This window comes from Saccostrea cucullata, unplaced genomic scaffold, assembly GCF_032062105.1.
Source record: "Saccostrea cucullata isolate Sc308-1 unplaced genomic scaffold, CSIRO_AGI_Scuc_v1 ctg729, whole genome shotgun sequence".
Classification (NCBI taxonomy): Eukaryota; Metazoa; Mollusca; class Bivalvia; order Ostreida; family Ostreidae; genus Saccostrea; species Saccostrea cuccullata.
In genome coordinates this window covers 273657-412304 of record NW_026933670.1, presented here as the reverse complement: position 1 = coordinate 412304, position 138648 = coordinate 273657, and the positions used below count along the sequence as shown (strand labels likewise).

The 138648-nt window shown below is 33.4% G+C and overlaps 8 protein-coding genes across 13 annotated transcripts; 5 read left to right on the top strand and 3 right to left on the bottom strand.

The window, feature by feature from the left end:
• The first annotated feature begins 18459 nt into the window (after positions 1–18459).
• On the top strand, positions 18460–26424 carry LOC134238857 (receptor-type tyrosine-protein phosphatase epsilon-like). The gene is made up of 13 exons (XM_062720961.1): positions 18460–18469; positions 18918–19118; positions 20087–20281; positions 20423–20516; positions 20610–20898; positions 21125–21212; positions 21314–21390; positions 21510–21546; positions 22052–22152; positions 22402–22518; positions 25388–25536; positions 25819–25954; positions 26266–26424. The coding sequence occupies exons 1-13, from the start codon at positions 18460–18462 to the stop codon at positions 26353–26355; spliced, it is 1584 nt and encodes a 527-aa protein (XP_062576945.1). The 3' UTR covers positions 26356–26424.
• Positions 26425–31114: 4690 nt separating this feature from the next.
• Positions 31115–32206, top strand: LOC134238855 (uncharacterized). The gene has a single exon (XM_062720960.1). The coding sequence runs from the start codon at positions 31115–31117 to the stop codon at positions 32204–32206; it is 1092 nt and encodes a 363-aa protein (XP_062576944.1).
• A 3946-nt stretch (positions 32207–36152) lies between these two features.
• LOC134238880 (uncharacterized) lies at positions 36153–57639 on the top strand. Its single transcript, XM_062720994.1, has 28 exons — positions 36153–36233; positions 36534–36719; positions 36955–37146; positions 37316–37504; positions 38266–38344; positions 39543–39804; positions 41709–41796; positions 41966–42045; positions 42145–42181; positions 42333–42433; positions 42993–43109; positions 43354–43502; positions 43746–43881; positions 45012–45146; positions 51359–51554; positions 51759–51881; positions 52119–52279; positions 52939–53016; positions 53296–53427; positions 53695–53861; positions 54399–54493; positions 54752–54882; positions 55096–55235; positions 55359–55427; positions 55645–55791; positions 56101–56184; positions 56297–56373; positions 56509–57639. Exons 1-28 carry the CDS (start codon positions 36185–36187, stop codon positions 56574–56576), a joined length of 3468 nt encoding a protein of 1155 aa, XP_062576978.1. The 5' UTR covers positions 36153–36184; the 3' UTR covers positions 56577–57639.
• A 10189-nt stretch (positions 57640–67828) lies between these two features.
• Positions 67829–69438, bottom strand: LOC134238879 (RNA demethylase ALKBH5-like). Its single transcript, XM_062720993.1, has 3 exons — positions 68709–69438; positions 68464–68544; positions 67829–68237 (listed from the first exon to the last, which is right to left on the bottom strand). The coding sequence occupies exons 1-3, from the start codon at positions 69407–69409 to the stop codon at positions 67898–67900; spliced, it is 1122 nt and encodes a 373-aa protein (XP_062576977.1). The 5' UTR covers positions 69410–69438; the 3' UTR covers positions 67829–67897.
• A 9136-nt stretch (positions 69439–78574) lies between these two features.
• LOC134238876 (annexin A7-like) lies at positions 78575–95616 on the bottom strand. 3 transcript variants are annotated; one of them, XM_062720991.1, is made up of 16 exons: positions 95488–95616; positions 95056–95219; positions 93096–93140; positions 90364–90643; positions 88656–88688; positions 84238–84250; positions 83991–84207; positions 83730–83889; positions 83293–83387; positions 82350–82463; positions 81955–82045; positions 81555–81634; positions 81096–81308; positions 79462–79537; positions 79204–79316; positions 78575–79002 (listed from the first exon to the last, which is right to left on the bottom strand). In XM_062720991.1, exons 2-16 carry the CDS (start codon positions 95200–95202, stop codon positions 78880–78882), a joined length of 1800 nt encoding a protein of 599 aa, XP_062576975.1. In that variant the 5' UTR covers positions 95203–95219; positions 95488–95616; the 3' UTR covers positions 78575–78879. The 3 variants fall into 3 exon arrangements, with proteins under 3 accessions (XP_062576975.1, XP_062576973.1, XP_062576974.1); XM_062720989.1 differs by having other exon boundaries at positions 83991–84250; XM_062720990.1 differs by having other exon boundaries at positions 83730–83886; positions 83991–84250.
• LOC134238877 (protein FAM241B-like) lies at positions 95568–98900 on the top strand. The gene is made up of 3 exons (XM_062720992.1): positions 95568–95652; positions 95866–95978; positions 97747–98900. The coding sequence occupies exons 2-3, from the start codon at positions 95877–95879 to the stop codon at positions 98059–98061; spliced, it is 417 nt and encodes a 138-aa protein (XP_062576976.1). The 5' UTR covers positions 95568–95652; positions 95866–95876; the 3' UTR covers positions 98062–98900.
• Positions 98901–108658: 9758 nt separating this feature from the next.
• On the bottom strand, positions 108659–114297 carry LOC134238875 (UBA-like domain-containing protein 1). Its single transcript, XM_062720988.1, has 3 exons — positions 114101–114297; positions 113881–113964; positions 108659–110291 (listed from the first exon to the last, which is right to left on the bottom strand). The coding sequence occupies exons 1-3, from the start codon at positions 114212–114214 to the stop codon at positions 110124–110126; spliced, it is 366 nt and encodes a 121-aa protein (XP_062576972.1). The 5' UTR covers positions 114215–114297; the 3' UTR covers positions 108659–110123.
• Positions 114298–114445: 148 nt separating this feature from the next.
• LOC134238874 (E3 ubiquitin ligase Rnf157-like) lies at positions 114446–137196 on the top strand. Of its 4 annotated transcripts, none has more exons than XM_062720985.1 (15): positions 114446–114656; positions 116844–116962; positions 118745–118836; positions 120695–120844; positions 121187–121304; positions 122248–122311; positions 123893–124056; positions 124149–124376; positions 128429–128543; positions 131609–131687; positions 132284–132448; positions 133305–133395; positions 133743–133923; positions 134315–134364; positions 135921–136063. In XM_062720985.1, exons 1-15 carry the CDS (start codon positions 114572–114574, stop codon positions 135927–135929), a joined length of 1710 nt encoding a protein of 569 aa, XP_062576969.1. In that variant the 5' UTR covers positions 114446–114571; the 3' UTR covers positions 135930–136063. The 4 variants fall into 4 exon arrangements, with proteins under 4 accessions (XP_062576969.1, XP_062576970.1, XP_062576971.1 ...); XM_062720987.1 differs by lacking the exon at positions 134315–134364 and adding an exon at positions 134043–134064 and having other exon boundaries at positions 114448–114656; positions 135921–136053; XM_062720986.1 differs by lacking the exons at positions 134315–134364; positions 135921–136063 and adding an exon at positions 134163–134230.
• The last annotated feature ends 1452 nt before the right edge of the window (positions 137197–138648 follow it).

Here is a 138648-nt window from a genome sequence, read left to right as displayed (position 1 = left end):
TTGTGCCGTCTTGTTTCCAGAGAGGCCAGGCATCTCAAAATGTCAAAATTACTACTTAGTACTTCAAATATGACAGATACAAAGAATTTCTACACAAAATAATTTTCAAAAATGATTAAGAGATTCTCAAATTTCTATGTTTTAAATTTCAATTACTTAATATATTTAATATTTTTTCAGTTTATCATAAAGTCAAAAACAAACTATTTCGACGTCAATCAACCTACCATTTTTTAAAATCCAGTAATATAAAATTGTAATTAAAATTTTCGACATTTGATATCTTCATTTTATTTTAATTTTACTAAGTTTGTGAAAATAGTTGCTTTTAAACCGTAAATACGATTTATTTAACTCTGAAGTATATACAATATAAATCCTAGTTGGCCCCTTTTACAAAATGTTGCTTGCTAAATCTCCATTTAAACTACTCGACATACATGTATTTATGTTATATAACAGAATATGGATGTGTCAAAAAAATCAAGTTCGAAATTGTTTTTTCAGTGGTCCAAAAAATAGAAAATGCATACCTTTAAATTCATTGATGAACAAGAACAGAGCAAGTGTACATTTTGAAGCTATCTGGTCAGTGAACCGAGTTCCAGACATTTCCTCCTTTATTTGCTTCAAACGATCTAACTATTGTGTATTTATTATTTCTTTGAATTTATATGTTTCTGAGTAACCCGGAAATATTTATGGATTTTAATTTAATTTACTTCAAGGGTTAACAAATTTTGCAAGAAACATAGGTGACATAGAAAATATTATGGTGTTATCGTATAAATGACAAAGTTTTATTAATTTTTGATACACCGAAAAAAAGAGAGAGGCGTGTTCATAGCAATTTTTAGGAATGTAATGTCTGTGTATTATTATATAGATAGAACATTTCAAATTGTACCTTTCTTATTACACTATATGGATAAATTCACTATATTTACATATAAATAAAAAGTCTGGAACATTTGTGAATCCATTCCGGTTGCAAAGCAGATTCTTCAGCCAGGTTTCCGTAGTCGCCGGTAAAACTAAGTTTGCGACCGTTAAATCAGCATTAACGGTAGCAAATATTAAATTAGAAGATAGTTATTCCCTAATTTGCATTCTCTCTGTTTTCTCTCACTATGAGCTCTATGATAAACGTGATGACTTTAACTTTTCTATCGTCAACTTTCCTTACTTATACAGTAATATATCTTAATGTATCTTCATCATCTGCGTTAGGTGTTTATATATATATGGGGCGGAAGTGAGTATCCTTATAAAAGTGAATTTGTTTGTGCTTTCTATATTAATATTTCTTCACATAGGGCAGTTATATTAGTTTATGAGTTGTTGTAAATAATATTGTGCTTTATAAATAAAATTAATTTAATCACAACATTTATTGGTAACGATCCTCTAAAAACTAATGTCCAAATAACTGTATCTCACTTCTATTCTCAATGACCGTGTAGTGTAGGGCAGCGTTGTGAGAATTCAATCGGCATCGAAAGCAAGTTTTTTAACTTGCCTAGATAGCCGAGCGGTCTAACGCGCTGTTCCTGCACTGCTAGGAGACAGATTCCGTAGGTCGTGAGTTCAACCCCGGGCTGGGGCGGAAGTGAGTATCCTTATAAAAGTGAATTTCTTTGTGCTTTCTATATTAATATTTCTTCACATAGGGCAGTTATATTAGTTTTAGAGTTGTTGTAAATTGTGCTTTATAAATAAAATTAATTTAATCACAACATGTATTGGTAACGATCCTCTAAAAACTAATATCCAAATAACTGTATCTCACTTCTATTCTCAATGACCGTGTAGTGTAGGGCAGCGTTGTGAGAATTCCATCGGCATCGAAAGCAAGTTTTTTAACTTGCCTAGATAGCCGAGCGGTCTAACGCGCTGTTCCTGCACTGCTAGGAAAGACAGATTCCGGAGGTCGTGAGTTCCCCGGGCTGGGGCGGAAGTGAGTATCCTTATAAAAGTGAATTTCTTTGTGCTTTCTATATATATATATATATATATATATATATATATATATATATATATATATATATATATATATATATATATATATATATATATATATATATATATATATATATATATATATATATATATAATATATAAGAAACTGGACTCTGACCCTACTAAAGAATTCTCCACCGCCATTACCAAAACTCTTGACGATATGTTTGAGAAAAATGAGATTGGTATCAACGTCTAAGAGAACTTAAATCCTATTGACTGTAGATCAGGACAATTCTATCTGCTTCCTAAAATACACAAAGAAGGCATGCCAGGTTGCCCAATAGTCAGCGCAATTGGACACCCCACGGAGAAAATTTCTGAATTCATTGATTTACATCTCCGTCCACACGTAGAGAATTTGCCATCCTATCTCAAGGACACCACCGACTACATTAACAAGACGCCCTCTACTGGCCTCCCAGATCATACCCTCCTCGTGACTATGGACGTCACATCTTTGTACACCAATATTCCGCACGATGAGGGTATCGAAGCCTGTAGAGAAGTCTGGGATAGTAGATCCATACAAATTCCTTCTACAGAGTCCCTTGCTAAGCTCCTTGAACATGTTCTCAAGTTCAACAACTTCATGTTTAATGGAGAACATTACCTGCTGGTTAATGGCACTGCTATGGGTACGAAAATGGCACCTTCTTATGCCAATGTCTTCATGGGCAGACTGGAACGCAACTTGTTACTTCAAGCACCATTTAGGCCCCAGAGCTGGTTGCGTTTCATTGACGATATAGAGATGAAGTGGGTGGAATGTCGCGAGAGCCTCGAGGCATTCATTACGTTTGCCAACACCTTTCATTCGTCGATCAAATTTACAGTAGACGTATCTAATTCGGAAAACGTATTCCTAGATACTACATCTACCCTGATTGATGGTGAAATCGAATTTAGTCTCCACACCAAACCCACAGACTCCCACCTATATCTTATGCCCTCTAGCTGTCATCCCCCACACACTTTTAAGGGAGTGCCTAAGGGTCTAGCCACCAGAATTCGACGCATCTGTTCGTCCCCTGCCTTATATCAGGAGCAAAGTGGTCTTCTTAAGTCCAACTTATGCAAAAGAGGCTACAATGCCCGCACCGTACAGACAGCTATTGATGAGATGGCGGGACATGACATTCAAAACCTATTACGCTACAAGGAGAAAGACAATAGCGGCAGGGTCCCTCTGGTAACCACATACCATCCCGTCCTTAAGAACCTTAGCGGTATCCTTCAAAAGAACCTACCAATTCTCCATTCAAACAAACGAATGGCAGAGGTCTTTAAGGAACCCCCATTGGCTGCATACAGACGCCCAAGGAACCTAAAGGACATGGTAGTAAGAACCAGACTGGACAACCCATTACCTAACGGGGGCTTTAAAACTTGCTCTGACAGAAGATGTCTTCTTTGTAAGCACAGCACTTACACAGACAGTTTTAACAGCCCTGTTACAGGCCGCAGCTACAAAATACTAGGGAATTTGTCCTGTCATACTGACAACTGCATTTATCTCATCAGTTGCAAAATTTGCTCCAAACAGTATATTGGTGAAACAGGAGATCTCCGCAGGAGAGTCAATAACCACCGTTCGACCATTAGGACCAAAAAAATTAATGAACCCGTTGGGGAACATTTCAACCTTGAGGGTCACAAATTGGAGGACATGACAGTAGTGGTGATTGACCATAACCCAAGATGGACAGATGCTCAGAGAAAAAGCAAAGAAAAGTTCTGGATGCACAGATTGAAGTCATTCCGCCCTAATGGTATTAACAAACTGAATGACTTCACCAGAATGAACGTAAACTAGACCCAGTTCCTGATGATACTAAACAAGATTATTCTCTCAATTTAGTGTAAACTCTATAGTTAATTTGCGTCACCAACTCTCGAACAACCCACATAACTATGTATTGCGTACGTGTTTGTTAATTATTTTTTTCCCGGTAATAAGTCCCTAAATATTTCAAAATTTATAATTGATCATAATTCAAATGTTTAAATATCTCTGCTATATTATTTTTCTTTGATTATTCTTTATTAAGTAAAGTTATGCCATTTTGAGAGAATGAAACAATGTACGATTTACTGATTGTCGTAATTAATTAGCATAATTAATTCGTTCAATTATGTAAATCGCACTTCACCCGAGTATACCCGATAGACCGGACGCATTTCATAGCGGTCCGGATTTCTTTCTTTAGTAGTGTTCTTAAAAATGTCCAATTCAACATGTAATTAATTATGTAAATATCTAGTGTTTAGTAGTAGTGCTAGTTGTTTTTGTTTCTCTTTTCCCTTTGTTCTTATGACTTTGTAACTTTTTTCTTTGTCCTGAGGGAAGGACAGGGCGTCCCGAAAATTTGACAATTTTTATTGTTCGTGTCGTTGGTCATTTTTAGTGCATAATATATATATATATATATATATATATATATATATATATATATATATATATATATATATATATATATATATATATATATATATATTGTTATGGGTCAGAATTACCCGAAATGCCAGCAAAGATCAATAACACAATTTAAACTTAACAATAATTTATTTACAGTAATATATAATAAGTATATGAAACATAAAGTACACACTTAGCAAGAATCTAAGGATACATACATCAGAGTGTCCGTTGCTGCACAAAATGTCCCAATGAAAATATATCCCAGTTATATCTCAATAGTGCTTATACGACAAAGTATTCACAATTATTGTATGCATTGAATTGACAGGGTATTTATACAGTATCATAAATCTAGAATATTCTAGAAATTGTTAAAATATTATATTACTGGAACAATCTGGACATACACAAAATTTAAGAATGTTCTAGATAAAATGACCAAACATATTGACCACTCTGGAATGTTCAAGAAACTTAATGTTACTAATTATATACATAATGAAACAATACACATCTCACAACACCTCCCCCCTTAAAAAGTTTGAATGTCAATGAAAAACTTAAATTGTAAAACATTTACATTAATACAAAATCTAATTTGTTCATGATACTCTGGACAAGGCATCTGCAATAACATTATCTTTGCCTTTGATATGCTTAATTGTTATGTTGTATTCTTGTAAGAACAAACTCCATCTAGTCAGTCTTTGATTCTTGTTTGACAATTTATGCAAAAATGTCAGGGGGTTGTGATCAGTATACACAAGAATTGGATGCAAAGTAACATTCAAATAAACATCAAAATGCTGTAAAGCTAACAACAAAGCAAGGCATTCTTTTTCAATAGTAGAATAATTTCGTTGACATTTTGTAAGTTTCTTTGAAAAATAAGAAACAACTCTATCTACATTATCACTATGTTCTTGAAACAAAGCTGCCCCGATTCCAACATCACTAGCGTCAACAGTAAGCTTAAATTGCTTAGAAAAATCTGGAGTTGACAGAACTGGGTTGCTCATCAGGATAGATTTGATTTTATGAAAGGATTTTTCACAGTCCTTTGTCCATTCAAAGTTAACCCTCTTTTGTAAAAGATTTGTAAGTGGACTAACTACTGAGGAAAAATTTGGACAAAATTTTCTGTAAAACCCAGCCATGCCCAAAAACCTCATTAATTCTTTCTTGTTTGTAGGAATCGGGAACTTTGCAATAGCTTCCACTTTAGCCATTATGGGTGTAACATAACCTTGACCTACTTTATGACCTAAATACTCTACATAAGCATGACAAAATTCGCTCTTCTCAAGATTCACAGTTAAGTTTGCTTTAGCTAAAATGTCAAATAAAGCACGCATGATTCGGAGATGTTTGTCCCATGTGTTGCTATATATGTCGACATCATCAATGTAGGCCTCGCATCCCTCAAGGTCTTGAAGAAGGGAGTGAATCATCCTTTGGAATGTAGCCGGTGCGTTTTTCATGCCAAAAGGCATTACTTTATACTGGTAAAGTCCATCTGGTGTAGCAAAAGCAGATATTTCTTTTGCTCTTTCTGTTAACGGCACTTGCCAGTAGCCTTTCAACAGGTCAAATTTACTGACAAATTTCGCGTTTCCAATGTTGTCAATACAGTCATCGATTCTAGGTATTGGATATGAATCAGTTTTGGTAACAGAATTCACCTTTCTAAAGTCAGTACATAATCGGTACGAACCGTCCTGTTTTGGTACAAGAATACACGGTGAGCTCCAATCACTTTTACTAGGTTCAACAATGTCATTGTCCAACATGTACTGCACTTCCCTTCTTAGGTACTGCAATTTTATTGGATTCAGACGGTACGGATGTTGTTTGATAGGCAGAACGTCACTCACTATGACATCATGACAAGCTGCATTAGTTTTCTTTGGAACATCCGAAAAGATTTGATGATACTCATTCATCAAGTTTTTAACTTGTTCTTTTTGATGAATGTTCAAATGTCCAAGTTTGGCATCAAAATCAGCCAAAATTTCTGAGTTTTTCAAGCGGACACTCTGATTACAATCTTTCTCATTCATTTCTACACTCGTATCACTTTCAATACAATTTTGAACAGTCTTAGCATTGGCTAAAGTGGAAACTGGTTTTACAGAATTTCGGTCACACCTTTCAAAATACTCTTTTAACATGTTAATGTGACAAACCCGTTTTTCTTTACGTCGACCTGGTGTCTTAACTACATAGTTTACATCACTAATCTTGCTTTCAATTTCATAAGGGCCATAAAATCTGGCCTGTAAAGGATGACCAGGAATAGGTAAAAATACAAGAACCTTATCACCTGGCTTAAACACCCTATTTCTAGCATCTTTGTCATACCACATTTTCATTTTTAACTGAGAACTCTTCAAATTTTCTTGTGCTAATTTACAAGCATTGTAAAGTTTTTCTTTGAAATCAGACACATAATCTAAATGATTAAGATCACTAGTTTCAGTCAGCCACTTTTCCTTCAACAATTTCAAAGGACCTCTAACTGTATGACCAAACACCAATTCAAAAGGACTGAACCCAAGAGACTCCTGGACTGCTTCTCGTGCAGCAAATAGCACAAGATGAACCCCTTCGTCCCAGTCTTTTTCATACTGGTAACAATAGGTCTTCAGCATTGTTTTTAAGGTTTGATGAAAACGTTCTAGCGCTCCCTGAGACTCAGGATGATAAGCAGTTGATCTATATTGCCTTATACCCAACTCATGCATGACTTGCTGGAACAACCCCGACATAAAATTTGAGCCTTGATCCGACTGAATTGCCTTGGGTGCTCCTACAAAACTGAAAAACTTGGTTAGGGCCTTAACTATGCTCTTTGCCTTTATATTCCTTAGAGGTATGGCTTCAGGAAATCGAGTGGATGTACACATAATGGTAAGTAAATACTGGTTTCCAGATCTGGTCCTAGGCAAAGGTCCTACACAATCCACTAATACTCGACTAAACGGTTCTTCAAAAGCTGGAATGGGTTGGAGAGGAGCAGATGGTATCTTCTGATTTGGTTTACCTACCATCTGACAGACATGGCATGACTTGCAAAACTTCGAAACATCCTTTCTTAGCTTAGGCCAATAAAAATGACTCAAAATCCTGTTATAAGTCTTATTGACACCTAAATGACCTGCCATAGGTGTATCGTGAGCTAAACTCATGACATCTCGATGATAAGCAGCTGGGACCACTATCTGGTGAACAACACGCCACACTTCATCTGGAGAAGCGTCAGGTGGTCGCCATTTTCGCATAAGGATGCCATCTTTCATATAGAAGCATTCTCCAACTTTAGTAGCCTCTTCTGGTGGAAGTGCCCTCTTACTAAGTTGGATGATATATGGGTCTTTATGTTGTTCAGAGAGTAAACGTTCTCGGCTGAGGATGTCCTTGCCTTGGCTAACTAATGGATGGAACTCATCATCCTCACCACCAAATTTTGGTAAAAGTTCTTTCTTCTCTTGCTTCTTGATATTGTGTGGTTCCATGCTGGTTTGAGTGCCATCAAGGTCAGATAAGAAAGTGTCATTCAAATCAATATCAACAGAGGAATTCGTCTCGTCAGAGGCTTGAGTATGGTCTGCCTCCATTTCTCGTCTTCTGGCCATCGCTCTAGTAACAGCACAGGCTGGATAAATGTCATCATCTTCATCATCGCACATGACATCTGGATTGATTTTCTCACAAACTATAGGATCAGGTACAACCTTCCCACCAGCTAAATCGTTGCCTAACAACAAAGAAATGCCTGGAACAGGAAGAGTAGGTCGAACACCTACGATAACAGGTCCAGTAACTAAATCTGACTTCAAACTAATTCTATGCAGGGGAACATCAATGACGCCTAGCTCCACACCCTGTAATAAAACTGACCCACCAGTAGAAGTCTGCTCAGACAAAGGAAGCACGCCCTCTAACAACAAAGTCTGTGCAGCACCAGTATCTCTCAAAATCTGGACAGGTTTTATTTCGCTAGAATCACCGAGTGAAACTAATCCCTGAGACATAAAGGGCTTATAATCCTCCATAGAATCAATAGAACTGGACTGTGAACCCTGAACATCAGGAGTGTCAGAACAAATCGAAACTAAGGCTTCTCTATCACCTCTAACTGCCGCACAAGCATGTGGTTGAGTTTTATCAAAATCATTTTTTCTCTTAAGTTTAAAGCATTCACTGATCAGATGACCCTTTTTCTTACAATAACTACAAGTAGGAAGCGACCCTATTCCAGAAGATCCTTCAATACGTCCTGGACCGGACTTAGAACCACCTTGGGATGGAGACTGGGAACTTGTGAAAAACTGAGACCCTGAACCACTCTTTTTATATGTGTCTGAATTGGTAGAATTACTGCTAGTCTGAGATCTTGATACAAAATTCTTTTTATGAGACAGAGCATAAGTATCAGATATGACTGCTGCCTCTTCAAGAGTTTTCACATTCTTATCTTCTAAATGTGTTTTCAAATCTTGAGAAACACATTCCTTAAACTCTTCTACCAGGATGACTTGGCGCAAATTAGCAAAAGTTTTATCAAGTTTCTTGGATCTAAACCAGTGATCGAATAAATCTTCTTTCTCTCGTGAAAATTCAACAAATGTTTGATTATCAAACTTTCTATACTTTCTAAACTTTTGTCTATATGCTTCAGGTACTAATTCATATGCTTTTAATATTGCTGCTTTGACCTTCTCATAGTCTGAACTCTCAACTACCCCTAGTGCAGAGTATACCTCAGCCGCTTTTCCAGCCAGTACACTTTGTAACATTGTTGACCAAACATTTCGTGGCCATTTAAGATTCTCTGCGACCTTTTCAAATTGGGGAAAATATTTGTCTACAGATTTTCCTTGAAATTTTGGAACTAATCTAATATTTTTTGCTGCGTCAAATTCAGTTTTGACAACTGATGGTTCTGGTTGGTTTTGTAATTTTAATTTCTCTAATTCAAAGTTCATTGCACGCTCTTCTCTTTCTGCTGCTAATTTGTCTAATTCAAATTTTCGTTCACGCTCTCGTTCTTCTCTTTCTCTTTCTCGCTCTTCTCTTTCTTTTTCTCGATCTTCTCTTTCTAATTTTTCTCTTTCTAATCGCATTTTCTCTAACTCTAATTGAAACTGATATTCTGCCATTTTGTAAGAGCCTAACTCTGATTTAACTGTATATTCTGGAAGATCGTATTTTTCAAAGATGTTTTCTTCTACTAGTTTGTTTGCAACCTTAATTCTAATGTCTTGCTTTCTCTGAGAGGATTTAACATCTAACCCAAAATGCAAACCTAATGCAATCAAGTCATCCTTTTTTAACGTATCAAAAACCTGAACACTTGGTGAACTAAGAAAGTCTGTGACCGAAAATACCATGTTGATTTTTGCTGGCTTATAATCAAATTTAACGGTTCAATGAACAAAATTCTGACAATAAACTGCAAAAGTGCAAGAAATTCTTTATCCCGGACGAGCCCCCAATTCTGTTATGGGTCAGAATTACCCGAAATGCCAGCAAAGATCAATAACACAATTTAAACTTAACAATAATTTATTTACAGTAATATATAATAAGTATATGAAACATAAAGTACACACTTAGCAAGAATCTAAGGATACATACATCAGAGTGTCCGTTGCTGCACAAAATGTCCCAATGAAAATATATCCCAGTTATATCTCAATAGTGCTTATACGACAAAGTATTCACAATTATTGTATGCATTGAATTGACAGGGTATTTATACAGTATCATAAATCTAGAATATTCTAGAAATTGTTAAAATATTATATTACTGGAACAATCTGGACATACACAAAATTTAAGAATGTTCTAGATAAAATGACCAAACATATTGACCACTCTGGAATGTTCAAGAAACTTAATGTTACTAATTATATACATAATGAAACAATACACATCTCACAACAATATATATATATATATATATATATATATATATATATATATCTGTGCCCTACGTATGAATAGTTTCTAAAAAAGTTATTGACAGACAAGTTGATGAAGAATATCAGCAGTCTCGTTTAAAGTCATCATTTTGTAAGTTCTTTGGTCAATGACAATGAATATCAATAGCTTTGCTGGCATATTCCATATGCCAGCAGAGTATTTGCTATTCATAACTCCAAGTTCACTTAATATCGTTGTTTATTTCTGAAATAATGACGTAATTTTTTGGCTAGTCAATTCATTATGATGTCACTAAATGCGTCAATTTCCACATACTTTAAAGGTCTACAAAAACTGCCAATTTTTACAGCTATTTTTTTTCTTTTCAACATTTATTTCCCAGACTTAAAACAATGAACAGCTGATATGTAGGGCAGCTGCCAGGGATGGGGCCCTGACTAAGCTCCCTCTATAAAAATACAAAATAATAAGCCCTACAGCACCACGCAGAGTGTTTTACTTTTTAAATACAAAGTCACACGTAATTTTACATCTGATACAATGAACACGTATAACAATCAAGTTGTATTGCATATTAATCAATTAATATATGTTTATATATAAATATGGATTTTGGTGAGAATGTGACAATACATTGCACATGTAAACTTGTGAAAAGATTACATTGTTTTTTATTTAGATTTGTAGTGAGGAAAACAGGTAACAGTTAATCGAAGTCTGTTAGCATATCTAATGTTAATTTTGAATTTCTGTTGTAGTTGCTCTTATCATTTCTTAAGAGTTCTTTCTTGAACTCTTTCCAGAATATTGAAGTAGTAATATTTTTATTTTCATACTTGATTCTGTTTCTTGTTTTCCATATTGACCACTTGTATATATGTAAATCAAGGTATTAATACAAATTCGAACATTTTTGGGTTCTCCGACGAATCCCAATAAAACAATACATACATCAAATTTGATTGGATTCACTACAGGAATTTTTAGCAGTATATTTTGTACCACATCTAAAAGTGGTTTGACATGTTTACATTAAAAAGATAAATGTTTCTGACTCTCAATATTTGATTTACAGAAGAAGCATTTACCATTTGATAAACCCATTTTGCTTACTTTTTCTTCAGTTTATAAGATGTTATGCAAACATTTCCATTGAAATTCTTGAATCTTTTGTTTTAATCTAACTTCATGAATTGAACCCCAAATTCTTTCCCATTTAATTTCAATTTGCAGGAATTTCTCTCATTTTTCTGGTGATTTTGGAGGGATATTTTTGTCTAATACTCTTTGTATATCTTTTAGTTTTATATCTTAAAAAATTATGAACGTCTTTGTTTTTCTTACAAATAAAGAATTATCATACAACAGAAATTAATTATTTATTTCATTATCTATTCTAAATGAAGTATTTCTCTCTTCAAGAATGTCAAGATATGTTATAGGTATAACAGCTTTTATTTTACTGTATTCAAAATTCCAAGTCCTTTTATCAAGAAGTCTTGAAAATATGTAACTATTAGTCTTAAATGTCTTACTATCGTTATCCCAAATATTTCCAATAGTTTGTAAGCCACATTAAATAAAATACTCTGTATATATGCTTTCCTCGAAATTGTATATATTTATTTTCAAAAATCTGACATTTCAAAATTTCATATTTGTTTACTGGCTGAAACTGTGATCTAAATTCATTGTAGGCTAATATTGCATTTTTATAAAATGTGGGTAGTTTATTAAAAGATATGTTCATATGGTCAGAGCAACTGCAAATAAAATATTCCTGTTTTAGATAAATGTCTTTACTTTTTAGCCAGAGCTTTCCTATAGCATTCCAGTTCAGAGCGCATTATTTTGTAAATTGTTTTAATTTGTTTGCTTTTAATAAAAATTTTTAAAAGTAAACAAATAAAACAATATACAAATAAAAAATTTATTATGTCCAATCCTCCCTCAGCTTTACTTAGGCAGCAAACATTTCTATCTACTTTGTATACTTTCTGATCCGATAAATGGACATTTTCGGTTGGGTGAACATTTACAAAATAGCGACTACAGATCTTGAGTATGGAGCGCATTATGCGCAAAAAATATCCTAAGTAAAGTACATAAAGTATTTTTAAATTAATTTTTACACCTTGAAAGGGATGTCGTCAAACAAGTTTTTTTTTAAATAAAGATGAACTACATACCATATGTAGATGAAGTACAAACCATACAATCTTGCCTTCTTAAAAAAATAAAATTTAGTTGGGTTAATAAAATAAAATTGGTCCAAGAATTCCAGACCCTTATGAACTATTCCAGCTTGAGGGCACAACCAAGCATTTTCGGTGAACACCATTAAGAAAAATTAACCTTGCGTTGTAGCATGGCTTTTTAAGTGAAGTGGGGGTTAGAACAGTCATAAAAAATCGACTAATTCGAAGAAACCTGACAGGTAAAATAGGTTTCAATATCAATGAGTTTCATAACTAAATGTTATTCATTAACTACAACATTATCCTATTTAACTCTACCACAACAAAAATCTGGGAAAGGGAGGGGCAGCAGGGCAATGTTGATTGAAAAATTTCAACAGTAAAAAGGTTTATCTTTAAATTGGGGGAGCAGGTCCCCCTAGGGAGGTCAACATTACCGCTACATTGCCAAGAATTTCAACTCATAACCGCTACATTTTTTCAGATTTTCGACCGATCATATCCGCTACATTTTCCCGGCCAAAAACAACTCATTACCGCTACACATTGAACAAGCCCAAAACAACTCATTACCGCTACATATCGATTTAGCCAGGTGAGTTCTAGTCACCAGAATTCACGCACTATTTAATCAGAATGAGTTTCGTACATGTATATATAAATAACTCTGCAGTCGAAATTTAATTATGTAGCGTCATCTGAACATTATGGCCACTATTGAGAAGTTTGTTACAAATCGAGAGCTTTAATGTTTTTGTGGGGTCAAATTTTCATGCTTTGAGGAAAATCCCTTGGTTCATGGGGATTTAATTTCGTGGACCAAAAACTTACGAGTACTTATATATGTAACATTTTACATTTCGTGGTGGACATGAATTCGTTGGTCTCTTCATACCTCGAAAACATCGAAAATTAAACCCCACAAAAATTTGTGATTTCCTGATGCTTTAGTTTCTATTATTTATTTTATATTGCATTATTATATAAGGAAGGGGGCTGCACCACTGCCCCCATTTAGGTTCATAAAACCATGAATTTGATATGTCATTCTAGCTAACATCTCGAAAATTTTGTGGAATGCATTTCAATTTTCAGAGTAAAGCTCACACCAGCTTTTAGCATCACACGTGGTTTTTTTTTTTTACTATTTTTTGTCCCCCGCTTGAAAAGTGGGGGATATTAATTTGGGTCTGTCCGTCTGTCCGTCCGTCCGTCCGTCCGTCTTTCTGTCTGTCTGTAACGCTTTCGTTTCCACGCGATATCTCGAGAACCCTTTGAGCTTTTGCAATGAAATTTTGCATAGCAACACTCTATGGACTAAAGAAGAACCCTACTGATTTTGAGGTCAAAAGGTCAAAGGTCAAGGTCATAAATTCGCAAATACTGTCTGTTATAACACTTTCGTTTCCGTGCGATATCTCATGAACCCTTTGAGCTTTTGCAATGACATTTTACATATCAACTCCCTGTGGCCTAAGGAAGACCCCTATTGATTTTGAGGTCAAAATGTCAAAGTTCAAGGTCGTAAATTAATACATTCTGTCTGTATGTAACACTATTCTTTCCGGGCGATATTTCAAGAAGATTTTGAGCTCTTGCAATGTAATTTTATACCAAAACTCCCTAGGACCTCTCTCACCCCTCTCAAAGCCCCCCAACCCCCCACCCCACCCATTTGTTTTATTACTCTTTATTTATTACATGTCGCTATTTTTAGCACAGGGGTATGAGGAGAGTTATTACGTATAATACAGGTTCTCGGCGAACTTTATATTATTATTACATCTATTAGAACTGTTTAATGAAGGTTAAATTAGACACCATGCATTGTGTAAAATTTTGACAATATCGAACGTGAATATATACATGTATGTGACTTCATATTTGCATATAATTTTTGTTAGTTTCAAGCGGTTCCGTGGTGCAGTGGTATGTCTCTTGCTTCACATGTGAGAGGTCCCGGGTTCGAATCCCGGATGATCCATTTTCTTTTTTTTTTTCGAAATACTTTTTTTTTTACTAAATGATAGTATTCAGCATGTGAAATGAAAAATTTATGAGGCCTCCAAATTTCTCTTTCGAACTAGCCAATTCCAATATTGATAACCTACTTGCAAGATTATTATATTATTTTCAAGAGGGTCAGAAATACTTGGTTCATACCGGGGTATATAAAGAATATATTTTATATCATTGAGTAGTATTGAGTTTTTGGTATTTGCGCAGATGTTACATGATATTATATGGAATACTTTTTTTTTTGTTTTGAACCATTAAAAATGAAGAATCGAATGTGTCTAATAACCTTTTTAAGTGATTAGATTATATCATTTGTTTGTTTTAGTGGTTTCATTTTGGTACAACATGGTTTCCAAAAATTCTTTATCCATAGTCGCAGACAGCTGTAGAAGTTCACCAAACTGAAAATGTCTTTTTGCTGTAAATATTTGGTATGCCTCTCATCTCAATTTTATATCCAATATAGGAATTACAAGGTTTTTAATTATTAATGTTTTTCCTTTAAATGACAAATTTCTAGTTGACCAAACATGAAGGCAATTGGTTATTTTTTTTTCTCTATTTTTTCCATCCATATAGCTTTAATGTCAATATCATATCCGTGGTTCACACCTAACGTTTTAACATTTGTTGTGGTCCATTGAATTTTATTAAATTTAGGTTTTTTACCTTTTGATTTTCCAATGTATAAGCCCTTTGTTTTAGCAAAATTAATTTTTGCGCCTGATGCTTTTTCATATAAAGGATTCTTCTATAGATTTTCCGTCTTTATTGAACAACTGTGTATCATCAGCAAACATATTGATTTTGCATTCATATACTGAGTATTGTCAGGAATATGTATACCTTTAATTTTTGAATTTTGGCGTAAAGCACAAACCAATGGTTCTATTTGTTATACATAAAGCAAGAGAGCTATGAGAAACCCTTGTCTAGCTGATCTTGATATTGTAAAGTATCAATATAAACTGTACACATGTCAAAGTTTTACAGCAGGTGCGTCAGCCTTATCCATCAATCAATATTCATCAATCAATTTTCAATTCGATCAATTAATGTTCAATTCAATCAATGAATGCTCAATTTGATCAATAATATTCAATTAAATCAATCAATGTTCAATCAATATTCAACAAACCAATTCATTAAAATCAATGTATTGTAGTATGCTCATGTTAAGCAAATCAATATTCGAATAAATCAATCAATGTTCGATGTAAATTATGTACAAGTTCTTTGTGTTCCATTCCAGAATTATCCACGTAATCATGTTCGAGTTGCGAAATTAAAAATTTGAAGTTATCCCGTCTTCCCCATGTGATTTAATGGCATAATTGCTTTATAAATTTCTTTTTCATTAAAGCTATTTTTCAATATTTAATATAGAGCACGACCTCTGATCTAAGATAAACAATCAGTAAATGATAGAACTGTTTCTGAGAATTACAAGACATGTTTATTTTTTAGATCAGAGGGTGCGCTCACGTTATTTTTCTTCTCTGAATATACTCCAAAATACCTGTTAAAATTCAAGAACATTGCAATTCCATAAAGCCATTGTTCAAAGACCTGGAGTTTAAGGAGAAAAATTTTAATAGGTAATTAAAGGACTAAGTCTCTACTTTATTTTGATATCTAAAATGGAACATAAAGTGTTAGTCGATAAATTAGTATATCTACAGGGCCGTTTTATGCATAAAATGAACCGAGCTCTTAAAAGCCCATTTAACATTACAAATAAGGAGCAGAGCAAAGACGGCCTCTACATTATGAGAGGTGGGATCAGGTGCTATGACTTAGTGAGCATGCCATGCTGACTGGTCACACCCGCCGTGTGCTCTTTGTCATGATAAGGTAATAACGAAAAACAATTCAGTGTGTTAATAATGGCCTCACAATTAGTATAGAAATGTCAGTCATCATTTGTCTTAATACTAGACTGTATTTTCTGACAAGGTCAGTGTATCACCTAGAAGTTGCGAAATGATGACATTAAACAAGATCGTTCATCAACTTCGTTGTCAATAACTTACCCCGTTTTAAAACATTTTCGTATCGAATCAACTGAGAGATGAAGTGTATTGAGGCACAATAAGGGAAGCTGTCGTTTGAAAAGTTAAAGTCATCATGTCCATTATATAGCTATATTTTGAGATTGCCATCAACGCCTTTTACTAATAAATATCCAAATATGAAATGATGTGTCAGACACTGTGCTTTCTTTTATTTCAAGCTAACCGGGATTTATCGTGTCGACTTCAGAATGGAAATAACAATTATTAATTGAAAATACGTCATCAATATATCTAAATGTTCAGTTTAAAGTCACAGCAAGTGTATTTTCTTCTTTTTGCGACCGTCAAGGTAGCTCAGTCGGTAGAGCGTTCGCTCCGTGTTCCGAAGGTAATGAGTTCGAATCTCGGCCGTGAATAAATTAAATCGATAATTTTAATAAGCAATTACAGTATCGACCAGACCCAACCTGACACAAAGCAGTCCCAGAGCTGTCCCGGGGACTGCTTTCTGGAACTGCTAAAGCAGTCCCAGAACAGTCCCACAGCAGCCCCACAGCGGTCCCAAAGCAGTCCCGGGGACTGCTTTATGTGACTGCTTGGGTGTCAGGTTTGGTCTAGTCGATACTGTATTCCTTCGCCATAAGCTCGGCAGCTTGAAGTAAAGTTGTGGGTCCTTCGGATAAGACCTTAAAAACCGAGGCCTTGTGTCAAGGTAAACGTTGGCACACGATAAAGAACCCACACTGCTCAATGGTCGTAAGTGCCGAGTAAAGGTCAAACTTTGAAGCCCTTCCTTCACACGTCTCAATATGAGTACTATCAACTTCAGAGTACTTGTGTGTACAGTCAGATTGTTTTTAACAAATTAATAATGCAATCGACCAATGATAAAGTAAGTAAACTGAATAGTTCCATTTTAATTGAAAAAGCACTTTTTTCTTTTTTCTGAGAATTCAGAATTGCTATCTTTTGCCATTCAAATCGGTGACACAAAAATTTTATCAGTGTCACCTACTTTGTGTTTAAAATTTTGTTTATGTTTGAAGTGAATTAAAAATAATCCATAAATATTTCCGGGTTAGACAGGAACATGTGGTACTCAAAGAAATAAATACATAATATTCAGATCATTTGAATCAAACAAAGAGGAAAATGTCTGGAACTCTGTACAACGGCCAGATAATCTCAAAATTCACACTGATACTGTTCTTGTTCATCATTAATTCTAAAGGTAATTACACTTTATAATTTTTTTAACTACTAAAAAATTCTTTATGAAACATATGGAGATAACTAACAGTATTCAAGATCAAAAGTCCATAAATAATACAAAACAGGAGTAAAGCAAAAATCGACCTCGAAAACGTCAGAGGTGGGATCAGGTGCCATAGAGGAGTTACCATCCCCTGCTGACCGGTCACCTGCTCCTTGTCATGATCGGGAAATAACGGAAAAATCCGTCGTCAATTAAGCGTATCCCGGTATCTAAATGTCGAATTGAATTTTTCTATAATACCTATATATGTCGTGAAATTCAATGAAGATTTGAATGAGCAACATTTTGTCAAATGGATTTTGAAGTCAGTGTCTTTTGTTTCATTTTTATAAAAAAGATTTACGTATTGAAAAGTTCTTTAAAACACGTGAATTTCAGGGGTATGTTCTTTTGTTGGATATAAAGTCTCACAAAGCAGTGTTCCTTTGGCCTACAATGGAGCTCATAGTCCCATTGATGATGACAACAGAACTTGTGCCGTGACAAATAAGGACATTGGAGAGTATTGGAGGATACAGTTTAACCAGTCCCTGACTATTGCCGGTGTCTATCTTCGGTTAAATGGAGGCAAGTAATAGATATTTATCTGAACATATTACATTGTAATTTCTTATTTTTAATTTATCAATAATTATTGTTGGGTTTCAAATCCTTTAGGTAGATACTCAATAGAAGTTCAAAATGCTTCGAATACTTCCATTCGACAAGACTGTGGTCATATACAATTGCCCTTTGAATTTTCTTCACACAATGTCAATATCACATGTAAACCTGACCTACACGGAGATGTAATTATCGTTAAGAAGACAAGTTTTGGAATTCTGAAACTTTGTGACTTTAAATTAAAGGGTATGAATATTTTAACTGTATCATTCATTTTGAAATATAAATATCAATCACAAACTCCTTTTGAGAAAGATTAATTTCTGTAAAAACTCAAAAGGGTTGAAAATAAAACATTTTATATAGAAAAGTTAAACCATATATCTTCCTGAGAAGTTATTCAATATGACTTGCAGTATGTGAGTCTAACAAGCTTGGCATTCCCTGTACAAAGTGTTCTCCAAACAGCAGCTGTAGATCTTGTGACGGATCACATTACGGGGTCTGGTGTGAACGTCAGTGTTCTCCCGGATGTATACCTGGATCATGTGATGAGCTTCCTGGAGAGTGTTCGAGATGTAAAGATGGGTTCCATGGAAACCAATGTCAATTTTCTAGTGAGTTAATGAAAATGTAAATTTCAAATAGGATATTATTTAAAGTGCACTGGTTTAGATATTAAGATTAGATTTTTATGTACTGGTAGGAATACTATACCCAATAAAAGAAAAAAAACTTTAAGGTAAACAGAAGAATGTTATAGTAAGACTTTAATGGACGAGCCTTTAGATTGAGTAATGGTTCGAGAACATTTTGTGTACCATGCGTAACTTCAAAACATAGTTAATTTCCGCTTTTTAAATTGATATACACTGCATGGTTTTGTAGACATTATATAATTTGTTAAATTTATAATTTGGTATGTCAGATATACTATGCATTTACATATATTTAAGTTACTTTTTCATTTAATAATTAATAGTAATTAAGAAATGACCATACAAATCCGACCTTTCTTTTTCATTTATGGCAAACAGAGCATGGCCATATCGGGCTCCAAGACCATAAACTTAGAAAAGACTTAAGTCTAAATTTCAAACCGATAAAACGTTTGAATTAATTTTGAAATTAAATTAAATTCTCGTCATGAAACATGGGGATAACGAACAGTATTCAAGATCAAAATTAAGTCCATAAAACAATACAAAACAGGAGCAGAGCAAACACAAACCTACGGAACACTAGAAGTGGGATGTCTGATTTTAAATGTTAAAAGAGAATGCAATTTTTAGGCAAATACATTAATTAAAACTCAAGATATTCAAAATCATTTGTTTACTTACATCTTATCTCATTTTATGGTCTTGGGGCCAGTTATCCATTAAATATTATCTTTATAATTTTCTTATACTGACATGTATATCATGAGATTGATCATTGTTCGTTCAGGAAGTGAGTTTAAAATGCGCTTATAATTGATTATCTTCTTATACGATGATAATTAATTTTCATTACCTATACAACCAAAATGCAATATACATGTACATGTTAATTTAACTTTCATTTTATATATCTAACGTTTCAGAAAATTGTACCTGTACGAACTGTTCCTTAGCATGCACCGAGTGTAATATTTTGTATCAAGAATGCACCCGATGTAAAGTTTCCAGATATGGTCAATTTTGTCAGTATCAGTGTCCTCCTAACTGTGATGCATGTTATATAAACAACGGCACGTGTCGGACATGTAAAGACGGTCATTTTGGAGAAAATTGCTCAGGTAAAAATTATGCATAAAAAATATATAACAATAATTTGCTGATTTTTTCTGCTATTTTTCATGGAGATGTATTCAACAGAGTCAGTATCAGTATTTATAGTTATATAATTTGAATAAAAAGCATTGACCATCTTTTCACAGATCAAGTGAGAACGGACGTAGGGAAAATACTCTTTTGGGTGTTGTTTCCTATTGGATTTATCGCCGTATTAGCCTCACCCTTTCTTCTGAAAAAGTAATTTTCAACAAACAGAATTAAAATTAAAATTTGAATTTGGTAACTTTATTTCTATATGCAAATATTTTAATAATTCTATATTTCTTCCAGATTTGGTAGACGTTTTTTATGTTCTAAGTCCTTTTCATTCTTCAAACATACAAGAACACCAGCCCTAAATCTATCCGAACAGGCAATGATGACACGTAACACACTGAACAGAAGCCGTGTAATATTAGAACCCGAGGGAAATAGCCACTACCTAGACGACCCGTACGATGGTGTAGTACAAGTCGTAGTGACCTTCAGTAACATCAAAACTAAAAGTTTGTCCATAGAGCAGTTTGTCAAAGACACCCACCAAAAGATGATGGCCAATGAATTCCGTTCAGAATTCAAGGTTACTGACAAAGAATGATACATTTTTAACACACGTCTCTCAAGTGAGAGATCAAAAGAGAGAAGAAAAGTTCATTTTCACTATGTCTACAAATTTTTACTTTCCTATTTTTATCAAAATAAAAAAAAAGAAACCTAAGGAAAATGAGATAATTAACATTCACCAAATATGACAAGATATATTCCTCGTCATTATAATTTTAAATGTTAAAATATTACACTTACAGATTCTGCCGAATGGCCTTATGAATTTGCACACAGAAGCTTTGAAAATGGAAAATAGTACGAAAAACAGATTCAAAAAGATATATCCTTGTGAGATTTTTTGTTTTCTTATAAGAACGATACATCAATTTATTTATATAAAATTCAATAAATCCTAATTCATTTCATTAACTGTGTTTTTTTTTATTCAGATGATGCAAACAGAGTAATATTGGAACCTATTGGAAGTCTTTTTCCTGGGAATTACATCAATGCCAGTTATGTTAATGTGAGTCTACATGTAAATATACAGTTATTTTCATTTTTATTTCGGGGTAACTATCTAGCTTTTATTTAGAAAATCTAGCTAGTTTAAGATGCAATTAAATTTCTCCTTTCCACTTACAGGGAGTTTACAAGGAAAACGCCTACATTGCAGCACAAGGTAATGTACCTATGATGTACATCTCTCTCGATCAGAGGTGTCGGGACAAGAGACCAGAGATCTGCTTTTTTTCTGCTTGAGCATAAAATATTAATATTCAAACCTTAAAATGTTCAGAATCAAACACATTTTATTCAATTTTAAGGTATGCAAGTACATGTATATAAAAATATGCAGAAATAAAATTTCTAATTCATAGATTTTCAGTAATGCTATAATCTATAGATTTTTTTGTCAATGTCGTAATTTTAATTTCAAAATAAGTTTTATGGCACTTTATCCCATCTCTGATGTTTTGAAGGTGCGTGTTTGCTCTGCTCCTATTTTGTATTGTTTTATGGACGTTCATGTTTCATTTGTTTAAAAATAATAGTTATGTAATTTATATAAACTAATTAAAGCTTCGAACTCAATGATGCATTGCAGTCAACAGGGGTTCATGCTTTTCTATACTATATAGTAATTTACAATATTATTTTTTAATATATAAACCTGTTTGTTTTAGGACCGTTTACTCCGCAGACCATTGTGGATTTCTGGAGAATGGTCTGGCAAACGCAGAGCAAGAGAATTGTAATGCTTACACGATTAACAGAAGGAAATGCGGTAGGAGAAATTTACCTCATCATCATGTTGAAATACAGTCAACTTATTCAAAATATTAGAAAAAAAGTCATTGATCATGTAAAGAGGTTAAGCTGATTTTCTTTTTTCACTTTGAATGTGTAATGAACACTGAAAAATGCATTTTTTATTTCCTGCTAGAAAAGTCATTTTCTGAAATTGTTTTGTTGAATCGAAAAAAAATTACTGAATAATTGTATTTCCACTTTTTTTCATCGATTTTTCCCATAGGAAAAATGTATGCAATATTGGCCGGGAAACGCAGGGGAATTTGGACCTTTCTCAATAATTGTCCAAAAGGAAGATAGCATGGATAAATTTACAATACGAAAATTTATTGTTAGAATGGTAAGTGTAGAAAACAATTATGTAAAAAATGTTTCTCTTTAATATGAAACTGATAAAGAAATATACTACTGATATACCCCCTTAATAGTTACATGTATTTAATTAAACTAATTCTCACAGATTAGTGTTTTAAAATTCTTAAAAACTAAAATAGCAGTACTTTTGTTCAGTTTGCAAATGAGTATTGAAATGTTTTTCCTACATAAATGTTTTGTAAATTCTCCTAGACAGGCGTGTCAAACCATCCGAGAAAAACATCCTTCTCTTAAATTATTTTTCTGAAATTTATCCTAAAATAGAGGAAATAATAGTGAGAACAAGTGCGATCTCCTTTAATGTTCAAACACGTCAGAGTGTATTTGATGATTTCACACGTAAATACCCGGAAAGTGTATATGTGAATCTGACTGAATGTTGAAGTGGTGCCAAACTCAAATGAGTCCAGTTCAAGAACAAACTGGTACCACTTCATGAAAATAAATGTTTCCTCTTTGTATCAGATATACACTTAAAGATCAAGTTTAAAGTGCAAAAACTGAATTTTATTTCCTGTATTTCATATATGCTGTAACATAATTGACCTATCGCACTGCTTCACTCTAAAAAAAGTTTTACTTGTTGTTTTTAAAATAAGATATTAGATTAAGAAAAACTAGTAATTATTAGTAATCCATTTAGTCAGAATAGCAAGTAAATGACTATCATGGTTAGTAATTGTAAACATAATTAGTAATAAGGATGAATTCATTTACTTATAAAATGATTTACTAAGTATCAATAGAATTACTTAAATTATAGGAATTGTATTACTTAAAGTTAGTAAATGAACTACTCATTTTTGTTAAATTATTATTACTTAATTTAGAGATAATATGCTTTCTATTTACTAAATTTTATGAATTATTACTAAGTAAATGTAATTCTGAAATTAATTAAAATCTAGAATATTATTACTCAAAAGAATACTAAGTAAATGAAATACTTATCATATTTACTAAAATCGACATTATTTACCAGAAACAATGCAAGGTACCGATCTGACATGTGAGTACTACTCACAGATTTCTTTATCAGAGTTCCCTAATTGGGCCCTCTGAATAGTTTAATAGAAGAAATCTACTCATGATGGAAACAATTATACTTTCTATTTCTTTTGCCAATTTCTTTGTAATTGTTTTATTGTATATAACAATAAAACATTTGATTCCAACTTCGAAAGCCTTAAAAATTGAATAAGTTGTATCTTTTTAAGGACCATTTTAAAAATGGTTAAACATTTCAAGTACTTAATATCGCATTTTTATTAGTGTGACTTTTTTTTTCACATGAAGGAATATTTAGAAGAAAGATAACTCCTCCACACAGACAATCAGTGATTACACTACCATATCTAAGTAATTACTGATCTGAATTCTCCTAGATTTAGTAAATAAATTTTTGTTTTAAGTAAATCAATTAAATACAATTCAAACAAGATGTGTTTGTGAAACACCTATGCCCCTGTATGGCAACATTTCAAAGGTTAAACTTTTCTTATATACAAATTTAAATTATTGGGATTTCTTGATATCTCCAAGGTCAAAAGGTCAAGGTTATAGGTATCTAATGAAAGGTCTTGCCAAAAAAAATACATATGTGAAATATGGAAACACTTGCCTTAACCCTTCAGAAGTTATGGTCAAGGTTACCAATTTTGAAATGTAGGTCAAACGCCAAGGTCAAAGACAAAGGGACAGATTTGGTGGTACCCAAAGAAAGGTCTTGTCACAAGGATAAACTATGTAAAGTATGAATGCACTAACCCTAATCCTTTTAAAGTTACAGTCAAGGTTTGCTTTTTAAAAGTGGGTCAAACTCCAAGGTCAAGGTCAAAGGGTCAAAGTTCTTGGTATCCTATGAATGGTCTTCTCAAAATGATTACATATATGTAAGTATGAAAGCACTATTCCTTACCGTTCAAACGTTATGGTCAAGGTTAATTTTTTTTTTCACAAGGATGGAAATCTCCAAGGTCAAGGTCAAAATTTCATAGTTGTTGGTATTCAATGAAAGTTCTTTCAACAAAAAATATATATGTGAAGTATACATGTCCTGGTATTTACTGTTCAAAAGATTTGGATAAAGAATAAGTTTGGATTTTTTGTGTATAAGTGAGTCAAACTTCAAGGTCAAGGTCAAATTTGGTGATACTCAAAGAAAGGTCTTGTCACAAGGAATACACGTGTGAAATATGAAAGTCATAGCTCCGCTAAATCAAAAGTTATGGGCAAGGTTAAAGTTTCTGTGGATAAACAGACAAACAGAGAGACAGCTAGACAGACAGCTAGACAGACAGCTAGACAGACAGCTAGACAGACAGACGGACACGACAAAAACTATATACGCCCGAAACTTCGTTTACGGGGGCATTAAAATATTAATTATATAGTAAATAGTGGTAAAATGTAAGTAAAGACCAAGTAATGTTATTACTTATATACACAAATTTAAGTAAATATAAATTACTAAGTAAAACTTTTTAGTGTGTAAGTAAAACAATTCTTTAAAATACAAAAATCAAGTAAAACATTTGAATCTAGTAATTGACATATATTTCAGTAATTGATTTAAAATTTTAAGTAAATGCTTAGTAATTATCTATTACTTATCTTTGTTATTTCAAGTAAAAAATGACTACTAAGTAAAACATTTTTAAGAGTGTTGGAATACTACACAGAAGATTAGAGTGATTGGTGATTTTAGGACGTATAAGAAAATATCTATTAAAAACAATTTAAAATAATTGTATTTCAAATTAGCGAACTTTAAAAATTTTTAGCAATATAACCAATAGTGAGCAAAAAGTATTCCTCCAAATTAAACATTTCAGGGGGAAGAGACCAGGCGGGTGACACAGTACCAGTTTACAGTCTGGCCTGATACAAAAGTCCCACATAACCTCGAGGCGCTTCTTTGTTTTCGAAACATCTCTAAAAATTCAATAAGTCCCAACGAAGGACCAATAATTGTACATGGAAGGTAAAAAAAAATGATTTTTTTAAATTTTGCCTTTTTATGTCCATGATAATTACTATTTTGAGCTCGTCCTTTCATGTCAAAGTATTCAATGCTGTCAAAAACAGGAAACAAATGCTCAGTAAAAAAAAAAAAAACAGGAAAACTAAACACTTTCAGAGACACTTTTGTGAAAACAAGTCCATTCTTGCTCTGAAATACACTGTCATTGTTAGCCTTATACCTCTTTCTGATTTATCGTTAGTAACACTTTAATTTTAATTTCTTTATAATACTTTAACGTAGTGCGGGTATTGGTCGCACTGGGTCATTTATCGCCCTGGACTACCTCCTAGAGAAGGGATTTAAGGAGGGAAGTGTTGACGTCAAGAACTGCGTCATCAACCTGAGACAACAAAGAGCTTTCTCCATCCAGTCCGTTGTAGGTTCAGATTTCATTTCTATCTTTTAAAAAAAATATTGGTAATGATAAACAGTTCTGAATTTAAAACCGCAAAGTTTCTTCAAGATTAAAATGATCAAGTAGTATTCTTTACCGCATATCTAAAGGACAAAAGTTTACTCATTTTTACCTAATTATACTGTATTCTTGTTTTTGAATCAGTATAATCGGAATATGTTTTAGTACACTTATTTTTTCTGATAATGATATACACTAATAAATAAGATATATTTTAAACTAATGATATACATTATATAACAAGAGTTTAATTCATCCTGTTCCTGTTTCAGGACCAGTATATTTTCCTGCATGATGCACTGGTGGAAGGTTTGACAAATCTGACATTAAATTGTGCGCTTCATGTGGTGGATGAAATGTGATTTAAGTACTTTGAAACCCTAGTAAAATCAACCTTTGTATGAAGTTAAACATTGTATAACAGTTGCATTAAAGTGTGCTGTTTATTTTGTTATTTTAAAATTTGATTAAATATATTAAATTATCAAGTAACTCTTTGATTAAAAGAGCGATTGTGCATAAGAGTTGAATTAAATTATCTATAAGTCAGGGACATATGATGCTTTAAAAATATATTAAAGAAAGTGGAAAACAAATTGAAAATTATAGATGCTAAAATACATATTATAAACAAGAATTTCCATCAAACCAACCTTTTATATTTTTTTTCTTTTATGTAACGGTATATATAAATAATATTGATATTATTTGCAAAATCATTTTTAAAATGGAATAACAATACAGATAATGAACAGTCATCAAGCTCAGTGTCCATTTAGGAGCTTTAAAACATCAGGTGGGGATCAGAGCCACGGAAGAGTGCGCATGCATCCCTTGCCGACCGTGGTCCTTGTCATGATCGGGGAAAAAAGTAGACAATTCAGTGAGTAAATAACAAGAATTAGTATGATAAGTCAGCATATGACAAAATGATGGGTAATTGTATTTGCTGACCATTGGATCTACTAAATTGCAAAATGAGAAAAACGAGAAGATTAATTTTTTTTCAACAACTGGTTTGTCAATACCTTGCCTCGTTTAAGAAATTGTTCGTAGGTAGGACATGCTATTGCATATTGAATCCATTGAGACACATAAACTCCATAGAAATGTGATTATATAAAGGTCAGGGAAGTTAATGATTGAAAAGTTGAAGTTCTTACGTTTATCACAAAGTGCTGTCCTAATCCAAGTATGATGTGTAAGACTCTGTAGTGTCCTTTATTCTAAGTTCTCATGGGGTATATCAAGTCGACATATGATTAGAGGTAACAGAAGTAACTACAGTATCGTTAATTGATAATACTTTGTCGATATGTTCTTAGCAAAAAATCTTACCTCTGGAATTTCCAGACATCCATGTTTTATATCCTCCATTCGTTATTCTTTTAATTTTTACCATGTATCAAATTAATTTATTGAACAAAAAAAAAATCAACAAAACCTAAGAAATCTGCTTTTAAAAACTATTTTCTGCGGAATATGGTTTCATATGACCTTGAAATTGTATGAAAAAAATATGTTTCTATCCTTATTTGTGTTACATGCAAATTAATTATACTAGACTTTTTCATCGCCTTTTTCTAAGATTTTGTACATAATCAATGTTTAGATAATAAATGTTTCAGAGAAAAGTACTTAATTTTTTCTTATTTTTGAAATTGAATATAGATTACTACGGAAGCCCATTTAGGACCTATCAAAAAATAATATTGAATTCGTTATAACGAATTTAATTTGTAATAACAGATTTATTGAATTCGTTATAACGAATTTTATTTGTTATAACAGATTTATTGAATTGTTTTAACGAATTTTTGAATTGGTTACTAGTATAACGAATTCAACAAATCTGTAATAACAAATTAAATTCGTTATAACGAATTCAATAAATCTGTTATAACAAATAAAATTCGTTATAACGAATTCTAAAAATCGTTATAACGAATTCAATAATATGGTTAGGGTTAAATGGACTTCCGTAGATTACGACTTACAATTTCTTTCATATAGATAAAATTGTTGTTTTTTCTATCAAGAGGTTGTTAAGTGAAATAAAAGTACAATATTGTGGTGAATGCTTTATCAAATTTTATCAAAACTATCTAAGCTTCATTTTTTAAAGAAAGTGTAGAACGTACATGGATTCTTAAGATAAAATATATACCGAAAATTTATTCCAAAATTGTTTTAAATTGTCATCTCTTTTTATCGTAGTGCATAATGCAATAATTGTAATAATGGCTAGTTGTGAAGAGAACTAGGTAAAGTTAAACTGTAGTATCTTCTCTGAATTTAATTTACTAGTAAATGTATTTGGGGTGTTCAGATCTTTATTTGCATTTTTCAAATTGACCTTGAATTTTTTATTAGTAACTTTTACATATTTTTTCATGACATATAGACCTCATTAAAACGTGTAACTTATATACAAATACATATGTTTAAAAAGCAAAAGAAAACCTTAGACCCTGAGATTTTCTTTCAATCAGAGAGTTATTACCGGACGCTAGTTTAAGATCTGTTATATGAATTTTGAAGAAGTCTTGTGTTTGTGCGAAGTTACAATATAAAGTGTTGTTGAAAAATACACACTTTTTAAGCAAGCTACTGATATGTAAAGTTTATGTTACGAGAGTTCCAATATCACATAATTTCGTGTATCTCTTAATTATAAAATGGGACAAACAGAGATCAATCTCATAAATAAAGTAAACAAAACAAATGGTAAACTGTGCTAAAAATACTGACCCCTAAAAAACGTTAGAGGTTGGATCAGTCCCATGTTGACCAGTCAGTATTCACCATGAACCCTATGTATCGAGCAGTTAAGAAGTATTCTGAAGTCAAATTTAAGCTGAATACGATTCGTGAAAGGAATTTGACAGCCATATTCGATTGATCTTACTATATCTGGACGGCCTATGAAAGGTCGCTGACTTAGTCACTGTTCGGTGTAACTAATCGTCACTGGTGTAAAGCGACGTATTCTATACAGCACACCGTAGCGACAAAAAATAACGGTGTAGTTCTTCTTGGACAGGAGAGTAAGATACCAAAGAAGCTTACAACAGTTGCACAAGTCACTGCATTATACAAAAAAAACAAATAAATGTAGATAAACGCAGATACCCGTGACAACAAAAAAGTAATTTAGCATAGGACAGATTAAAATCGCGGTATGTAGTATTTTAAGTGGTTGGTAAGTCTAAATCCCAGCCCCAATACACCACCTATCAGTCGCATATAGGAAGCCGCCATTTTGTCTCTAGAAATTCCTCTGACCAATGACCGAAAGCAAGCTCGAAAAGTTTCTGAGTAAGCCCACCCCCGCAACGTCAGGAAAGCGCCTCCAACAACCAGTTATTCTCTCAGACAGTAAAGGGAAATTTCTCCAAAGAGAAATCACAAATGAAGCCGATGGAGAATTGGTTTGGTGGTCAAAAAGCGGCGCAAAAATTGAGGATAGTACTCGTTGGCTCAGAACAAACATAGCAAGGAAAATCATCCAACTTGGAGACGTTTGGTTGTACGTATGGCTCGGTACATGTAACCTGACAACAAAGAACAAGAAATACATCAGCCTAAAGTCGGAAACAGACGAGGAAAAACTCAGAATAGAGAAGTACTACAAGGAAATCATCAAAATTGTAGATAAATACCCTGGATCTAAAATCACCATACTGGAAATTCCACTATACTCCATCAAATGTTGGAATCAAAACAAAGGACACAAAAACCCATCTGCCTTTGAAGACCAGGATACCAAACTTGAGGAACAAATCCTAAAACTGAACACCAGAATCCGCACAATCAATGCAAGCCTAGGAAACCACTCACCATCCTTCACATCAGACATTTATAAAACATCTAAAGTCAAGAGTGGTAGCGAAAGGACATCAAAACGAAGGAAATATTACAACTTCAATCTACTAGCAGACGGCATCCACCCAGGGAAACTCGTAGCAAAGGTTTGGCTGAAAAAGATCTCGGACCAAACTAAGAGAGATTGCTGGCAAAACTAACAACCAACACACTGAGGTCACCTCACATTAGCACAAAGATAGAAGCTGGGGCATTCATATCAGTCAGTGTGGGATACCGCGCTATACTGTTCAGGTCAGTGTGGATTACCGCGCTAAACCTACCATGAATGCTTTGACTTTATTGACCTTTGTTCTGATGTTAGGTATACCAAATTGGAACAACTGGACGTGGAATCACCAGCAAATACTTCATGCCACCTTGAACCCAAAAATGCTGAGTACAGGCAGGAGACCACTCAACCTGCCGCTAACTACGGGAAAGAGCAAAGTAATTTTCCTGCTCGTCATTCTTATGTCGGGAGACGTAGAACCGAACCCAGGACCTAGAACTTCACAAAAATCAATCTACCCTTGCGGATTATGTGAACACCCGGTCACATGGAATTGTAAAGGAGTGTGTTGCGATGGATGTAACATCTGGCACCATCAATCATGCATTGAACTTTGTACATATGACTATGAGCTATTAGAAATATCTAACGTACAATGGTTATGTTGCAAATGTGACAGTATAAACGTAACGACTTTCACCTTCCGTAGTTACGAGATCAATCTTTCAAACATCTATGAACCATTATCTAACATCGATTGTAGTATGGAATCCACCAGAACTGATATATTTAGCCCACTTAAGACTAGCAGCCCAAAAATCCGAGATCAGTCATCACAAAGTAGATCATGTAGGAATTCCAAGCCCTCAATAACATCTGTGGAGGGAAACCCATACTCGGTTCCTAAAAAACAAAACATCAGAATCATGACAGTCAACTGCCGTAGTATCAAAGATAAAAGTCAAGAACTAACACTGGCAATTGACTACCTCAAACCAGACGTCATATGTGGGACTGAATCGTGGCTCAAAGGCATCAAACCAGGAAAAAAAACCCTCACATGACACCATCAAATCAAGTGAAGTATTTCCACCCAACTACAACGTTTACAGGAACGATAGAGGGACACTCGGCGGAGGTGTATTTATATTAGTGGAAAAAGCATAGTTTCAGAAGAACAAACCGACCTAATAACAAATTGCGAGATAGAATGGGTTAAAATAAAAACCGACAAAAATAAAGACATGCTCATATCATCATTTTATATGCCTCAAAGAAATAAAAAGGATCTTGACGAACTATCCATATCACTAGAAAAAGCCTCAGTCTCAACATCAAAGAAAAACATCATCCTAGCTGGGGATTTTAATTGTCCAGACATCGAATGGAACAACATGTCAATCAAAAATGGAAATGACAGGGACATTCAACAACAACTAATAGATATTGCAAATTCCTCCGGCCTTTCACAAATCCATGACCAACCAACAAGGGGAGACAACTTACTAGACCTAGTTTTCACTGCAAATCCTTCCGTCATCAAATCTTCAGTAAGTGTACCAGGAATCTCGGACCATGACATTGTCATCACAGATCTAGAAACTAAGCCACATTACCAAAAAACAGCAAGCAGAAAAATATATATCTACTCAAAAGCAAATTGGGAAAACTTGAAAGCGTCATTAAGAAATCTGGCAAATAACATCAGCAAGCTGCAGTCAGAAGGGAAAAACATACAAGACATCTGGGAGTTCTTCAAATCCAGTATACATAAAATTCTAGACAAACATATACCAGCAAGGGAGCTTAAGTCTAGACACTCCACCCCCTGGATCACACACAGAGAAAGGAAACTCCTCAAGAAAAAACAAAGACTGTACAACCAAGCAAAGAAGACAAAGAACTGGACAAACTATAGACAATTTCAGAAGGAATGCAAATCTAAACTCAGGAAATCAGAATGGAACTATGTAAACAACAACATCTTGGAAGGCCTAAACAACAACAACACGAAACCATTCTGGAAGTATGTGAAATCAAAAAAGCAAGACTCTTTTGGAATAGCTCCATTAAAATCAGGAAACAAACTCATAACAGACAGTAAAGAAAAAGCAGGGGTCCTTAACAAGCAGTTTCAATCTGTCTTTACCAAAGAAGAGCATGGACCAATGCCGAAAACATCAAAAACCTGCAAAAATCCAATCCAGGCAATCAAAATAAATGTAGAGGGAGTCAGGAAATTACTCAGCAAGGTAAATCCAACTAAAGCATCAGGGCCAGACAACATACCAAACAGGATTCTCAAGGAATGTGCAGATTTGAGTAGTCCTGGTTAGCTCCTTTGTTTATTCAATGTACACAGATAAGTCCCTATGTTTATTTAATGCAGCAGAGGTGTGAAAACTGAAACCTACATGTATATAAATCAGTCTCGCTTGAACGAACACAGCTGACTAGGTAACTGGCCTGGAGCAATAAAGGGTTACAAAATTGCTTGAATTAATATAATTTGGATTAAACAAGGGGGTATAAAGTGTTATTAGGATATTAAGTTAGAAAATAAAAGATTTTCATCAACAAAATCTGGATCTATGTAGATCGTTTTTTTAAACCGAAAGTAGGGAAACATGACGAAAATTGTAAAGAATGGCTTCAAATTTTACCTAATTAAAATTGAAAAGTGTGTACATTAATATACCATAAACTGACAAAGAGTGAAAAAGAAATTGGTTTGGAAACAGAATTATCTTAAATTAGTAAATTACACTGAATTATTTACAATAACATGAGCTTGCATATTAAACCCTGGAGACTCTCCAAGTTGTTAAAATAAAGTCAACTTTCAAAACCTAATTTTCATTACTTTTTAATTACTTCTCTTCACAATTGATTAATGAAATGATGAAAATTTCCATTTTTAAAAAATGTCATATTTTTACTGGGTCTTTGCCCCCCCCCCCCCCCCCCCACAGGCGAAAATAAACAAGAGGACATTTTCTGTCAAGAGTTGACTGATATCAATTCAATATCAAATTTATTGCATAATTCCAACATAAGTTTTTTTTTTTTTTAAAATGGATACTCAACCATAATTAAAGCTTTAAACATTACAAATTTAAAACAATGTCTGTGTCAGATAAACATACTATTAATTAAAAAAAGGACTAACAAAAAGTGCATTACATTGTCGAGAAATCAGATGTAAGTATGCCTTTCCTTTTGTCGCGAAAAGTGGCGAAAAATATTTTCGGTCCAGTGGGAGCCCTGGTGCAGAACAACTGGCACCAAGTCTAGCAACAATCTTCCAGCTATCACTAGACTCAGGAGAACTCCCATCGGACTGGCGGGATGCTAACATCTCATGTATATATAAAAAGGGCGACAAACACCAAGCTGAAAACTACAGGCCTGTGTCATTAACATCAGTATCTAGCAAATTATTGGAACATATCATCTGTCGACACATACTGAAACACCTAGAAAAAAACAAAATTTTAACAACGCTTAATCATGGCTTCAGATCTGGGTTCTCCTGTGAGACACAACTTCTAACAACAATGAACGACCTGCTGATAAATTATGACAAAGGAAAACAAACAGATATGGCAATTTTGGACTTCTCTAAAGCTTTTGACACTGTTCCACATCAGAAACTACTCCATAAACTCAGTCAGTACGGCATAAGAGGAAGTACACTATCGTGGCTAACATCATTCCTTACAAGAAGGACAATGCGAACAGTAGTAGAGGGCGAGAAATCAGAGGCGGTGCCAGTGGAGTCCGGGGTGCCGCAAGGCACAGTCCTCGGGCCGCTGCTCTTTTTATGCCACATTAACGACCTCCCAGACTCCGTAACATCACAAGTCCGGCTGTTCGCAGACGATTGCCTCTTATACCGACAAATCAACAACTATGGAGATCAGGAAAAACTACAGGAAGACCTTCACAACTTGCAAAAGTGGGCCAATGACTGGGGTATGCGTTTCAACGCCAAAAAATGCTACATCATGAGCATACGCCAAAAAACCAGCAAATTCTATACACTGGACAATCACGTGCTGGAAGAGGTTGAAAATAACCCCTATCTTGGACTCCAAATTTCATCAGACTTAAAGTGGTCAACTCACATCAACAAGATTACTAAAAAAGCTCATTCAACATTAGGATTTCTCCGACGAAACTTATCACACTGTACAGAAAACTGCAGGAAAACAGCCTACGTCTCCATGGTGCGATCAACACTTGAATATGGATCAATAGTCTGGGACCCATTTCAAAAACAGGACATAGATAAGCTCGAACGTGTCCAACGCAAAGCCATCCGTTTCATAAAACGAGACTACCACAACAGGGAAGAGGGCTTCATCACCACCAAGGCCAAGGAACTGGACTTACAACCGCTCCAGCATAGAAGGACCAGCTTGCGACTCATTATGCTCTATAAGGTGGTTGAGGGGTTGGTGCCAGGGCTACCAACTCACAATTTCATTCAAAAAGCTAAGCCTAGACGCCAAATCAAATTAAAAACATTCGATAATTGTGAAAATACAAACATTCTTTCATCTCAAGTCAAAAATAACAGCAAGTGTCTCGAAACAACATCTACGAGAACTAACCAATACCGCTCATCATTCTTTGTGGACACAGTCATCAAATGGAACCAACTGGAGGACAATATAGTTTGCGCTAAGACTGTCGAGGCCTTCAAGACCGCCCTCGACAGCTTGTGTCAATAAGTCCGACACGCGCTCTCTCACCGTCGTAGAAAAGCCAGTATTGGTCACTTCGACGTATATATACAGATACAGATACAGAGACAATAAGGCAGTCAGGTGTAACGAATTGAAATAGAATGCTTCGATGCTGATATTTTAGATTCTAAAGTAAAATTTAAATGGTTTGTGTGCCTATTTACGAGTCGTGTTATGTTTGAAATAAAAAGGAATGACCTACATATGTAACAACTTTTATCACATATTTTTACCTTTATCCCGTTGATATAGCTCATGTGATATCGTTTTCTTATCAACACTATGTATTCTTACGCCACGTGACGTAATGTAAATAAACAAATACATGTGCATGATGGAGAGAATTACTTATTTTGTCAAATTTCACTTTATTTGATATATTTTAACAAATCTTCATTTATGAATTTAAAAAAAATAAGTGCTGAAAGTCTTTCTTTCTTCTATTTTTGCACGAACTATTTCATACAGCGTAATATTATTTATTACATTATTTGGTCCGGGGTAACCGAAAGGGAATTTTGAATTAGAAATAATGACAAAATACACATTTATAGTGAACAAAAATATGTGATAAAAAGAATCTCCCATGGTTTGTGGTTTGATATGATTTTTATCCAACTCGTTGTGTGTTTTCTATCCCCGAGCCTTGGCCTTATCGTTGGATAAAAATTATATCAAACCACAAACCATGGGAGATCCTTTATGTATCAATCATCTCAGACAAATATAATTTATTATAAAGGCCTTTGAGTTTGTGTAAATCTGACGTTAAAAGCTATTTTTAAAAATCTTTCTCACACTACATGTATAACATTTGTCAGCAGCTTGTATCAGTTTGAAAATTTTGATCATACTAGTATTTAGACTGAGAGCTTTTTGCGTTTCAATTATGTTCGGAGACACGAGACGTAAACACTATATGCAGGCGATGACATAAAGGGAAGTTGGCCATTGAAAAGCTGAATTAATTCCAGTTGTCATTCAGTTTAGTTATTAGCTGTCCATTAGCATCTGTGTCAGTAAAACAACAAAATATGTATCAGTTGTTAGTTTCGAGTTCTCTTGAATGTATGAAAATGATATATGAATGTAATTCATATAAAACGTCGTCAATGTATCTTAATGACAACTTAAAGGCCACAACAACTGTATTTTTTCTTTCTTGTAGATTTCTAAAATAAATTCTGCCGTGTATGAATATCAGGTTCAAAGATAGGTTGGCTTATATAAGAAGGCAATGTCATTGGAAGATCTGGTCTTCAAAGTAATATAGATTTTGTCATCAAAGAACTCCAGCATATTTTCAAAATCAATTTCAAAATTTCAAAATTCAAAAAAGTACAAAAGATGAAATAATTGAAATGCATTTGATAAATATATTATATACATATACATGTAAATAAAAGCAATCTGAATACTTTGTTAACAGCAATATTGAAATATTGGATTCCAAAAATTCAAAAGGATTTCATAATACATTGTATGTGTTTTGTTTAATTTTAGCGTAGGTAATTTTTATGAGCACAAATCTATTTCCTGGTTTATAATCCCTGATTTTCTAAAATGAGCTCGATTGTAATCCAACTTTTAGGCTTATTATACTCTGTGCAATGTAAGTACGTCTACTTTAATTTTTAGTTATTCCTTTTTCTTTTAATATTTGTCACAAAAAATAGTATTTGTGATTATTTAAACAAAAATGTTAATCGGACACGAACAGAAATATGCACGAGATATTTTCTTCCGCAATGTTTGCAATCATGTCTAATTCTAGTTAATATTGATGATCTGATACGATCACCTCTCTATATTAAACTCTTCATGGTTATCTTGTTGATAGATATTCTACATTTTTTATGCTTTTCTTTTGAAGCTTGTTTTCTATAACAAATACAAATTATTTACTTATTAGGTTATAACATCGTTTTTACCGATGTTGGTCTGAGTTTTACGTCAAGTGACAGCAGTGGGCCCTACAAAGCAGTGGACAAAAATTTATTCACATCAGCTCGAATTGATAATGGTTCCGACCAATTTTGGTGGGGAACATTCAATGCATCACTGAAAATCCGCTGGATTTTTATAGTCGTAGGAAAGGGTAATACTACTCTGAAGATATATGCCTTTTTCTTTATTTTAGCAATGGGTATAATCAAAAGTTCATTTTATATCCTACATTTGTTAATTATTGTCAATGAGATAACCAGTTCACATTCAGTATTTAAAAATCTGTTCAAAACAACATTACATAAAGCTTTGTAACATTATTTTGTGAAAAATGTACAATAAAGCCATGTGATAACATTTTGAAATGTCGTTGTGCGGCCTTTCAGGTGATTATAATGTGTATATCGGTAATGGTACAACGACTGACCAACGATATTTATGTAAAAGAATTATAACCCCACCCTCTTATGATTTTGTTCACCAAAATACTTCGTGTATACATGAGTTGGAGGGCAACACAATAACAGTGCTGAGAAGTGGAGATGGGCCTTTCATCCTCACTGAAGTTAGACCAGTTGGTATGGATAATAATATGCGATTGAAAAAATGTGAAAATAAAATGTAAATAGTTCTTAATTGAAAGAAATTATATATAAAGTTTTCCTACATCTAATCAACCAAACAAGCAATGATGAGAAATGATACATCTGTATAGTGAATATCATCAATGAGTATTTTCCTTTTTAGCATGCCCTGAAGACACTCATGGATTTTCCTGTACGCCATGCCATCAAAACTGTAAAGATGGCTGCTCCAAAGTGGACGGGACTTGTACTTCTTGTAAAACTCGCCACTTTGGTAGAATGTGTCATAGAAAATGTCATCATTTCTGTTCAGATGACACCTGTGACAGAGAACAAGGCAAATGCACGAAAGGTTTGTGTAGATCACTAAGACCAGAATGTTTATTTATTACTTTTGATTTCATATGAATTTTAGTTGATGTCCTTAATACAAAATACTTTGTCTGCCAAGTTTACCCTACTAGCCCTCATAGATGCAATTGTATTGGCAAAGTTATTGGAATTTTATTTATCAACATTTTAAGGGTGCATAGACACAGATTTGAAGTAACTCAAATTTTCTGTTTAATATTACGGTATTGCATTATCATTTCACAAGAAAATATAATAAAAATCTTATTTCATCTCGAAATTATTGAAACTTCGAATTTCTGATCTGGTTTGATTGACACGTCCTTGCACTTTCACAAATTATAATTTTATTCTTGATACTTAAGAAAAGTGGCAATTTTGTTGTGTATCAATGAAAAATATTAAAACCATAATGTAGAAAATTCAGAGTAAAAATGTTCGAAAGGAAAACGCTCTCACAGTATATTGTAAGTCCGTGCTCAGTGGTGAGTTCAGACTTTTACAATTGCATCGGTGAATCGTAAACATTGACAATAATAGAGCTCGTGTCCTGTTTACAAAAACAGTTTATGTTTCACGGGTGTATTCAATTTGTTAAACTCTGTACAGAATACTGAACACGGACTGACGATACTAGTAAGGGGTTTCACTTTCAAACATTTCTACTTTAATGCTGCAGGAAGGGCTTTCATTAAAGATAATAAAAATATATCGAACATAAATCTAGCATCTTGGCACATGGGATTCTTTTATGTGTTTTAGAGAATGTGGTGATCATAGTGGTTTTCTTCCTTTGTCTGGTTTTGATTGCTGTCGTTATCATTGGGATCATCGTAAAGCGGTAAGTCCAAGAAACGTTTTTTCTAATGTAATCTTTACATGTACTGCAGCATTTCAAAGAAGATGGGCGCATTTAGCGTGTGATCTGCAGGAATCATTTGTACGAAACATTTATGGTTTAAATGTCCATGATTTGGTTGGCTGAACATAGCTGGTCAGATTTTACAAACACATCCGTAGGTTTTTTTCATTTAGTTTGAGACTTTGTGAGATTGTAACATTTTGTCCGTTTTTCCTATAGGGGGTACTATAACATAGTAATGCATGTTTCACAAAAAAATTATTTAATGCAAAGATGCATGGTACGTGTACATGTACATTACAGAATAAAAGATTGGAATTGATTTCGCTCGAGAACCAAACTGAACAAAAATTTATCGAATTCAAAATTTTAATACATCAGTACATAAAACGAAACAGACAAAATAAATGGTTGTTTGCATGAAAAAAAAAATTTAACGTCCCATGCAAGGCTCGAACCAAAACTTAACGCATCGAGTGCACGTAACAGGTAGCCCAACTTACTGAGCTATCACCGCTACTCAAATAATGATGATTTTAAAAGGAAAAATAAGCACCACATTCACACATTAGAATTTTGGGGGGAAGAGTTCATTTTTCGTGGTCGCTGGGTCTTCTCTCCATTTTTTAAAAATTTGTATTCGTTTCTTTGAATTAAAATACAAACAAATAACGTTTTTAAATCATGGAGAAAAGACCCAGAGATAGAAAATTTTAGAAATTCGTGTTTAGAAATGTACCATTTTGTACCAAATGTCTGATCTGGCCAATTTTCAAATTATTTTTTTTAGCAAATCAAAGTTCAATTTAGGGAAAATATTTTCCTTTCCTGTTGCACAGGAGCCCGAAAAATAAAAAAAAAAATGTTAAAATTTCATTTGACATGTCGATAAAATTTTCACTTTTCAATAACGCCCAGATTCCTGTCGAATGCCAATCAAAAGCGCCCTCGTTCTTAGGAATAACAACTTTATAACAAATACTTCCATAATACTAGCATTTAACATCAATACATGTATCATTATATTGAGCAAATATAATTTTAAATGTTATCCCCATATATTTTCGTGATCAAACAGTTAAAATTTACAAACTTAAGTAATTTAGGATACAGTGTACTGTTATTTTCATAATAGAAATAAAAACGTTTTAGTTTTACCCGGGTTCTTTTTTTTCAGACGAAAAAAAATATTCAAACTGCTTAAGAAGCCAAAACAGCCTCGTCCAGATGACGTCATTGTGACGTATTCGACAACCAATCGAAATGTGGCTCTTCCAAGTTCTAATGACCAACAAGTTCCTCCTTCTCCTCTCAGCGATTGTCCGGTGGAGTACGTCCATATGATTGATGGCCAGAATACAATCAAAATGTCCCCAGTCGAATTTATCAAGTACATGAAAGAGAGGCAAAACGTGGAAACTCTGTTGAAAGACCTGGGGGTAAACTAATGCATGCATGAAGTATAAAGAATTTTGGACATAATGAGAGATTTTCAATAACCTGTACGAAATGTTCCGCCTGGAATATAGGGGGAATTGAGGCGTACTTATGCCTTGTTCACACGGAGAATTTAATTCGCAGTAAATTAATGCGAAGTAAACTAATGCGAATCAAACTAATGCGAATTGAATTGCGTTCACACGACAGCTAATGCGAAGCAAACTAATGCGAATTAAAATTTTACTTCGACAGTCTGGCGTCAGGAAGGCTATTATGACGTCATTTGTAAATCACGTCACCTTATGCAGAAGCAGATGCATTTGACATAATGTCACAGTGTCTGGAGACATATTTTAGTGATTAACACATTTTTTCTTAGATATTCACTCAAAAATAGCACAAACACTTCAAGTACCAACATGACGCATTTGACTTAATTTTGCCATTACGCATGCGTCAAATTTTCGAATTAGCTTCGCTTAGCGTTCACACGGAGCTAATGCGAAGTAATTTAATGCGCAGTAAACTAATGCGAAGTAAACTAATTCGCATTAAATTCTCCGTGTGAATGCTAAGCGAAGCTAATTCGCAGTAAACTTACGTTTAATTCGAATTAAACTCTCCGTGTGAACAGGGCATTAGAGAGGCGTCAATTTGTCTCTCTACATATATGGTGATACACAGGTTCCGGGCGTAACTTAGGCGGAAACCAAGCGTAAATGGGCAGGAATTTGAGGCGAAAAATGCAAATGAGCTACGCCCGGAAAAATAAATGACGCCCGTAAAAAAATTACGCCTGGAAACTAAAATGACGCCTGGAATGGAATTAGGCCTGGAATGTCCTTATTATTATATAATACTATGTGACCTAAAAACCTATATATTTACCATGTTAACAAAGAAAAACATTCAGATTATAATTTACAATGTTAAAGCTAAAAATTTAGCTTTTTGAACTGTAAGAAAACATAATGACAGGTCATTAACATATATCATTAACAAGTATAGAAAAATAACATGAATTTTGTGTATTAGGGACACTAAAACACAACCACCATGATTGAGTGTGTATTTAGAATTAAACTTTTTTACAATACCTGTACATTTTATCACTTCAATAATTATATTGAAACATTTTAGTTACTGACTGAATACAATTCTTCATTTACTCAGCAGTTTACAGTTAGATTCTCACTGCAGCCTCTATCAGACTGATATTTCTCAGAATGTGTGCAAGGACAAACTCAAACATCTAAAGTAATTTTAGGGTCAACCAGTTATAACTATCATTGTACATAATCATAATCAAATTTACTCAAATAGGTATTAGATATTCATGATCACACCTACCAGCAGACACTGTGTCATCCTCAAGAAGTGTAAAAGCCTTAACATTGAGATATCTGCATTTCCTGTTTCACTCACACTAAACTCCCTCCTTCATGATCAAATTCAAACTTAACCTCCTATCTAAAATGACCCTTAATTGATAATTAAATTGACCAATCAGAGGCTTTTACTTCTCCTGAAAGTTCCAGGCGTAATTTTTGTTTCGATCTATTTTCCTGCCATTTTACGCCCGGAAAATCTGAACTTGCCAATTGACGCCCGGAAATTACAAATGACGCCTGTAAGACGTCTCTTCTACTGAGGCGTAACTCTTTGAAAATTCCGTCTCCACCTCAAGTACGCCCGGAATTTGCCAATTCCTGCTCAATTACACCCAAATTCCAGGCGGAATCCGCCTTTAAAATTCATACAGGAAGTTTGAAAATCTGCATGACAGTCCATTGAATTATAAGTGCCCTTAGCATATAAAAATTATAAAGAATGTAAAGTCATTACCTTGAAACTGAAGCCATTGAGAAGTTATATGTTCCTGAGGGAGAATTTTGCTTTACAGAGTCTTCCGGGTTGGCTGATGGGGAGATGTTTTGAGGCAGAAAAGGAGGAAAATAAACCTAAAAATAGATCCACAACATTGCTTCCATGTAAGATCAATTATAACAAAATATTACTTGGCTAATTTGTATTTAGAAAATAGCAACAACTTGCAATGATTGGTGTTACTGTAGTAAAACTTTGGATTTTGCTAGGTTCACAAATACCTATGTAAGATTTATCAAAGGTTTTTGAAGCCTTCTTTTTTCTCTTCCCTAGATGACCGGAATCGTGTTGTTCTGGAAACCCAGGATGATGTTCAGGATCAGAGCGATTATATCAACGCGAGCTATATTTCGGTAAAACGTTCTGCTTTTAAGAGATAACAGTCATTAAAAGATCAAATAGACACTGAAATGTGTGATTATTACTTTCTAAAATTTCTTGTAATATTGTAGTCTTATAGAAAGGAAAAGGCGTATATCCTCACTTTAGGTGAGTGTTTTTGACACAAACACAATTTTTATAAGGTAATATTATTTTACTAATGTAAGTATATTATATGTAATTAAAAAAAAAGTTAATAGCAGCTTCAACTATTTTATCATTTTGTTACTAATAAATATAACCACTGGGCCCTTGTTAGGTCCAGTTACACCAGATACTATTCTGGATTTCTGGAGAATGGTGTGGCAGACTAACTGTAAATGTGTAGTGATGTTAGCGGCGCTGAGAGAGGGAGAAAAGGTAAAGTGTTTTACATGAACATTAATTACCTGGAAATAATGTTATACATATTTCGTATATAAAATATTATAAATACTTCAGGATTTAGGAGTAACTTTTTTCCTTTCTTTGATAAAACATTTCGACATTAGTCAAATAGTTATAACGGAAGGATACCCAATTCTTCATGTTTTTCTTTATATTAAGGAACTCCGACCCTCAGCCAGGAAGGACAACTCTTTAATTTATAATTTAATTCAAAAAGTCTTTAAATGAAGCTTGAAAATTAAATATTTTTATGCAACAATTTTCATTATATGCCTCTCGATGTGCTTCAAGGTTCTTTGCAAAGCTCCATAAATCATTTCTAATTTCATATCATGTTAATATTGATAAAAATTTCTACTTTTAATTAGACCTTTCTGAGAAGTTCAAAACTTATTTTGTAATTGCGATCCAACGTTATGCAAATTGTTTTAGCTTGTTTGTTTTCATTTTGGTGTCATTGTATTATATAATGAATAATTAAATATAAAAATAACAATCTTTGTAAATGGCAGTTTATTCATATTCAATATAGAAAAAATGTTCTAAGTACTGGCCCGACGAATCTGGGGATTTTGGTCCTTTCTTTATCCTGATACAAAATACGGAAACGTTTGATGACTACTTACTGAGAAAAATCTTAATCAGAAAGGTAAACAAAAATAAAAAATAAGACGTTCTTAAAGTTAAATATGTTCACTATATCCAGATTGTTAATTTTATCAATTTTTCGGGGGTTCATTTTTGATTAAATACTAAACCTTTGGTGAAAGGTCTGACTATACCTAAGGCTAAACTGGCAACTCATTTAAATTAATACAGACATTTTTCAATATTGAGCAACTTTTTTGCACACTTTTAAGATAATATTTATATGAATTTATTTTTCATAAAAGAATGAAGAGACCAGAAGATTGGTTCACTTCCAATATACCTCATGGGGAGAAGCAAAAAGACACAAAAGAATTAACACCTTGCTTCGGCTAAGAACACATGTCAATTCATTTGTGTCTTCAGAAAACGTACCTGTAATCATTCACTCAGGGTGAGTTGAGAACACTTTTTAAACTTTCAGAACCTCCAAAATTGTGTTTAACTGTTAGCCCCTCAAGTTTCAATGTTTTCTGAATTAATATAATGATGTAACCGGTGTTTTCTAAACTTATTTATATTGGAAAAAACTCGCATTGCTCATTCCCCTACATTTACCTTAATTTGAAGATTCTTAGCATAGGGTTAATAACACCCTAACAGTATCCTAACAGTATGTTTTTGATTTACGTTACAGCCCTGGTATCAGCAGGATGGGTATCTACATAGCACTCGACTACCTCCTCAAACAGGGCCTCAGAGAGGACTCTATAGACATCATGGACTGCCTGGTCAAAATGAGGTCCCAGAGACCCTATATACTGAGAGACAGGGTAGGAGAAAGAATCTGTATCATTAACATAAAAGAAAATGATGTAATTGGGGAGAAAATAGTTATTTTATTTACAAAATGATGCAGTAATTTAATTGTTAACTGTGGCGGGTGTGGTCGCTCCTTCATGACACCTGATCCCACCTTTGATCGTTTTCAGATGTCCATGTTTGCTCTGATGCCCTTTTGTTCTGTTTCAATTGATTGTTGAGCTTGATTGCTATCTGTTATCTTCATATTTCATATACTAATTGAAATAAACTACATATGAAATTTGAATACTTTAAAATTTTCATATATATTTATCTTATAATTTTCGAATATGACCGTTGTAAATTTTAAAGTTTTATTTGTTTTACATTTTATGCTTGTACAGCGCCTTAGAGTTTTAATATAGGGCGCTTTATAAATGTTTAATAATAATAATAATAATAATAATAATAATATATTTTACTTGAAAAGACGTTACAGTAAATGGTAATCTTACAATCAAGCTCTATGATAGACATGATGACTTTAACTTTTCTATCGTCAACTTCCTGGTACTTATGCAGCAATATACCTTCATCACATGCATACGGAGTTTATACCGGTATATCTCAGTTGATTCGAGATGCAACGGCATTCTCTACGTATAGACAATTTCTAAAACGAGGTAAATTATTGACAAACAAGTTAACGGAACAAGAATTTCAGCAGTCACGTTTAAAGTCATCATTTCGTAAGTTCTATGATCGATACAATGACCTTTTCAGCAAATACTTTTTATCATTGAGTCAAATGCTGACTGACGTTTTCATACTAATTGTTAGTCCATTATTTACACACCGAATCCAACCTCCGATGTTTTGGAGGTCCATGTTTCCTCTGCTCTTATTTTGTTTTGTTTTTAATATGGACTTTTGATGTTGGGTGCTGTTCGTTTTCTCCATATGTTTCCTTGCATAAAATGTTTATAATTTTCAAAACAGGGGGGGGGGGGGGTATTTGTTTTTGATTATACGGGTAAAAATGATAATAAGAAATTCAGTCATCTACATGTAAATAAATTGATATTCAAGAGATAGCTATTGTGACGTTATATCTGTATATTTATGTTACAAATAGACACAAGTATATTTTTGATTTCAGAAGGAGCATCAGTTTCTACTTAGTGCTTTAGAAACTGGTTTTAGAACAGAGCTTCTTGAACGCCTTGAAGAGGAAAGTGATGAAGAACCAACTGAGGATTTATACGTCAATGAACAGAAAACAGAGGAACTCTATGTTAACAGCTGAGAAAGGGACTCAACTGAACCCCAGCTAATACTCATAGTTTTGTTACGAAAGACGGAGTTATTGTGTACATTATCGATTTTATTTGTTTAATAAATATGTACATGCTATACATATTATAACTTTATTATACTTTATTTTATATACCCTTTGTTTGTGTCACATACAATAAAACATACATGAGAAGAATAAAATACTTGCTGTGGCTTTCATCTCGACATTTGATATACAGCCGACGTATTATCAAGTAACAAGTATAGTTACTTCCATTCTTATGTGGACTCCATACAATCTGATTAAATCAAATCTTTGTTACGCTCCGAAATCCTCAGCGACCATTTGAATTTCGGAAGGTAAAAAATATCTGATTTAATCTGATCTAATCACACTGGACTCGATATATTTCATTAAAAATACCAGAGATTAATGTTTTAGTATTTGGATATTTTACAAGTCATTACTGCTAATCTAACAACAGAGATTAGTAATAAATGTGATGACTTCAATTTTCCTTTCATCGCTTTTCCTTATTTGTGTTGCAATGTACCCTTATCACCTACATACGGGGTGAATGTGTTGATCTCCTAGTTGATTCTATACGCAAGAGCTTGCTCTACGTTTGAACAATTTTTAAAATTAAAAAAAAAAGGTTGGATTATTGCTGAGTTGATGAAAAAAGAATTTCAATAGACTCGTTTCAAGACAGCATTATCCAAATGCATATGTTCTGTGGTCGGCAAAATAACCTTGTCAGCAAAAACATTTTCATTAAATCAAATTTTGATGGACTTTTTCATATTGATTGTTAGACCATTACTTACACACTGAATTGTTTCCGTTATTTTCCGATCATGACATGGAGCACACGGCTGGTGAGGCATCGCTGGTCTGCTAGGGACGCTCACTCTCCCATGGCAGCTGATTCCATCTCTGATGTTTTATAGATGCCCTGTTTGCTCTGCTCTTTTTTTCTTTTTCTAGCTCTTTTATATTTTATTTTATTTAGTATGAAATTATTTGGGTATTTCAATACAGATTTATTTCATTTTATCTATGTACTTTGTCCCTATTTTTGGAAACTCAACTCTGTGATGGTTTCAAAAGTCTGTTCAAATTTTTGTGGAGATTTCGATAAAAATGTATTGAACATTCATTGTCCATTCTCCTGAGCTTCGTTCAGTCTCCTCTGAAATTTCGTGGAAAATAGATCATGATCTCCTATATAATAGTGGAAATAGTGAACTGTGTTCTTTTTTTTTTTAAATAATAGATTATTAATAATGAGAAAATAATCAACTTAAGACTTGTTTCTATCTTCTTAGTGTAATTTTAGAGCCCTGCATACTACACTTAAATCAAAATTATTTAAGGCTTGATTATTATAGGATTTTAAATCATTCACAACATCAGGTGTAGAGATATTAAATAGTCCTGTTATTGTAGTATTTATCTTAGAATGCGTCTATTTCCTTAAATTCAAATTAATAGACTCCCAACACCACTTGAAGTGATAAAAGTTTTTGCGTTCTATTTCACACAAAATTATACAACTATTATATAGATTGATAAAATCTCATGACAGGAAATCCTTTGGTCGAGATTATTTTTCTAAAAGTCTGATGAAATATTGTTAAACTTCCTAGTAAATCCAAATTTACCAAACCTCAACTTTTTTAGTATTGTTGTATATGTTCGTTTGCATTACAAGTACTACATCTATATAAAAATTACACAAATTTAGAGCATTAATTGTCATAATGTAAATTTTGAATTTACCGGTTGGCAATAAATACAAAATTTACAACTCTAAAACCATCATGGGTTGGACCAGGTGTCATGGAGGAGTATGCATTACCTCTGTCGACCGGTGCAAACACCCAAGTGCTGCGTGCTCTAACGGGTTGTAACTCATTCGGCCTATTGTAAAAATGTTTATTCTCACCTGAACTAGGAGTAAGACTGTTCTTAAGCGTATATTCAAAATATTCTTAAATGATCTCGCATCAAAAAGCAAATACATTGTCTATTAAAACATTGAATGATTTTCAGATTCTTCTGGTATTAATATAGTAACCTTAATTTATATAACCAAAAATATACAACCAAATTAAAACTGTTACTTTCATCTATTTGATCACATGTTCTCTATGTCTTGTTTATTTGATATATTTAAAGATTGGGAGATTGAAAATCATAAAATTTTGCAAATTTATCAGTCAAACTATTGGCATGGAAAACATGCCTGAAAACTCTTTGTTATACAGTGTACAAAGAAAGCATTTTGAATATAGTTGGTTTTCAAATGTAACATATATTAAAATTTTATAATTCATTATTCCCAATATTGGTTTAAACAAAGAGATGGTTCTGGGATTACAACATATTTCTATATAAAAAGAAGTTTTGAAATTGAAAAGTACATTATATGCAAATTTAGAGTGAGTTCACATAACCTCAGAATTGATCACATAGCAAACCACGTAAATGAACAGGTGTGGAGATGGTAGAATGTCCATTATATAAGCATGATAGAGATGACTTTTTTAATATTATTGCTAATAAAAATTTATACTTTAACAAATAAAGAATTTTTAGATACATATAAAGGAATTAACAATCACATGAGTATAATAAATACAAACCTTTTAAAAATGATTTATATGTTGTAATAACTGCTGAAATAAAAAAAAATATATATATATGCATAATAAAACAAAATATTCTAACAGATAACGATATGTTGCTTAAAAGCAAAAGAAATTAAATAATCAGGGATTAAATATATTTTAATAGTTAATATGGTAATAATGAATAACATAACCCCCCCCCCACACACACACACACACACACACCCTCTCAAACACAGATTATCCAAATATACAATGTTTACTTGTCTAGTAGCAAAATATAAGTGACAGAAAAAAAGTTTGTGAAAGAATTTCTTCAAGTACATTTTTAAAATGTTACAAAGACATTTTCACAAATGTAATAATCGGGTGAATTTTTATATATCTTTTAAAAAGGTTAATAAAAAAATAACCAAAATAGTTTGAATCAATTGTTAAAACAACCTTTTCGTAATGTTTTCACCACGCGATGTTGTATATAAATATATTTATTTTTAAACATTCAAAAATCATTTCTCAGAATGGTACCACAAAACTAATTTAATCGGAACAATTTCTAAAAATGTCACAAAAACATTTCTTCACGAGTGATTTTGTTTTATTTTAAAATAATTAAGGGTTTAAGAACGTTATTTTTTTTATTTATTGAAAAGTTACCTATACATTTTCCTTTAATAAACGAAGCACTTTAATACATTTCATCATTAGAAATCATAATTTTCAAAGAATGAAACACGGCTGATAATGGAATTCGATCACTGATTGATTTTTTTTTTTTTAATTTTAACACAAACCTTTAAAATTTATCAATATGCATATCACATTTAACTTCGCAATATAGATTAAGAATTACATTGTTAACTCCTTTCCCCTGAGTTATTTTGTTATAATGAACCCTGTGTTTTCAAAGATAAAAACGAATATTCATTATGCATGTTATGATTCACTGCATTTTGTCAAAAAATATTCCATCTTCTAAAATAGAATTACCTCCCTTCCCATATGACGTGGCTCTTCCGTGGTAGCCATATTGGAATCTAACGACGATCAACATAGTAGAAAATATCGTCTAAAATCTGATCATTTGGAGACCATCCAGAGCTGATCAGAGTTTCAAAATGCTGAAAAATGTTTCAAAAATATTTTTCTTTCTATTCATCTGCATTTTAGCTGACGAACACGATCATGTGGTAAGCATTTATTGCACAAACCGGTAAACTTCAGTGAAAAAGGCCTCTTTTCTATGCAGTTTTCTGTTCACAGTTGAAATGGTGGGTTACAGTTTGAAAGCAATGAGATAGAATAAATATCAAAGTGTCTTGTAAAGATCAAACTCTAGATCCACTCTCATATGTGTGTTCCATGAACGACTACATGTCAGCTTGACAACAAATTAATGTTCTTGGTGTAAAAAATTTTGGTACGGCGTAAGGTTTCTGGATCCCGTGTAAGTGTGATGACGATGGGTGTATAAGTAGTCTATGCTATAGTGACGTTATAGTGAATTGCCAATTCACTATAACGTCACTATAGCATAATTCAATTGGATAGAGAGTTCTTCGTACTTGGTACCCATAAGCCATGATGATTTTTTGGTGGGTCACGAATGACATTCTATCCACATTCAAGTTGCTAAGATGGAAAACAGACAAGCTTCCTGTCATAGAGTCTCTAATACCAAGCTGTTTTCGCTAGGTGTTCTAAGGATTCATATAGCATAAGCACAATATGCCAAAGTTGTGCAGAGTGATTTTACATCAGAAAATGTGCAAGAACCCATCCTAGATAAACTTGAAAACCAGTCCAACATATTACAGTGTACTGCACTCGGCACACCTTGGCTGAATTGTACACCATCCAGGGCTCTCACACCACTTTTTGGGACTGGGGCCGGGGCCATTCAAATTGGGAAAATTATCGTCATTTTGGGAAAAGTTGGATAACACAAATTCATTTTTAAAAAATCCTCAAATTTTGCTTTTCTAGCATTTTATCATCAATGCTAACTCTGGTTTGAATAAACAGTTAAACAGAACAAACATGGGTATGTAGGCTATTTATGAAAGTACATGTACATTAGCTTTGTCATTACTATCTTTGAGTGTTGATATTGCGGTTATATGTCTTACTGCGTGACAGTCGCTAGACACATAGTCCCGAATTTCCTCGATCACATGGGCAACTTTGCTTACCAATACAGCGCGAGACTGAACATGCCGAAGCGCGGGTATGTTTCTAGGTGCAGCTTACTAATGTTTAAATGAAATGTCTATTTTTGAAACAAAAATGCTGGTTTTTGTCGAAACTACATAACAAGATACTCTGCACTCATAGTTGTATACATTTTTGTAAAAACAATAACCTGGTTCCCCGAACCAGTTTACGAATACATTTGGTGCGAACTGATAAAATAGTAGTACAGTTTCACTTTCATTTGCAAATGTGTTTTGTTTGGGTTTTTTTTTTTTGCGATTAGGTTTTTTTAATTAATATTTTACTCTGGATGGAAATTGGGAAATTTACACCTTTCTTTTGGGAAAAAAGGTACCTTTTTTGCATTGGGAACGGGGCCGTTGAACGGCCCCAATTTTAGAGAATCGAGAGCCCTGCCATCTAACCTTGGCTGTATTGTAGACCACCATTGAGTAGGGCTACTATATAGGCAATATTATTGTGCCCTATTACCTGCACAGTGTGCTGAATTTAATCCTTAAAGAAACATGATTATATAAAGATACTAAATGCATGTTTCTTGATAAATGTTATTGTTACCTGACTGTTCTTGAAGATTTGTATGGTTTGTGAATGTCAGGTGCTTCTTTATTATTGTTTTCAAAGTATTTAGGTTTTCCCCAAGCTGTAAATAGGCAGCCATATCACAAATGTTAGGCAAAGATGTATATATTATAAACTTGAGTCGTACAGCTGAGGTTAGGTGAAGGTGACGGAATCAGCGAGGTTTGCAGAATGCACATAACTGATTATGCTACAAACACCAATACTTTCCTCTACATATTTTCAATTATATAAACCTAGATTTCTTATATTTAACAAAAAAACTTGAATTTTAAAATGATCAATTTCAGATGACTGTTAGACATCATATACTAGGATCAATAAGAAATAATACTTTAACACAATTCATTGAATTTATCAGTAACTAAAATTTTAATGCAATGTTTTCAGCTGGTTGGACATGCTGGAAGCATGCTACACTTTGATACAGAGCTTAATCAAAGAACATGCAGGAAAAATTTCTTAAAGATAAATTATCTGAAAACAGGTTTTAGATTGAACTGCTACAAATAATTGCTGTAAATTGTCATATAAAAATTGACACTTTCTTATATACAAAAACTTGGATTATACAACTAAGTCCAATCTTTTTGTGGGATTTCATCTTGATTACCAACAATTTGGAATTGGACACAATGCTTTAGTTAGCTTTTATTAATTGACAATCTTTTACAGACTTATGCATAGCACATAATGGTATGAAAAAAGCAACTAATTATAACATATTTTGTGCTTGAAAATTGTTGATTATTATTAATAATAATTTTTTTTTTTTTGTAGTATGAAGATGGGGAGGAGGTGGTATTATGGATGAACACTGTCGGCCCCTATCACAACAGACAAGAAACCTACTCCTACTTTTCCCTGCCTTTCTGTGCTGGGCCAAAGGAGAGTATTGGTCATTACCACGAGACACTGGGAGAAGCACTTCAGGGGACAGAACTCGAGTTCAGTGGACTGGACATAGATTTTAAAGGTTTGCAACATAATTTAATTTATACCTTTTTTTTTTAAACTTTCATAGTTCTTGAAAAGTGTTTTCGGTCCAAATATTCAATATGAAAGGAAAAGTAAGACCTTGTGAAACCATGTTTAAGTTAATGTTTTGATGTTGAACAAAGACGATATCAACTATATAAGTGTCGACTGCAAATTTTTAGAAATCTGGTTGTATTTGTAGGTGAGGTAAAGAAGACCGAGTACTGTACAGTAGAACTGACAGAGGAGAAGTACCAGGCCTTCGTGTATGCTGTCAGGAACCACTACTGGTACCAGATGTATATCGATGATCTCCCAATCTGGGGTAATTACATAAAATTTACTGAATCTAAAGTAAAACAGGACATCAAGAATTTAATCTTGTCACCAACATAGTAATGCTTAGAGGGTTCTTGTTGAAAGTTTATGTTACTGACTGAAGATAACAAATTAATGGTATCCATTTTTTAGTACTTTCAGAGATAAAATGGAGCATTCTATTTAATAAGTTTTCTAATTTTGCATTGTGGAAGAAAAATCAAACTATTTTTATTTTGAAAAGGTATTGTCGGAGAGATTGGAGAGAATAAAGATGAATATTATATCTGGACACACAAAAAGTTTGATATTGGTTATAATGGCAAACAGATCGTAGATGTCAACTTAACCAGCGAGGCCAAGAAAAAGCTTTCTGTGGGAAGCAAAATCTCCTTCAGTTATGAGGTGATTGTGATAGTTTAGTTATCAGAGAATAATTACAGTGTTGTCAAAACAAATTCTATTAAATAAAAACAATGGCCATTGATTATTAAGAAAACAATGGACATTTTGGAATGTGGGAATGATTTACAAGGCCTACCTATTGAATAAACAGTAACTGTATTAGTACTTGATGGAGTTGCTTCAATACCAGATGCTATTGAAACAAGAGATAATCATATTATTTACACACAAGTTGCTCTCCAATTTGTTGTACAAAGTTCATCAAGCTTTGATTAGTTAATCTAACTGGGAACTTTTGGGGCTATTTTTGGAATTGTGGACTATTCTGGCAAAGGATATGCCAAAATTCAAAAGTGATTTTTATTCCAAAAAAAAAAAAATGAAGGATTCACTAAGAAAAAAAAATGAATATTTTTTCCAACAGTCATGTTTGAGAACTTCCTTTTAATATGTTTTTAAAAGCTATTTAATCCAAAAGAATGGGAAAATATACATGTATATTTAAAAAAAAAAAAATAAAAAAAAAATATATATATATATATATAGATATATGTGTACTTATAAAGTAACTAAAAATTTACATGTTTACCGTGCTAAGATATGCAATATTGCTTAATACTATTTTTTCTTGGGCTTCATTGTTCGTATTTTAATTTCAGGTACATTTTACTCCATCCAACATCAAGTTTGACAAAAGATTTGACAAGTACTTGGATCCAAACTTCTTCCAGCATAGGGTGAGTACACTGAGTAGAGGTATTGTCATGAGGTATCATGGAGCATAGGATGAAAATAACGTACCATCTAATCCTGAATTCCAGTGATTGGCAAATATATCTTCTGATGCTTCCATATCAGTGCTTAACAAGAACAGTAGATAATGTAATAAATTGATTGGCTTAGATATTGATTTTGAAATCCCTCAGAATTTCATATATTTTTCTCCAACTTAATGTATAAATTTTTCAAGTCCTTTTTGTTTTAAAGTTTGAACCCTTTATGATGTTCTTGTTCAGATCCACTGGTTCAGCATCTTTAACTCGTTCATGATGGTCATCTTCCTGGTGGGACTGGTCAGTATGATTCTGATGAGAACACTGCGGAAGGATTACGCCAGATACAGCAAAGAAGAGGACCTAGATGACATGGTATGTTCTCAGAACGTGGAGCTCGGAAAAGTTAGAATGGAATGTGTCTGAAATTGAAATGGCTACGTAATTTTAAAAAAAAAAAAATGATAGCATCATATATGCCTGTAACTCCTCTAATGATGACCACCTTACATTGAACCCTGATTTCTGATCTTACTTGATTGGAATATTGATCTGATCTAGAGAGCGAGTTCATTTAAATTCTAACACAAATATTTAAAGTAGGAAAAGAACATGACTTTATGAGAAATTTTTGCCTTTTAGGAGAAAGACTTGGGTGATGAATATGGCTGGAAACAAGTCCATGGAGACGTATTCCGTCCTCCTTCTAACCCCCTGCTGTTCTCGTCTCTGATTGGTACAGGGTATCACATCGCTACCGTTGCCCTGTGTGTCATTATCTTCTCTATACTGGGAGATCTCTACACTGAGTAAGTATAGTTTCCCAGAATTATATGCAACGAAAATATAGCAATTCTAACATGCCTAAGCAAAATTTTTAACTTTCTCATTTTCTTGTCTGAACCAGTTATGATTAGAGGAAAACTATATACCCATTCTAATTTATCCAATCACTTAAGGTCATTTGCACAAAAAATTAAAAAAAAATTGAACACTGAATTTTTGCTAAAATATAAAAATTAGAATCTATGGACGGAACATGTAAGAATTTGAGCCACTGAATTTCTTGTACTGTATATTTTTCTGTTTATGAAAGATATTCTTGTTTAGAATCTGTTAGTATATTGAGTCACCAGAATGAGAATTTATTTTATGATCAATATGCTCAGTTTGTATTTAGATGCATTAAGTGACTGTGTGTTCTTCTGATGATGACAAATCATATTGAACCCTGATTTCTGATTTTATTTTGATTGGAAATTATTCACTGAAGAAGAGATGCACACACAGGAATGAATAAATATTTTAAAGCCTAATTGATCTCATAAATAATACTGAATTTGTAGGAGAGGGTCTCTGCTGAGTACAGCTATATTTGTGTATGCCGCCACCTCACCTGTCAATGGATACTTTGGGGGAAGTTTGTATGCAAGAATGGGAGGTAAATAATGGGCATTATTTAGTATTGCTATGAAAAAAATGTTGAAGTCTTTTCAGTAATCCTAAATCTACCAGGCATCAACAAAATTAAATTTATAATCATTTATTAAAAAAATGAATAGCTATATAAAATTTAAAGAAGTAGGAATTCATTTCGTCATCAAAGAATGTAAGAAATGTTCAAAATATAGAAGTCTTTCCTAGCCCGAATTTAATTTCTTCAAAAAAATATAAAAAATCATTGATGATCTTTAAACAGGGAAGATCTGGATTAAGCAGATGCTGGTAGGAGCCTTCATGTTACCGGTAGCTGTATGTGGGACTGCTTTCTTCATCAATTTCATTGCCATCTACTATCATGCTTCCAGAGCCATTCCATTTGGAACCATGGTAAGTTTATGATTTTATTTAAACTCTACAGAGCAAAACATAGTCCAGGTAAATAGGAAATCATTAAAATTGTATGAACTTTTATTGCACTTGGTTAGTCTTGCCAACAAGAAGGCGATCTACATGGTTTATTTAATCAAATATTTCTGATCATATTTCTCTAATGCCCAATGTTATATTTCATTATGAATATTTTGTTTTACCTGGTGACAGGTGGCTGTGACCTGTATATGTATATTTGTCATCCTACCCTTGACCTTGGTGGGAACCGTATTGGGAAGAAATCTTGCAGGCCAGCCTAACTACCCATGTCGTGTGAATGCTGTGCCAAGACCAATCCCTGAAAAGAAATGGTAAAACATTCAAGAAATTCATAAGTGTTAGAAGGAAATCTCAAAAAACCTTAACAGTTTTCTTACAAAGTCAGATTTTATTTATAATCCAAGAAATAAATTTTTATCTCTTTTCTTTTCCAGGTTCATGGAGCCAGCTGTGATAATAGTTTTAGGAGGAATTCTTCCTTTTGGATCCATATTTATTGAAATGTAAGTTCCACATATTCAAAAAAAAAAGTTTTTTTTATGTTTTAATATTCATTTAGAATCCTCCCTTTTACTGAAATATTAATTTAGAATCCTCCATTTTACTGAAATATTAATTTAAAATTCTCCATTTAACTGAGTTACAAAACAAAGAAAACTTTCTGTGGTCTGAAAAAATGATTGAGATTAAAATGATTAAAGGAACTGATTTTATTTGTAGGTACTTTATCTTCACCTCTTTTTGGGCGTACAAGATTTACTATGTGTATGGCTTTATGCTGCTAGTGTTTGTTATCTTAACTATAGTGACAGTCTGTGTGACCATTGTGTGTACATACTTCTTACTAAATGCGGAGGACTATAGGTGGTAAGTATTCAGATATGCCATTCAATGCAAATGAAATTTTCAGAGAATCATAGTACAATTTTACACTTATTTACTCATCCATCACAAAGATACTTTAGATTTCGTGTAGCAAACATGGATGTCACTCTTCAACATTCAACTGTTGCTTTACCACTGACTAAAATTTTGATGTGACTTTCACAATAGTGTGACCCTCTATTTACTAAACATGGTATTTTAGATTTCAAAGAGGTGCAAGAGTCCAGAACTATTTGACTAACTTTTAAATATCCTGATAAACCCTTCTCTTAATATGGTTATATTTTGCAGGCAATGGACGAGTTTCTCTGCTGCTGCATCCACGGCAGGATATGTGTACCTCTATTCATTTTATTACTTCTTTTTTAAGACAAAGTAAGTCAGGACCAACCCTTGATGGAAGGTCTTATTTCTTTATCATTCAGCACAATTGATGTTTGAAAATTTCCTAAATGTTTTAATATTAATGTTATTTAGTCATTTTCAGAATGTATGGGTTTTTTCAAACCACATTTTACTTTGGTTACATGGCATTATTCAGCTTAGCTTTAGGATTAATGTGTGGTAAGTTTTTACTTTATTCTTATTTCTTTAGATGAAAAAATAATCTTGTCTTTCTTAATCTGCTGATTTATACAAGTTAAACATTAAAATGGACTTTAAAAAGTAAAATTTGAAATCGACCATTTTGTATTTCAGGAACATTTGGTTATATCGGCACCAGCTACTTTGTTCGGAAAATATATTCTACTGTGAAGATTGACTAGTGATAGTTTTTGTGTAATGTGAAAGTGATCATGTAGAATTCCTGAATTGGTGATGAGCTGAGTGAAAAGTCCTGTCCATATGGGTGCCATGATGAATGCAGTACACAAAAAAAGCTGTGAATCTCTGTCATCGTTATAAATTGTAAAAAAAAAAATTAATTACCATAGGTCTATGGATCTGTGCATTTAATTCATCTGGAATTTCATCGAAGCATTCTGTTGGGTTTATCATAATAAGGGGATATTTCATTAACCTGACATAATTGGATCATGACTTGGGTGTCCGAGGTAACAGTGAAAATGGTTTCAGTGTATTGCAAGTGATTTATTTGATCCATATCATTTTATTGCTGTTCAGAATACAAGGAGTACATGTTGCTAGTATCTTAAGTTGATGAATACATAGTCAATTTTTTTAAATACATGTACCTGTAGTTATTCTGATGTTAAATTCTGATAAGTTTATGTGATAAGATTATTTTCTTTACATGCATTCCTATCATATTAGGTGACCAGTTCTTATGAATTCTACACAGTGTGTTGAAAGTTGAATGTGAGGTTCTATTTACATACTAGCAATCAACCTGAGTATCCAGTAAATAATATGGTGCTGGTATGTTGCTGTGTGGTTGACTGTGTTTGGATTGTGAGTTGTGTAAACTAATGACAAAAAGGACTTGTCATTTGATTGTCATTGCAATGTGATATTTGTGTTTGGGAGAAGTTTTACATGTGTATATTAAATTATTCACCAATTTCTTTAATCTTTAACCAATGCAAGCAGATTGTATGTTGATGATTCTGTGTAAATGGAAGAGTATTGTTATTATTTATTGTTGACTTGTTTGTTATAATTTAAAGTCATGCTTGCATCTGAGAATTACCTGCTTGTACAGTTCATGTGTATGTATATATGTAAAATCTAAGCATTTTTAATTCCACTTCATCATTTGTATTTGTAAATATGTAAATTTATAAGGGGATGTAATAAAATTGTGTAATGCAGTGCTTCATAAAATGAAGCATTGACCTTACTATCTGAAATAAAAAATGAAAAATATAACTTGTCCTGAAGAATTTTTAAAAAACGAGTTAAATAAGCATCTCAAGATTTCCAGGGCAGTGTAGATTCTAAATTGTTGAAGTAATTGCCCCATATGGATGGGGCCGCATTTGTAGGGAATCAAATTATAGGGAATCGTATAGGAGAAATCTTTAGAAGTCTTCCTCTCAAGAACCACAGGGCAAGGAAAGATGAAACTTATATGGAAGCCTCCTTGGGTAATGTAGATTCTAAGTTGTACAAGTCAATGCCCACAGGGGAAGGGTAGGGCCAGAAAAGGGACTTAAAGTTAGATGTAATATGTAGGAAAAATCTAATCAAGAACCACTGGGTTTGAAAGGATCATATCTACTGAGTATGTGGAAGCATGTGTGGTTAGTATAGATTCTAAATTGTGGAAATAATAACCCCCAGGAGTCAGTTGGGGCCATTGAAATAAACGTGAAAACTTTTCTCAAAACTCACTGATCCAGAAAAGATGAAACTCATGTGGAAGCATCCTGTGATAGTGTGGATTCTAAATTGTTCAAAACATGGCCCCCAGGGGAAAGGTGGAGCCACAATGAATCATTTAGGTTTACTCTTTAGATATATATAGGAAAAATCTCAAGAAATTCTTTAAATCTTCTAAAAGAAACACTTGGTCAGAAAAGCTGAAACTTATTTGGAAGCGTAGAAATCATACCTCTCTCAGAGATACGATTGGACTGAAAGGGAATCGAAGTACAACAAGGGGGAATCTTTGTAGAACAACAGAGCCAAGGTGGCTCTCTGGTAAACGTTGTGGCTCATGGAACCATGTTTAATTTTGCAACTATTTATTTCCCCCGCTTTCGCGAAAGCGAGGGGACATTAAATCCCATTCGTCTGTAAGTCTGTCTGTTTCTAGTTCTGTCCGTTCGTCACAGAAACTTTAACATGGGTCATATCTTTTGAATGAGAAGAGATACTCAGTAGGGCTTTTTTATTACACATGTATATTACCTGATACAAGACCTTTCTTTATAAGTTATGATTTTTGACCCCTTGACCTTGAAGTTTGCACTAAATTAAACATTACTTTGATTTAGTCATAACTTTTGAATGGGAAGAGATATGGCTTTCATTTTATACATGTATATTACCTGTGACAAGACCTTTCTGAATACACTATAATTTTTTACCCCGTGACCTTGACCTACTGTTACGAAATTTTAACATATCTTTCCGAATTTTTGAAGCAGAGCTACAGTTCTGCAGCTAGCTTTAAATTGACCATTTTAACTTTTCAAAGACAATAGAAAGGGCTTTCGTATTAAAAATGTGTTTTATCTGTTACAAGACTTTTCTAAATACTGATGTTTGACCCCGTGACCTTGAAGTTTGACCTACTTTTAAAAAAATTAAACATATTTACTTTTAATTGGGCATAACTTTTGAACGAGAAGAGATAGGGCTTTCATATTAAACATGTATATTGCTTGTGACAAGACCTTTTTTAATAAAAGCTAAGATTTTTTTATCTTGACTTTGAAGTTGACCTACTTTTCAAAAATGTTAATATTTCCTTATGACTTTTGATTGAGAAGAGATAAGGATTTCATATTTGACATGTGCATTACCTGTAACAAGATATTTCCGAGAAGCTATGATTTCTGACCCCTTGACCTTCACCTTTATGACTGGCCTAATTTTTAAAAAAAAATCAACTTTGGTGATAACTTCTGAATGACATGTGATAGGACATTCATATTTGACACAATATGCCATAAAAATGACATCTCAACCACAGACACCAAAGTTCTTTGAATTTGCTTGTTATAACTGCGTGATTTTTATGCCCTCGTAATCAAAGATTCGGGGAATATAGTTTTTGCCCTGTCTGTCTAATAGCCTGTTTGTCTGTACGAAAAAACTTTAACCCTGCTCATAACTTTTGATTGGTTGGAACTATGACTTTCATATTTCACTTGTGTGTTCCTCACATGACGATGCCTTCCGTTTGGTATCAACATATTTGACATTGACCTTGGAGTTAGACCCACTTTTGAAAAACAAAACAAAAAATAAATAAAATAAATGAAAATAAAGTTTAATCTTGGTCATAATTTTTGAATTATAGTTGGTGACAGAGTTTTCGTACTTCACACGCGTTTTTACTGTGACAAGATCGACCTTTCTCATATGTTTCTAAAAATATAAATATTTTTGACCTTCATCTTAGAGTTTGATCCACTTTTGAAAGAAATTTTAAAGGAACTTTAACTTTTGCCATAACTTTTGAACAATTAGAGCTAGGGTTTTAATATTCCACTTGTTAATTTCTCATGACAATTAAGGCCTTTCCCTGATTAAATTCATTATTTTTACCTTTTGACCTTGTAGTTTGACCTGTAGTGTCTTAAAAAGACTAGGCCATAAATATTTTTAAAATAGTGTGTGCTAGGACTTTCGTATTTCACGGGTATAGTTACTGAAACAATAAAAATCCTTTAACATAATTCCATGTAGGGCTTCCACAACTGTTTCCTTCCTTAGATGCCTTATATCCAATTCTCTCTGGGGGGAGTAGATGCCTTATATCCAATGCTCTTGGTTTTGTATTGGCGGGAATAAAATTCATATTCTATACAGGTAATACGGAAGCGTATTAGTGCCACTTGCACACTTTACTTTTTTTAATTTCGACACTTTAAAGTGTAAAATTTACACTTTAATCTGGGTAGGGGGTAAAATATAGCATAAGTGTAAATTTTACTCATTTTACCTGGTTTTTTATTGACGAGCTAAAAAAATCTACACTTTAATCTGAAAATTTACACTTTAATCTGAAAATTTACATTTATTTAATCTATTTTACATTTTAATCTGGTAATTTTAGGTGTATTTTACACTTTAATCTGTAAATTTTACACTTTAATCTGTAAAATTTACAGATTAATCTGTAAAATTTACAGATTAATCTGTAAAATTTACAGAATAATCTGTAAAATTTACAGATTAATCTGTAAAATGTACAGATAAAAGTGTAAATTTTACATATTAATCTGTAAAATTTACACTTTCATCTGTAAAATTTACACTTTAATCTGTAAATTTTACACTTTTATCTATACATTTTACACTTTAATCTGTATTCATACGAAAATTTACACTTTAATCAGAAATTATTTATTTGTTTGTTCAAAAACTTCTACACATGAGAACAAATGCACTTGTATATTAAAGTAAAACTTTTCAGCTAAAGTGACATTTCGATATATCGACCCCTCCCCCCTTAATATAGATCTGTACTTTAATAAATAATATATGGATGACTTTTTAATCGTAAACTCCCCTTTAACATTTTATGTAGTGTTATTGAGGATGTGTTAAGATGCAAATTGTATACCCTTATCACCAGCATCTGTGGTTTATGTCTGTAAAATTTACTCACTTTAAAGTGTAAAATTTACACTTTAAAGTGTAAAATTTACACTTTAAAGTGTAAAATTTACATAAATTAAAAAGAAGCATGCTGTACGTATGAACAATTTCTAAAACGAGTTAAATTATTGACAAGCAAGTTGATGAAACAAGAATATCAACAGTCTCTTTAAAGTCATCATTTCGCAAATTTTATGGTTGATACAATGACCTTGTCAGCAAATAAACCTACATTCGTATTATTAAGTCAAAGGAGTTTTTATTACTACATGTACATAATTGTTAGGCCATTATTTACATATTCAAATGAATCATCTATGGACTTTTCCTTACTGATCAAGACAATGAGTACACAAATGATGTGTCTGTTCGACAGGGATGCTCACTCCTACGAGACAACTGATCCCACCTCTGATGTGTTAGAGGTCAGTGATTGCACTGTACTCCCAATTTGTATTGTTTAAATGGACTTTGGGCTTGAATACCGGTTATCTTTATTATCTCTATATTTCACAGTTTACATGTACAGTGTATTTAAAACATGTGTTTAAATATAAAAAATCTGGAAATAAAGGAAATTTACAAAATTTTCAAATTAAGCTTATATTTCTGCTAAATTAGAGTTCAATTTGATGTATTAGTCATTTCATTCAAGCACTTACTTATTATTATTTTTGCATGTTTTAATAAATATCAAACATTACATAAAGAAAGAAAATTAAAACTCGCGACGCAAAGCAGAGCACCCCTTCGGAAATTACGGACACATCAAACCAAATACAAGAGGCCCAGGGGCCACAGCGCTCACCTGAGCACATTGGCTAGGAAAAAGCACATATCAGATCAGAACTGAAAGTTTATATAATTTATAACCCCCCTAGGGGTTCATGATTTGAACAAACTAGAATCTACACTACCTGAAGCTGATTCCATATTAATATCACTAATCATAGCTTTGAAGTACTTGAAAAAATATTTTAAAAGGTTTCCCTATAAATCCCTATGTAAAACTTGGGTCGGCCATTTTGGACCCTAGGCCATATGATTTGAACAAACTTGAATCTACACTACCTGAGGATGATTCCACATTTTCATCTTTCCTGGCCCATTTGTACTTGTGTAGTTGATTTTTTAAGATTTTTCCTATATATTCCTATGTAAAACTTGGGTCGGCCATTTTGGCCCCACCCTAGGCCCGGGGGTCATGATTTAAAGAAATTTGAATCTACACTACCTGAGGATGATTTCACATGAGTTTCAGATTTTCTGGCCCAATGGTTCTTGAGAAGAAGATTTTTAATGATTCCTATATATTCCTATGTAAAACTTGGGTCGGCCATTTTGGCCCCACCCTAGGCCCGGGGGTCATGATTTGAACAAACTTGAATTTACACTACCTGAGGATGATAAAATTAAAGATTTTTATTTTTTCCTATATATTCCTATATAAAACTTGGGTCGGCCATTTTGGCCCCATAGGCCCGGGGGTCATGATTTGAACAAACTTGAATCTACACTACCTGAGGATGATTCCACATGAGTCATTTTCCTGGCCCAGTGGTTCTTGAGAAGAAGATTTTTAAAGATTTTTCTATATTCCTATGTAAAACTTGGGTCGGCCATTTTGGCCCCACCCTAAACAAACTTGAATCTACACTACCTGAGGATGATTCCACATGAGTTTCATCTTTCCTGGCCCAGTGGTTCTTGAGAAGAAGATTTTTTTAAAAATGACATTAATTTTTCTCTAATTCATAATTATCTCCCCTTGGAAAAGGGCGTGGCCCTTCATTTGAACAAACTTGAATCCCCTTTACCCAAGGATGCTTTGTGGCAAGTTTGGTTGAAATTGGCCCAGCGGTTCTTGAGAAGAAGTCGAAAATGTGAAAAGTTTACGGACAGACAGACAGACGGACAGACAGACGGAGAGACGGACAGACGGACGCCGGACAAAATGTGATCAGAAAAGCTCACTTGAGCCTTCGGCTCAGGTGAGCTAATAATTTATAATCCCATAGACCTCAATGCATTCCTATTTCCTAATTAAACAATATTTAATACAGGATGGATATTTAAGGTTAGAAAATTATGTCCTTTTATGAGTCAGATACCTTAATTCGTTTTAACAAAACAAATACGTGTAAAATTAATATTTTCCACTTCTATGCTTGCATGGTCTTTTAACTTTCCAAACTAATCAGTATATGGCTTTTAGATTACATCATATCTGGTTTTAATACTTGGAGATCAAGTTTTTCAACATCCTGTTGGCATTCCCATGGGTACTAATTGTGCCCCCTTCTTAGCAGACCTACTTTTGAGTTTAAATGAAGCTTAAATGATTCAAAAACTTTTGCATGTTAATATCTTTTGCTGTGGCTGTTAATTCGACATTTAGGATATATCAATTAACAATAAAATCGCTATATATACCTCTGTACTTGAAATAAACAACATCACATGTTCTGTCACTTTTTTTTCATATTTGAATATTTTACTAGAATGTTAACACAACAAAACTTTAGAATAAAAGTAACTTCCTTAATTTTTCTATCATAAACTTCCCTTATTTACATTGCAATATATATGAATATTTTCCAGAAAGCTAACACAAAACTTAAGGATAAAAGTGATGACCTCAATTTTTCTATCTTCAACTTCCCTTAATATTCATATGCAATATAAACCATTTAATATCAAATGCATATACAGTTTATGTCTCCCAGTTGATTCTACAATGAAACAAGCTCTTGGTAAATAAGTTGATGATACAATGATATCAACTGTCCTGTTCAATGTCAACATTTTTCAAATTCTATATCAGACCATACAATAAGCTTGTTAGCAAATATACAGTAGATCACTAAATTTTCACAACACGTTACTTTCACGAGATAATCACTGACTCTTGATTATAGCGAGACAAAATTTACACAAATTGTGGTTATTGCTCTATTTAATCTCAATTAATACTATTATAAGCGAATAATTAAATTTTTGCAAGCACAATGTCTCACATAATTACGCGAAAATAAAATTCTCGCTAATAAAAAGTGATTTACAGTAATCTTTCCTTAGGACTAATATTGAATGTCATTTTCCATAAAAATTCTTGGGCCTTTCTTTTTTATAACACAGAATTGTTAAAAGATCATTCCAGTTGCCTGGGGCAAGCGACCAGTCAATAGGAAGTGCAAAATCCTGATCCCACCTCTGTTGTTTTTTAAATTTGAGCTCTGTGTCTTTAATTATACTATATTGGGCATTGCACACATTCTTTAAAACAAATTTTCAAAAAAATATTTCTCCTATGATGTATGCACAATAATTTAGCATCCTTTAAAGTAAGGCTATTCACCATAATGAAAGTTTTAAACTAACTACTGGAAGTGTTGCAAAAGTATCAGTAGTTTAAGAAATTAATTTGCTTCAAGACAATGAGGTCCAAAACGCTTTAATTCTGCAATAATACTTCACAAACGACAACAGAAATTTGAATCACCGTACAAATTAAAACATATTTAGCATGGTCAACAAAGAAAATCAAAAATTTTAATCAACATGACTATTACAATGTATGACTTTTTCAACATCAAAGATTTGAGTAATTACTAGTATTATTTACAATGTACATTATTTATAAGTTTCATTGTTTACATTTTATGAAATTTTTTTGTTTTTTATGTACTTCAATCTGATTACACTGGAACAAAAACTTCAATATCATCATAATAAAAAAATGAAACTAAGTAACTAACAATGGATTATGAAAACAAATACTTCAAAGCATAAATATTCAGTAACACTATCATCTATTCATGGGTCTGTTGATTAAATTTGAATTCTTCTCTTTGCAGAAATTTTCTAATTACAAATAGAGAATGAATGATTAACTCTAAATTGAATCAATTTAACAAAAGTAAGTGTAATGACTAGGGCAAGATCAGATTGAGGTATAGCATTATATGTTTCCATTTTTTTTTCTCCTACAAATGCACCAAAAAATTTAACAAATGAAAAATTCCATGTTGTAGTCTCCCTTTACCCAATTTTCTCACAACATGAATTTACAATGCAGTTCTTATTGAATACAAAACATACAAAGGCACTGAAGATCTTTGTCACAAGTCTTCAGTTTCATCATCTAGACTGGGACACAAGAATTTGTAAGCATGGACACATATGACACAGTTTCAAACCCTAGGGTTTCTCAGTTCTTTAGTGATATAATGCTAAATCACACACCAGTGTATCTTAACAGAGCAATTGATAAAATACTATTTGTAATGTTTGGTTTTTTTATGCAGTGATCAGAGAGCAATGATGTATAAAAGTATTTATGAATTGACTTTTGTGTTTTGGAGGAAAATACACATTCCATTTTATGAACATGTACTTGTTGGAGAATTCAATCTTGGAAGTAAATCTAGCTGATTCTGATAAGACCAACAGTTGCATTACAATGTAGTTTAAATGTTCTTAAAATGAACCATTAATTCAACATGTCAGTACTTTAACTACACTTGATGGGTAAGTTACTATAAGATGGACCCCTTGAGTACTTTTCTATGAACACAATCAGGCTACTGATATAGAAGTGGCCTTGTACAATCCCTTAACCCAGATCATTCATAACATAGCGATTCTTTTCATATCAATCATAGCGATTCCTTTCATATCAATCAATATTAATTTTTTTCTCTCTCTCTTTTTCGACTGTTTAACATTAAAAACAACCTTATATTAAATAAAATTAACCATGTAAATAAAAACTATACAACAGAAATATAGCATTTCAAACAAAACTCATGTCACAGATGCCTACAAAATTGAGAAAATATATAAAAATGAATTATAGGTTAAGTATGCTCAATATCGAATGGAAAGCAGGACAAGCACATTAAATTTGGTGATCTGATCCATAAATATTTACAAGATGTGTGTGAACTCATTACTTAGTATAAAGACTTCTACAATGATAAGCACAACTAAGAATTTTAACAACTTAAATCCAAGTTACAAACACTTATTCATATTCCAAAAGGAGATGTTATTCTTTAACTTTCTTAATATATATAACATAAAATATAAAATGCAAAAAAATCATTACTTTATCATGATTTCAAATGCCTATTAGGCGGTATCTTCAAACGTAACTTAATTTTATCTTTTGAATCTCAAATCCTTGCAGTGCATTTTGCCACGAAAATAAATCTACACTGTGAAGTGAAATGTATAAAATGATTTGAATTATGTGTGTGTACATGTATCCATTTTAAATGCCAGTAGGAATTGCATATTTTGCATGAGATTTTACTATAATGATCACTCAGATCTTGGAAAGTGATACAAAAACATCTTTTAAATATAAATGAAAAATGACAATTTCTTTGATGTATACATGTATATAAATCTATATACCATTACTAATGACAGTAAAATTCTTTTCAACCATCTCTGTAATTTGAATTTCTATTTCAACTCAAAAAATAACCATGCCAGAGATGTAAACTGTACAATATGTGTAACTCTGACAGAGTACATAATTCCATCCAATACAATCTTCTCCATTAAAACTACATAAACAAGAAAAATCAGAAACACATGTGCAATGTGTATACTTTGGCAACCAAAAACAACAAGTTTTATCATGAAATTTCAGAAGTCTACCAAAAGTTTCCTGTAAAGAAATGGAACAGCTGCACCTGTAATATGCTCTTTTTGGCGTTATATTGGCATTTATATATATATACTGTCGCTGTTTTACTCTCTATTGTGATGTTTTTATTATTGCGACCATTGAACGTGTTTGAGTGATGTTTAACTTCTCTTTGAAATCAAATCCACTTTTTTTGTGATGGTCATCTTCCAGATCAGAAAATGTCCGAGCTGCTGCGCTTACGTTTAGAGACTGGTTTTGTTGGTTACCCATGATGTGTAGACTCTACAAATTATCATGCATGGATTGAAAGATATCATTTATACCATAAATATACTAGTCAAAATTTCTAAGTCCCAAGGCAAGTTTTGCTTTACACCGCTCTTATATTGAATTATTTAAACAGTATAATTTAATAAGTATACAGGATAATAAAGTAGCAAAATAATTTTTCTCACTTAATAAATTTTATTCTGAAGCGCTTGTAACACAATATGCACTGAAACTTCATGCCACTATAAGTTATAAGTTGCAAATTAAACCTCCATTATCAATTCAAACAAAGTCATTCATGCAGAAAAATGTAGGTCAAAATTCACCTAATTCTGGTAAAATGTTGTTGGTTACTTATAACCTGTACAATGACAAATCATCATGCCATTATAAGTTATAGATGCTGAGATATGGACCTCCACCAAAAATTTAACCAAAGTCACTCATGCAGAAAAATGTAGGTCAAGATGACCTAATTCTGGTACTGACGTTTGTGGTTACCCATGATGTATCCACTGACTAATTATCATATCCCTATAACTTATAGTTGCTGGAATATAGGTCTTCACCATAAATTATCATGAAAAAACTAAGTCCAACTTAAGGAAAAAATACGGAAAAATTTGAATTTTTTTTTTCAAAATCATACTTGGGATATAAATTTTTATCCATACTGAATATTGTGTCCAAATTTCAAGAAGACTGAATAAAATTTGAGAAAGTTATTGCAGTTTATAAAACTTTGACATTTGGGTTAACCAAAAGTTGGACGCCGACGACGACGACGACGACGACGGAATCTATGGTCGCTATGTCTCGCTTCGCGACATTCGTCGCAGGCGAGACAAAAAATCAGAAACACATGTGCAATGTGTATACTTTGGCAACCAAAAACAACAAGTTTTATCATGAGATGTCAGTCTACCAGCAGAGTTTCCTGTGGCGGGACATCCGTGACACTCGCACCTGTCGAATGCTCTTTTTCGGGGTTAACACTGGCTCATCCTCCTCACTGCTCTCCTGGCTGTCGCTGGTTTTACTGGCCGCGTGACTCTCTTTTTTCCGCGTTTTTGACGACTGATGACCATTAGAATGCTGACTGTTTGAGTGATGTTTACTTCTCTGTATGGAGACCGTTCTCCTACTTTTTTTGTGATGGTCATCTTCCAGATCAGATACAGATTCGGAGCTGCTGCGCTTACGTTTCCGAGAGACTGGTTTTTCTGATGGTGTCCCTAGTCTAGGGGCATCTGGGAAAACTCTAAAAATAGACCCATAGATTGACAAAACTATTCTTTATACCATAAATACATGTATTGATTAATCAATACATGTACCTGAAATCATTAACCTTACTTATAAATATACAAAATAATTTTTTTTCTCTATTTTATAATAGTTAATACTTTATCTTACAAAGGATCTTACAATTGAGATATATCGATTTTATCATTCTAGCTTATATCACATTTTACCCAGTAAATTACCTTCGCAAAATAATGACTGCTCTTCTTTGCACAACATCTTGTGGACGAATACAGTGTGTGATTTCATCTGCTGCATATCCACTGTACAAAATTGAACATATTGACAGTTAGCTACAGTGCGAATAAAACTAATGTATATCACAACAAAGTTTTCTCCTAATAACTGTCAAAATTTAATTCAAAACTAAATACATTCTTTATACATGTTGGACATTTCCCACTGTACTGTTCTTTTTCACAATTACCTGATCATTGTGACACATCCTCTGTCAATTGGCAAACACAGAACAGGTGGAGAAACTCTAATTGGCCTGAAAGAAAACTTACAACCAAAGCAGAGAGCACTGTCACTGAAAAAAGACACTGAAACAATAGGGCGGTCAAAGATATGGGGTGGATCTATGTGGGACACAATGCAACCGCCAGGCATGTAATCGTTTATAACAGCACTATTAACAAAGCCTTCTGGTACGATTTTAGCGTCATACAGAGGCTTGATGACCAGTTCATGTATCCAGTCGGGGATTTCGTCCACTTCACCTTTGGGATACAGTCGTTCCATCCCAGGACCTTTCTTCTCCAACTGAGACCCATACGTATAACCCTCGCCAAAGAAATACTTGTTTCTCAGTGGTGCTCTGTCGACTGTATGATGCTTATAGGTTCCTTTCTCTGCTATTTTGACTGTTTCGTTTATTTTCTTCTCGATTGCCTCGCACTGATCATCGGTAAACAATCGACGTTGCTTGATTCCGGCGTGTACCTTACTTAACTCGTCGGCATTGTGCCAGCTGCTGTCATAATCGTGGTGGCGTGACTTTGACTTGTAAGTTCCATTTGAATCTCTTCTTGATCTGTCAGACTTTCTGTCCTTGCTGTACTTTGACGAGCTGTGGTTGTGTGGAGACTGGAGCTTCAGACGTAAATCCTTGAAGTTTTCAGCCATCTTGGCACATTTTCCGTATCTCCCAGAATGCACTTCGAAAAACACAATTTTCGCGGGAAAAGTATGAACAGCACTTTTATTTCACAATCACACAAACGTATTTTACTTTAGTACAGGCCCTAAAGCACAAATAAACTCTAATTCAATAAAATTATCATTATTACGGAAAGAACTCCTTTTAGAAAATAGGCATTGAGGGAAGTAAATTAAATGAAGCATTAGACACGTATGATGTGTGTTGTGAATGGGGGGGGGGGGGGGAGAGAGAAAAACTCGGATAACTAAAAATCACCGTGAATTAAACAGGAAAGCCCTAGGCAAGCTCCAAACAGTAGAAAGTTGTGGCCAAAAATTTAGTAGTTTTTGCACAGGTGGAGCAAACTCCAAATCAAAAGGTCAAATACTCTGGTACTTAGACTTTTCACAAGAAATAATATGAAAACGATATGTAGCTTTGAACAACAAATCAAAAGTTTTGGGTATGGTAAACTTTTTCCTGAAAAACGGACAGAAAGATATATCATATATACTCTCGAATCCTTAATTCAGGGGCAAAAAAACAAACAAACAAAACGTAAGCTGTGTTTGTGAAACACTATACTGAGTTGATGCATCTGCGCATGGTACTCACGGCAAAGTTAAAGTTTCTCCAATGAAAATCAAACTCCGTGGTCAATGTCAGGAGCTCAGTAATACTAGGAGTATCCAAAGAAAATGGTCACACAAGCATGGATCTAGAATTTTTTCTAAGGGGGGGGGGGTGAAAAGAAGAAGACGGATTTTACATATAACTCATTCTTCAATACCGGTGAATTTTTAAAATGTATTTCTTTTCTCCTTTATTTTCCAATAAATAAAGTGTAAGCAGATAGATTGATATTGATATGATTTGATACTTGTGTAAGGATATAGTATAAGTAGTTTTATGGATATGAGTTGAGGAATAAAAAAATTATTGATCATTGTTGTATTGCATTTAGGGGATTTCAGATGCAGAAAATGTGACATAATTTTCGAATAGGCATAAAGATGTTGTTTTATTTAAAAATAAAATCATTTGGCATGATATTTGTGTACATTATCTTAGCATATAAATGAAATAATATATTTATTTTGTCAAACATGCTAAAATTATCTTAATTATTTTTTTCTGAACTTAAAAATTTGTGGTTTATGTTCGTAACGCATGGTGTCCATATGCATTGAACTTTTTAACACCTCTCTACAAACATTAAATAATTTGTCAAGTTCAGTTTCTGTGTTAAATTAATGAGTATGTGTGATAAATTATTTTTAACAATATGCTTCATGAACATAACTCAGTTCTTTTTGTAATTTTAAAATGATCTCTGATTGTAAAATGTTTGGTGTCTTGACCGTTACGAACATAATAGCTTTCAGTATGATTGCCAAAATAACAGCCAATGAATCATAAGTTTGGCTCAAAAAGTCCGTAGCAGTGGTGTAATTATAAATTAAAAACGAAAGTAGAAAGGTTGCGCAGCTGTCTGCTAAAAAACATGGCGATGCTCATTGTGTCCATGTGGAAAAAAAGAAGTTACGAACATAATAGATTCGGTAAGTATTTTCATATTGTATCAATTTTAGTGAATGTTTAACACATAAATACAGTCATTGTATCTTTATACCATGTAGCTATTAATCAGAAACTGAAATATGTCTCTTATGACCATACAAAATGCATAAATCTGTCCGAGTCGAGAACTTTCGGTTTAACATTTGACTTTTGATTCGCGTCTTTTGTTACGAACATGTGTTTTTACATTATTTGTATAATATATTAATGATAAAGTTATATTGTACTATATTTTATTCTATATTTGTTAGTTTTGTTCTGCTCTTATCAAAGGATGAATACTTATTGAATGTTTGTTTTAATATTGCCATATCATTTACGCAATTATGTTCGTAACAGAGACACGAAAACTTGAAGTAGTGACATAATTTGTACTTTAATTGCCTTCTTTCTGATTTTATCAAAGATATATAATAAATATAATTAAACAGCATATGTGTTGATTACATAATGTTGTATTTTGTTTTATATATATTTTTTTCTTTCAGATTTACAAGAAATGACTGAATTGTGTTCGTAACAATGACACAAAGATCCAAGACTCAAAATAGAAGACCTAGGATATTTAGTCATTCATCTGACAATTTACTTGTCTGCATTAATTCTCTTTGAAAGCTTGTCTTTTATTAAGGTTTGAAATGAAATATTAAAAGTATTAAAGACAAGTGTTCGATTGTCTTGTTATTTTTTTGTTCCTTTTTAAAGCCTGATTCGGAGTTAGGTGTCCATGTTACTTACATAATTTCTCCTTTTTTTAAACTAGAAATAAAAATTGTGACTTTTTAAATAAATTCCATTTAATATAACATTAGTCATGATTTCATCATACCTTATTGATTACATTATTTTCATATTTTAACAACTTGTTAAATTCTAGTAACATGTTACTTGTTTAGTGCTTATGTAAGTAACGGTGTCCATTGGTAGTCTTGGATATATTTTCTAATTGTAATGGAATAAGGCAGAAATACGACATGCAATAAAACATGCAAACTAGTGTTTATATACTTCAAAAAGGATTCACCAGAAAAGAATAACTTATTGTTCTAAAAAACAGTCACTGTGGACACCAAGTTACGTACATAAAATTTCAGACATGCTTGTACATTTGGGCACCTATCTCCTCTTTAAGACTTCAGATTATCTTCCCTTCAATTTTTTTCAGAAGCAGGAAGGGTACTGACTTAATTAATATACATAAATTATGAAATTGATTATTTTTAAAAAATAACCCTTTGGTCACACTTCTGAACTCAGTACTGAAGAATGAGTTATATACATATAGTTAAATAAATCAATAGGATACAGGTTGGAGTACGGTTTTTTAAAGTGGGAGGTTTATCAAACTGGAGAAAAAATACTTGTATGGATTACCTGAAAGTTTTCGAAAAGGAAAGGAAAATAAATCTCCGAACCCCAAACTCCTATACTTTGTAAAGGGGGTGAGGTTTCATTTTTTGAGGTTTCGTATTGTTTTCACAACCAAATTTCTTTATATGTCACAACTTGAGCTTTTCAGTGAACATTTTCTATAGTAAAACACAACAAAAATTTGGGACTTTCTTCTTTCTCTCTCTTTTTTGCAAATCCAAAGGGGGTGGGGGCAACCCCGATACCCCCCCCCCCCTTCTGGATCCGCCACTGTCACAAGGAATTAAAAATACCCGTGAAATGAGAAAAAAGAATGGCCAAGAATTAACTCAGTTTTCAAATGAAGGTCAAGGGTCAAAATTCTTGGTATCCAGGGGAAAGTCTTGTCATAAGGGATACACTTGTGAAATATAAAAGCCCTAAGTTCCAATATATCAAAAATAAATAATTTTAAGATTAAAGTATTTAAAAGATATGTAGATCAATCTCTGTGGTTTAAATCCAAAAGGTCAAAATAGTTTGTACCCTAGGGATCGTCCTGTCACAAGGTACACACCATTGAAATACGACAGCCCTAACTAGGCACGTAGTATCGTCCCCTGACCCCTTTTTTCCAGACACAAGTTTTACTATAGAAAATGTTCATTGAAAGTCCGCCCCCACCCCCACCCCCTCAGATCCCCCTCTTGGTTGCAGTATTGTCCAACAAGGTCAAACATTTTGTACCCGAGAAAGGTCTTATTACAAGGAATCTGTGAAGTATGATAGTCCTAGTACCAATCATTCAGAAGTTATAGCCAAGGATGTATGAGTTAATTTGGTAAAATTTTGCAAAGTTGGCCACCTGGAAGGTCAAGGTCAAATATGTCTGTATTCAAAGACGTCTTTCTCCAACAAATTGGCAGCTTAAGGTCAAGGTTAAAGTTTTTCAAATGTAGCTTAATACAAAGGTCAAGAGTTCAAATATAATATTTGGCACCCAAATGAAAGGATTTACAATGAATATCTGTGTGAAATATGTGAGCTCTAGAACCTACAATTCAGAAAAAATACCAAAGTTTTAAATTACAAATGTATATCAAAAGTATGTCATGCTCAAAGGTCAAGGTCATAAGGCCAAAACATATGTACCATAACAATGATATGGTCAGAAAACATATAAGAGAAATATATTTTATGAAATCCTTAGCACCAACCACTCAAAAGTTACTGTGGAATCATTTTAGTTGATGGGGATTAATGTGTTTGGGCAAGCGACTTTTTACTTGTTCATGGAGACGTAATTTCGTGGGTTACTTCTTTATACTGTAAGTTCAATGATCGAATCAATATATTCACAAAATAAAAACATTCATGGGAATGTAAATATGTGGATACTTTTGGCAAATGATAACCAGAAGTCTCTGTCGAGACTGTAGCTCTACTGGTTTATACTTAAAACAAAGGAAGCGAAAAGTAGCAGTTGGGACTTAAAACAGCAATAAATAGAAAAATGATTCTTGCCACTCATCAAAAGAAAAACCGATGCACAGAATTATGTATCTTAGTATAGTCTACTTGTGTGCCAAGTTATATTGAAATTGGACCAAAACTGTAGGAGGAGTAGCATTTTGAAAGAATTTCACAGAAATTTCTATTTTTAGTAACCAAGGCAACACCGTTCACAAACCAGAAGTCTCTGTCGAGACTGTAGCTCTACTGGTATGTACTTATCAAAAACCATTGCACTATTTTATGTATCTTTGTGTAGTCTACTTGTGTGCCAAGTTATATTGAAATCAGATCAAAATTGTAGGAGGAGTAGCGTTTTAAAGGAATTTCACAGAAAATTCTATTTTTAGTAACCATGGCAACACCGTTCATCGAAATCAAAAACCAATGCACTATTTTATGTATCTTAGTGTAGTCTACTTGTGTGCCAAGTTATATTGAAATCAGATCAAAATTGTAGGAGGAGTAGCGTTTTAAAGGAATTTCACAGAAAATTCTATTTTTAGTAACCATGGTAACACCGTTCATCGAAATCAGAAACCGATGCACTATTCTATGTATCTTAGGGTAGTCTACTTGTGTGCCAAGTTATACTGAAATCAGACCAAAACTGTAGAAGGAGTAGCGTTTTTAAAGAATTTCACAGAAAATTCTATTTTTAGTAACCATGGCAACACCGTTCATCAAAATCAAAAACCGATGCACTATTCTATGTATCTTAGTGTAGTCTACTTGTGTGCCAAGTTATATTGAAATCAGAAAATCTGTAGAAGAAGTAGCGTTTTTAAGGAATTTCACAGAAAATTCTATTTTTAGTAACCATGGCAATATCGTTCATCGAAATTAAAAACCGATGCACTATTCTATGTATCTTTGTGTAGTCTACTTGTGTGCCAACTTATTTTGAAATCAAACTAGAACTGTAGAAGGAGTAGCGTTTTTAAGGAATTTCACAGAAAATTCTATTTATAGTAACCATGGCAACACCGTTCATCGAAATTAAAAACCGATGCACTATTCTATGTATCTTAGTGTAGCCTACTTGTGTGCCAAGTTATATTGAAATCAGACCAAAACTGTAGAAGGAGTAGCGTTTTAAAGGAATTTCACAGAAAATTCTATTTTTAGTAACCATGGCAACACCGTTCATCGAAATCAAAAACCGATGCACTATTCTATGTATCTAAGTGTAGTCTACTAGTGTGCCAAGTTATCTTGAAATCAGACCAAAACTGTGGAAGGAGTAGCGTTTTAAAGGAATTTCACAGAAAATTCTATTTTTAGTAACCATGGCAACACCGTTCATTGAAATCAAAAACCGATGCACTATTCTATGTATCTTAGTGTAGTCTACTTGTGTGCCAAAGTATATTGAAATCAGACCAAAACTGTGGAAGGAGTAGCGTTTTAAAGGAATTTCACAGAAAATTCTATTTTTAGTAACCATGGCAACACCGTTCATTGAAATCAAAAACCCATGCACTATTCTGTGTATCTTAGTGTAGTCTACTTGTGTGCCAAGTTATATTGAAATCAGACTAAAATTGTAGGAGGAGTAGCGTTTTGAAAAATTGTTTACAGACAGACGGACAGACAGACGGACAGACAGACAGACAGACAGACAGACAGACAGACGGACGGACGCCGGACGCATTACTATCGCATAAGCTCTTCTGGTCTCTGACCAGTAGAGCTAAAAACAAAAACCGATGCACAGAATTATGCATCTTAGTGTAGTCTACTAGTGTGCCAAGTTATATTGAAATTGGACCAAAACTGTAGGAGGAGTAGCATTTTGAAAGAATATCACAGAAATTTCTATTTTTAGTAACCACGGCAACACCGTTCATCGAAATCAAAAACCGATGCATAGAATTATGTATCTTAGTGTAGTCTACTTCTGTGCCAAGTTATACTGAAATTGGACCAAAACTGTAGGAGGAGTAGCATTTTGAAAAAATATCACAGAAATTTCTATTTTTAGTAACCACGGAAACACCGTTCATCGAAATCAAAAACCGATGCACAGAATTATGTATCTTAGTGTAGTCTACTTGTGTGCCAAGTTATATTGAAATTGGACCAAAACTGTAGGAGGAGTAGCATTTTGAAAGAATTTCACAGAAATTTCTATTTTTAGTAACCACGGCAACACCGTTCATCGAAATCAAAAACCGATGCACAGAATTATGTATCATAGTGTAGTCTACTTGTGTGCCAAGTTATATTGAAATTGGACCAAAACTGTAGGAGGAGTAGCATTTTGAAAGAATTCACAGAAATTTCTATTTTTAGTAACCACGGCAACACCGTTCATCAAAATCAAAAACCGATGCACAGAATTATGTATCTTAGTGTAGTCTACTCGTGTGCCAAGTTATATTGAAATTGGACCAAAACTGTAGGAGGGGTAGCAGTTTGAAAGAATTTCACAGAAATTTCTATTTTTAGCAACCAGGGCAACACCGTTCATCGATATCAAAAACCGATGCACAGAATTATGTATCTTAGTATAGTCTACTAGTGTGCCATGTTATATTTAAATCGGACCAAAAATGTAGGAGAAGTAGCATTTTGAAAGAATTTCACAGAAATTTCTATTTTCAGTAACACCAGGGCTACACCGTTTATCAAAATCAAAAACCGATGCACAGAATTATGTATCTTAGTGTAGTATACTTGTGTGCGAAGTTATATTGAAATTGGACCAAAACTGTAGGAGGCGTAGCATTTTGAAAGAATTTCTATTTTTTTTCTCTATTTCTAGTAACCACGGCAACATCGTTCATGGAAATCAAAAACCGATGCACAGAATTATGTATCTTAGTGTAGTCTACTAGTGTGCCATGTTATTTTGAAATTGGACAAAACTGTAGGAGGAGTAGCATTTTGAAAGAATTTCTTTCTTTTTTTTTTCTCTGTTTCTAGTAACCTGACGGCAACATCGTTCATGGAAATCAAAAAACCGATGCACAGAATTATGTATCTTAGTGTAGTCTACTAGTGTGCCATGTTATTTTGAAATTGGACAAAACTGTAGGAGAAGTAGCATTTGAATAAAATTCAAAGAAATTTCTATTTTTAGTAACCATGGCAACACCGTTCATCGAAATCTAAAACCGATGTACAGAATTATGTATCTTAGTATAGTCTACTTGTGTGCCAAGTTATATTGAAATCGGACCAAAACTGTAGGAGAAGTAGCATTTTGAAAGAATTTTACAGAAATTTCTATTTTTAGTAACCACAGCAACATCGTTCATCGAAATCAAAAACCGATGCACAGACTTATGTATCTTACTGTAGTCTACTAGTGTGCCAAGGTATATTGAAATTGGACCAATACTGTAGGAGGAGTAGCATTTTGAAAAATTGTTTACAGACAGACAGACAGATGGACATGCAGCTAGACAGACGGACGGACGACGGACGCATTACTATTGCATAAGCTCTTCTGGTCTCTGACCAGTAGAGCTAAAAATTTCATACACTTGAACTGTCTTGAAATTTATTTAAAGGTACTTGGACACAGATTTGAAGTTATTATTTTCTCCACAATATTACGACTTATATATTTTAATATTATACTTTCATGTAAATTACTTGAATCTGATTCGTCCAGAAACATTTGTTGAAAAACACTATTACCCACTGAATAATGAGGCCACGCCCTCCTGCGTAGCAACAGTCAACATTGCTTAACGACAGGTGGTATTACAAAAAATACCGACTGCGCAGAATTTATGCGCGCACGGTTCACTGTTATATGTATTTATATAAAACATTCAGTATAATATAATAAATATAGCATATAGTTGAGTGTAACATTGAACATTTTCACCCCTCGAAAACCATTGTCAACCTCAGCTGCACCTCTGTTGACAATGGTTTTCTTGGGGTAAAAATTTTCAATGTTACACTCAACTACATGCAATATTTATATAATAGCATTTCACACAAAAAATAATTAAAAATCTTATTTCAAGATATTAAAATTTAAAATTTTTGGTGGGTTTGATTGACACATCCTTGCACTTTCACAAATTGATTTTATTCTTAATCCTTAGGAAAAGTGGCAATCTCGTTTTGAATAAATGAAAAATATTAATACTACAATCCAGAAAATTCAGAGTAGACATGTTCGAAAGCAAAACAAACACACAATATATTGTCAGTCGGTGCAGTTGAAGTAAGCAGACTGTGACGCTTGAACGCACCCATTGAATTGTAAACATAAACAATAACAGAACTCCTGCCCTGTTTACAAAAACTGTGTACATAACACGAGTGTGCTCCATTTGCTAAACTCTGTACACAACTCTTAGTTCGGAATGACGATACTTGTGAAAGAGTTTTGCTTTCTAATATTTTACTCTGAATAAAATTATTTTTCTGGATAAAAGTTTTAATATTTCTCATAAATACACAACAAGATTGCCACTTTTCCTAAGGATTAAGAATAAGGTTAAAATTTGTGAAAGTGCAAGGATGTGTCAATCAAACCCGCCAAAAAATTTGAAGTTATAAGAACTTTTAAATGAAATAAGATTTTTAATTAATTTTTGTGTGAAATGCTATTAAAATATATATAAGTTGTAATATTATAGAGAAAATATTGACTTCAAATCTGTGTCCAAGTACCTTTAATGAATATCAATGTATACTACAGTAAATAATTTGAAACCAATTAATAAAAAAAAAACAAGAAAAAGGATGGAATTAAAATCCTCACAACTTCCATATTATATATAAATGCACAACAAGGGTATTATAAAAAGTTACAAAGATATGTATATAAACTATAAGTCTATATCCTATTTAAGCTAGCATTAAACTTCAAGGTTTTACAGTTACTTTACAATTTTCAATTTCATAACAATACATTCTCAAAAGTTAAGAAACGTATGTCAGTCAATTTGATAAGGAAGAGGTTATAAGTGTTGTCTATTGGCCTAGCAGAAGTAAGAGGTTAACAATAAATTTATCTATTGGCCAATCAGAAGTATGATGTCTATTGGCCAATCAGAGCCAGCAATAGTTTCTTGTAGTCCCCACTGGTCTCTGAGGATACAGCGGCATGGAGGGTCTTCCCATGATCCCTCATATACTGATCCTTGATGTTCTGTAAATCAATCTGAAAAGAAAAAAAGAATTTTATAATGATTCCATCTTGTATAGAAATCTCTACACAAAGTAGACTGTCAAATGAACTTTAATCCTATGGAATGGAGAATATAATATGTACATTAGTTCTCTGTTCTTTGAGACAGAAGAAAAAGAGAAACATCTATAATAACTGCTGAGTCTATCAGCTACTTAAGTATTGGTGTCTAACCTCTGAGCGAGATACAATGATCCTGATCAGGGTGGAGTCATCAGTTCCTATCCTATTCATTGCCTTGTGAAGCTTGTCCGAGAAGAACTTTGGCCTGTTCTTTGCACTCATGACTGAGGAGAAACAAATTGAATGTATACATTCAAATAGAGTTAAACCAACTCCCAACATCAAATATGCAATATATTCACGAAGTTCTATGTTAAATGCTTCATGGGAATTATGAGATAAGTAAATGTAGTAACATATCTAGCATACCTATTGCTTTAAATCCATCTTCAAGATCTCCTGACATCTCTGAACTTATTGAACTCAAGATATCCTTTCCAGAGAGCTAAAAATATAAAAATTATATTTTATAGTACTGTATTGAAAATGCAAGCCAGTACAAGGACACTTAAATAATATCTTGCCTGGAACTCTGTTTTTTGAAATAACATGCAAAATATATATTACGCAGAAACTAGTGCTAATTGTAACGGGGACCGTTACAGATGTTCCCCAAACGCTCCACAACTCCCTTTTGGTGCCATGTTCCCTGGAGGCTTCATTAAATAGGACAAACTCTTTGCATTTAAGACTTTAACAACGTTTACCCAGAAGTGTACCAAGTTCATTCATATTTAAGCATTGCACGCTTGCGCATGTGAATGCATGTGCGTAATGACCATATCATCTTGTCTACACAATCAATATATTTTGATATACTAAATATTAAAGTATCTAATCCAAAAGTATTAAAAAATACGCTCATTCAAGTGTATTTTTTATTTTACTTTTTTCACGTGCACGCACGTGCCAATACCTTCTTGTAGAAGTCCATTACATCTATCTATGTTCTAAATCCCATCCTGTTTAGTTGAAAACCAAGGGAGTTATACCTGTTAAAAATTCAGCCAATCAGATTGCAGCGCATGTACACGCACGTGGATGCATGTGCATGGTGACCATACCTTTTTGTAGAAGTCCATTATATCTATCTATGTTCCAAATTCCGTCCTGTTTGGTTGAAAATCAAGGGAGTTATAGCTATTTAAAGTTTAAGCCAATCAGATTGCAGTGCACGTGCATGCACGTGTTTTCATGATAATTGCTATATATCATGTTGTAGGATATTATAATGTATGGCTATGTTCGAAATTTCAAAGGATTTCGTCAAAAAACAAGAAAGATATTGAGACTTTAGTTTCAGCCAATCAGAGCGAAGCGCACGTGCATGCGCGTGAGAGCTTGCTATTTTGACCATGTCATATTGTCTGTGCTACTAATATATCCTTATATTATGAGTTTCAAAGCATTTCCTCAAAAATTTGAAAAGTTACGCCTATATCAATTAAATCGGTCATTTCACGTGTTGCACGTGCACGCTCTTGCAAGCACGTGCGCGCAAAATGACCTTCGTCCGCAAATCTACATAACATGCCTACTGACCCTAAAAAGGTTTTACCTAAGTCGGATGTGTAGTTTACAAGATCACTCCCAGACAAAAAAGTACCCAGGAAGAAGAAAAATAATAATAATAATAAGAAACAGAGTAAAAACAATATGTTCCCCAACTTCGTTTGGGGAACATAACTAGCCTAACTATTTAAACAATACACAGTAAACACACACAGTTACAGTGAATGTACTTTTTAGCCTCTGGTTGGTCCTTGAAATTTTATACTATTTTTTTTTATTTATTAGAATATCTTTTAGTTAGCATAAATTAATACATAAAATGTAAAAGTTAATGAAATTTCAAAACTATCGTTTACTAGTATTTAATCCAGATTCAGTTTCATATTCGATACTTACTTTGGCCTAGTTTTGAAACACTAGCAATCATTTTATGGATAAGCACATGTAAAGCACACCAAAATACAAAAAAGAACATTTTTCCCCCTTCTTACTTTCTGGTACTCCTCAAATGTGGCTCTCAGTTGAAATTCATGTCTGATTGAAAGAACAGCCAAGAAAGCAGACTCGTCAGTTCCAAACTTTTTGACGCCAGCCTCATACAGTTTCTGGGCATCTTGCTGGGCTTGTGCCCGGTCTACCACAGCTTCTGGCCCACGCTGCATCAACATCTGCCTTTGACTGTCTGTCAACTCCGACCTGTTTGCCTGCAATTCAACAAAGCAGATTTTTTTGTAAAGAATAGCAATGCATTGATGAAAAAGGTCTTTTAATTAAATCAGTGAAAGTACCTGATTGAATAAATTTCAGGATAAAACAATAAGGAGAAATATATGTCCTAGGGATGGAAATCTGCAATTGGTAAACTAGTTACTCTGTCAGAATAATGGTTATTAATAAGAAAATCTAAAATACAGTGTTAAAAATATAATACTAAAAATTTCTTTGGTTACCTGGCAACACGACACTAGCAGCCTTTTGAAATGTCCGCTTGTTTCATTTACACAGTCTGCCTCCAGCTCTCGACCAAAGTCTGAAAACACGAACATAATCCAAAATCAAATCACAAGTCCTTTTACCAGCTGGACTATAACAGACACAATATAGAGTGCTTAGCAGTAGATTGTAAAAGCACTGAATTATTTGTTAGCAACTTTGACCTGGTTTGTACAGAATATTTTGATAACTGCTTCACCATAGAAAACTATATTATAAAACCATCACAATTCATAATTTTAATCACCTCTCATTTCTTTGATTAAAGTATATTTTTAAGAATATACATCAAAAAGTTAATAAATTGACTACATATTATGTAGTTATTTTAAAGTGTGTTTCATGTGAATACATTACGTTGTTTGTATGCGGCTTTGATGCCTCTGATCTCAGCATTTGTTCTTGTGCACAAAATTTCTATCAGAATTGATTCCCTGGTTCCAACTCCCTACAAATTAAAAAAAAAAAAAAATAAAATTGACCTCTGACTGAAAAACATAACATCAAAATGAAATTGTTGTCATACTTTTAAATAATATTACAAGTACCATGCAAACATCTGTATATTTAGTTCAACATATGGAATTAATTGTATGAAATTAACCTCATACATACATACACATACATATAAACATATCTGCATCTACATGTTCATACCAGCTACACTGTAATACATGTACCTATCCATGTATCTGTTTGTAATTTTTAATTCTGGATATAAATTAATTTCATGGTGTTGTATGTACATGTACCTTCATAGCTTTATTCAGGCACCATGCATCATAGTAGTCAGTGGACTTAAACAAAGCAAGAATCAATTCCTCCAAATCCCCTGACAATTCAGACTTCAAATCCGAAATCAAATCCTGAAAAACATAAATAACATTATACCTCTGAAATCAACAGGTGAACTTTCATTTAAAACAAAAGGTCCAGAGCAATTGGCTAGGAAAAAGCACATATCAGATCAGAACTGAAAGTTTACTGAAAAACAAAAATAACGTTATACCTCTGAAATCAACATATTCCTATGTAAAACTTTTCATTTTAAAACAAACTGGGGACATTTTAGTGGTTCTTGAGAAACCTTTTAAAGATTTTTTGATATATTCCTATGTAAATTTCCTGTCTTTGTTTGATTTGATTGAATCTACACTACCTGAGGATGATTCCACATGAGTTTCATCTTTCCTGGCCCAGTGGTTCTTGAGAAGAAGATTTTTAAAAAAATTTTATATATATTCATATGTAAAACTTTGATCAGCCATTTTGGCCCCACAAATTTGAATCTACACTACCTGAGGATGATTCCACATGAGTTTCATCTTTCCTGGCTTTTTAAAGATTTTTTCTATATATTCCTATGTAAAACCTTAATTGGCCATTTTGGCCCCACCCTACCCCCGGGGGTCATGGCCTTCTCATGGTTCAGTTTTTTAAAACTGCCATTAATTTTTCTCTAATTCATGACAAAAGGGCGTTACTTGAATCCCCTTCACCCAAGGATACTTTGTGACAAGTTTGGTTGAAATTGGCCCAGTGGTTCTTGAGAAGAAGATGAAAATGTGAAAAGTTTACGACGACTACGACGACAACGACAACGACTTCAACGACAGACAACGGACAAATTTTGATCAGAAAAGCTCACTTGAGCCTTCGGCTCAGGTGAACTAAAAATGGGGACATTTTACAAACCTTTCCATACATGGTTTTGAACATGATGAGAATTTCCTGTCTTTGTTTGTTAGATGTATGGCTGATTACATCTATAATGGCCTTCTCATCAGTGCCTACAAAACATTACCGATTCATAATCTAGCTGGCCAAAAGTAATAATATCGTACCTAATTTTAATGCTGTATCTTTGACTCATCATTCAAGTATCCTAATTTTAATGCTGAACAATGATAAACCTTAATCTATCAGGGAAGACACACCAATTTATGAATAATTTTTATTTTAATATAATCAGATATTTCCCATGATAATTTATCTAAAATAAATTTGTTGACATTTGATTTACTTGGTGTATAAATTTCAACAACTGAAAAATCGATTAGGAAAAAACTAAAAATCATATTTAACTTTGCATGTTTTTTTAATTAAATTATACTTTTTTTATTATACAGTACCTAATCCTTTCATGGCAGTTCGGAGGACCTGAGTGTCTCTCTCACAGTTGAATGGATTGGCTGGTCGAATCGTCGGGCGTGGAATATCTCCCATGGCTCCCCCTCCTATCTGCATGTTACCCATTCCTGCTGTGGCAGAAGCCACTCCTCCTGGTGTCTGCTGATGTATAATGAAAATATAATCATCCACATAATGACAAAACTACCCAGCAGAGCATAATAAATCATCTAAGGTAAGAAAAGTTTTATAATTCAGTTTACCTGTCCATATCCCTGTTGTCCTTGAGGAGCATATGACTGCTGTCCAGGTACCCCCACCTGTGCAGGTGGAGGCTGCTGCCCTGGGTAAGCTCCAGGCTGTTGTTGCCCGGGGTAACCTCCAGCCTGTTGCTGCCCTGGGTAACCCCCGGGCTGGGTAGGATAACCGGCCTGTGTTGGGTAACCACTGGAGGATGTAGGCTGTTGCCCAGGGTAACCACCTTGACTTGGCTGTTGCCCAGGGTAACCAGCTGATTGGGCTCCTTGAAAATTAAAGATTTAAAACTATATGAATAAGCACTTTATCTATTTTGTCATCATATTTTAGGGTTTGTTAGAACTTGCATTTATGTACTGGTGCATGGTCCTAAAATAAGGTTCTACTTTACAAAGATTACAAAGAATATTTCAGAATGAAGTAGTAAAAAGATCCTGTTTTCATTTGAAGTAATTTTGTTTTAATTTGAAGACAAAATACCAGAAATATGAAGTCCAAAATATTTGACTCCCACTCTCAATCCTACAAATTGTCAATACTACTTTCCCTTGCAAGTGTTTACAAGCCTCTTGTAGTTTTATGAAGCTGGATCCTTGACATTGCAAAAGGCAAAATTATGAGGAATTATGGCTAAGGCAATTAAAGTAAGGAATAATTAAAGTTTTTGTGCAAAATATAAACATTCATAAGCATCAGTTCTTATTAGGGATGTCAACGAATATTCGAGTACTCGACTATCGTTCGATCATACCGACTATCGACTAGAATTTCTTTAGTCGGTTATTCGTTAAAAATGTGTTTCATCAAAGTAATTTTGAATTCTGCAGTGTAACATCAAACATGATGTATCATATGCCGAATCAATCAAACATAATGTATACACAGTCTTTAAATAAATCTTTCCTAAAGTAAGTTCTCCGGACCAAAAAAATAAAAAACGGATTAAAGAAAATCAAACATGTTTGTTAATGATTGTCAAAATATAGTTTTGTAAATTCATTAATACAACTATTCAAAAAAGTATTAATTAAAAAACTATTACAAAATCGTATACATATAAATTGGGGTCAGTATGCTTTTTATATTAATTTCATACAATTATTGTTTGTTTGCACAAAATTTCATTTTTTTCCTTTCTTTAATTGTTTACTTCAAAGACAACGGACTTTTGGCTTCAATTATGGGCACTGTTATGTAAAGAAAGGACATCCATAATTTAGATAAAATGTGCATAATATATAAATTTTGAAATCCAATACATTGGATTTGTGTTTTTATACATACATGTTTACAATTCAGAAATTCGTTGTATAATATTGATAGCGTAGTATATTGTAAACTAGCTAAATTGAAAATAATATGAAAAAAAATAAAATTAAACCTATCGTTCGATTAAAGCCTTTGGTTTACATCCCTAGTTCTTATGTATTAATTAGTATACTTTTTATTAATTCTGTCTCATTTTTTCCTTTCTCTTGACAAGGCCTTTATACACTGTTACATCCATAAACTCAAGTATTCCATATTGTTTGCGTTTATACATTTAGTTGCCAAGATAAATTAACTTTCTTTCACCTTTGGTTTACCACAGTAAGAATCTCAAAAAAAGATTAAATAAAAAACTTTCTGCTGGATTTATTGTCTAGAATCATTCAAACAAAATCTATATTTCATAATATCAATTTAAAATCCTATGTAATGCAAGTAAATTTTTCTTAATTCTGTAGTTCAGTTTTCAAGAGCATGCAACTTTAATTTCACCATGAAAATACAAGTATAAATTAATGGTAGATTGTTAAGGTAACAGTTGTGCAGAATTTGAGATATACACTGCAAAATTCTTTCATTTTGAAAATGACTTGTACCTTCACACATATTTGTACAATGATGTTTATAAAATATCACAGTTGAATACTGGTAATTCATAAATAAAAATTATTGCAGAACTATTTAGATTGAATTAAATGAAATCTATGAATTTTTCTTTGTTGCATAGTTTTCTAAGAGACAAATATTATTTAAATCATTTAAAATACAAGTAAACCTCTACCAAAATGTAACAATTGCCATTCTGTATTTACATGTTTATTAATATATGCTCAGAATAACATAAACTAACTTTTTAAAAAAGAAAATTTATTCACACCTTCAAATGACAAAGAAATTTAATAAATCATTATATACAATTGAATATTGAATTTAGCATATCTGATTTTTATTTATTTAAAAAAAATTACAATTTTTTCCCCCTACAAATATTAGTATGACTAGCAAATAAGTACCGGTGAACATATTCTAGAAATAGTATGATAAAAATATTGCATTAAAATAGAAAATTGTATAGCTTTTCATAAAAAGAATTTTACAAAAAACAAAATAACATTCAATAAAGGTTAATGTTAAATTCTAACCATTAATTAAAAATTATCAAGAAATTAACATTCATTTGGTAACAAGTCAAAAATTAAAAAAAAACTAAATGTATAACAGATACTTATCACAACATTAAACAGCAGTCATGCACAGTTTGTAGAAAAATAAATCAGAAGAGCTAATCTTTAAACTCCCAAGACTAGCATTATGCGGGACGATATCCTAAACTTCCACCTTTATGTTATGAGGTATATTGTATATGTAGGTCGGTATCAAGACCTTCCATGTATATAGCAGAAAGCATGTCACTACCGCGGGTAGCCTGCAATGGAAACAGAAACTCAGTTATACTTTACCACTGGGCCGCAGTATTTAATTTGGCCTTTTATTTTTAAATAAGGACATTTCTGACATCAGATAAATTGTTACTAATAATCAGTTAACTGGATGTTTCTGTTTCTTGGTTTGCCTGTGTACTACACAGAGGGGACTGTGAGCAAGGTTACATATTTTTGTTACTATACTGTGCTTCTAGTTATTACTTATGTGAACTTGTGTAATATATTATGTATCTCTAGAAGTCTCTTGTAATTTCTAGGATAATCAATTAAGTTCAAAAGAATATTAAAAGAAGAATAAGCTCTGAAATCATTGTGACTCCAATTGGGTATTAAAGACTCTATGTGATGTCTTTAAAAGTTTTGTCTAAATTTTAACATTATAACAGTTTTCAAAATCCTAAGTCTTTATCTAGATCTTATGAACTAAAAAAATTACCCATCTATAGCAATGTAACTAATCCCCTTGCCCCTGCCCTTCCTAAAAAAAGTTTCATGTAAGGTAATACATGTATACTAAATCTATGTTAATCTGTTTCAGTACTGGTAATAGTGCAGTAATAACTGTTTAAAATGTTACTGTGTAGTACTTTAAGCATGCACTAGTATGTACTTTTTTAAACATAATACATGTATACACTGTGTGTGTAAGAGCATGCACTAGTACCGTATGGTGGGTTAACATAATTATATATAATTTATATACATCATGCACTAGTGACTTTGATGTATACTGAAAGGAAAAAGAAACGCATATTTTACTTTTAAATTAAATTAAAACTATTATTTCGAAAATGTTTTCCAGTATTGTTATCAAACATTTTAATTCATTTTAATCTACAAGTTGCCAAAATCTTGTGTGACTTTGACTGATAATTCCTGAGTTATTGAAATTGATATGTCGATACCCCCCATAATTAAAATGAAAATTCTCATCATCTCCCTTGCACATTGGTAACAGCCTTGATTTTCCTGTGCATTGAGTTCACCAGAGCATTTATCTTTCTCATTTGATTATTATTCAACTCTTCCGACAATAGTCTTAATGATTGATAGAAGCTGTATTATTCCAAAGCCAACAAATCCCCCCGCCAAATGAGTGCCACGAATTTTCATTTTAGGATAGAATTTACAGAATCTAGCTGGTTTGGTACACGTGAATGTTTGTGAGAAAGTCTCGACAAACACTGGCTACATTTTCCCAGTGTGAACATGCTAAAAACATTACGCACACGACGCGTACGTGCGAGCGTGAGAGTAAAATCGACGTAAAAGTTGCTAAGCCCGAGGACCAAATAAGAGCAGAGAATTTCTGTCATTTTAGGGTGAAAAAATTGGTATGATAGTTTGCTGTATAAATATCGGCTTCAGTGATAAAACCTTGACAACAACCGAGGTTACATGATGAAAAGCCCTGTCGTGATGTGACGTTGTTACGCGTCAACGTCACCGCCATGGTTGGTTGGAAATCTTTTAATTTACTCTCTGACAACTGAAAAACCTTTTTTTGTTGAAAAGTTTAAAACAAACTGCACAGCAACATCTTGTTGCCTTTTTATTCACTTACGCAATTCAATTGCTGGAACCAGTTTACCATAATTGCAAAATTTATACTGATTGCAAATAAAACGATGTCTATAACTCCAATGTCGTTAGCACCACAAAATGTGATCATAAAATTGTCATCATCAACATGCACGTGTTTTTGGCTTGTTATCATTTCCCCTACGTGACGCCATACATTTCATGGTTGAGTAATTTTGACCAGCGATTTTAGTGCAAAGTAATCAAAATACACATTTGACCAATTTTCATAATTTTCGGCTATATAGTTAAATATATTTCGCTATTATGCTATTATGCGTTTCTTTTTTCTTTCAGTATATTTGTACATGCACTAGTCTGTATAGTAGCTTTAGTAACACTAGCCTGTACACTAGTGTACAGATTAGTACTTACCACCAGGGTATTGAGCAGGAGGTGGTACTTGTCCTTGGAAAGAGAAAAATATCAGATTCATGGATTAAGAAGAGGAATATGTTGAGGGTAATATACGTTAAAAGTTTATCAAAGTAATGAACAAAATAACTCAAAACAGTTGATTCAATGTTACAGGCCCTCAAGCTTTGAGTGTATATACACTGTTAATACAGAGTGAGTTTCCTGATATATATAACATGTTCTTTCATACCCGGTTAACCTCGTACTCGTTCAAACGTCCGAGTATCGAATACTAAAATCGGTACTCGATTACTCGGATGTACTGTAGAAGTACTTTTTTCCGCGTGGGATTAATTTACGCTATGTACGCGGTCACAAATTTTCCGCGGAAATTGATATAAATGTAAGATTTATAGTGACAGTTTAAGAAATCCGCGTAATTTTCTACCAGCGAATAAAACAGAAATTGAGAATCCGCGGAATTATGACCCCGTGGAAAAAAGGACGTCTACAGTATACTTTTAAATATTTCTTAGCTTACATATTTATTAATGCATTATAACATCGATTTTAAAACGTAAAATGTTCATTGCACTTGTACATACAGTAATTAGGGTTTCCTATATGACCGTTATCGCCAGTGGCAGTGTTTATACAGTAATTACCGTGACCAAACACCTGATGTACCTACCTGGCTTTTCTCACCTTCGACTGTCTTCTACCCTTATGCTTAGTTTGCTTAATTATTTGTTTTCATTGAACATCATTTAAGGTCCATTGTATTTAAATAAATTAAATAATTTTGTCAATTCTCCAAGAAGCCGTAAATTCTCGGGGAAAGACACACGATATTGCACGTGCGATTGTTGATATGCGTTTGATTTCATGCCAATTAATGCAAATGGTTGAAAGCAAATGCTTTAAAAATGTTATGTCCATAGTTGCTCCGAACTAAAACATACCGTATCGTAATTCTATGAAATCTCGGATCAAAAAGTGTACGAAGATCGTATAAATCCTCTCTGTTATAGGATTACTTGATCAAGTTTATACCGTACATGTAGCTCTGACAACTTTTCACTTGGGCGTCAAAGGCATCAAAGAGTTATATTACAATTACGGAACAGAACTGATTATTTTTGAAACAAAAACACTGTGAACAATTTATGATATTATTTCTCATATTTACCTGATAAATAAATTGAACTTAAAAAAAATTTTGTCGGGTACAAAGTGGTCATAATTGTTACAACGCATTTGCAGGTAACCTCCCATCGGTTTTATTTCTACAAGACTTTACCATGTTTTACAGATATCAATTAACTTGTTCCTATTTATTTACACTTTACCGTTACTCGATTCCGAGTAACCGAGTAATAAAAATTGACCGATTTGACATCCCTAATATGTATGCATTACTCCAAATCTTGCATTTCGAAAAAGCACTTATTTTTATAAACATTTTTTGTTGTTGTATCATACTCCATGCAAGTTCACATTGTAAATGTATATGCTATCATATCCTATTGCAGAAATCAAAAAATCTGAGAAATTAAAGCTTTAGCAGTCAACATTATGAGGCATTCAGGAATAATCCCATCTCCCACCTCCAGCTGATTTTTTTGATACATGTCTGTTATACCTGTATTTGTGCTAGAGAAAATAAACATGTATAAAAATATCATGTAATATGAAACTGAAAATAAATTAATAAGACCAAAAATACCTGGATAACTTCCCCCGGGTGCCTGGGGGTAGGAAGGCTGAGGGGGGGCAGGATACCCCGGGGCACCGCCAGCTGGAACAAATCCACCAGCTGAATATCCCGCAGGTGGTGGCACCCCAGGTGCTGGAGCAACACCCATTGGATAACCTGCCCCACCTGACGGATAGCCTGCTCCGCCCGCTGGGTACCCAGCGCCACCTGGTGGCATGCCCCCCTGGCCTGGGGGGTAACTTCCTGCTGGGTATCCACCACCACCTGAGACCACTACTCCTGGGTAACCCTACAATGAGTGTGACCAATGTTTATTTCCCTTTATTTTTACTTTAAAAGCAAAATTGTTTGTTAAGAGTGTTTGAAATAACCGTGTGCCCGACCGCCCGAGACGCACAAATTTTGTCACGGACGATAAGATTTGCACGTAGTGACGCCAGGCTGGACGTCTAAAATTTTCCATTAATTAAAATAACAAGAGGCCCACGGGCCTTATAGGTCACCTGAGTATTGTGCAACAACTTTCAAACAATTAAATTTGGTTCGTGTTTTAAACCAGAGGCCATGAAATTTGCAATTCACAATTTTGAAAGAGGCACCTTTGCTTATCATAACTGTAGACTTAGCATGCTTACTCTATTTACTTAATACCCAGAGGTAGATCAGAGTAACATTAAGAGAAAATGCACTTCCACTTTATAACCAGTTGTGCACCTCATCCCAAAGGAACCACTGATCCTGGGGCCACATATTTCAAAATTTTGCAAATTTTATCATAAAATAGTTGATTAATACCAAAGAGCAGATTTCAAAGCATTAATTTATTTTCAGACTTTGTACCCCCTCCCCCTCACCCCCTTTCCAGGGAGGATGGGGGGAGAATAAAAAATATGCATTTTGCTAGATGCGCCTTTCTTCATCATAAATATATATACTTGGATCACTGGCATAAAACCCAGGACCAAAGGAAAGATTTTCAAAGAATTAATGTATTTTCACTACACAATCAATAGAGCCCCACCCTAACACCAGAACCCCTGACCCTGGGGCCATAAAATTTACAATTTTGGAAGAGGCACTCTTGCTTTTCATAACTATGTACTAAGTTTATTTAATACTCAGGAGCAGAGAAGAAGATTTTAAAAGAATTAATGCATTTTCACTATATGATCAATAGAGCCCCGCCCTAACACCAGCACCCCTGACACTGGGGTCATAAAATTCACAATTTTGGAAGAGGCACTCATGATCAACATAACTATTTACTTACGGTACATAGTTTATTTAAAACCCAGAAGCAGAGAAGAAGATTTTTTCAAAGAATTAATGCATTTTCACTATATGATCAATGGAGCCCCGCCCTAAGATCCAGAACCCCTGACCCTGGGGCCATAAAATTCACAATTTTGGAAGAGGCACTCTTGATCAACATAACAATTTACTTACATAGTTTATTTAATACCCAGAAGCAGAGAAGAAGATTTTCAAAGAATTAATGCATTTTCACTATATGATCAATGGAGCCCCGCCCTAACACCAGAACCCCTAACCCTGGGGCCATAAAGTTCACAATTTTGAAAGAGGATTTTTGATCAACATAACTATGTGCTTGGTTAGTTTATTCAATACCCAGGAGCAGAGAAGAAGATTTTCAAAGAATTAATGCATTTTCACCATATAATCAAAAGGGCCCCACCCTAACACCAGAACCCATGACCCTGGGGCCACAAAATTCACAATTTTAGAAGAGGCACTCTGGCTCATCATAACTATGTACTTACTTAGTTTATTTAATACCTAGAAGTAGAGAAGAAGATTTTCAAAGAAATTATGCATTTTCACTATATATATAACCAATAGAGCCCCGCCCTAACACCAGAACCCCTGACCCTGGGGCCATAAAATTCACAATTTTAGAAGAGGCAATCTTGCTCATCATAACTATGTGCTTGGTCAGTTTATTTAATACCCAGGAGCAGAGAAGAAGATTTTCAAAGAAATTATGCATTTTCACTATATGATCTATATAGCCCTGCCCTAGCACTAGAACCCCTGACCCTGGGGCCATGAATTTCACAATTTTGGTAGAGGACTCTATGCTCATTACATTCATGCCAACAGTTTGCCTGCTTGATGTCCAGGAGTATAGAAGAAGATTTTTAAACATCGCACTAATTTTCGTGGTTTTGGCTCCACCCCTCAGGCCCCAGGGGGGTGGGGACCACAAAATTCAAAATTTGTGTTCCCCTTTACCCATAGATGCTTTGTGCCAAAATTGGTTGAAATTGGTGCGGCGGTTTCAGAGAAGAAGCTGAAAATGTTCAAATGTTAACACACGACGCACAACACACAACACACAAAACATGACGCACGACGACGGACGAAAACGGATAGCAATAGGTCACCTGAGTAACTCAGGTGACCTAAAAAAGACAGATATTTGATAAAACTCTCTCAAATCAACTATTATTACTGGTTGCAAAGTGTAACAAGCAAACGAGTAGAATTCCTTAGCCTATAGACCCCAGATCAAATATATGGTGAGATGCCCATCACATGATTCACATCATTGCTAAAACAAACTTAGTAAAGACAATTTTTTTTCAGGCTGGTACATTTTTGGCAGGGCTGACAACTTTCACTAGCAGTCAGCCCTGCATGTCTAGCTAATTTTAAAATGAGTTTCAAACACTAATTAATGTGATAAATATATTATAAACACACATAAAACTGATACTTACAGAGCCATGGGTTGAAGGCATTCCCATACCATGAGGCATCTTTCCCTACAAATTTAACAGGTAGAATCAAACAACATTGTAATAAAAAAGTGTGATGACACTGTAGCTTACTGGAAAAATAAGTATTAAAATATAATTATGCAACCAGTTTTATGTATTATTCAATGCTATATATAGTTGCGCTGCGAATATGTGAGAATGTTGTATGTGTGAATGAGGTAGTTGTTATTTTTAGACACAGGACAGACGGTCACATGACTTAATACTATTCACTGAATTCCCACTTGCACAAACTAACATCGGGCACTCTTAGCCTAGCTGTTGAATGGATTAGATGTTTACCAATATACAGACAGTAATATTTGTGATTCTTGTGTGTGTCCCGGTAAGATAAATTTATGCAATATATTTAAGAAATAAGGTATCATTTTTAAACATCAATCGGGATATAAATACGGGTTGGTCACGAGATTAAATTCCATAAAGCCCAAAGGGCTTAATGATGAATTTAATCTTGTACCAACCCGTATTTATAGCCCAATATATGTTTAAAAATGATACCTTATTACTTATATTTACATTTGTGACTTATTCATACTTTATATTTGCCTGATTGTGACTTTTAACATGTGAAATGCGTTATTTTTCAAACCCAAAGGCATGTATGTAATCTACTGAACGTGCGTCGACCCTTTATGACGTCACAGAGAAATTATGTCGAACCTTTATCTATAGGCACATCTATGACCCCTTGACCCCATACCTGTATTTATTTAAGAAATAAACAACAATGTTAAAAAGTTCTCTGGGAAATGAACTTTTAGTTGGTCACGTGATCAAATCCTGTGAAGACCGAAGGGCATCTCAGTAGATTTGATCACGTACCAACTAAAAGTTCATTTCCCAGTGAACTTTTTAACATTGTTGTTTATTACTTATATTTACATTTGAAACGAATACATTTCAAGTTAAATTGTATTTATTACAGGAACGGGCAAACTTATTGCAATGTAGTGACGGGCAATGACCTAGAAGTTGTTTGGTCAAAATATCACATCGCTCTGTGATCCGGTCGCGCTATGACCTCTGACCCCCAAATGAAATTCACACAGAATTGAACATATTTTCTCTTCAATAGGTTCATCTAAGAAAGATATTTGCAAATGTAAATATACAGTTATAGATACGCATTAATGCTTTCAGTAGTGTTATATAAAGGAAAACATTTGCAAATGTAAATATTCTAAAGAAAAGTCTATTATGCTTTAATTATCTGTCTAAATGTTTGTCCATGTGTTGTCTATATGTTGTGTGTAATTGCAGGTTTTTTTTTCTATGTTCAATAAATCATTGAACCTAGTATACCAGACGTGGTCCTTTTTGATGTTCTGACCACTGGCTACAATTATTTAAAGTTGACCCATGGCAAATCTACTGAATTTTTAGTCTAAGAGGTCTAGATAGTCTCCTTTTTCTTGAAGGATAATTCCTATCCCTTAAAATCACAGATAATGGAATAGTTATTTACCTACGCACAAGGGTCATTAATTAAATTGGTACAACAGTAAAACTCGGTTATAACAAAGTCACTGGGACCTGGAAATTTACTTCGCTAATCCGTAATTCGTTACATCCATATAAGGAATTTGTTAAATTTGTGTAGTTGGGGATCCAAGATAATTTCCCTATATCCATGAATTCGCAATATCCATGTTTGCACTAAATGAGTTTTACTGTACATCTGTTCAGAAATTATGGTCATTCACTTTTCCACTCAATACAGACAGGATATTTGAAAATAACACTTTTATCATTGTTATCCCGACCTCAAAAATCAGAGGATATGGGATTTCCATAAGTGGTAAAAATTGGCCGGTAAATTGAATTCACTAATGACTATCCCCCCCAAAAACGGACAAAGATAGCTTTAGCGGAATGGCATATAGTAAAATGTAATAACCTTTTTCATCTGTTTCTTCATTTTCTTCCTCATTTTCCTCTCGGCTTTAGGAAGATGTTTAAATTCTTCATCTGAGCTTGAGCTGCTGCTACTACTGCTGCTGCTGCTGCTTCGATGTCCATGCTTATGTTTCTTATGCTTCCCCATGTTGTAGATTTATGCTTCTGAATGTCATGACAAAAGCCATTCATCATCATTATTATTATTATTATAGAATTTCATTAAAAAAAAATCAAATTCAATAGAGAGAATGGAGGCTCAATGTCTAAAGTAGCACTTAGCCGTAGTGATATCACCTAATATTGACACACCTCTTCTGCAAAACAAAGTATTAACTCTTCCTTCAAACGTAAGATATGTCATTTAAACAAAACTCAAAAAAATACAACACCTTGCTATACTGTGGTGACCTATACATGCATAAATACATACTTTTAATAAATGTAGGGAAAGTAATCAATCTAGCGGCTAGTCAGTAAACAGGAAACAGTAGGTATGTGGAACTCTTCTTTGCGAGTAAGGTAAGATCAGTATGTGGATTGTAAACATACACGTCTCATTTATTTAGCCTACAATAAATTTCACTAAAACGCAAAGGTATGGTTAAAATTGCAATTTCCTTTTTAATATTCAAAATAACAATGATTTAAATAACAATTAAGGACACAGTTCTTATGAATATGATATTGTGATATTGCTGTATTTTTATATGAATAATGTAACAACAATCTGACAATATGCAGACTCGTCATTCCCAGCAGATGATTCTGTAATCAGATTGCATTTCATTGTTTTCTTTGCCTGATACAGCACTGATTGCGATGGTCAGAATTCTAAGTAATGGAGACATAGTACCAGATGATGACCCCAGGGCCCAACAGGCAGCCGGAAACAGGGGAAGTAACTCCCCAAGGCCACGGCAGGTACTTTTGTTTTATTCACATTATTAGCTCACCTGAGCTGAAAGCTTTTCTGATCACCCATTGTCCGTCGTCTGTCTGTCTAGCTGTCCATCTGTCTGTCTGTAAACTTTTCACTTCTTCAACTTCTTCTCAAGAACCATTGAGCCAGAAAAGTTTAAACTTATGTGGAAGCATCCTTGGATAGTGTAGATTCGGTGCGTCGATTTACCCAAAAGGACCCAAAAGGACCCAAAAGAACCCAAAAGGACCCAAAAGGAACCCAAAAGGACCCAAAAGGACCCAAAAGGAACCCAAAAGGACCCAAAAGGAAATTAAGAACGACCCAAAAGGACATGAAATAAAGAGATTAAATGGATATATAATGAATACTTTCATATTTTATTAAAACTAAAACTAGGGTAAAGTGCGTGTTTGGGTTGAGGTGGGAGCCCCCCCCCCCATCCCCCACCCCCACCCATCCCCGATACCATATGCCTTGAACATTTCATTAAATAAACTTATTTCTTTATTTATCAAATATCATATAATAAGATATAATAAAACAGAAGGATTAATAGAATAATACAGTGCACTTTGTTAAATTCAGCTAAAAGAAATCAAAGTTTAAATTTAATGATTGATGTGTTATAAAAGTCGTATGTTATTTCTTTAAGAAAAGTTGAAACAATATAAATGTATGTTTTTGCCAATTTTTAGGTAAATTTATAATATAATATTCATAATTTAATTCAAATTATTAATTTTCAATGTATTATAATATATTAATTCGAGTCCTTTTGGGTTCCTTTTGGGTTCCTTTTGGGTCCTTTTGGGTTCCTTTTGGGTCCTTTTGGGTCCTTTTGGGTTCCTTTTGGGTCCTTTTGGGTAATCCAAGATTTATATTGTTAAAATCAACCCCTGAAATATATACATTGAAGAAAAAAATCTTTAGAAATATTCTTAATTAAGAACCACCAGGCCAAAAAACTGAAACATATGGATCAATGCATCCTTGGATAGTGTTAATGCTGAATTGTAGAAATCATGACTCCTGGGGTAGGGTGGGGCCACAATAGGAAATCATTGTTGAATCCAAGTTTTACATTGAAATATATAGGAAAAATCTTTCAAAAATCCTCATCTCAAGAACCACTGGGTCAGAAAAGATGAAACTTATGTGGAAGCACCATTGGGGATGTTGGGTAGTGTAGATTCTAAATTAATTGTCCAAATGACCATTGGTGGTAGGGTGGGGTCACATCAAGGTGGAACCAGTATTGACTCATGTGAATTGCATTCACTCAAATTTGATCTGATCTGGTCTGTCTGTGTCACTTTCTCCTTCAAATTACAGTCCTTACCTAGGAGATGTTGAAAATCAATGACCATTGATAAAAAAAAGAAATCTGAAAATTTCTTATAGAACAGCACATTCATATCTGATATTAGCAGGTTAATAAAGCATCTAAATGTTGCCTGCATTCAGGCTGGTCAAATTACAACTCTTAAGCCTTTAGAGAGAAGCACAATTTGGAAAACATTTTCACTTGAAAAAATTGGGTGATATTTCAAAAATCAACCTCTGAAGAAAAGCAGGACAATGGACTGACAATCAGATGAGCATGATGGCCCATGAGCCTCTTGTTTTGAACTGATTTTTATCAGGGACACCCACAGAGAAAATAAGTCTATAACTTGAGCTCCCATGGGAAACTACTCCCTATAGAAATAAGGATATTTTAGGAATATTTATAAATTAATTATCATGTCTCTTTTTTTTCCCTTAAAGGGTTTTGTGCAACATGATAGTGATCAGCAGCCTGGAGCAGGAAGAGGATTTCTGGGTCAAGGTGACGGACAAGTTTCAGTGTTCACACTAATTAACCAAAAACTCCTAGACCTGGGAATACCCCGTTTCAGTGTAGGACCCTATGTGGTAGAGCCTATTGCTACAGTGGGGATGATTCTTGCTACTCTCTTGTTTGGACTCCCTGGACTTTTGTTTGGAGCAGTTCTGTTTCTTGTCGTAATGTCTAGTCAGGCCACTGGCCAGGCAGGAGGTCAGAGGAGGGCAGCTGGTGGCGGGGGGCATAGACTGGGATAAATCGGAATTATATATACATGTACATGTATACTGTAGATCACTTTAATTTTCCAACACCTTATTTTAGCAGGAAAGGCATTTTGTATTCATAAGGAAGACAACATTTTTGATAATTTTTGTATATAATATGTACTATTCAAAATATACGAAAGAATAACATTTTTGCAAGCAGATCTTCTTGCTTAATCATGCTAAAATAAAGTCTTTTGGCATAAAAAGTGATGTATAGTACTGTTAGCCATTAAACACCTTGTACGAGAGTCATATATTCTCTGTTAACAATCATTTGCAAGATTTCTATGTACAAAGTCAATACTTTGAAAGAATAGCAAGAATGAAATTAAGTATGTATGGCATGAAATTGAACATTCCTACAACAAAGCTGTGAGTGATGCAGCTGGTTAAATAAAGCAAATACATTGTATGTGACTGTTATTTTTACATGTTAGAGACAGTTAAACTGTAATAAAGCTGTAATATCTCATATGTTAACAGTTTAAATTTCCTTGACTCACAATTCGTTTTAGCTGTGTGAAAATGTCTGAAGAATTTGTTTATACACATGTATTATGACATCATTGCACTCAGGGAAGCTCTAAGCCAGGGAAATACTGGAAAGGGGAGGGGACTGTGTTAGAGGAAATCAAATCATAAAAGATATGCATGTATTATCAATGCAGTTAACAGATTTTTTCCTTTGGAAAAAAGTTAAAAGTAACTGAATGTGAATGAAAGAAATGCTTGCTTGTTGAACACACAGTGTACTACAAATAATGCATGAATATTGTATCTTGGCCCCACATTATGCTAATATAATAAACAAAAATCTATACAGTAAATTAAGTTTATTCTTGTTTACATCAAAGTTATCTTTTTTTATGCAGTGTTAAGAGCCTTTATAAAATTATTACAAATTAAGTATTAGAAATAAAACATTTCCAAAATATAATATGAAGAATATTAAGTAACCCTTTCAACTTATATTGTTTAAACTGGAGTGTTCCAAGAATGGTCGTGTTGTCCTGTTGCTTTGTAACATCATTAAAAATGCAGACATGTCTTATTGTAGTCAGCTATTTATTTGTTACATAAAATTTTTTTTTAAAAAATCCACAGAAAGTAACACTGTGATAGATTTTCAGATATATAATCAACTACCCTCAAAGTTGAAATGAAATTCAAATCATTTAGACATAAATATTTTTAGCTCACGTGGACTAAAAGCTCAAGTGAGTTTTTCTAATTGCTTGTTCTCTGCTGTCCATCAGTCTAGCTGTCTGTCGTTCCGTCTGTAAACTTTTCACATTTTCAAGTACCACATGGCCAATTTAACAAATCTTAAGCACAAAGCATTATTGGATGAAGGGGAGTTTAAATTGTTAAAATGAAGGACTAAGTCTCCTTCCAAGGGGAGATAATCAAGAAAAGATAAAAATAGGGTGGGGTCATTAGAAAATCTTCTCAAGAACCACTGGGACAAAAAAAGTTGAAACTTATGTGAAAGCATCCTTGGGTAGTGTATATAGATTCTTAATTGTTTAAATCTTGACCCCAAGGGGTAGGTCAGGCCACAGAAGGGAATCCAAGTTTTTAATTAAAATATTAGGGAAAAACTTTTAAAATCTTCTTCTCAAGAACCACCTGGGTCAGTTTAATATATATTTTACATTGTCTAAATCAGTACTTCTGGAATAGGATGGGGTCATAATAGGTATTAAAAGGGAAAATCTGTTAAAGAACAGGGGCCGGTTGTTCAAAAATTGATTAAACTTAACACTGTGTTAAATTTAATCAATTTTTGAACAACCAGCCAAAGAATGGCCAAAGAAACTCAGATGAGCGATGTGGCTCATAGGCCTCTTGTTTTATGTTTTGTAATGTGTTAATCCAACAATCTTCCAAAGAAAAAATTTAGCAGAATGTCTTTACAGCGGTTGTTAGTCTGCAATCATAAGCTAATGAACATATGATTTAAATGCTATATTATACAGTAATTAAAATCCTACCTTTAAAAATTCAAAAAAACATCATAATCTCCAGAGCTTTTTAGCAAAGCAGATCAAAGGTCAAGGTCAATTAATATGTAATGCTGGTATTTTTCATAATATTCTTAGACAAACTGAGCAAATGCTAAAAAGCATAAATTTATCAGGGGAAGGACTGGGCTACAATAGGGAACCCATTTTTTACAATAAAATATGTAGGGATCTTTTTTTTCAATCTCCTAAGAGCCACTGGCTAGATAAGCTGAAACTTATGTGGTGGCGTCCTTGGGGTAGTGTAGATTCTAGATTGTTCAAATCATGATCCCTGGGAGTAGGGCATGGCCACAATAGAGGGAAATCTAGTGAAAAACAACAGAACCAAACTAACCAGGTGAGCGTTGTGGCTAATGGACTTCTCGTGCCAGTTCTCAAGATATAAAGTGTACAATGTTCAGCGTATGGAAGTGGTAACATTTTTCGTTTGAGTGGAAAGATTGGGTGTTTCTAATTGAACGTCAATTGCTACATAATGGCATGCCCATTTCTTTATAGTTTCGTCGTTTTGCTTCAGGACACGTATATATGGGATGACCTTTTGATTCGGGGGAGGTGTTTATTTATTTTGGAAATAATAAATTGTCCTTGGAAAAAATTCTGTCCCTGCGGCTGCTCAGTACTATTACCCCCCATCTCTCCTACACACCCTCATGAATTAGAGATTTTGGACTTTTTTTGCCAGAGGTACTTGTGGACAGGACCCCCCTCCCCACGATATTCAACCCCGAGACTTGTTGGATTTTTTCACAAATTATATTTATTACACTTATTCCTCATGTGTACAATAGGAAAAAAAATCGTGAAAACTCCAAAATAATCGCTCCACAAAAAAATACCACACTATAGAAAAAAAAATTACCATACGCGTCAGAAACGCATCTTGTTTTTATGCTCCCGGTATCGAGGATTCGGAGCTTCATAATTTTTACTATGTCCGTCTGTCTGTTTATTTGTCTACATTTTATTTTTTCCATTGAAGGTATGGCTCTCATATTTCACATATGGTTTTTTTTTAAATAATCAGTCTTTGATCTTATTGGAATTGAATAATCTGTCCTTCAATGACATGAAAATAAATAAAAATGTACCGCCGATTCGTCCAAAGGTCAAATGTATATATTACTTTCAAAACAGACTTTGAATTTGAAAAATACCTAATTTTTTTTAGAACAATCATTACTAGAGCTGCAAATGATCGTCTCCCAGTTGAGTTTTGCTAAATTGGAGTTTTCATGAAGTTTAGAGAGAGAGAAAGAGAATTCCATGTCCCTTTTTAAATTCGTAACAACGAATATGTGCATAATATCATATATGTATCCTGTCTATTCACTGAAGTTACCACAACACCTACCAGGTATCGAACACGGTGTCACTGTGTAAACTGTACTCTCCAAAAAATGCTCAAAATCCTCCCAAAAAAACTATATATCTATTGCGCAAAAAAATTTCGCTTGGTTCTTGATTAATACTTCCAAAGTCTTACCTAAATTGCAAAAAAAGCTAGATTTCAAAAAATTCCACCATTTTTGACATCAGCGGCAGGGGCGTTGGATTCGAATTATCTTGCAACCAAAAAACCTGACAAGCAAATTTTCAAGAACTCAATTCCAGATCCAGGAAAACCATATATATATTTTTTTTTTGTGGAAACAGTGAAAGAATATGTAAGGAACACACATTTAGTAATATTTTGAGATGACAGTTTTGAAACATGGAGAAATAAATCGAGACCTTATTTGACTGTGCATTAAATTTTTTTAACTTTTGACCTTGAACTATTTTTTTTCGGAGAGCTGAGTTTGACCTATTTTGTGTAACAAAATTTGAAAGCAGAAAACGTGGTCATTGGATCAGAAAATTAAATTCAGGACGTACATGTAGCATCGTTTTTGAAAAAAAGGAGGGGGAGGAATTCAACTAACCTGCAAAAACCCTGACAAGCAAATAAAGGTATTTCACTTATTTATTGCTTATGACATCTGCCTTACTGCAACAAACAGTAAGCGGGTGGAGGGGGGATTAAATATTTTTTTAAACTTGAGACCTTGAACTTTGAGTTTGACCTATTTTTGAAAAACGCTCGACCCTTTAACCTTAACATTAGACCTATATTTTAAAACGTTTACCTTGGTCATAACTTTTTAATGGTAAGTGCTTTTCCAATCATATTTCACAGGTTACTAGCTGTGATGAATTGCTATAAAGTCCTTTCTTTGGGTAACAACATTCTTTCTTTTCTTGAACTAGGGAGTTTAATTTAATCTTCATTTGAAAAAATTAAACCTCCGTCAAAATCTGTCATACGGGGGCATCAGTATTTCACAAACACATCTTGATTTTTAAATCGTAAAATTAAGAAAAAAAAACAACACAACAACAACTTTATGCATCAATATAATTCTGAAGTGTTCAGGGCTTTAAAGCTGCTTTGCAGGTTTTATGTATTTTACTCGCCCCGATCCATCAAAAATTAACAATTTTGTGGTCAAATTAGATTATGTCAGAAAATTTGACGCATGAGCAATGAAATTCAAGTAAACAGAAGTACAGAACAGATGAGAGGACAGATCCTTTTATGCCTCCGTAATCATGGGTGTATATAGTTTATATCCTGTCCATCCGTCTGTTTGTTTGTTTGTCCGCAAAAAAGTTTAACTTTGCCCATAACTTTTGATTCATTGAAGCTATGAATCTCATATTTCATACATGTTTTCTTTGTGGCAGGGCATTTCTCTGGACACCAAGATATTTGACTTCTTGACCTTGACCTTGGAGTTTGACCTAATTTTGCAATAATTTACAAAACTTTATCCTTGGTCATATATCTTTTGCACTGTTTGTGCTAGGCCTTTCATACTTCACAGTTTTTCCATTGTGACAAGACCTTTCCATAGATGTTTAATTTTTTTTACCTTTTGACTTTGACCTCAGAGATTGGCCCATATCTTAAAAACGTTAATTTTAGACACAACTTTTAAGCAGTTAGTACTAGAGCCTTCATATTTCACAGGTGTATTTATTGTGACAAAAAGTTCCTTTGGATTCCAACAATTTTGACCGCTTTACCTTAACCCTGGAGTTTGGCCCATATAAAAAAAAAACCTCGCCCTTGATAATGACTTTTGTATGGTTAGTGTTTTGGCATTTGTATTTCACATGTATATCATTGAGACAAGTCCTTAATTGGGTAACAATTTTTATGCGCCCAGATCGTCAGATCGAAGGAGCATATTGTTTTTGTCCTGTCTGTCTGTTTGCCTGTCTGTTGTCAACTTTAACCTTCGCCATAACTTTGAACCATAAGAGAAAGAAATATTTGGTATATGCTTACTCCACAAATTAAGATCTTTCAAATGACACCAAGGACAATGACTTTTTGACCTTGACTGTGACCTATATGCTATTTTTTGATGCTAACGAAATAGCTTTTATTTGGTATGCATGTTCCTAATTAAGTTCTTTCAAATGCCATAACTTTTGAACCATTGTGACCTTTAAGCTAAAAATAGCCTTTTTGAACCTTCGCAATAACTTTTGAACCATAAGAGATAGAGACTTCATGGTATGCTTACTCCACTAATTAAGTTCTTTCAAATGGCACCAAGTTCAATTACTTTGTGACCTTGATTGTGACCTTTAAGCTAAAATTAGCCTTTTTGGACCTTCGCCATAATTTTTTAACCATAAGAGATAGAGACTTCATATTTGGTATGCTTACTCCACTAATTAAGTTCTTTCAAATGACTGCAAGACATCAAAGACAATATGACCTTGTGACATTGATAGTGACCTATTAGCGAAAATTAGCTTCTTCAAACTTTGTTGCTGCCGGGTGCATAGTGTTTCACAAACACATCTTGTTTTTTTATCCCTTGAACGTGGAGTCTCATTTACAAATTAAAACTTAACCTATGCCAAAAGCTGATACAGTTATGCATGGGCGTCAGTGTGTCACAAACAGGTCTTGTTATGCCCTCGAAGATTCGGGGGAGTATAGATTGAGTTTTTGCTCTTTTCGTCCCTCTGTCTGTTTGTCTGCCAAAACGTTGTTAACCTTCCCTGTAATTTTTGAGTGGGGGTGGCTTTCATATTTCACAGGTGTATCATCCCTTGTGACAAAACATCTCTTTGGGTACCATCAATTAAAGTTGACCCCTTTTTACCAAAAATTACCTTTCTTCATCTTTGGCCATGACTTTAGAACAGTTGATGTCAGGGCTTTTATACTTCACATGTGTATTATTGTGACAAGACCTTTCAGTGGGTATAAATATTTTTGACCTTTTGACAGAGATTTATCCACTTTTAAAAAAAAACATTCAATAACTTTTGAACAGTTAGCTGCACTAGGGCTTTCACATTTCAATGGTGTACATGTATTCCTTGTGACAAGACCTTCCTTCGGATACCAACAGTTTTGACCTTGACCTTATTAGTTTGACTTGCATTAAGAAACTTTGAGTCCTCGTTGGATAAGCTGCTATTATGGAGGCATCAGTGTTTCACAAACACATCTTGTTTTGTTGTTGTTGTTGTTGTTGTACGTTATTCTGCTTCCTAATTATATTCAACTTTAAGTGTTTCTTTTGTTCGATCAGCATATACTTTATCAGTACCTTTACTAAATTTCTTTTGCACATGAAAGAAATGTCTTCATATTAATGTTTTCATACTCCACTAATTAAGTTCTTTAAAACAGTAATAAAACATTGACCTTGTTAAAATGACTGTGACCTATATGCTAAAAATTGCTTTTTGGATCTTCGAGAGTAACTTTTGGAGCCATAGTGTTAGATGATGCAGGATTTGGAAAAGTGCTTGTCCAAATTTAGCAGTTCTTTTAAATCTGCACCAAGGTCAATGACTGTGACCTATATGTGTAAAAAAAAAACCTTTTGAAACAATTAAAAAAAATAATTTCATTGAAGTTTTGAATGATATAGTTATATCTCCAACCTGATTTTGTGATAACCATTTGACAGTATCTGATGAATTTGTTTATAAAGTCCATAAAATACAAAATGAGAAACAAAGAAACAGGAAACGGTTAAAAAAAAAATAATGAACACCACATTTAACAAGGGGAACAGCTAGCCTGATTATTTAATTTTTAACGATAACAGAGACTGACTGAAACAGAATAGCATCAAAATTATTATCTTTTGGTGATATTATATACAGATATATATAAATTCAAGTGTTTATTTCTTTTGTTAACCGGTTAACCAATTTGAAGGATATGCGAGTATCATTAATATTAAAACTTTAATTCGGTTACTCGGATGAAATAAATTCACATAGAAAGGTATAGAAAATGAATGTTTTATAATTTATAAATGTATAAACTTAAACATTTCCCTAAAACAGTTGTTAGATTTGATCTAGTGCATGGTTGTAGTGAATCAAATTGTTTTGATTAGTTTTCACAGCTTCGATTGCCTGGGGTATACACATAAAGAAGGTAAGTTGAATTACCTCATTTGATAATTTAACGAGATGCCGCCGCAGACATAATAAGTTTGGAGTTTAACAAAAGAACAGCTGATTCAAAATCTGTTAAATCACCTAAGCTTGAATTATTCGAAAACCAGCGATTTACTGGACACTCCACATATTAATTATTAATTATGGAGTATGTAAATAATTATTCTCCTTGATTGCGACATGTTTCGGGGGCTGAAAAAGAAAGTAAAAAATAGTGATTGACAGTGAAGTATTTATTTGTCTTTGTGTGTCGAATTCCCTATTAATTTTCTTTATTTTAAAATCGAAAATCTTTGACGATATCGTATATGTGTATTGTAAATATATTGTCCCTATACAGTATATTTGCGCATTACTACACATAAGTATAGAATAAGATAATAATAGATATCGATACTTTTACCAAAAATCATCCGAGTAACCGGGTATATCGGAAGATGAAGCGAGTAACCGGTTACTAAAAATCGTCCGATTTGCCAACACTAAAATAGACTGATATGTATATAAAGGTGTCAAGGAATATCGGCCTCATTACAAAACACCTATTACCATCTGAAATCTGATTGCTGTCGAAGACACTGTCCGATGTTGGAAATGTGCCGTGATGTCATTATTCACTCAGAAATATTATCCCATTTTAGAAAAATTAAAAAATAATTAAATAATAGATTCAGTAAATGAACTGATTGTTTTATTAAAGAACTCTGAAAACTGTTTTTATTTTATTTATTTTTTTGCTCTAAAAAGAAAAAACAAGCATCATGATAAAGAGACAACAAAATGAGAATCGAAACGACCTACAGATATGAGAAACAAATGAGGGGCATGCAGCCCGTGCTTGTGATTTAAATTTTGTTTTGCAATATCACAGATGCTAAGTGCAATGGAAACTGTCTGATTCACACTGTTATCTCGCAGTAACCCATGAGGTCTTGACAGATTTTATTAGTATAGGTATCAAATATCTGAAGGGCCAAATGTTAAAATTGCTTTTTTACAAACTTCTAGGGAAAGATGACAAAAAATTGTTATTTGTTGTTGATATAAAAAGTCATGTATATATTTTTTTTTTGTGCTAAATTTCATTATCATTGTAATTTACAAAGCTTTTGTAGCTTTTACAGCAGTTATGAAATATACTTTTTAATTGTTGATAAATTGCAGACAAAGTGATCTGCGATATGTTATGCATGACATAATTATCTGCAATAAATGTTTTGGGACATACCAGTATCTAGACTCAGTAATTAATTCTGACAGGCACTTTTTATCACTGATGGAGAGCTCTACAAGCAACCCAGTTGTATCCAGCTTTGATTGAAAAATAAAACGGGCAAATGTATAAAAATTGACACAAGCGGCTCCACCCCTTGCACTCTCTGACCCTCCATTTTGGAGTTTTGTGGAGACTCCATCCTCCGCATTTTACACCAAGCCTAAAACATTTGTGTACAGTTCAGAAAATGTTCTGATCACATAGACTGGAGTTTCTAGTTAGTGTAAGTTAATTAACATATTCCTCTCTTTGACCCAAGGGTAGTTTTGTTTTGTCTACAACTCGTATGTGAATGGAACGTGCAGATGCTGTCTCTGCGTACAAGTTCTGATCTGCATTAACATAAGTATATAAACACTACAGATTCGGGACACACAAAAGAAACGGATATAAATAACCCCACATATGTAATGTAAATAAAGAAACGCGTGGCATTTAACGTGCAGCTATGTGGAACAGTTATTAGGTCAGTGTGTCAAAGTTTTAGAAGAGGCGTCTCAGTATTGCGACTGACACATATCATAATATAATATACACGTCGTGTACATATATAGCAGCAGAGAATCAATTTAATGCTTGTGAAAATTTTCTTAATATTGATCTCCTCCTTCTAGATTACACGTATCATCAAAATTAGTGAGTCGATAGTCAATCAAAAGACCCCTCAACTCCGAGGAATTTAAATGATTTTCCTTTCTTAAAAACTGTACATGTAGCATCTTGATAACTGGGGTTTAATGTCTTTGTATGTAACATGGTTGTATACCAACATGTTTGGTGAATCAATAAAGAAATTGAAAATTGAATTGATATCACTATTGCACCACAATAAAAAAAAAGCAGTGTCAACTGTCAAGAGGGTGCCATTATGGCCAAAGAGTTAGGCACAGTCTACTAATTCTAGTATCCTTAAGATGAAATAAGTAAAGATAACGAAATCAGTCTATAAAAAAGTACGAACTTTATGAATCTATGGAAAGGACTGAACACAAAACCCTGGATATCCCAGAGGTGGGATCAGGGACCATGGAGGAGTAAGCATCTCCTGTACACCAGTCACACCCACCGTGAGCCGTACATTTTAATCAGGTAGACGGAATATTCCGTAGACAACGGTATGAAATATGTCAGCCAAGATACGACCCAGTGATTTGTTACATTTGCTTAAGATAGAGGCCAAGGAGTTGAAAGGACAAGGTATTTTCCTTTTCACATGGGGGTAGGGGGGTATTGATCCCCAAAAACTCTATTGGAAGAATTGTTTTTGAACTTATTTTCATCAGAGGGTTGCCCCTCTCAGAGCCCTTTTCCAGAATGTTGCAAATGACCTTGAGAACCCTCATATTATTGACTGCTGATTTTACTTAGAATTTATGCCTATCTGGACATTTTATAACACATGGTGCTGTCCTTAAGTTCACACATTTTTAAATAAAACCATCATTCCTTTATAGCTGAAAACGCACTCTTATGTGCAAGCCAATTTCAAATTTCAGTGCATTATAAATATTCTAACCTAGTGTACTTCAGACAGCAGATTTAAATGTATTGCAACCTAATCCAACTCAGAGGTCGGTACAGGGACACATCCTGGTTGATACAATCTGAGTGATAGGTCACTTCAGAAACTTCCTTCCAAAATCTTTAGACACCACCTCCTCATTGTGGCAAGCCGCAGCCAAAATGTATGATCCTCTCCCATTCTGGGGATAGCTATAAGCGAACACCAAACCGTGACTTAAGACAATGCCACCTCCTATATGTTTTAATTTGTCCAGTCAAAACAAAGAGTATGTTTTTTAAGTTCCTGAGTAAGTTTAATGAACAATGGATACTACAGAACTTAAAAAAACTGAATTTTTTAACATTATTTTCATCTCATGTGGAGTTAATGACATACATACATAGTACATGTAACTATACAAAAATTAATGAAACATGATTCCATCAAATATAACTATGTACAGAAAATGTTTAGTCAATAACAGTTCAAAAGAATAAAGGGTAGATCCTACCCGAATTATACACAATATTCCTTCATAATACAAACATATGATAATAATGAGGAACATTGATTTATAACCTCATCAAGGTGACCTAAGGTCAAGGTCATGTAATGAAGTTACTCATAATTCTTACCTTCGGTAAGTCTAGATCATCTAGAAATACCTGTATTAATAGCACAAATACTCGGGTAAACATAAAAATTGCAGGGGGAGGGGAAAAGCTATAAAATGTTACAAAAAAAAATTGGCAGTACATAAATACAGAAAAATGACCTACAAAAAGTTTGACCTTCTTTGATAAAAGTAACACAAATCTGAGGAAATACAATCAGATGTTCTTGTCATTACATATTGCTTAACTGGACGGAGACTTTTATTAAAGAAAGCCATTCTAGTATTGCCTGCCAAAAGCATAATTCAATCAGTGTTAATTAATCATCCAGAAGAAAAATCAGAATTTTTCACAACTACAAAAGAATGTTTTTTTGATTCAGATGACAAGTGGGAAATTATTCAAATTAGAAACCATCACTTCGACTCACAACGACTGAAACTTTACCATATTCATCCCAGTAAATGCCATAGGCACTTTGTATACATTATACAGTTATTTTTTTCTTTTTGCTTATAATGATTGTAAAGTATGGTCTTTTACAATGGTGCAATGCCATTCAAAAACCATATAAAACATCCATCTATTGTTTTGAATATATTTATGACATAACAAGGTTGATAAAAATGATGTTATGAACACTGTCAATTACTGGAACAAATATGGTATTATTTCTTGACATTCACTGTGTACATGCATGGATTATAAAACACAAATAAATACTGAGATCAAAAATAAGCTGGAAACAAACAAAATTTGATACTTATCAATGACACAAGTCTACAAGCAATCCTAGCATTTTGTTGGTTTATCTGATAACTTGAGATGTTCACACAAATTCATTTACAAGTACAAATCAGTTAGCTTTAAAGAATATTACAATCTTCAAACTATTTCATTATTTAAAGAAGGAGAGAAAAAAAAACTGACACATTAGGGAAAATACAACAAGGTTGACAATATGTAATGTAAAACTTCAGGAGGAGTCTTCATATCTCTGTCCCTGTGTACACATATATATATCTAAGCACTTTTCACATCCTTCTTCAAATCTCTACAGCTTACACAGTGGTCCAATCCAAAAAACAACAAACTTGTCCCAAATGCCATGCTCCTCTCGTTTGCCCTGGAGCTTGTCAGTTTTATCGCTGTGCCTCTATTTCCATGCCTTTGGGAGAATTGGCTACTTGCTGTGGTGAGGTGGCGTAAGGGGAGGAACTAAATTTTTCTGTGGTGGAGAGTTTTGATAATGCTAACAATGCATCAGGGAAATTAGGGGGTGTAGCTGGAGTATTTGCTGGTGCACATAACTGAAAAAAAGAATAAAAAAGAAATCAGCAATGAAGCTTCCTGCTTTTATCATATTTTGAAGAATTAGAAAAATAAATACCGGGTATATTTTTGTGTGTTCAACGTGAAATATGTACTACAATGAATATTTTTATGTTAAGTGTATATAATTCATTCTTCTTATAAATAATAACTATTGTTAACTATCAGATCAAGACAGATTTCAAACTGAAGGTTTCTGTCCACCTTTATGGACACCAGAACTTTATTGAGTACCATTTTAATGAGCTTTTTTCATATTTTGCCACTTTTTATAAACATTTTGGAATCCTTATTTTTTCATTACCATGATCACCTTGTTTAATACTTTTCTAGCTTTCACCTTTTGTTTCACTTCTTTGGAAAGAAGCAAAAGCCTTCAAATATTTCCTATCACTGAAGGATATTTTAAGTACTAGCTGGAGTAATATTTACAATGTTCATCTTACACATAGCTCACTATAACAGTGTAAAAATGATTCATTCAGTAAGTTCACAATAATTGCTATGTATATACCAGTATGTAATACGCCTGTTATATATTTCAAGAGGCCAATCCTCATAAAATTTTATTTCAGTCTGAATATAAACTTCAACTTGACTATTTGTAACTGAAGTATCAAGCCAAATTAGTACAATCATTGTAAAGAAACTCTAAAAAGCCCTTCATCTGTTTCCTACTTTTGTAACACTGTTAAATTTTGTTTAACCTTTAACCCCTGGTTGATTTAAAAAAAATGTCTGATTGAATAAGATATTAATTTTTCTATATTTAATAGGGCCTCATAAAAAATCTGCTAACTATCAAAACAAATAAAGATGTTTTCTGCACTCCCAGTAATTAAGAACAATATGTCTAAATGGTGTCTTTTAGCTATTCCCACTTTTTAAAAATCTCAATTCCACCTATTGAATTCCCACTTGCAAATAACAATAGATGTTTAGATTTAACTGTATTTTGTACATTTAAAGACAGAAAATAATGAATACATCTATGAGAAAATATGATTTATTTTGGATTTTTGAAGTAATAAAAAGATCTTACAAGAAATAGCAACTTAATACCTAAATTTAAGAACATAGTTAATTAATTGTTTACACAAAATTCCACCTACTCCCACGTGAAATTTCACCTTTTTCTACTTGATTTTCAGAAAGTGGGAATAGCTTGCATAAACCATCTAAATTTCCATATATACATGTATATCAAATTAACATAAGAAAGGAAGCAATATCATCATTAAAAAAATTGTTCCATAATATAATCCCACCAAGGAAGTTTTTTTTTTTTTTGCATTGATGATAGACAGGCCCATGGCTGAATTGATTTTCAATATATTTATATTGTCAGAGAATGAGATAGTTTGATAGATCATCAAAATTGTCGAACTGCTATAACTAGGTCATCTCTTAAGGTCACAAACCTCAAAGCAAGTAAGTATGTAAATTACATCTCTACATATAAAACTACATGGAACACAGGATGTTTACAGATATAAATGTATATAGTTACACGAGTACACATGTAGGGAAATGTAGGGTAACTGATCAACAAGTCATAACTCGCAAGCAAGATAAGAGTGAATATTTCTCTTTCTTAACTAATTCTAGGAAATCTATTTTTATCTAGCTCCTACAATAATACACATATAGTCTGCAAGAAATTCAATATAAAAGCCAGAAATTTACTAATTACACCTAATCTTAACACTGCCCAATCATCTTCAATTTGTTGTTTACATTATGTCTGCCGGAGGTCTTCAAGGTCACGTCTTCAAAACAAGCACCTTGCACAGTGTAACCTATTCGTCCTGACCCTTTAAATATGCTAAATACTCCACTACTTTATACAACCCTGACTGTTCATTGTTTGTGGTGTGTTCTTTGTTTACCTAGTAATGTGCGCACTGCCTAGACAGGCCACAGTGCCAAGTATAATACTGAGTGTTCAATAATTCTGCTCATTGGCAAACTGCTCATGTTGCAAAGAAAAAAAATTAATCAATATGGTAGTTGTACACCAATTTACAGATGAATACTAATATGAAATGTGGTGAAATAGCCATGTGACAATGCATGCAATGTTTGCAGTTTAATCTAGCCGAGGAAAACTTTCATCAATAAACATATAATTAAGTTAATGAATATGTATGCTTGAACAGACAAATACTTTTCAAAATATTCAAAAACTGATCAAGATTTCTCTTACATTGAATGTCTATAGATCTTTAATACAGTATGATTCACTTGATGAAACTGTGAGAAGAAACTGATGTTTGACATTTTAATTAAATAGACTATCCTACTGAGATAAAAATACAGATTTACAGATTAAGTGCAGATCTATACGACCTACAGGAGATATTTCCAGTAACAATATTAAAGGACAGTAAAGCAATCTGTATGTTTACAAACATTTCTCCTAGCTATGCAGATTTAAATATTACATTCATGCATATACTTGTTGTTAACACTGATATGCAGACGGTATTAATTTGTTTACCTATACTTAAAAGTCTTAAAATATTTTTTTATATATAATACCACACTTTTAAAACTACATATATACTGTAAAAATATCTTAATGTTAATTACTATCAAGTTACATAAATAAATGTACAATAACCATGCGCAAATTTAGAGGGTGGGGGGGGGGGGGGCGGGGATCAGGGGGCAAGGATATTAAATTTATATACTTAAGCAATAAAAAAGTTACTTTGGACACCCCTCGGAAAACACAGACCCCCCCCCATCCCCCCCACCCCCGGTAAATGAGAATTTGTGCTAAATCAGTATGAAAAGTCAAAGGTTTGAAGCATAAGTCATCGACTACCCACTCACCCCCTTATGAAATTTTTGAAGTTTTTGAAGTTTGTGCGAGTTTAATCCCCCTGGTAAATGCAAATTTGTGCTAAATATGTATGAAAAGTCAAAGGTTTGAAGCATTAGAAGTCATCTCGACTACCCCCCCCCCCCCCCCCCCCAAAAAAAATTTTTCTGGATCTGCACCTGCAATAACAATGTTTTAATGCAGATTTTTTTTTTCTGTTCCCTTCTGTTTTTATGTACAGATTTGATCATATTGATTTGGATTAAACTAAGCAATTTTTCTTATTTGTATACTAGTGTAACGTTTGCTTTAATGCTTACAACAAAGGCAGGAAACCTTTTGATCATACTAACATACTTCTATAATTTATAAGCAGACTCTAACATACACAATTTTATCATAAAATATTTCACATTTTGTTAACAGGAAGCTGTATTCATTTCAACTTTCGTTTTAAATGGATTTTTTTTTTTATTTTGGGAAAAGAAAAATGGGATTGGCCTTCAAATTTTTCGGTCATAAACTAGTATGCTTTTAAAACACTTAAAAAAAAACATTACATACTTTTATTTATGTTTGTAGGTACTGTTGTAAATGTTTATTAACAGTAAGATCTATTTTAAAATCAAAACACATTACTAAGTGCTCCGAGGCCAAAACACTGACGTGGTCCTAATGTAAACACAACAAAAAGCAACAATAAAGATTGTGATGTCATCCATCATGGAGGCCTCACTTACCGGGTAATTTGCGTTTGTATGATTGCCGTGACATGTTCTACACGTTGGAATTGATGATTCTTGAAGAAACATGCTAAGAGCAGTCTGAAAAATATAGAAAAAGTTCCCAATCAACTTTACCAATTCATAAATTTTCTTGAATGTCAGTCGTTTATAGGTGGCGATATACACAATCAACATGCGCCATGATAAATACAATTTACGAATACATAAACATTACCTGAAATTGCCAATTTGAAGCCGCTAACAACTGTTTTGCTTGTTCTGCATGTACTCCTGTGGCCGATACAAAATGGTTTATCATAACTTGTTCTTTGAGGTTATCCATTTTCATGGATTTATTCGAAAATTTCCTGCTGCCGTTTAGTCCCTTGATAAGGCCAAAACAATGTTGTTATTTCGATGGACGAATGATTGATTGCTGACGTCATGGGAATCGTAATGTTTTATTGGCTCATTCATAGAAACAGGGGTGTGGCTATAAATTAAAAACACACGGAAATATCGTGTCATGTTCGTGTATTAAATTATTTTCTGTAAAAATGCGATAGATACCTCTAAATGAATGACTTAAGTCGACAAAAGTGAAAAATTTTGGCGTAAAAATTACCACGTAAATATTTACAGGTTCTTGTGACGTCAGAAATAAATACGGAAGTCGCCATCTTGGATTTTGGTAAACAATATCAAGATGGGGGGCATAGCAAGTCGTGATACAGGTGAAGAAGAAGTTGATATAGCATCAACGAATGCTTATCGGTATCCACCTAAAATAGGTAAGGATACTTATCTAACCAAAGGTGTTTGAACAAAATACAAGTCCACGATTGCTTGTTTTCCGCGGTTTTTCCCTTTTTTTCACAAATTCTAAACCAAACTAAATAAAAGGGTATTTTTTAGTGTATAAATTAGGAAAACAAAGCTGAAGAGTGGTTGTAATCATTTAGGGAACAAAGATAATGTAGATTTCCCAAAAAACAACAAAACGTGAATATCACATTAATTTTATTAAAGGTACAATCACATAAATTAGGCCACATTAGGATATAATCACATTATCAGGGCCTAGTTTTATAGACTGGCAGGGGATGACTTTTATTGATTAATTATAAATTCAAAATTCAAATCTGCATGTAATATTTACTCACAGGGGCCTGTAACATACTGTATTTGATTTTACGTAATCACTATATGTATACAAAAAGAGAAAGGGAAACAACGTCAGCTCGAATTTACACAGGGTCGATCTCGGAAATGACTCGTGTTTTCAATGAAATACCTTGCAGTTAGTGAAATAACGTCTGGGATCATTCAGTAATAATCACTCTTTAATAGAACTACCATCGCGGTCATTTAAGAATTGTGCAAGTCGTGTTTTGCAGATCCGATATCCTATCATGCAAGTGATGTAGTTTAAGTCGTCCACTAAATTCGCTCAACATTGCATCCAATATTTAACGCGAGATGTGATTGGTCAATGGTGCTTTTCTAGAACAGATCTGACCAATCACGCTCCGCCTTTTATCAATCATGGGTTTTCCAAAATGTCGTCTGTTTTGGGCTTGAGCCTCTCTGTGAACGAAAAAAGCTACCGTATTTATTCAAATCGGAGATGTTGTACCTTTTAATTGCAATTAACAAGAGAAAAATATTATTTTCGTGAACGCTGGATCTTTACTATGTGTTTTCCATCTCCAGAAAGACTTCAAATCTGGAGAAAATGTGCGAATTTTGCCTCGTTTTAGTGGACGACTTAAAGTACATCGACCCGCACAACGGGATATCAAGTTAGTATTACCCAACTTAAACGCTATAAAAAGTAACGAGGTTTCTGTTTTATTAAAGAATATTTATTGTAGTATGAATTCTAGTTATAATTTAATTGGCTACATTCTTTTCTCTATGAAATACGAAATATTTCCGAGATCGACCCTGTGTAAATTCGGGCTGACGTTGTTTCCCTTTCCTTTTTTGTATATAATATATAGTGATTACGTAAAATCGAAAACAATATGTTACCGGCCCCTGTGTATTTACTATAAGACGTAACATAATCATGATAAATAAGTGATGATAAATAAGTGTTTACAGCAAGATAAAGCTTGATGTCTAAAACTTGGAAGAACAAATATTTAGCCTCACTAATCCTGGAGTCTGACACTCACTAATCCGATATTCCTCTGACTCTTACTCTGACCCTGCTTTTTATACGGTAACGTGCAGGGGAGACCCTGCTGCATGCACGTGTCATGTACATTGTAAAAAGCAGGGGTTAGAGTCAGATCGGGGATCTAGGATTACAGCCTCACCAGGTTCAAATCCTTTTCTTTTTCTTCCCTGGTACTGCTCTATCAAAATATTTTAGAAACATCGTGGCGGAAGTAGGTTTTAGAACAATTGCGATCAACAAAACGTTTTTAATAATGTGTTATGCATTAATTGGTGTTAGCTAAAGCGTCTATATGATGAAAGAGAACATATAAAATTTGAATCCGACTAAAAAAAAACCTCGGACAATCGGACTGATTTTACTAGTTAGTGCATCAGACCAATAAGATTTTCACTTGTTTTGTCTGACGGACAGGTGCTTTTGGGATAGACTGACAAGTAGGAATGTAAGGTATATTCTCTATTGACAAGTGGCTGGCTTGTTTTATATATGAGCCAGCAACTTCTCAATAGAGAATAGGAAAAAGCCTGGGTTGGGGTATAGGGGTGTAGGCATGAAGGGGGGGGGATACGTCAGACACAGTTTCAATCGCTAAATTGTTCAGTAAATAAAGTATGAGTTAAGGGGGCATGGATTTGGGACTCAAAACTTTATTAAAATGTGAGTACTTGTTGAAAATATTGAATGAATTGATGAGGATGATTTCAAACTGATGATTTGTATATCTATTTAACAGCTTCCTAAAATAAAGATTGCTTTAAGTTGCTAACACAATGTTGATTTTTCTTCGCAGGAAACTACTTTGGGACCCACTTCTACATGGGAGGGGAACGCTTTGACATGAGTCAACCTGAGTCCTATTTATTTGGTGAAAACTCAGACCTCAACTTCCTGGGAAACAAGCCTATTCCAGTATGTACTTTTAAATATCTGGAAATAAAATAATTTTAGTAGGTTCTTGTAGTTAAAGCTGAATACAATCAATACATATATGCAAATGAAATGCACATAAAGAAACTGTTTTAAAAATGACATCTACTAGATGTTGTTGCTTACATGTCTGAACTAATCTACTTATTAAAAATACTATAGCATTTAGAAATTTTGTTTGGATTCTAAGAAGTGACAGGTATATTGTTACAATAATTATGGTTTTTATGCATATTTAATAATTTAATCAGATGATTGATTTCATAGGAAAGTGGAGAATAAATTCTTGACAGTTCGAATGCTTATTTAAGAAATAAGGTATTTTTAAAAGTTTTATCTGGATGTACATGTAAATGCAAGTTGGTCATGTGATCAATTCCCATAGGCCTGAAGGACTTTATGGTAGCTTTGGTCACATGCCAACATATATTTACATCCTAATAAAATTTTTAAAATGATACCTTTTACTTATACTCACATCACATTTGTGACTGATTTGTTACAAATAGTAAGGTACTTCAGTTTTAAACCCATAAATGATTTTTCTTTTCAAAACTCGATGATATAAATTTATTGTGTTAAACACGTTGATCACTATGAAATTACATAGAACGTTTATGACTAAACAATCAATTTATGATCCCATGACAAACTTCTTTTACCCAGGTGAAAGAATACCTTGTTCAAATAGTGTTATATGAGGGAAAACATAATTTGCAATTGCAAATTTTATGATTTCAGATTTGATGTCACATAAGAATGCCTTTATAAGTCTAACCAAAACGGAATGAATGTGATGAAAGCAATATCAATACATGTTCCACCCTTTAATATATAGTTTAAGAATTGATGAATATTTAATTGTTCTTTATATCACTTATAGTCTTACTCCAATGTACTAAATATTTTTTTCCAATGCCCTGTTAAATGACAGCCAAAAAACCTACAGAATACATAGTAACTTTGTCATCCAAGACTGATCTAATACCTACATGTGATTTACATTTAATTTAATTTAAACAATATTTTATTCACTGATGTTATTGTGAATAGGATTGGGCAGCAGGCGCAGCCTATTTTAGCCCTCTCCCTACATTTAGGTCAAGGTACAAAACAAATAGTGATAATAAAAGAATGTACAAAAGAAGAGAGAAAAAAAACACAAACAAAAATGAACAAAGTAACATAGAAAAAAACAGAAAAAGTCATATATAGAAAATTATACAAAAGAGAAAAATAAGATGAACAGGATGTGATTTACATTTGCCTATTATGTAACATTTAGGTCAGAAGTAAAGAGAAAAATGCAAAAAAAAATACTAAATCAACTTTGGGCTAAGAATAGTTAGAATGTGCTCAAACTTAAGTTTTGAGAGGCTCATGGATATTTGGCCTGTTGTATACATGTACATTCCAGATTTTTTTCGATACTGCTTTCTGTTCCTTCAGACAGGTATTTATATATTGACCTGTATAGTACAGTTAACTTTGTGTAAGATAGTGTTTTTATTGCTTTGTGAGAGTAGTATTTTAATTGCTGTGGTAAAGGACATGGTCAGATAAATCAGAAATCCTCCCACAAGACAGAGTTAGTGGTCAGGATGAATTAGTTAACCTATCTGTTGAATAACAAAGTCAAACATCAGTCATAAGGCTTTAAACAAATATCTATACTGTACATGAGAAAGGTTTTATTAAATATTTATGATTACATGTATTAGAATAATTACATTTATTGGTTTGAATTTTTTATATCTGTTTTAGTTTCCATACCAAGTTTCCTCTTCGGGAAGTGAGCCTACTAAGCCACTGAAAAGTTTGGTCAACATTCGTAAAGACTCTCTGAAATTTGTCAAGTAAGTATTGGTGAACAACTTACAAAGTCATCACTTGTAATGCAATCAATATTATGTTACAATAATTAAGAGCATTACATAAAGATGATATAAAGTCACATGTACTTAATTTATCTGGTAATGACTGCTCAAATGATCATCATCTGTTACTTGTCTGATTTTATGATTCATACTGTAGCAGACTGGCTTTGTCCTCTCATATTTTCACAAAATTAATTCTTGGAATAAATTTATTATCGGGATACAGTTTTAATAAATCTTGTCAGAAGAGCTGTGTAATAATACAAATATTCCAGTTTATTCTTATTTGTTGAAAAAAATATTATGTTGCAATACATTTTTTCAGTACCAATATATTGAAAAAAAAATTTGAGGCTTCGAAATAAGTTACAAACTCCAAATTCTTTAAATAAATAATAAAGTTAAAGATGTCATAACATGATAAATGATATTGCCCCAAAGAACAAGCCAGCAGATGATGTATGGGTGCAATTCATTGCACATCTATAGATAAATCATTAAAAATCTTTCCTTTTTTTTGCAACGTGTATTTATAATAAATGTGTAAATTTTGCATTTAAACACACATTAAATGGAAGTTACTTGTAGTGAATAAAAAAAAATAAGGTTATGAAATGTATTACAATACAAATTAAAATATGTGTACTGTTAAAAAAAAGGTGGTATTTTACAGCATATTAAAATATAAATTTCCATCCAATAATCAGTAGAACTGGTCAGGGAATACCTTTTCAGCAGGATTGCTTCTGAGTTTTTTTTATGCTAGACTTGAGTACTTTAATCAATAATGTTAATTGATTGTTAATGTATAGATTGTCACATAAAACTGAGTTGTCAGGAATAGCCCAGATTTCATATTGTCATGGTATTCTACAATATGGATTGTATAGTGAGAACAGTGAGCTTTATAGACTATGTGACTGAACTATGGTATTTTCTATGCTCCTGCTCACTTTGCTTTTATTACAATATTGACTTTATGACAGGTTAGATCACATTGACTATCTGACATTCTCAAATGTATAACATCTTAAACTAAACTTTTTTTTCTCTGAAAGGGTAGACGACCTGAATTATTGGTAATAGTTCTTTGTGTTACATGGAATATGGTTTATTAATAAGATACAAGAGCTAAATTATTCGTAAAAGAAATTTATTTTACAGGGTAGATGAGTTATGATATAAAAGCTCAGGATGATCATGACATGATATGACTTTAGTCCTGATATATAAGAGCTCTTGATGAATTGATCATGACATGATATAAGACTTAAGTCCTGATATAAAAGCTCTGGATGATTATGACTTATGATATAAGACTTAAGTCATGATATAAGAGCTCGACTGGATGATCATGACATGATATGACTTAAGTCCTGATATAAGAGCTCTGGGTGATCATGACATGATATAAGACTTAAGTCCTGATATAAGAGCTCTGGATGATCATGACATGATATAAGATTTAAGTCATATACTCTGGGTGATGATATAAGACTTAAGTCCTGATATAAGAGCTCTGGATGATCATGACATGATATGACTTAAGTCCTGATATAAGAGCTCTGGATGATCATGACATGATATGACTTAAGTCCTGATATAAGAGCTCTGGATGATCATGACATGATATGACTTAAGTCCTGATATGAGAGCTCTTGGTGATCATGACATGATATGACTTAAGTCCTGATGTAAGAGCTCTGGGTGATCATGACATGATATGACTTAAGTCCTGATATGAGAGCTCTGGGTGATCATGACATGATATAAGACTTAAGTCCTGATATAAGAGCTCTGGATGATCATGACATGATATAAGAACTTTGTTTTATAGGGTAGATGACAGTGAGGATGGTTCTGGAGGTGATAAAACTGACTCCATTAATACAAAGTACAACATTGAGTTCACATTCGATTCAGATTCAAAGTGTGCAATAACTCTCTACTACTTTGCTACAGAAGATGTCAACAATGGTCAGATCACGTAAGGATACCACAAAGCTTTATATTATCATATATTTTTTCTGTTGGTTAATTAAAGGACAAATCAAAAAAATTACCCAGGAAAAAAATTCTGTGACAGAAACTTAAATTAATTAATGTTAGTGTAGTGAACATTTGCATAAATACTGGAACGAGAGCTGTGGTAGGAAAGAGAGAATGAATGGAAACAGACTAAACTTCAGATTCTTTTATCAATAAATGTTGTTTAAGTCATGTACTACTACTGAGGTTTAGGATATATGATCTTTGACACATTTATCTAGATTAAATGACACATATTTCTATTCATTTAATGGACATTTATTTCCTTATTCTTGAGCAGGTTTCAATCAAGGGAGCCGTGTCTGAACTCAGAGACCTATCGTTATAAAAGAGGTGCTAATCAGCTGTTTTCTCAGCCCACACATGTCCTGGACCCCAGTAAATACAGCGATGAGGAGGTATGTTATTGACAGCCATGACATAGATACTCAACTTAAGCCAGGGGCAGTAAAATAACTGACAGTATATCTTATATGTACTTCTCTCTCAATGTCAGTTATTGACAATTTATCAATGAAGTTAAATCCTTGAACTGCTTACACACTTATTCTGTAGAAAATCTGTCAACACCACATACAAGAAAAGTATCACGTCAGAATGAAGTTCCCTTTAGGTCTTGAATTGCTGTTAAAGCTTTCAGTAATATAGAAATTCAGACCATCAAAAAAAAATTTTGTTGCCAATGATTGTCTTAAAAACATGCAAAATGTCAGATTTTCATGGATTGATGAATGATATTGATTTATGTGGAAATGATATAATAATGATTAAAAAAAGTATGTTAAAATTGCAGAAATGTTGCATAAATGCTCTAGAAAATGGGTCTCTTCTTATGAAATAATACAACAACTGAAAAAATCTCACATGAATGTGATTGATTTTAGTATTCAAGTACTGGGTAACACTATTTATATTTTGCACCAATATTGTCTTTCATAGAGCATTTAACTGATTAAAAAGGTTAGACTTGTAAGAAAAAAAACCTTTAAAATTCCTTAAGTTAATACTGTAAATCGTTTTAATTCCACGGTGTTAAAATTTCACGATTTCTCAAAAAGTTCAAATCGCGATGGTTTTAATTTCACGCTGTAAGAAAATTTCTTACAATCATTTAAAGGTTTTTAATGCTAATGATAACATTCACGATGGGTTTATTTTCGCGGAAAAATGATGAATCGTGAACATAGCGAAATTAAAACCATCGTGATTATTTGCCAATCTACAGTATTTATTGAGATTTTACTTGTATAGGTCAATTTCAATTAGTTATTATTGCTTAGTTAGACTTGAGCATTTTGACCTATTGATGATGTAAATGACATGACTGTTTATTTTTATTAGTGGCAGTATGATCCAATGAAGGAGGCCATCCCAGTCATTATCAGCTGTGTGGTGGAAGATGATGGTAAAGCCATTTTTTGATAGCATAAAAAATGATCATCTTTTGACCGAAACTTTAAAGTTGCCCCTAACTTTTGATTGATTGGCATTACATGTAAGGCTTTCTTTTTTCATGCTTGCATTTCTTGATACTACACCTGTCTTTGGATACCAACATACATGTATTTGACCTTGATTTTGACCCTGGGGTTTGACCTACTTTTGAAAAAACTCACCTTGGCCATGTCCATAACTTCTGATTTTTTTTCTACAATACCTTTCATATTAATCTTGGTCATAATTTCTAAATGGTTGGATCAAGAGCATTCACATTTTACATGCATATTACTTGTGCAATACTTTTTTATGGCTACCAGGATTTTTGACCTATTAACCTTTTCAAATGACCTTGGATTTGGACTCGCAATGAAGAAACGTTAACTTTGGCCATATGAGGGCATTTGTCCTGTTTTTCATATAGAAGTGAGCCTTAGTGTAAATAAACAATAATTATTGTGTTATGCAGTATACAGTTTGTATGAAATTATTGGAATTATTTCCTCATTTGGATCATTGACCCCAAAAAGTCATTGAATAGCCTTATATGTATTGTTTGTAACAAACAGAGCTTTTGGTGTGACATGGGCAAACTTTAGAATGTTAACACACTCTCTTCAGAGCAACAACTCTTCATAGATAGTAGGACAAATAGAAAAATTCAAGGAAGTTTTATCTTTTACATATTTGTAAAGCCCTTTTATAACTATAAGTTTTATGGTATCTTGTATATCTGATGGATTTACAGAGAATCATGAATATCAAGTGCTAATTTTATTATACCCTTAATTTACCACATTATTCCCCAGGCCTAAATGTGCAGTGTGATTCTTCAACATGAGATTTTAAAAAAGATAATATGCCACTTAATTAGTATGTAGTTTGACATAGTGAAAATGATTAATAAATTCAGAATAGTGTTTTTCCACTGTCTTAGAAGAACTCATGAATACATTTGATTTTGGCAATGATAATCCATGTCATATTGTCACATGACCTGTGCTGTGTTATATGTCTCTTTGTTTTTGCTGATGTTTTGTGTCTAGATCAATATCTATGTCATTTGACCTCTGCTGTATTATATGACTCTTTGTTTTATAATCAGATCATCCATGACATTGTCACTTGACCTATGCTATGTTTTATAAATCTTTGTTTATGCTGATGCTTTATTATCAGATCATCCATGCCATTGTCACATGACCTATGCTGTTTTATATAAATCTTTGTTTATGCTGATGTTTTATAATCAGATCATCCCTGCCATTGTCACTTGACCTCTGCTGTGTTATATAAATCTTTGTTTATGCTGATGTTTTATTATCAGATCATCCATGCCATTGTCACTTGACCTGTGTTGTGTTATATAAATCTTTGTTTATGCTGATGTTTTATTATCAGATCATCCATGCCATTGTCACTTGACCTGTGTTGTGTTATATAAATCTTTGTTTATGCTGATGTTTTATAATCAGATCATCCCTGCCATTGTCACGTGACCTCTGCTGTGTTATATAAATCTTTGTTTATGCTGATACTTTATTATCAGATCATCCATGCCATTGTCACCTAACCTATGCTGTGGTGGAAAAGAGCTCAGTTGATGGAGGCTACATGATAAAAGCATTAAAACAGAAACAGTTTGTGGACGGGCTACTGTATCTTCTGCAGGAAATATATGGAATTGAGAACAAACACACGGACAGATCAAAGGTAAATAACAAGATATATGAGGACAAGTGATTTTAATTGCAGTGTATTTGTTTATAGCCTTTATTATGCCAAATCTTTGTTTTCTCCTCCAGCTGGAAGATCCTGATGATGAGGTGGAGGACAGTGGAGCAGAGTGTGTCATCTGTATGTCAGACATGCGTGACACACTCATACTGCCATGTCGCCATCTGTGTTTATGTAGTAACTGTGCTGAATCCCTCCGCTATCAGGCATCTAGTTGTCCCATTTGTCGCTCACCATTCAGAGCATTACTACAGATCCGTGCCATGAGGAAAAAACAACCACTGTCTGTACAAACAGTAAGTCTTTCAATTGTTGTATTATATGACAAATCCTACTAACCATGCTGATATCATTTTTCAGCTAAAAACCTTATGCACTTGTAATTGTTTATCAACTCATGTCTAGACTCAAATACCGGTAGTTTTAAAACAATTAGATGAAAAGGAAAAATCATGATGTGATCAGAAACAATAAAAAATTTAATTTGAGTGCAGTAAATGTATTTGAAAATCATCGGAATATTGATTTATTTGAAAGACAAATCTTACAGACCATGCTGATATACCCATCATTTTTCAGCTAGAAACCCTATGTATGTGTATATGTTATTGATTATAACTATATTCCATTTTCCATAAGATTATCAATTTTTACAACAAACTGTTAAGTAGGAGGCAAGGACCAACCTAACAGAGAAAAAATTCTAAAATAGATGTTTTCACTTTGTGTCTGACAGTTAAATTTTTAAAGTTTCATCAAATCCTTGCATGGTGTTTCCTTTATATCAATTGTGTACTAATATACCCGGTAGTTGAACTTCAGTTTCTTTTACCATTATTTCAAATACCATGCATATGTCAAAGTGAACTGGAAGTCCCCACTTCTTTTCTATGTCAATATTTTGAATCCTCATATTTATCAGATGTTTTATCTGTCCTATCAAGTTCGACATAAAAAGGTTGGACTATACATTTACAGTCTATGCAAAAGTTTTTTTGAACCATGCAGGACATTTGGTCCTGTTAAACAATGAACACACAGGACCAAACCAAATTTTATCAGACCAAAAAACTTAATGTAAAATAGTGGATTTTTTGCTATATTTTTAGCTCACCTGAGCCGAAGGCTCAAGTGAGCTTTTTTGATCATATTTTGTCCGTCGTCCGTCTGTCCGTCAGTAAACTTTCCACATTTTCGACTTCTTCTCTAGAACCAATGGACCAATTTTAACCAAACTTGGTACAAAGCATCCTTGGGTGAAGAGGAGTTTAAATTGTTAAAATAAAGGGCCAAGTCCCCTTACAAGGGGAGATAATCAAGAAAAGACAAAAATAGGGTGGGGTCATTAAAAAATCTTCTTCTCAAGAACCACTGGGCCAGGAAAGCTGAAACTTATGTGGAAACATCCTAAGGTAGTGTAGATCTATATTAAATTGTTAAAGTCATGACCCCCGGGGGTAGGGCGGGGCCACAATAGGGAATCCAAGTTTTACATAGAAATGTATAGAACAAATCTTTAAAAATCTTCTTCTCAAGAACCACTGGGCCAGGAAAGCTGAAACTTATGTGAAAACATCCTAAGGTATTGTAGATATTAATTGTTAAAATCATGACCCCCGGGGGTAGGGCGGAGCCACAATAGGGAATCCAAGTTTTACATAGAAATACATAGAACAAATCTTTAAAAATCTTCTTCTCAAGAACCACTGGGCCAGGAAAGCTGAAACTTATGTGGAAGCATCCTTATTTCAAGGCCAGTGTAGATATTAAATTCTTAAAATCATGACCCCCGGTGGTAGGACGGGGCCACAATAGGAAATCCAAGTTTTACATAGAAATGTATAGAACCAATCTTTTAAAATATTCTCAAGAACTACTGGGCCAGGAAAGCTGAAACTTTTATGGAAGCATCCTTGGGTAGTGTAAATATTAAATTGTTAAAATCATGACCCCGGGGTAGGGCGGGGCCACAATAGGGAATCCAAGTTTTACGTAGATATATTTAGGAAGAATCTTTTAAGAATCTTAATTCTTCTCAAAAACCACTGGGCCAGGAAGGCTTAAACCTTTGTGGAAGCATCCTGCATGTGGTAGTATAGATTCTAAAGTGTTAAAATCATGAAAAGGAAGGGGGTAGGGGGGCATGATAGGTATAGCAAGAGGGGAAATCTGGTAAAGAACTGCGTCACCCAAGTTACTCGGGTGAGCGATGTGGCCCATGGGCCTCTTGTTTTTACTTATTTTAACACGTTAAAATAGTAAAGCTCAAAACCAGACACAGAGAAATCAGACATTCTTGTCTGGTGTAAAAAATGAAGCATGGAAGTGATCGAACCAGAGGCACGTACTACACATTGGTCAGGTCCGAGGGTCCAATGTCTTTGGCATAGACTACATTTATGACTATTTCACTTTTATCACCTGGATCTTCTGTGAGATAATGAAGGTCATTCTCTTGTCTGATGTTTTGCAGCAAACAATTTGTCCCATAAATTATTCAGGGCAGAAGATTCTGTCATCTGTTATATGTTAATTAGGTTGAGGTATTCAATTCTTCCTGCATTTGATGCAATTAGAAACAATATTATGTGACCTAATTTTCTTGATATAATTACAGCTTTATTTCAAGGCCATTGCTTCTTATTTGTTTGGGCTTGAAAAAAACCTGGGTTTTTCTTTTCATTGTTGGTTGGTTTCTTTGCTGTCATTGAAATTCATCTATTAATTTTGAATACAAAGTTTTCACAAAGTGTGAAGGCAAGAGAAATGTCTTCACCATTGATTCAGTAAAAAAAAAGCAAACAAACAAACCCAAACATTACACTTTCCTTTGTGCCTATTGCTGTTTATATGTTTAACTTACTGTTTATAATTGTAGTCTTAACATTTACTGGATTGATGAGATGCTCATAAATTGTGAAGTCCAATTGTTCATAAAAGACATGTACAATTGTTCATATGTAGTTGGGTGGGCCAAATATAGAGTATCAAAGTTTTACAGTGGAATATAAAATTTCTTTAAATTTAATATCTGGAATCTTTACAAAATATAAAAATCTTAAATGTTCAGGACTTTACAGTATCAAAAGTTGATAATTTTCAGTTTTTCACATATGTGTCCTTATGTTACATCCTTCTTTAGGAGAGAGGCACCTGTATTTCATAACATTTTTGTGTTATTTTTATCCTTTAGTAGTATTAATAAGTGATATTAATTGTAATAAATTTAAAAAAAGGATCATGTCAAAATTAATTTCACGACTTAAAGCTATGAAAAATGTTGTCACGCGCAAAATCCCCCATGGGAATTTTCAAAAGTTGGCATGTATGAGGGTGGGGGATGAAAGTTGAAGAAGGGAAAATAAATAAATCAACAAAATCCTTCTTCCCAAGAACTGCAGGGCTATAAAGTTCACATTGTCAAAAAATGCTTTTATTGCTCATTAACTTCATCACTGAGAAGGACTTGGCATAACATAATGTTATTTTCCTTTTCTGAAGGAGATTGATTGAAAGAAGAATAGAATTTTGTGTTGAAAAAGTTAACAATTGCATTAATGCATGCACTGTTTACCTGTAGATACAAAAATATAATTGTATGCTGTAATTTTCATTGAAAATAAAGGAACTTCTTGAGTGCATACTATGAAAACAAAATGATGACTGCTTTCCTGAAAGCAATGTAAAAACTCCTGCATAAAAGCAGAAGATACTTGTTTTGGGTAAGGTTGTGTAAACATTACTGAAGAGAGAGGAATGCACTAAGCCAGACACCGTGACCTTCACAATGAAAGGTCACAAGGAAGGCTCACTTTTTAGAAAATTTAAATAAAATACAGATTATAATTTAACACTTTTTCTATTTGAAAAATATATATATATAACAAATAAATTATTGGGAATTTATTAAACAAAATGATTATTTTTTTTTGGTAAGGTTTCAAAAGGTTTAAAAATTTAAAACTTGTTTGTAGATACTAATTCATTGTCTGGTTAAGCTATGGGGTTAGATTTTAAGGTTCAATTGCATGTCATCTTTAATGTAATGCCGCACGTTTGCATTGATAATAAGGAATACAGATGTGTTCATGCCTGACCAGTTTTGTGGTAAATATTATGCTGTTTTTAATGAGGTGAATGACTTCATTTACCCTTGTTGAACTACAAATTTGAATATCTTGTTTTTTTAATGCAGATGGGCTTAAAAGAAGGTCAATTATTTCTTTGACATTAGGCATGTGTTAGGCAACAGTTGTATACATGTATCAGGTTTTTCATTAGAAAATATGTAATGAAGAAAACATGTAGATAAAATAAAATTAGCAGAGATGAGATGTTTATATTGTAGGGTGAGACGGAAGAGAATCCAGTGAGCCAGGAGGGGGTCCCCACGGGGTACGAGGCAGTGTCTCTGATTGAAGCAGTCAATGGACCGTGTAATCAGCTGTTTACTGTTGATGGAGGTAATTTTATTTAAACGCATGCTTTCAGTGTACCTGTACATTGTAATTATGTGATTACCCTGTACGTGGCTTATTTATACATGTACATACACCTGTAGTGATTTATGTTACAAATTGTGTCCTCTATCATCTCAAAAATTCTTTTAATGTCATGCTTGAAGATAGAGTTTAGAGAATATAAATTGTACATTCAACACACATCTACATAAAGTTCCTTTGAGAAGTGAAATTTCATCAAGGTGGTAACTTTCCAGTCATAAAAAATTCCCCTTATGTGAAGGACAGCTCTATATAGGGAGAAGAAAGCTGTCCCCCTTCTCCTTCCCCCCCCCCCCAAAAAAAAAAATACACACGCACACAACAATTTCACCATTGTTTGCTCACCCAGGTTTGTCTGTTGGTCATCTTTAAGTCTGTATTGCGATCTATATGAAGTTTTCCTATTTATATGGACTTTTCCTGTCTATATGAAGTTTTTCTATCTATATGAATTTTTCCTATTTATATTGAGTTTTCCTATTTATATGGACTTTTCCTTAATCTAAATGGACTTTTTGTATCTAAATGGACTTTTCCTGTCTATAAGGACTATTTATAGGGCCTTTTCCTTTCTATAAGGACTACTCCTATCTTTAAGGACTTTTCCTATTTATATGGACTTTTTCCTATCCTGTTAGGACTTTTCATATTTATATGGACTTTTCCTATCTGTAAGGACTTTTACTATTTATTTGAACATTTCCTATATATATGAGGAATTTTCCTATCTATATAGACTTTTCCTATCTATATAGACTTTTCCTATCTATAAGGACTTTTCCTAATTATATAGACTTTTCCAATCTGTAAGGACTTTTCCTATCTGTAAAGATTCTTCCTATCTATAACAATTTTCCTATCTTTATGGACTTTTCCTATGTATAAGGACTTTTCCTAACTACAGTAGTGTGACATAAATGAGTTCGCAAAATGGCCGCCGTCATTCATGCGTGCGGTGCGCTTGCGGTATACAAAATCTAATTTCTATCAATAAAATAATATTACCACTTACCTTTTTGTGTTAGTACTTTGTTATATAGCCTCTAGAGCGAAGAACACTTCGATATGCTTGCATATAAACTCTGAATATAGTGCAAAGGGAGGCTACTCCATATTTCATGGACGATTCGCTCCAGATCATTCGCGTTTCTGATCTCATGTGTCCTCCTTTGTACACGGATTTTGAGCACTCTCCAGACGTTTTCGATAATATTGAGATCAGGACTTTGTGGGGGCCATGGCATATTAACGTTGTTGTCTTTTTCCAACGATTTGAGAAAGCGGAGACATGACACGGGGCATTGTCTTCTTGGAAAATCCAGCGCCGGTTTGGGAAATACGAACGATTTCATCAAGAATTGTAATATATTTCTCGCTATTCATGTTCCCATCCACAGTTTTTAAGGTACCAACTCCATTATAACATATGCAACCCCAAAACATGAGGGAGGCCCGACAGTTTGTTTCCCAATCACCACGTAACCCGACACATTCAGGACGTATTCTTCCTCACTCTTCCTCCAGACATGAACTTTATCGTTATTTCCAATAACTATCTTAGTCTCATCACTGAATATTATGGATGACCAATTTGTTGACTGTCCAGTGCAATTTCTGTCGACAAAATCGGGTTCTCTTCTCTCTATTCACGCGTGAAACAGTTGTTTTCTTAGAAACTACACACCTTTTGTAACCTTCCTCTGATAATCGCCTGTGAACTGTTCTGAGAGATACATTAGATCCTGTCCTGGCATTAAATCTGGATGTTATATCTTTTAAAGTCTGACGACGGTTGATTTTAATGCTTCGGAAAAGAACCCTGTCATCTCGCTGTGAAGTTTTTCGTTTCACCCCACTTCTCGGTAAATTTTCTATGTTACCCCTTTCCCTCACACGTTTGAGAAATTTTTGGATAGTACGACTGTTAATTCCGGTTAGATTCTCAATTTTATAGCTTGACAGACCTTCATTTGACATCTGAATGATTATTTCTTTTAGATCACTCGTCAATTCTCGACCATGGGGAGCCATATCTCAGACGATAAATTGTTTATCAAAGGGGAATAATCCAAATTTACAACAATGACAGATTTAGTTAAGTCGTACCTAAATTTCAATTAAATATTTTTTTCCTTTAAGAGAAGCGATTACGTTAATTCAGCAACTGATTCACCGCCCTTCATAAATACTTACGATGACGGCGGCCATTTTGCGAACTCATTTATGTCACACTACTGTATATAGACTTTTCCAATCTGTAAGGACTTTTCCTAACTATATAGACTTTTCCAATCTGTAAGGAAATTTCCTATCTGAAAGGACTCTTCCTATCTATAAGGACTTTACCTATCTATATGGATTTTTCCTATCTATATAAGGACTTTTTCTATCCATAAGGACTTTTCCTCTTTATAAGGACTTTTCCTTTCTATAAGGACTCTTCCTATCTTTAAGGACTTTTCCTATCTGTAAGGAATTTTCCTATCTATATGGACTTTTCCTATATATATGAGGAATTTTCCTACCTATAAGGACTTTTCCTATCTATAAGGACTTTTCCTATTTTTAACTTCTCCAGAGCCACTTACATAAATACAGGCTCATACCTATACTGCCAACAAGCATCCTTGGTTGATCAGGATTCATGCATGATATAAGGAAAATTATTTAAGAAATTTTGAAAAATATGGTAAGGTCATTTAGAATTGTTCTTAGGGTTTAAAAATCACCCTCCTCATGCATTTAAAACCCTCATGATAATTCTGACTTATACTTTATCTGTAATCCATAGCTTAATTCAGCTCCTTTATCTAATATGTAATCTAACAACTGTTTGTTTAAAGTCTTTAAACTGTAATTATTTTAAATCTGTAGGCTTGCAGCTTCCAGTGAGGACTGTAGATGTAATGATTACTATGTTTTAACTGTAATGACTGTTTTATATCTGTAGGTCTACAGCTTCTAGTGAGGACAGTAGATGTAATGATTACTATGTTATAATTGTAATGACGGTTTTAAATCTGTAGGCTTGCAGCTTCCAGTGAGGACAGTAGCTCCAGGAGACATTGATAACAGTTACAGAGAAAAGAAAAGGCTCTCAAAAAGGTCATTATTTCAGCAGTACTTAATATTCTAAGAAAATTTCCCCCTTAGTACAAATACTTCACATTTCACTTTAATTTGCATTTAATTGTGCTCAGAACATAAGTACTTGCTTATTGAATTCTGATAAAATTTTCTAAATTTTGTCATTTTACCCCATCATTGCTATAGGTTTATCATCTATAGGAAATTTAATATAAATTATCACTCTGTGGAAAATTACCTGTCATAAAAAAGAATTCTGTTAAGAGTTTTTAATATATTTTCTTAATTATCACTTTCCAGATAATTTTTGGGGGATTTTTCTGATAGTTAAAATTATCAACTTTTTTCATGCTAGTTAATTTTGTTTACAACACCTCCTGTGTAATAATATGATATATCCATGTACAAAGAAGATGGCTACATTTGTAAAATTTCCATTAAAACATCTTTAGAGCGATATTTTTTCATGGAATCAAAAGTAAATGAATGGAATAATTAAAAAGGAAAGAAAAAATTTAGAAATTTGTTGTGCAAAATTCTTATAGATTTGACCTATGCACACACACTCTTTTAAAAATATAAAGTAATACAAGAGAGTTGTTGATTTAATGTAGACATGTCATCAGTGTGAAACCCGAGGAGCCGGTGGTGAGCCCCAGCATCAAACCTGATGATAAAAAGGTGTTAGATGAGGAGGAAGAGGAGAGAAAGAAGGACATCCCTGTAGAGGTGGTCAGAATGGAGAGGAAATCCTCCAAGAAAGATCCAGCTAAATCTCAGTAAGACACTACTGATGTATTTACAGACAAGGGGTAATCCCCACTAAATCTCAGTAAGATATCACAGATGTATTTATAGAGAGGAAGGGAAATCCTCCAAGAAATATCCAGCGAAATCTCAGTAAGATATCACAGATGTAAATATAGGCAGAGTGGAAATCCTCCAAGAAAGATCCAGCAAAATCTCAGACATTACTGATGTATTTCCAGACAAGAGGGTAATCCCCTCCAAATCTGAGTAAGATATCACAGATGTATTTATAGACAGGAAGGGAAATCCTCCAAGAAAGATCCCATTAAATCTCAGTAAGATATGAAAGACATGTAAAGAGAGACAGGAGGGATAGTCCCCCAGCAGAGATGCTGCTAATCTCAGCAAGATCTCACAGACATGTATAGACTGGGTAGGGGAGAGGTTAGTTCTCCACCAAAGACACTGCCAAATCTCTGTTAGATATCACCCACTACATAGTCAGAGAGAAGGGGTATTCCTCCACCAAAGACACTGCCAACCTCAGCAAGCTCTGACAGATATTTGTATAAACAGAAAGGGGGAAGGGGTTGTTTCCCACCAAAAACACGAATTCTCAGTAAGATCTTGTATTAAGCATTTCTATTAAGGATGTATAGACTATAGACAGACACAGACATTTAAAGACAAACAGAAGGGGTAGTCCTCTGCCAATGATACTGTCACATAATAAGTAACTGTAGACCGTATAGAAGTACTGGGTAGAAATACCTCCACCTCTGACCTAAAGTGTGAGAATGGAATCACCTTCATATTTAAGATTATGTCATCAGTTTTATATTAACTAAGGTATCGTTAATGAAGTTTTTTTTTGATAATTTTTAGATACTCTGAAAACAAGGACATTTCAGATGAATCAAGTGCTTCAAAGATTGTAAATGTATCTGACTACAATACAGACAGCTTAGACAGTAAGGTGGGTGAAATGTTCATTCTGTAAAAAGCTGTCAGCTGTGTTCATAAGGACAATATATTTAAGGAATCACTGTCTAGTTAGTAGTTGGAAATGTGGGAAATTTGCATAACATGCCTCTCCAGTCCTTAGAAGCAATGGGCCATGGCCTCTTTGGAGCTTTGGTTAAATTAATTTAAAGATTTATAGATACATGTATATGAGGATATTGACCTCCTTATAATACATAAGGTATAATATAAATATGGCTTCCTTTGAGCCATTTAACTTTGTGATGTAGCGGATGTGGCTTGCATTGTCGTAAGTGTATATTAACGTGACTTTCTATGAATTGTTTTTTGATGTTGTAGGGGATGCGGCCTGCCTCACTGAGAGTCTACGAGTCGGAGGCAGACAGTGATTACGACATTAAGCCGATGACACTGAATCAAGGTCACCTGTCCACAGAGAACTTGGCCGATGATGAGAGAGAGGACAGCTCAGAGCCCGAGCCTGAACCCGAGCCCGACTATGAGGACGACCTGTCAGCAGGTAGGTCAAGGGTCAAAGGTCAAGTCAAATAACATAAAAATTCTTATAATTGTTTGTAGTACCGGTACTCAGTAGCAAGGGTTTAGTCAAGTAAAATGAAATATTGTTCTATTTTGAAGTGTTACATCCATTGTTGTGTTGGTAAATTATTTTGTTATATATTTTTTCTCCAATGTTCTCTGAATTGGAATGTTTATGCATATTGAATGACATACTGCATGTCATGATTTTCTTAACAGTACATTTGATACACAAAATATCAGGTACTCACTTATACATAATGTCATTGTAACTATTTCTTTTGATCATACTGTCTCATTCATTGAAAACAAACTTTCTGTGTTACTGCACAAAGTATATTGATCTCCTGATTGCAATTCTTTATTGATAGTTAATCACAAAGTTTGGATTAGAGGAATCGAGAATCCATTGTTTTTAAAAGTAACCAATCACCAGGCTTGTTGTAGTTTTAGTAGAAAACACATGTAGTAGATGTCCAATTTTATTTTATTTTAAGTTATTAGAAACATTTTTAAGCACTGCCTTCTTTTGTTTTCATTGATGTCTATTTTATTTCACTGGAGGAGAGATATGGGTATTCTGGTCTGATAGCGATCTCAAATTTTCAATTTTGATTTAAATTTTTTAAGCTTGATGGTCAAAGACCAAGCCTGGGAGGCCATAAACTTGAATGAGCACACTTTTGATCTCAGTCTCACTTTTAACAAAGGAATTATTAGTATAATAGATGGAGATCAAAAGTAAGCTCATCTAAGTTACTGTAAACATATATAACATTTATCGGTGTATTCTATTTAGCGATTTTGGCGGAAAGCAGAGTCTGCTAAATCTAGTACATTGCCAAATGTCTTGTATATTATACATTTATATCTAGCACATTCAGATAGCACTAAATCAGATCTATGTTACTTGCTGAAAAATGAATTTCTGCCAAATATTTTACACACCAAATATACTAACCTGGTACATTTACAGTATATGGCCCCCAGGCCAGATGAGCTTAGCCTAATACTATAGTCAGTCTGTAAAGAATCTCTTTTTATATCCAAAATGCTACTTTGAAAACTTCGTTTCAGTAGATTTTTACACAAGTGCACTACAGTTAAATACAAATTTTTTGCTATGGTAACGGAACTGAACCTTACAATTATGAGAAAATCTTTCAAAATACTCCCCTTCCCAAAGTATTCATCCAATTTCAATGAAACTTGGTACACAGGTAGAAGTAGATTACTTTATGATTTTTATTTTTTTTTATTGATGTTTGATTTTGCTTTAGTTTTTCAAAAATAACATATTTTTATGAAATATTTGAGAACCCTAATCCCTACAGTAACCAATACAATTAAAATTTTGCCAAAGACATCCAAATTGAACTATCTTATATATATTTAAAGTCTCTGGTCATAACTTGAATACAATGCTGAATACATATTTAGAATAATTCGTGTGAACTTTCATGACACAAAATAATTTATATCAACATGTTTACAATGTATTTTTTTTAGTTCTTATTAATGATATCATATTCGAATTTTTGTTTTCTTTTGACTTTGGCATTTTCATGACATTTCTCACAGTTGGAACTGACTTTTAACCTTTGACCTGACACAGAATCGTTTTTTTTTTTGTCTGTCAGCACAGCTATATTCCCTTTCTGCTTCCTTTGTTAATAGTCACTCTCTCTGTGGCATACTTTTCTGTTGTCAAAATTATAAAAAGTGATCATACAAGTATGTTATATTTTGAATTTCATTTTAAAAATTTAAGAATAATTTTTTTTTTTAAAATAAGATATAACTTTTATTAATATTATTTATTTCACTAAAATACTACAGTAACTGAAAAATATGTCACATGGCATTGAAGAGTATATACATGTGTTACAATAATATTATAATTTGTTGTGTTAATAATTGAAACATTGTTTAAAAAGTGTTAGTATATACTATTATACATTATGAATTGATTTTCAGAAGCAGTAATATCAGGATCATCTCCCAATGTGTCACAAGACACGTGTTTAACAGATTTTGAGGAGAATGGTGTCACCTATGTCAAGGGGTTGAGTTTAAGTATGAATGACATGAACAGAGACAATTCGGGCTACCATCCTCTGTGTTTACAGAGTAACGCCTCCTTACCGGATAACTCCACCAGTGGAACAGAGGCATCCAGCTTCGGAAGTAACTACAGTAGTGGCAAGCTCCTACCAGACAATTCAGAAAATACAGACTGAAAATTTCTCCTATGTATCAAGATTTCTACCAAACATATATTAGTTTCTGTATAGTTGGAACCAATTAACATGTCTTATCTTTCTTCTTAAAGTGAGAGCTGGTTTTTCACTTCATAATCCTAGTCTACATACATTATAAATAACTGTATTATCCTCTTGGCTTTAATCATGGTTTTGATTAAAGCACACATAATTTATCATGTTCTGCTGTCCATTCAGATTTGCATCACAGATAATTTTATTCATATTTTAATTTATTTTGGGGGTTGTGTTTGGTACAGTTGAATACTGTCAAAATGTTTTAAATGGAATACATGTAATATAAAACTTAATTTAATATCACTTTAGTCTTATCTATGTTGTAATTTAAGACTGTTGATTGTTAAAACTGTTGTGTACATTGCTTAATTAAGATTGACAACAAACCTGTATTGAAGTTGTACAAATCAACAAAATAATGTAGAAAAGGAATTTAAATGAAATAATTATACCGTATAAGTGGAAATTTTAGCGAGATGCAAATTTAGCGATTTGTCCTCAAAAAATGGTATTCAATTTTTAGCGAGATGTAATGTTAGCGATTTTAAAATTCTCACCAAAGAAGCTATAACATATAAAATGCAATCATTTTTAGCGATATTCAATTTTAGCGATCTCAATACCCTCGCTAATAATGCCAAAATTAAATCCTCGCTAAAAATTCTACTTATACGGTATTAATTTTGACACCATTTCCCTTAAAACTTGACATTCTTGTATTCAGTGCTTATACTTATAGTAATATTTATTTCTTGTTTCTTTTTTCAAAACATTTTAAGACAACATTCTTGCCAGCTGAGATGTAGTCAAGTAGTATTCTGAGTACTAGTAATGTATTGGCTGTGAACAACAAATGATTTGTCAAATATTTGTAAAATATTGTTAATTTCACATAATTGATCATGATGGTAATGTTATTGTACAATGCATATTAAAATTGTTTGATATAATTATAAAATTGATTCAAAATATGATTATTTTGTTTAGTTTTACAAAAAAGGAATACAGCTTTGTAGAGAATATCTTATATTTCAATAGAAATCTCTTTGACAGTACTGTACATGTATTTTACACAATGAAATATATTGAGATAACGAACAGTATTCAAGCTCAAAAGTCCTTTAAATAATGCAATCGTGGACCTCCAAAATATCAGAGAAGGGATCAAGTGCCATGGAGAATTGAGTTTTCCCTGCCAACCGGTCACATTCGCCTTTTGCTCCTTGTCATGATTGGGAATTGACAAAAGTCTGTTGACAATGCAATGTGTAAATAATGGCCTAACAATTTTGAAATGTGATAAACATCAGTCAGCATTTGGCTTAATGATAGGACATTGTATCGACCATAGAGCTTACAAAATAACTTCAATCGAGGCTGCTGATATTCATGTCTCATCAACTTTTTAGTCAGTAACTTCGTTTTAGAAATTGTTCATATGCAGAGACGTATTGTATTGCATATTGAATCAGCTGAGAGATAAATGTTTTTTTAATAAAATGAATTTGCAAATGACCAATGACAAGGTACGTAATTTTACAAGTTCCATTTTTATTGAGATAGCAGCTGTCAATGATATCAAAAGAACTTACGACTTAGACTTTTGCAGAATTAATAAATGAGTTAAAAAGAATTGCTATCATAAAAATATCATATTCCTTTTCAAAAGAATAAAGTCATTTTCAATTTAATGCAAATAAGAAAGTTATAAATAGAGTAAATGGTGGATTTAGTCGTTAGTTTTTTTGTAATATGAGCCCCCTGGACTTTAATTTATCGCGGGGAATGGTTGTATATAAAGTTGAAAAATCGTTTAAGTTTTTATGCTGTTGATTTTGGTAAAATGTGATTTCAAATTTTCCAAACAGTTCGTTGTAATTTTTTTTACAATCTGATTTTACACCACAAGTATAAAATCTTCCTGCATTCCAGCATACTCTAGATGTCAAGAAAATGACATTTATCAGAAAAGAAAGGCCTGGTTAATTAAGAGTGAAAATTCAGATATCAAAATGGAACGATTCTTATCAAAAATAATAAACATTGAAATTTTTAAATTGTGTAAAGCTTTTCAACTTTCTTGATTAAACATTAAGCAATGACCAAGTAACAGAGGCTTGGGAAGCTAAAGAGATACACTAGCTTCACCTGGTTATGGTGTTTGTGTCTCCCAACATATGTTAATCAATCAATTTTTAAAGCGAGGCAAGCTACTCGCTTGGTAAGTTGAATTTATAAGGATTTCAAAAACTCCATTTTAAGTCGACATTTTTCTAAATTTTACGCTCTTTATAACTACCTTGTTAGCAAAATCTTAAATAACCTTTTGTTTGGATCGTATTTTGGCTGACTTGTTTCATACATATACCAATTACTAGACTTTTGATTTTAAATGAATTGACTGCAGGAAGTTCCGTAAACCTGAA

Coding starts and splice junctions, on each gene's coding strand:
- LOC134238857 (XM_062720961.1), top strand. Junction 20,282..20,422: donor TTTTGGAGAAAATTGCTCAG/GTAAAAATTATG, acceptor ATCTTTTCACAG/ATCAAGTGAGAACGGACGTA. Junction 22,153..22,401: donor GATTAACAGAAGGAAATGCG/GTAGGAGAAATT, acceptor TTTTTCCCATAG/GAAAAATGTATGCAATATTG.
- LOC134238855 (XM_062720960.1), top strand. CDS start 31,115: ATGCTCATATCATCATTTTATATGCCTCAAAGAAATAAAAAGGATCTT.
- LOC134238880 (XM_062720994.1), top strand. CDS start 36,185: ATGAGCTCGATTGTAATCCAACTTTTAGGCTTATTATACTCTGTGCAA. Junction 38,345..39,542: donor ATTGGGATCATCGTAAAGCG/GTAAGTCCAAGA, acceptor CTTTTTTTTCAG/ACGAAAAAAAATATTCAAAC. Junction 45,147..51,358: donor AGAAAACAGAGGAACTCTAT/GTTAACAGCTGA, acceptor TTTTTTTTGTAG/TATGAAGATGGGGAGGAGGT.
- LOC134238879 (XM_062720993.1), bottom strand. CDS start 69,409: ATGGCTGAAAACTTCAAGGATTTACGTCTGAAGCTCCAGTCTCCACAC. Junction 68,545..68,708: donor GGATGTGTCACAATGATCAG/GTAATTGTGAAA, acceptor AATTTTGTACAG/TGGATATGCAGCAGATGAAA. Junction 68,238..68,463: donor GCAGTCATTATTTTGCGAAG/GTAATTTACTGG, acceptor GTCTATTTTTAG/AGTTTTCCCAGATGCCCCTA.
- LOC134238876 (XM_062720989.1), bottom strand. CDS start 95,202: ATGGGGAAGCATAAGAAACATAAGCATGGACATCGAAGCAGCAGCAGC. Junction 90,644..93,095: donor TGCCTTCAACCCATGGCTCT/GTAAGTATCAGT, acceptor CACTCATTGTAG/GGTTACCCAGGAGTAGTGGT. Junction 79,003..79,203: donor TCATTGTATCTCGCTCAGAG/GTTAGACACCAA, acceptor TTTTCTTTTCAG/ATTGATTTACAGAACATCAA.
- LOC134238877 (XM_062720992.1), top strand. CDS start 95,877: ATGGTCAGAATTCTAAGTAATGGAGACATAGTACCAGATGATGACCCC. Junction 95,979..97,746: donor ACTCCCCAAGGCCACGGCAG/GTACTTTTGTTT, acceptor TTTCCCTTAAAG/GGTTTTGTGCAACATGATAG.
- LOC134238875 (XM_062720988.1), bottom strand. CDS start 114,214: ATGAAAATGGATAACCTCAAAGAACAAGTTATGATAAACCATTTTGTA. Junction 113,965..114,100: donor CTTCAAATTGGCAATTTCAG/GTAATGTTTATG, acceptor TATATTTTTCAG/ACTGCTCTTAGCATGTTTCT. Junction 110,292..113,880: donor ATACAAACGCAAATTACCCG/GTAAGTGAGGCC, acceptor TCTTTTTTTCAG/TTATGTGCACCAGCAAATAC.
- LOC134238874 (XM_062720984.1), top strand. CDS start 114,572: ATGGGGGGCATAGCAAGTCGTGATACAGGTGAAGAAGAAGTTGATATA. Junction 122,312..123,892: donor CTGTGTGGTGGAAGATGATG/GTAAAGCCATTT, acceptor CTTTATTATCAG/ATCATCCATGCCATTGTCAC. Junction 131,688..132,283: donor AAGAAAAGGCTCTCAAAAAG/GTCATTATTTCA, acceptor GATTTAATGTAG/ACATGTCATCAGTGTGAAAC.